The 144,179-nt window shown below is 48.3% G+C and overlaps 2 protein-coding genes and 1 pseudogene across 19 annotated transcripts; 1 reads left to right on the top strand and 2 right to left on the bottom strand.

Annotated features, from left to right (window-relative positions):
- Positions 1 to 25,188: 25,188 nt before the first annotated feature.
- On the bottom strand, positions 25,189 to 66,191 carry LOC144113404 (exonuclease V-like). Of its 4 annotated transcripts, none has more exons than XR_013310779.1 (3): positions 65,114 to 66,191; positions 62,828 to 63,133; positions 25,189 to 25,733 (listed from the first exon to the last, which is right to left on the bottom strand). XR_013310779.1 is itself a non-coding variant. In XM_077646461.1 (2 exons), exons 1-2 carry the CDS (start codon positions 66,003 to 66,005, stop codon positions 62,916 to 62,918), a joined length of 1,110 nt encoding a protein of 369 aa, XP_077502587.1. In that variant the 5' UTR covers positions 66,006 to 66,191; the 3' UTR covers positions 57,599 to 62,915. The 4 variants fall into 4 exon arrangements, 1 of the variants encoding a protein (XP_077502587.1); XR_013310778.1 differs by lacking the exon at positions 25,189 to 25,733 and adding an exon at positions 53,569 to 57,586; XR_013310780.1 differs by lacking the exon at positions 25,189 to 25,733 and adding an exon at positions 55,804 to 57,501.
- Positions 66,192 to 66,468: 277 nt separating this feature from the next.
- On the top strand, positions 66,469 to 122,682 carry LOC144113402 (uncharacterized). 15 transcript variants are annotated; one of them, XM_077646454.1, is made up of 9 exons: positions 66,469 to 66,702; positions 69,393 to 69,519; positions 70,199 to 70,303; positions 71,875 to 72,044; positions 93,669 to 93,765; positions 113,646 to 113,788; positions 120,453 to 120,561; positions 121,086 to 121,163; positions 121,537 to 121,674. In XM_077646454.1, exons 3-8 carry the CDS (start codon positions 70,244 to 70,246, stop codon positions 121,107 to 121,109), a joined length of 603 nt encoding a protein of 200 aa, XP_077502580.1. In that variant the 5' UTR covers positions 66,469 to 66,702; positions 69,393 to 69,519; positions 70,199 to 70,243; the 3' UTR covers positions 121,110 to 121,163; positions 121,537 to 121,674. The 15 variants fall into 15 exon arrangements, with proteins under 15 accessions (XP_077502580.1, XP_077502581.1, XP_077502582.1 ...); XM_077646455.1 differs by lacking the exon at positions 121,537 to 121,674 and adding an exon at positions 120,730 to 120,809 and having other exon boundaries at positions 121,086 to 121,158; XM_077646456.1 differs by lacking the exon at positions 121,537 to 121,674 and adding an exon at positions 120,730 to 120,805 and having other exon boundaries at positions 121,058 to 121,149.
- LOC144116239 (exonuclease V-like) lies at positions 109,294 to 110,994 on the bottom strand (annotated as a pseudogene).
- Positions 122,683 to 144,179: the final 21,497 nt, after the last annotated feature.

The following is a 144,179-nucleotide window of genomic DNA, read 5'->3' as shown; positions in this document are numbered from 1 at the left end:
GCATCAGGGTGGTACGGCAGAATGGTGCCCACTGTGCAGGAAGGCTCACGGCCGTGCAGGAGAAAGTACGGAGAGAACAGGTGGTGGCTTGAGCAGCGGAGCTATAAGCGTATGTGACAAAAGGGAGAACGCGGTCCCAGTTACAATGGTCGGAAGCAACATACATGGCCAGCATGTCGCCGACGGTGCGGTTAAAACGCTAAACCATGCCATTTGTCTGGGGATGGTAGGCGGAGCTGGTGCGGTGAACGATGTTGCATTCCTGAAGGAGAGCTTCAACAACTTCGGAGAGGAAGGCCGGACCTCTATCACTGAGCAGCTCTTTGGGCGCACCATGGCGAAGAATGATGCAATGGAGAATAAAGGATGCAATGTCGTGGGCTGTAGCGGATGGTAAAGGCGATGTTTCAGCGTAGCGCGTAAGGTGGTCGATGGCAGCGATGATCCAGCGGTTCCCGGTTGATGTGCTGGGAAGAGGGCCGTAGAGGTCGATGCCAACACGCTCGAAGGGCTGCGCTGGGCAAGGCAGTGGCTGCATAGGAGCGGCGGGTCGACGAGGTGGATGTTTTCGTCGCTGGCATGCGGTGCAGGACTGAACGAACTGGCGGACATAACGGGCCATCCCACGCCAGTAGTACCGCTGTCGTAGACGGGTGAAGGTCTTCAAGAATCCGGCATGGGCACACTGGGGATCATCGTGGTAGGAAGAACAAATGAAGCAGCGCAGATGTGTCGGAATGACGAGAAGCCACTTGTGACCATCGGGGAGGCCGTTGCGGCGGTAAAGAAGCTCGTCTCGGGTGGCGAAATGGTGGGACTGGCGACGGAGAGCACGGGAAGGAGGTCGAGACGATTGGCCAGGTAGGAGATCAAAAAGGCAAGTGATCCACGGGTCTTTGCGTTGCTCGGAAGCCATATCAGCGAACTCAAACTTCAAAGAAGGCAGGGTGGATATACAAGGCGCTGCCTCAGATGATACAGGGGAACGTGAGAGGGCATCAGCATCGGCATGTTTGCGGCCGGAACGATAGATAACGCGAATGTAGTACTCTTGGAGTCGCAGAGCCCAGCGCGCCAGTTGACCAGAGGGATCTTTCAAAAAGGACAACCAGCATAGAGCGTGGTGATCGGTGACAACGTCAAAAGGGCGCCGTACAGGTGGGGGCGAAATTTGACGATCGCCCAAAGGATGGCTAAACACTCCTTTTCGGAGACAGATTAGTTGGCTTCAGCTTTTGTGAGCGTTCGGATAGCGTAAGCGACAACGTATTCGTCAAAGCCTTGCTTGCGCTGAGCGAGTACTGCACCGAGGCCGACGCCGCTGGCATTGGTGTGGAGTTCCGTCGGAGAACGAGGGTCGAAGTGACGCAGAATTGGTGGAGTAGTCAGGAGGCGACGGAGTGTCGTAAACGCTTCATCACAGGCTGGCGACCAGGCCGAAAGGTCGTGTCGTGAAAGGAGCTTGGTCAGGGGGTCGATGATAGTGGCGAAATTGCGGACAAAGCGGCGGAAGTAGGAGCAGAGGCCGACGAAGCTGCGGAGGTCTTTTACAGAAGTGGGCTTCGGAAATTCGGCCACAGCTCGCTGCTTGGCCGGGTCCGGGAGAACGCCATCCTTCAGCACGACATGTCCGAGAATAGTGAGCTGCCGAGCTTCGAAGCGCCACTTCTTCAAATTGAGTTGGAGGAGAGAGTCGGCCAGGCAGCGAAGAACAATTTCAAGGCGCTGGAGGTGGGACGAAAAGTCCGGGGAAAAGATCACAACGTCGTCTAGGTAACAAAGGCATGTGTGCCATTTGTGCCCTCGGAGTATGTTGTCCATCATGCGCTCGAATGTGGCGGGTGCATTGCAGAGGCCGAAGGGCATGACATTAAATTCATAGAGCCTGTCGCATGTGACGAATGCAGTTTTTGGGCGATCGGCCTCCGCCATCAGCACCTGCCAGTAACCGGAGCACAAACCCAATGAAGAAAAGAACTCAGCGCACTGCAGGCAGTCGAGGGCATCGTCGGTAGGGGGAGAGGGTAAACGTCCTTGCATGTAATCTTGTTCAGACGACGACAGTCCACGGAGAACCGGATGGAACCGTCTTTTTTTTTTGACCAGGACCACTGGCGATGTCCACGGGCTGTTCGACGGCTGTATCACGTGGCGCTTGAGCATGTCGGTCACCTGCTCGTCAATGAGGCGGCGCTCAGCGGCTGACACGCGGTACGGACGTTGGCGCAAAGGGGCATCGGTTCCAGTGTCAATACAGTGGGCAACGGTGGTGGTGCGGCCCAAGGAAGGTTGCTGGTAGTTTGCAAACGAAGCTTCAAAACGGTGAAGAACGGCGACAAGCAGGTCTCGTTGGGTATACGTAAGGGCGGCGTCGACGGAACGGTGAAAAATATCGACAGAAGACTGATTGGTGATAGGAACAGGCGTAATGGCGCTGACGTGAAGGCCGGCTGTGCTATCCACGAGGGGGTATGCTGAGGCGGGATCGAGAAAGGCAACACTACCAAGCGATTGGCCACGGAGTAAAGTGGTAGGGCAGGAGAACGGGTTGGCCACATAAATAGCGCTGGAGCCATGAACAATTGTCAGCATCGTAAAGAGGGGGTATAAGTGGCAGTTTCAGCTGAGAGAGCAGCACAAGAAAGGCACCAGCACTGAAAAGAAAAGTCTATGTCCCCTGAGACGACCACAGTAGCGGCAGCAGCACCGGGTACGTCCAAGGGAGCGTCACTGTACGGCGACAAGTCAAGCTGAGCACGGGCGCAGTCAATAACGGCGTGATGTGAGGAGAGGAAGTCCCAACCAAGGATAACGTCGTGAGAGGAGCGGGCGAGGACGATGAACTCGATTGTGTAGGGAGCGTTCCCGATGAGCAGGCGGGCGGTGCAGGCGGCTAACGGTCGAATGTCCTGAGCGCTGGCCGTCCGGAGAGAAACAGCAGGAAGGGGCGTCGTCTCTTTTTTGAGTCTGCGACAGAGGGGGTGACTGAGAACGGAAACGGCTGCGCCAGTGTCAACAAGTGCTTCGACGGCGACTCCCTCAACGAAAACGGTAATAATATTGGCAGGCACAGAAACAGGTCTTGAGTGAGTGGCTGGTGACGCAGTTCTTGCCCCCGGAACTGGGGCCGTTAGTTTTCCGCGTGGACGGCGGGTTGGCGGCGGAGCATCGGAGAACGGGAACAGCGGCCAGGAGACGGCGAGCGGTGGGAGCGGGGATGGTAACTAGGAGAAGAAGAATCCGGAGGCGGCTCGTTTGACGCACGCGAGGACGACGGGGGAAGGTTGTACGTCGGCTCACGCCTATAATCGTAGGGACGGTGGTCACGACTGCGACACAAACGAGCCACGTGACCAGCGACGCCACAGGCGCAGCAAATAGGGCGGTTGTCTTGTGTGCGCCAGGGGTTGAGTGGCTGCGGCTGTGATCGGGGGCGGGCAAGCGGACGGTAAGGTGGGGTTGCAGGTCGCTGGGGTTCTAACTGCCGGGTAGGTGGCCTGTAGACAGGGGCAGCAGGTGAGAGCCACGACATCACCACGGCATCGACCTACGTCAGAGGAGTCGCGATCAGGGGTGGTTGAGGAGGAGGTGGCAAGACTTCAGCGACCTGCTCCTCGATAACACGCTGTAGGTTGGGAGTGAGTGACGGCGCAGGCGTAGGCGGACAGGTAGACAAAGATAGCTGGCGTGCGACTTCCTCACGTACAAACTGCTGGATGCTCTGGAGGAGCGAATGTTGGTCCAGAGCACCGTCCCCTGGGAGAGCCAAGCTGCAAAGTGTGGCCTCCTGAAATCCTGCACGCCGGGTAGAAAGGCGCTGTTTACGCAGCTCATCGAAGCTTTGGCAGACGAGCATCTGGAAGGCGTCATCCTCAATGCCTTTCATAATGTGTCTGATCTTGTCGGCCTCGCTCATAGAAGGGTTGACACGTTTGCTGAGGTCGACGACATCTTCTATATGACTGGTGAAGTTTTCACCGGTTTGCTGGGCCCGACTTCGTAAGCGTTGCTCGGCGCGAAGCTTTCGCACTGTGGGACGGCCAAATACTTCTGTCAGACTGGTTTTGAGAGCTGCCCAGCTTGAGGTGTCAGCCTCGTGGTTTCGAAACCAGAAGTTGGCTACGTCGCTGAAATAAAAGATAACGTTGGTAAGCTTGACGCTATCGTCCCACTTATTATATGCGCTTACGCGTTCATAGGAAGCCAACCAATCCCCCATATCCGTGTCATCTGTGCCGCTGAAGATGGTCGGGTCACGCTGCCGCGCGGCGCCGGAACAGAAGACAGCCGACGGAAGCGGTGAAGCGGTTTGGGTGACGGTCTCAGGCATTGCAGAGGCGGTGGGCAATGCGCGGGTGCGAAGCTCCAGGGCGAGGGGATCGTTTGGCACCTCCACCACTTGTAATAAGGAACGTCTTGCAAAGCACTGCGCCGCGAACAACCAGCGGTACAGTCCAGGCACGGACCAGCGGCAGCGGTCAGTCCAGAGCACGCACGAGGGACGGAGCGAAGGAAGGAAGGAAGGCCTCAGACGTTGCTGGCACATACCCGCTACAGGGGAGTGGCCAAGACACAGGCGGTTAATTGCTGTATACAGGAAAGTTTTGACGGAAAAAGGGGTGGTAATAGTATGCATGCTGATAGATTGGAAGACGCAAGGTCAGGGGTCCTGTTAACTTGGAAATCGAGGACGGGACAATGGCTTAATTAGTGCATAATAGTAAACAATACCTGTAGTGTTCCAATGTCGTACTGTCTGAGAGCGGGACAAAGGAATTAGAATGGAAGTCACTGCATCGTCGTCTTCTTATTTAAGCGCCAGCCTCTGAAGATTCCAAAGCCGAAGGCCACTGTTTCAACTGTTTCCAATTCAAATTTCCGCTAGCCAGAGCCAGCAAGAAAAAAAAAGAAACTACACGCCTGATGATCACTCTTCCACGCGAGACTATGCAGAGGCGGATAGCGTGCGAAATCACGCTCGCTGCTAAGCGCGATGATTGTGGTTCCCCTGTTCTGGAAGCCTTAAAGATTACTGTGAAGTACGAGTCTATGGAAACGTAGGTCTAAAAAAGCAAAAAAAAAACGATGCCAGCTGAGCTTCTCCCAGAAAATTTAGGGACGGGCGACGCAAAGGCCAGTCTGGACACAACGTGGTTGAACGTGCTACCTTTTCATTTTTCGTAGGAGGACTCCATAAACCATTTTTCTTCAACCTGTTCCTGTTTCTTTGACTCACTTTCCGTGCATCTTGGTTTCCCTTGTGTTAACGTTTTTTTTTTTATGTTGTCACTGAAAATAACGAATGATTATATTGCAGCCGCTCGCCCGAAGCGTACGATGAGTGATCTGTACAAGCTGATTCCTGAAATGATTAACGCAATGATGACGCGGCGCACGACGATACGACGATTGTGTTTGTGTTACGGGAGGGTTGCAATGAGTGCCTTGTGGCCTGAGATATGCGTGGGCACGGACCTGAGGATCCTGTCGCGCAGCGAGTTTGTGGGCTGCGTCCCGAGGTTCCTGCTCTGTTCGCCAGCCGTGATGGCTCGGTGGTTGGTCAGAGCGTTCTGCTGCTGACCCCGAGTACGCGGGATCAAATCCCGGCCACGCTAGCGCACTTCGATGCAGACGAAGCGCAAAAGACGACCGCGGGCTGTGTGATTTCAGTGAACCTCATGCAGCTGTTCTAAATTATTCTGGACCCATCCACTATGGCGCCTCTTTCTTCCTTTTCTCACTCCATCCTTCATCACTTCCCTCGTGGCGCGGTTGGTGTGTCCACTGAGAGTAAGAGAGGCTGCTACGCCTCTTTCCTCGTAAGAAATTATTATTCCCGCATACGTGCAGCGTTCCGAGCACAACGCTCCATCTCTGCTGAATCCCTGACCTTCCCGCAACGCGACTGGCGTTCCACGTCGCCGGTGGTAGTTTTTATCACAGCGGCGGCCTCCACTGCGCAGGCGCACAGCATGCCGCGCCATCCTGTCAATCCAGGATCTTGTCCTGAGTGGTGCGCCGGGTTTTAGTGGCGTATGTCGCGATCGCGTGCACCACCCGATGAAGGCGAAGCTATAGCACGAGGCTGGATGGATGGATGGAAGGTAGGAGCGTCCCCTTTGAAACGGGGTGACGGCGCTTGCCACCATGCTTAGCTTTTTTCTTCCTTTAATTTTGTTTAACTGTGTTATAAATTATTAAAATCCGCCATTTTCTTTAAATGCGTCTTCCTACACTTTTAACCTTATGCCACCTCTCTGCTTTTGAGCCGCCAATCTTCCTATAGCTTTTTGCTAATTTCAACCGCAGATTTATTTACATGACCATTGTTTTGTCTAGACTCTAGGGCCTCAGGAAGTGTGATTGTGCCTGCATCGACATCGGGGTGGATACCATCACATTTTAGTATGAGGTGTTCTATTGTTTCTATAGATATACCCCACACAGCACATGTGTCATCTTCTTCGTTAAATTTATTTTTGTAGCTGCGCGTTCTAAGACATAATAATAATAATAATAATTGTTTTTTTTGAGGAAAGGAAATGGCGCAGTATCTGTCTCATTTATCGTTGGACACCTGAACCGCGCCGTAAGGGAAGGGATATAGGAGGCAGTGAAAGAAGAAAGGAAGAAGAGGTGCCGTAGTGGAGGGCTCCGGAATAATTTCGACCACCTGGGGATCTTTAACGTGCACAGACATCGCACAGCACACGGGCGCCTTAGCGTTTTTCCTGCATAAAAACGCAGCCGCCGCGGTCGGGTTTGAACCCGGGAGCTCTGACCTAGCTTCAAAAAGGAGGGCACTTCCTCTTGAGTTATCATAAAACGTTTCCTTCCTGATCTGCCTTTTCCAGCATCGATATAGTTCTACACTATTCTTCTTTTCCATTGAAGTATATCCAGTTTTTACCGTCGACGTTTTTAACCTGTCGTTTAATGCCCTTTCTTTCTCCTTCCTCGTGTCTGGAGAACTTACTGGTTAGCTTTCTAGTTCGTTTCCGCCACTGTGTGTCAACGCTCTTTCTGTACAGGTATTTAAATACCTTAGCTGCCCACCTGTTATCATCCAATTTCCTCAGGCGTTATTCGTATAGTACTTTACTCTGAGCTTCCCGTGCTTCGAACGTTGCCCAGCCCATATCCCGCTGTACTGCCTCGTTTGTGGTTTTTCCGTGGGCACATAGTGCTAACCTTCCAACAGTTCTCTGATTTACTTCTAATCGCGAATGAACTTCAGCCCTTAAGCATAGAACCGCATTCCCAAAAGTAAGCCCCGGAACCATTATTCCTTTAAATAGTTCTGAGGACTTCATACCTGTTGTACCCCCACAATGACCTATGTTTCATTATCCCGGCATCTCTTCGCCCTTTTGTTATGAGAGACTGTTCGTGCTTTTCCGTGTACATATGCCCCTTGTTTACCCATACCCCGAGATATTTGTATTCGGCCACTCGGGGTATTTTACGGCCTTGTATTGTAAGCACCTGATCATTTGTATCGTTGACAATCATAACACCTGTCTTAGTTGCGCTAAAACTGAAACCTAGAGTGTCTTTTTCGTCTCCACAGCAATTAGCCAGAGTTTGCAAATCTTCCTGGCTATCTGCTAACAGTACAATATCGTCCGCATGCATTAAACCCGGCAGTCGTTGTTCTACAACCTTTCCGCCTAATCTGTACGACATATTATAACCTAGATTGCTTCCTTGTAGCCTTCTTTACATGCGGATGGGGCGCCACCTACGACGAGTACGCGAAACTTAAGAACGAAGCAAAGACATCTAGCGCTCGAACTGGCGGACTTTCTTGCACGACGGCAGAGGTTCGAGTGCTCACGAGTGTACCATAAAAAAGGTTGCTCGTAAAATACCTAGCATTGTACGGCATAGGATTAGCCGAGCACTTGAAGCTTCGTATACCCGGCCAAATCTTTGACTGACTAGAGTGTGGCCTTGCTAAATGCACCATGGTAAAGGTTCCCCTTGGCTAAACCGCTAGCATTTCATGCTGTAGTTTGACGCATGAGGTGGCATTCGGAGATCTTTTTTTTTTCACATAATATTCGAGAGGAGTACTTGCCTGCTTGGATCAAAATTGTTAGAAATATGAATCGTCCGTATCTACGAAGAGTCAAAACAAGCAGCATACGCAGCAATGGTTCTGGTCCTTATCGCCTCCTCCTCTGGGTAAACTACCACTCTCTTCATGGCGGACAAGTCGTTTACCCAGAGTAAGCGCAACTGCGCCACCCGAGCCATTGCTGCGTATTCCGCTTGTTTTGGCTCTTCGCAGTGGTCGACGGCGAATATTTCTCATAATTTTGATTTAGGCACGCAAGTACTGCACTGAAACATTATATGAAAACAGAAAGACACGAAATGCCACCACAGGCGTCAAATTACAGCATGATTATGCCAGCGGTTTAGCCAAAAAGATCCTTTTACAAAGTGCATTTAGCGAAGCAATACCAGAGCCAGTTAAATAAAGATTTGGACAGGTGTATACTGAATGCAGAACCGGGCCTGCCCTGTACCTTCCATCTGTCTAGAGGAAACGAAAGGCCTCAGACACAAGGAAAGGGAAGGATCTATGCGGACGTTGTTTTCAGGCTGCTTTACAGGCCCCGGACATGTACTCTGCAGCGACGCACGAAATAACTTATTCCGAAAGTGGGAGTTTCTTCTAGTTGCACGCTGGCTGGCAGTTGCGTCGGCGGTCGGCGCCCAATTTCCGTTCTGAGTTGATTATCATGCGGCGCCGCCAGCGTTCGTGAGAGAAGCATCGCGTCTACAGGTTTCCGTGCACTTACACAAGGTGATGCCAGCTGTAGCTTATATTAGGCCAAGTGCAAACAATGCACTGAGTGTGTACACGAATGACGGAAAGGCTTGCGCTGTCCGTAAAGAACCGTGAAGCTAGAACGAGGGGAAAACATGGGAAGTAAACAATGAAGACGATGCTGCATGTCGGACAGGCACTGTAGTCAACTGTATACGCCCGGCACGGTGAACTGTTAAACCGATTTCTGCAAAGTGAGAGAGGACTCGAGCGGACTGGATCGATTCAGACTGGATCATATGGTAAATAAATATCGATTCTTTTTATTTATCTTAATTTTCTGCCTCTATAGTCAGGCACTACGTGAGTGATGTGTATTCTGCAACGTGTGCTGCAAATATTCCGCGTTAGCTGCTTATATTGAGGAAATGACAGTCGCTGTGGTGCCAACTGCAGTAGCCAATTTCATAAAACTCTTGTAATAATGCGACTTTCAAAGCTAGATGGTGTACAATTGTGCATTCGTACCATCCTAAGTATACTTCCAAATCAGTGGCACCAAAAAGAAAACGAAAGAAAGATAAACTATGCTGCTCCATCCGGTGTCTGAGGTGAGGTCTAAGACTTAAATGCTTTGCACGAGGCAGATTTGTATTTGGCATGAGGAGATCTTATTCAACACGTTCTAACGGGTTTATATGCAGCGTTATGGGCGGCATATGGCTTGTAAGATCAATTCACATCATCCGACGCTGCGTATACGATTCGACGCTGCATGATCTTTCATACAAATCCCTCTCAGCTCAGAGGTCACGCAGGACAAGCCAGCCAACCGCTCCCCGACAGGTTTACTTCAACTCCTATGAATCAAGATGAAACACATGCGCTAAAAAGAAAAAAAAACGTACGCGGACCAACTGAATTAAAGAGACGTTTTGGCTTCCAGCACGGGGGCCTTGTTCATCACAGTGACCACCAAAGTGGCTAGTTCATATCGTTTTGAATAACCGGCGCAGAGAGAGAGAGCGTATAGTAACTGGTTCTGATTACCGTCGTTGCGATTCAACATACGAGGTGCGATTTGTATGGCAAGTGACCCCGGTCAGGTGTAGCCGTGTTGTTGTCATTATTTCTGTGGCGACGACTTTTGCCTCATTCCAGTCAGTCTCATGGCCAGTCATGACCGCGTTCTCAGAGAGAGCGCTGGCGCTAATGTTTTAACGCGAGGGCGTTAGTACCCCCCATGTCGGAAAAAAAATCGGAAAATTTTTTCCCGACATGTGGCCGCTCCGGCAACCTAGGTGGATCACAGCTCACGTGACCTTGTGGCGTCATCGCAACATGTCCACCGGATTGTGAGAAAGCTGACCACCGTAGCAGGTGGTAGTTAAATTCACGATTGATCGCGAGAGGTCGCTCGGGCAGAGCAACCTGGCTCTCACAAGCCCCACCGGTGGCAGCACCTGCCATCGCAGGGCAGTGGCGCATCGCTTAACTGCTGCACCACCCCACGAGAAGTGGTATGAAGGCTCCCACGGATCTATGAATGCAAAGTCGATAATTACCACTTACCACGCCATAAGTGTGTAAGCGCTATAAGCATTAAGTGTCCGCTCAAATTTTTATTTTCTAATGTATCCCCCCAGTCAGAAGCGATTCCGTCACACCCTCGACTGCAACACGTGCGCTCCCAACTGTACAAAATTCCACCTGCTTTAAGCTTTCTTGAAACGAATTTCGAATTTAAACTAAAGAGGTTGTGTGGCAGAACAAGAATATCACTTACTGCGTTTTATTGCAGCAAAAAAAGGACATATTTTGTACTAGTGTCGATTATTCTAATTCCAGGGCTGGTCTTGTAAACAGGGCCGCCATCAGCTTCACGGTGCCTTCCGTCAAACGTGGCCCCGAGCGCGCATCGTATAGGCGAGCCGGGTAGGTGTATCCCGTCTTATTTCCTTTTGCACAGGACGAGCGGCATCCTTTTGCACAACGGCGAATCGTATGTCGTTAGAAACAGCGCGGTGGCCATACGTGTGGGATCAGATATAAACGCGCTATATGCTACTGCCGCTGCCTTGATCGCAACGTTTTCCCCTTCCTTTGTGCGCAGATAGGCCGCATTTAGGCGACATTTATTTGACAACATCCGCTTCCTCTCGGACGTTCACCTATTCTTCTTCTTTAATATGAGGCTATAAGCTGCGGGTGAATTTCTATAATCACAGCAGTACAGTATCATAAAAAGCCCGCGAAACTGTCCAGGTAATTGAACAAAATAAATAAACGTCGCAAAAAAAACGCATTTACTAGTAAATTATCCGACCTTTCTTTCAGTTTATTTTCGTTACCTTTGTGTCTTTCACTGAAGACGTTAAGTGCCGCATTTCTTTTTTCGCGTCCCAAGCTCCAGTGGTAGGAGTCAGAACTGAAACCACGACGGAATTCTATCTGTTTTTGTATCTCCTGCAATACATGAATGCGCGGCGGCGAAAGCCACTGCGATGGGGCCGACTTCGGCCTTTTCCGAAGTATGTCGCTCGATTTCGGAGCGAAGTTAAGAAATGTGACGTGGGCTCAGCTGTAATCCTCCCGCGAGTGCAGTTTTCCTCTGGAGTAATGTTACGCTGGCTGCACTTCAATAGAAAACATATAGGGTTTTGTTCTGGAATTCTTTCATTTGACGCAATCGCAAAATTGCTGTCCTTATTCATTACTTTCGGCTCGCCGAGGTGAGGGGCAATGGTTCACCGTAATACTTGTCACATGCGGTAAATTTGAGGCCGCTGCCAGAGTGTTGCAGTTTGCAACGAGTATGCGACGATATCCAGTTTACAAACCTAAATATGCGCGCGAATCTATTCAGAATAAATAGCAAGCTGTAAGAACTCCCGTAGTATTATCAAGTACGCGTGATGTGTTATCAAGCACACGCGCTGATGTATAGCGTGAGCAAAGACTGTTTTACACGTGCCGCGTATCATGACCGGTCATGTGACCTTTGCGGTCTTTACAAAGCGAGCAACACCCAGCAATAAACGTTCTTTCCTTCTGTCACTACCCACCGGCTACGTTCCGTTATTTCAACTCCGCTAGCAAAGTTTGTTGTCGCAGCGCTCATATTTTATACGTTTTTCTGCATTAATAGAAAAAAAGTAATCCCGCTTGCTTCAACGTTTACGCAAGAAAGCTGAGCGAGACTGCTTTGTCTATACTCTGTGAACTTTTCTCGGAGATTTCATTCCCCGCTCTGTTTTTGCCTCACTTCTCAAGCGAATGAAATGAACGTAGCCCACTGTCTTGCATCAGCTAGAACGGGCTGGACAGTAAATCAACTCGGCAGCTTATTTATTACGAAACCATTCGGTTTGTCTTCGAGCGTCAGATGAGAGTACATGCAGGCAAGAGCATTCCGCGGTAAACAGCGCATACGATTCGAAGTGGGTGCCATATAAACTGCGACACGTACCAGCGGGCCCTCCACCTGCGGACATTGCGTTTGCACGTAACTGCCTGCACTTCTCTTGTGCCGTGTTTCGTTGTTGTTGGGCAAGAAAGTATCAAATTTTCTAGCGCTGCGGGGCACTAGACAATGAGATTTTCGTCGTTTTAAAAACTGGTACCACATCGTCTTCTCCGCAGTTACAAGCTCTACATTGGCGCCAAACTATCAAACTATTTACAAAAACTTAATACTAAAATAAGTCAATTATGTGGCTAATAAGCATGATTTTTAAAAAAAAATTACTGACATAAGCTATACGTCGCTCCTAACAGTTTGATCTCGAAAAGATATTTTTTTAAGGCCACCTTATCTGTAGGAATTTCCGAGTGTTCTCTGAACACCCGCTATACTCAGTGTCTGTAGAACCATGGTGGTGAAGCAACAACTTCATTCTTCTCCTCCTTTTGCGACTTACAAGCAACCGAAGTATGACGAAGAAGAAACGAACGAGACACACAAAAAAAACGAAGCATTCACTTCTTACATTGTTTATCGCAAATATAGGCTATCTCTTTTTCCAAAAGCTTTATTGATGGCCTACCAATGCATGGTATAGATAGCTGCGACATTGTTACTAGCGCGAAAAAAAAAAAACCGACAGCGAGAAGGAACAGGACTACAGCGCTAGTTGCTTCTAGCTGTCTATATTTTTTCGCTAGTAACCATGTCGCAGCTATTTACCAAGCATGAATTAGCTAGCCCAACTTTATGGTTTAAGTATGCTGTCGATGCCGTTGGCCTAAGTCATGTACACATCTTCAAAATTGTGAGCCACTGCGTGTGCATAGCGACAAGACACCACAGACGCGTGGCTTAACGCGATAGCGTTAAGGGTCCCCTCCAGCGGAGAACCCGACGTTGGCGTATCGAGAAAATCCGAATTGGTCGAGAGGGTTGTGACTTCACACTTGGGGCTGCGCAATTGAAAAATCATTAAAACATTAATTAAATTGTGGTTATACGGTCGCAACATGAATCAAACGCCACTATGACATATAAGAATGTGAAGTAAATTAATTGCGCCGAAAAGAAAATACACGCGACCCCTAGGCCGTCGAGGTTGTTCCTTTTTGCTTTGTTAACCTAGGCCACCGAGGCACCTTCGTTCGACTTGATTAAAGGGAGGCCTTGTGTGTCTTGTCCGGCAGTGTCCGTGTCTGCGAAGTGGTAAGCAAAGAGGACCCGCACCACTGCTGTATCACGGGAGCGCAGATCAACTGCCCGATGAACGTAATTGCACGTTCGACATCCATAATTTCTTTCTTTTTATTGTAAAGAATTTTAAAAAATAAAATCACTGCCACCGCCACTAGCCCCCATCTTCACATCATTGCAGTCCATGGGATTCAGCTCGTTATTCTGTCCAGTCATAATGCAGGTCAGTGACACTGGGCCGTTTTTGAAAAAAAAAACAAATAGCGCAACTAGTACGCGCACAAAAAGACGAGAAGACGAAGGACAGGCTCCTGTCCTTCGTCTCCTCGTCTTTTTGTGCGTGTACTTCTAGCGCCGTGTCTTTTTCAAAAACGCAAAACCTACTAGCCCGGCATACGTTCCAGTGGGCCGTCTCTGACAGTGTGGGATCGCTAGTGACTCGTGAGACGCGGTCCGGGCGAGGGAGAAGTGCGGAACGGCTGTCGCTGCCACATTCGCTGCCACATAGAAAGGGCGGAAGTCTGATTTGTTTTCTACGCTTAGGTCAGCGTATAAAACGTGTTCTTTTGCTTGCGATTTGGTGTACCGAAATGCAAGTGGCTTTCAGTCCGTCTAGTGCATGAAAGAGCAAAAAGAAAAAAAATTGCGCCGTTCCCGTTTCATTCGCGAAGACTTTTGGTTCCCGCGCTTTAGTATGCTTTCCCCCATTGAGCCACGGCCGCGTCACTGCGCGTCGAGCTTTTTGGAGAAGGTGGCGACAGAAGAAACGCTCTGGCCTATGGTCTGACTGAAAGTCGGATTTTTTTTTTCTTCATTACGTTATAATCTTTGTGCCACGCAGTTAAGTGTATTCTTGGCGAATTAGAAGCACTTATACCATTCCGATGAACGTAAGCATAACCATTCTTTGCGCCGTTGGCGCCTGCTGTCGTCCGCGCAGTTTCCACAACCATTCCTCCGGCACAACCTTGCGCGAGGGGTGTCACCCCAACAAACGGGGGCCCCAAGCATATGGGTGCCGAGCGTTCGCAGCGGCGAACACATCATAATGACATCAACATCGTGCATGCAGGCATTGCGCATTGTGCGCCATGCATCATGCGCGAAGGGCACGCTGGCAGCCTGGAACCGCTGCGTAGCGTTGTTTGCCACACGTATACTTTGGCCCCGTTCCCATCTTGGGGGCATCGTCAACGTCGGCGTGTTCTGTAGGTTTGCTTCAAAACTTCGTCTTAACGGTGTCGAGGTAGAATGGAACTTGCAAGGCGCAAAGCATACCGAACACGGCTGCGATTGCGGCACACTGAAGAAGTTTGAGGTATTCTAAAGCAGTTCATGTTGTCAAAACGCGCAGCGCCCATACGAAGGGAGTACTCGGCATTACAATCCAATAGCTCCTTTATAACCATTTCATACAACTTCGTGTCGGCTTTTCGCTTAGGTACCTGCCCATTCGAGTATACACAGTAAAGGATGAGTTCACCACGAGGCGAGTGCTGTACCGGATACAGCCTATACGCGCCAATTGTTCCCACTTACAATGGACCTCAGATCGCTTACTCGCAACCCGATGACATGCAATCGGACATCATCGAAAGAACCGCGTTCTTCGTGCACGAACGAAAGAGTACGCCTCGAAACAGGAGAGCTATTTCCTCCAGTCTCAATGGACGTGGCCGATCGGTGTCTCCAAACTCCACCGGAAGTGGGCCGGAACGCTCAGTTTCTCGACCATCGGGTCAGTGTATAGCGCGCCGCCCTTGCAGTCAGGTCGGAATGAAATGCAAACTGTGAGCAATCTGAACAATGAACAATCTGTCGCCTTTTTACATCCAGCTTCGATGGGCAACTAGCGTGATCCACGCTTATACCTACAGGGCTCTGCGCAGTGCACTTTCAGCAACCTGGCTGTTGCGAATCGATATCGCGCTGCACACTGCAGCAATCGGGATTAGCGGTGTCTGTTTGAATCCTGTCCTGTTGCACATGCTAGCGGTCCTGCACCGGCGCATTTCTCCGATTACCGATCGGATGGCTACTGTACCTAAAGACGCAGCCTACAATTACTACGCAGCACGTCCCTTGGGATGGTCCTCGGAGGCTCATTCCCCCGGGCCCGCGGGAGGCCCCGGGTGTGGATCTTTGCTCCCATGCCGAGATTCCGCTGAACCAGCAGCTTCGAGGATTTAGTCCTTCAGAAGAACAAGCTGTCGTTCCTGATGCGACTCTATGTGCATATAGTTCGTCGCGGAGAGTGGCACAGTGAAGCCCTTGCCGCGGTGCTTTACCGAGGCTTGTAAGAGCGAAACCTTTCTTTCTGGTAGGTTGATGTTCGTCCGGCAACAAACGGCGCGTTTATAGCTGAGAAAATGGGACCTTTTTCCCGCGATCTCCGTGATCACTGTTGAGAAGTGAACGGTGGTGGAGTGAAGCCTCAGGAATCCGCGCTAGAAAACTGTCGACGTCGCCGCAGTGTGCTTGCGAAAAACGGTACGAGCTGACGATAGCTGTATTTCATTTTTTTTGAGCCTCTTCTCGCTTTTGAATGCTCCATTTTCAGTTAAAGTAGGGTTTTTGTGATTAGAACATGGTGATCTGTCGATGCAGTCCAACTCAAATTTGTCCCCTGCAGTATCCCCTTATCCCTTACCGCAGGCCGCGCACCAGGCCCAGTATACGGATGACATGCATGCCTTAAAAGCTCGAAGCCAGAGTGCAACTGCGTTGTTCTCTCGTGTCCGCGGGCGCAGTGGCGTCCAGGCCGCGCACATATCGTTGTTGCCGCGAAAATCGCTGCTTGAGTGGCTTTAAATCCGTCGCTAAAGACTAGTAACATGACGTTATTCAGCACGCTCACGTCTAAAACTGACCTGTACATTAGGGCCCCCCATTTCCGGGTAAAACCTGGTTTCGCCAGATTTTTGCACACTGAGCACATGTTTTCGAAAATGGGGTTAAACCCGATTTTCTACCCGAAAATGCGCCTTCAGGAGTTTTTTTTTTCTTTTTCTTCAAACACATTGTCTTAAAATTAGAAGATGTCTTGTACTTATTCTACAGCGGAATTTTCAGTTAATTATAGACAATTATAAGCCTGTTTTAATGCTTTTTTTTAATGACGTCACTTAAAAGCGCAGGGTCTACACTATACTTGCCAAGAATTTTTAGGTATATTTAAGGCCCATTTTTCAGCAATTTTTTCAGCAAGGTGTCACAACCATACACACTTGATGCTGCACCTGCTTATCCCTCTGAAGCGAATTTTATTACTTACGAAGGTGTGCTTTCAATGCTTCTAAACTTCAAAACTAAAACATCGTCCGGCCCTGACAATATTCCAAACATTTTTCTCCGCAAATATGCCGAATCTGTTGCCAAGTTTCTTGTTATTATGTTTCGCACCTCATTGCTGTCAGCGAAAGTGCCAAGTGAATGGAAGACAGCCCGAATTGTGCCCATTTTTAAACAAGGTGACCGACGCGTATTAAAAAAGTACCGCCCTATATCATTACTTTCGTCCTGCTGCAAGATGATGGCGCATGTTATCGCCACCCGCATTAACGAATTTTTAGAGTGTAATTCGGTACTAACAAATTTCCAACACGGTTTCCGGAAAGGTTACTCTACCGTGACGCAGCTAGTATCCGTAGTTCATTCCTTTGCCTCAGTACTAGATATTAATGGTTAGATTGGTGCAATCTTTCTAGATTTTAGCAAGGCGTTTGACATAGTCCCCGACAGCAGCCTTATATTAAAACTACATTCCATTCGCCTCCCGCATATTCTTATTTCTTGGATAAGTGATTATTTAAATAACCGAAAACAATACGTTGCTCTTGGTGGACAACGACCCGGCTTCCTTCCTGTTGCGTCTGGTGTGCCCCAAGGAAGCGTCCTGGGGCCTTTACTGTTTTTACTGTACATTAACGATATTGTCAATGAAGTTGTGCCCGGTGTTCAGATCAGACTATATGCCGATGACTGTGTGTTATTTCGCGAATTCTCGAGTGCTCGTCATCAAATAGACCTGAATAATAGCCTCACTAATATAGTGAAATGGTGCAGTCGTTGGGGGATGGATTTAAATCCGGACAAGACTGCTTCTCTCTGCATTACTCGTAAAAGGAATCCGATAAAACATGCATATATTCTTGGGTCATCCCCGCTTAAGGAAGTTACTTCGGTCAAGTACTTGGGTGTGACAATCACTCATTATCTGTCATGGAACGCCCACATTGACAACATCTGTTCATCTGCGTTCAGAAAACTATGTTTCCTGAGACATAAACTTCGGAATTCCTCTCCCAACGTAAAGCTTCGTAGTTATCTATCTTTGATCAGGCCAAAACTCGAATACGCGTGTGTAATCTGGGATTCGCATACGGCATCCAACATAAAGAAGATTGAAAAAATACAAAGGAAGGCAGTTAGGTTTGTGTTCTCCAAATTTTCCAAATCTGATTCACCCTCCGAAATAATGCATTCTCATGGTATCCCCTGCCTTGAGTGTCGTCGAAAAGGTACCCGTTTAGATTTTCTTTCCCTCTCGCTCAAACGTAAGTTGGGACTTGAACCGTCATTATATCTTTTCCATCAGCCCGCAAGAAGCACCCGCCACTATCGCACCAGCCTATTAGCACCATACTTCCCACGCACAAATGTGTTCAATTTTCTTTTTTTCCGCGCACAATAGCGGACTGGAACTCTCTGCCCCCCACGGACCAACATTGAAATATTTGACATGAGCCATGCTTTGTAACTGTATGCATATGTTTTTTTTTCTTTTTTGTAAACTGCAAGTTGCCATGTGATTTTTCTGATTCACTCATTCTGTACAGTACCCGTCCTGCTTGGACCTAACCATGGTCTGCAGTATGTACATAAATAAAATAAACTAGCTCATCCGGGTTTGTTTCATTTTAGTCCCCATTTTTTTTTCTTTTAACCCAACTAGAAGTTTCGGTTTACGGCGGATATTTAAGGTTTTGCGTTTTTTTTCCCGGAGCTATAATGTTTTGCGTAGATGGCTGCCATTCTGGTTCAGTAGATCTGCATATCTGTCCTGACGGAAAGCCGGTGAAAAGATCAGCTTTCTATTTTTTTCTCGTTTTTCTAATCATGGGTCGAACGTAACCAAAAATTACGTCTTGAGATATTCTAGGTAAGAGACGAAAAACATATTTATCTAAATTCTTTGGCAGATACAATATGCACTGAAACTTGTGTTTTGTAGCCAGCAGCTCTGTAGTCGGCACGAGTGGCAATCTGGCGCTTCTTCGCTAGTCGGTTCTCTTTTGTAACGTCCTTTATTATCTCTTCTGCACCTCTCTCGGTAAAGTATGCTTCCGACGATAAGTCGCTTCACGCAACCATATTACGATGAAGCACTGCAGTGATATCCGAAATGCTTTGGGAATATCACAGGACGTTAACTCGAGTCATGCTGCCGTTAGTGAATGCGAGCGCTGCGTCTGAGGTGATAATTCGGAGATGTGCAATCGAAAGAAGATATTGCATGTTGTGTTTGACCGCAGATACTCTTCTTGAGAAGCCCTGGGTGTGCAGTTGCTGGAAAGCAGACTTTATGACCCGAAGGACTGATCTGGGCCAGAACTTATGCACGCCGTCTGGCTGCTGTCCGCTCACCAAGTGTCTCGGTCTTTCGAACAAGGCACGTGGCAGGCGTCACTGCCGGTAGCAAACATGCGAAAAATAAGTGGCCCAAACAGCCTTACGCATGTTTTCCAAACTCTCGAACCTAAAGTGAAAGACAACTTTCAGAATAACCACACAGGAGTGAAAGGGTTAATACGGCCATAGTTACGCTGAATGCATGTTGCAGCGGTGTAGAAACTAGGGCAGGTAGGTGTGACTCAGGCGCGGAAGCGCTGCACGATGCTGTGGTAACGTACCCGACTAAATAATTGTAATAATTGAGAAAAAAATCTGAATCAGTAAACGATTTTTTTCTTTAGTGCAACTTGCCATATGTGAACGGTCGGGAGGCAGGGAACAAAGTGTGTTTAATATCAGACAAGGGGCTGCTTATATAAGGGCAGGTACAAACATGAGCAAGCGCACTTCGTACGGTAAGGGCACGTGTTAGCATGACAGTGCGCATCCCTACATCATAGTGTTTACTGGAATAAGCAGGAAATAGAGCATTTTATATCCTGCACAATCCAGGGCCAAGAGGACAGCTAGTTGCTGAAAAAATAACCAGAAAAAGAAAACACGAATTATACAGGCTTATTTTTGAATAATACGATTTAGTACCCAAACAGAAGCTTAAAAAAATAGCGCCCGCCATTTTTACCCCCCCCCCCCCCCCCAGAATTCTAAAAAGGTGGGGGGGGGGGGGACTAAAACGGAGGGCCCAATGTACATTGCCTGATCGCATTCGTTTCTTTGTTTGACGGCTTATTGTTGCCTTAAGTTTGGCTAACCTGAACTCATATTTCTTGGAACTTTTGTCTTCCAGCTGTTGCGCCAGTTTCCATTAGGAGCATTCCAATTTTCTTTCTTTGATTTTGAAGGAATATTTTCATGACGTATAAAGAAGTATGCTCGCGCTGTGAGGATGCATAAATGAATTTAAACAGTGTGTAGTGGTATCTGTTGTAGCAAATGGCTGGACCTTGCTCAACACCAACGACGGGGTGTTAAAACTGGAGCGCTTCTTTTGCCTTCACTCCTGGCTTCATTTGTTCATGCAAGGCGTCTCCTAGTTTAATTCCTCTGAACTCAGTGCAGGTCGTCCGTCCTCTCTTCGCTCCCTCGATGCCTGTCGTCATTGTTCTTTTGCTACTCTGTTTGTGCACCTGCTTTCGTATTGCTTGTCGGCCACGTTCAGCTCTGTTAAGGCAGATGTGCGGTCAGCAGCTTCATTGACGCATTTTCCCACATATTTTTGGCAACAGCGGGGGCACTCAGGGGGCGGAAGGGTGTGTATACGCCGCAACAGCCAGCGCCCTGGTGAATGGCTGTCCGCGGTCATGTGGTTAAGGCGGCTCGTGGGACTGAGTGCACAGAAATTCTGCGTCCCGTTATGCACTGAGCCGGTGCATATCTGTTTGCAATCAGTAAGCTATGAGTCCCTTTGTTCAGGCTGCTCATATCGCTTTCCAGCTGCATTTCACCAATCCACTTCTCCCGACTTTGAGTCGACACAAATATAGCGACCTTGATGAAACCTTCGTCACGTATACTGCGTTTTCCAATCTCTGTCTTCATATTCTGCGTGCAAAACGCACCACGTCTACACGCCACCACGTCAATATGTCCTGGTCAAATGTTTTAGGGGAAACCCCCAAGGCGGAGTAGATTTGTACCAAGGGAGTAATTATTCATTGCCTCGTACCCAAGCGCAGCCTTACGGCTACAAAGGAAAGATATACAGCTTTCTCGGAAACTTCGTAGTTAATGAAAAATTCTTCCTAGTTCGGGGATCGACCTCAAACCACCGCTTCACCGGAGCAGTCGCTCTACCAACTGAGCTAACCGAGACGGCAAGCTATATGGCAGAGCGAGAGCGAATTGGTCAATAACTCGAAGTGGGAACAGTGTAGGTCAAATGTTTTAAGGGAAACCCCCAAGGTGGAGTAGATTTCTAATAAGGGAGTAATTACTCATTGGCATGCACCCAAGCGCAGCCTTACGGCTACAGAGGAAAGCTATCCTTTGTATCCGTAAGGCTGCGCTTGGGTGGATGCCATTGAGTAATTACTCCCTCATCAACATGTCCTGGAATGCTGTCCTGCAAATGTTCACGATTCTCTGCCTGTACAACATATTTAGATAGCCTGCGAAGGTTGCATTCCAGTGTGAATAACTGACGCCTTCCAAGCTCGAGATAAGCTTCTCAACACTATCGCGAGCCGCTATTTAGGTACTACACGATGAGTGGCAGGTTCTTTCTAGCCTAGGTCCACCCGTAAATACCGCCGAGCACACTACGCACACGCGGATCATGAACAAGCACGATGGGGCCGTTACATATGCAGCACTCCACACCCAGCTTCCGCTAACTGAGCTGTTCTCGATGACGCAGCGCAGCGATGCAGTGGTGGCGCCATCTATCGACGCGTAGCAGAAACCGTGCTTCTGAAAGGAGGAGGAGGCAGCGAAAGGGAAAGCGAGCGCGTACTGGTAGAGCTGCTGAGGAGCCTAGCCTGGCCACATAGTCGACATAGTTGAGGTGCCAGCATTTGTGACGAGTGCTCGCGACGGACAGTAGAAAAGCCACAAAGTACGCTGAACGCGTGCAAGCTACCAGGACACAAGGAGGCGGTGATAGTTTATTTTAACCTCTCGAGCGGACAAGAATTAATAGTATACAACATTACAGTTTAGGAGATATACAGGCAAATGCGCACTTATAATGGTAATTTCAATCACTTGCCTCTAAATTAATTTCCTCTCTATGCGCAGCCTACGCTGTTCAAAATGTGAAATCTATACACGTTACATGGTTCTCCAATTGGAACTTTGAGCATAAACTGCTATCGTTTACCTGTTCGAAAGAGAGCACATTTGTTCTCTTGAACGATACGCTGCGCGGCATCTGCTAGAAACGCTGATTTGTTAGAAATAGGTTATCAAATACAACTATAAATCACCATGATCAGCAGCCTGACTACGCCCACTGTAGGGCAAAGCCCTCTCCCAAGTCTTTCCAATTAACCCTGACCTTTGCCAGGCGCGCCCACCGTATCCCCGCAAACTTCTTAATCCCATCCGCCCACCTACCTTTCTGCCGCCCCCTGCTACGCTTGCCTTCTCATGCAATTTACTCCGTTACCCTTGAGGACCAGAGGTTATCTTGCTTTCGCATTACATGCCCTGCCCAAGCCCATTTCTTCCTCTTGATTTCGACGAATATGTCATTTACCCGCGTTTGTTCCCTCACCCACTCTGTCCGCTTCCAGTCTCTTGACGTTACAACTATCATTTTTCCATAGGTCGTTGCGTTGTCCTTAACTTAAGCTGAACCCTTTTCGTTAGCCTCCACGTTTCTGCCCCGTGAGTGAGTACCGGTAGGATACAGCTGTTGCATACTTTTTTCTTGAGGGATATTGGTAAACTACTGTTCATGATCTGAGAGAACCTGCGAATCAGCGAATCGCAAATTACTTAGGTATCCTTCATTAATTCTTATCCTCAGCTGTTCGCAATCCAGGCCTCCGAACACCTCTTGTAAACAGGCGGTGAATAGCATTGGCGATATCGTGTCTCCCTGCCTGACACCCTTCCTTATTGAAATTTTATTGCTGACTTTATTAAGGACTATGGTAGCTGTGCAGTCATTATGGATATCCTCCAGTATTTTCACGTAAGGCTCTTCTACACCCTGATTTCGCAATGCCTGCATGGCTGCTGAGGTTTCCACTGAGTCAATGTTAGCGTTTTTCGTATAGATATCATCCACAAGGAATGCAAACACCAAGCTTGGCTCTTTTCCTGATTATTTTTTTAGCAGATTTTGTTTGCTTGTTTGAGCGTAACGCTCTCAAAACGAAAAAAAAACTTTTATCTGTTTACTAATACTGTAAACGACTTATTTTATTGTAAGGAAAAGCTTGCCGGACTGAGAAAAACGAAGGCAGACAGAAAGGAATGACAAATCAGACTATCAGTCTTCGTCCCCTGGTCATCGTTCGATGAGAGCGCACCCGGAAATGGGCTGTTTAAATTAATCTTTGTCTCTGTCGCAAACAAAAAAAATTCACCCGACATTTACTCTTGCGGTAGTGTGTGCGTGTGTGTGTGTGTGGGGGGGGGGGGGTTGTAGGGCACTGCCACGCACATCCATATAAGGATATAAGGTGGGCGTTCTTCATGACAGGCTCAACAGTGGCGTCGGGTTTTTACAGAGCGATCGTGACTCTGCTGTCACTCGTGACATCACTGCGTTCGGCCAGTCAGCGTGGGTCGCGCTGCCGTGAAGTTATGTGTCAAGATATGTTTTGTTCTATCGTCATTGCACATGCGTTCTCTCCATCTCTAGCCACTTCCTCGTCGCATTCCTTCGAGTTGAGACACCATTGACGACGCCGCAGAAATGGGAAATGTGACTTTAACAGCTGTTGCTGCAAATAAGCTGCCAGGTCGAACAGGCCACGTGCGGAGAACGGGCACAAGTGACTCAGCGAAACGGCTGTGGTTTTTCGCACGAGCTAGCGAAGTTGGCGGAGTATTTTAATGCGACATGGCTTCGTACCCCAATGACCCAAACAAAGTCCTTTGAATTTATCTAAATTAATAGCCGCATCTGATATCTAGCAAAATTTTTCAGTCAAAAACACTGTTCTGTCAGAACAAATGAACCCGCCGCGGTGGCTCAGTGGTTAGGGCGCTCGAATACTGAGCCGAAGCTCCCTGGTTTTGAACCCGGCTGCGGCGGCCGCGTTTTCGATGGAGGCGAAACGCAAAGGCGCCCGTGTGCTGTGCGATGTCAGTGCAAGCTAAATATCCCCAGGTGGTCGAAATTATTCCGGAGCTCTCCACTATGGCACCTCTTTTTCTCTTCGTTCACTCCCACCTTCCTTCCTTCCCTTACGGCGCGGTTCCGCTGTCCACCGAAATATGAGACAATTACTGCGCCATTTCGTTTCCTCAAAAACCAATTTTCATTTCACTATTAGAACAAAAGAAGGCGACGTCATTAGAATAGGCTAAAATCTTATTTTCCCATCGCCGCAGCCTTTCACCCCGCATGTTAAACTGCCAGCCTCTCGCGCAGTGCTTTGGATATAATCGTCGTCATGAACTTTCATCCGTGCGCGAGACAGTCCAAACGCAAGAGCACGTGGATAGTTGCACGCGCGAGCCCAAGCTCAAACGCGTGGACGGTTTTGTGCAACCTCTTACATACGCAAGAGCACGCGGGAATTTGGGAACTCAAGCCAAAGTTCGCGCGCATGGGCGGTTTGAAGCCTGCCCTTGGCTGGGCATCTCATTTGAACAAATTGATTCCAAATGATTGCTAAGAATTTGAAAACATATAAAAATAACAATTTGTCAAGCCGAAACTTAAGTAGCCATCGGTGTGAATGAATTCAATTTCTCAGCACAAATTGCTCACGAAATCGGAGCTCTCATGCTAGCGCATTCCCCTCCGCATCGATCGCAATGATCGCCCATGAACTTTTTAATAACTAAACGCTACGAGGCGTCGTTGAGAGCAGGAGTGCCTTGTCCCACGTGTCTCCCTTGTGCTTGTCTTGTGTTGCTCTGATTACCCAGAGTAATACCTCAGCTAGACCAGCAACAAAAAGTTTTACCTTATCAACAAAAATTTCCGGTGATCACTGTGTCACACTAACCCAAGATGGAATTCTTTTCCATGAAAGTATTTGACTTTGCTTCGTGTCTTTTCCTTTTATTTGTTGCTGCAAGATTAAATGACATCATGATGCCATTTAATGGGATTAGTAACTTCTTGTGCAGCTATACTGATTCTTCGTTTTATTTGTATCTTTGCCTTTTTGCGCAAATATTGCAATTCTTTCTGAATAAACTTTCAGCTGACAATGAGCGCTTGCGTGCTGTCGTCTTTTTGCGCTAGTTAACCGTGATTACTGTGTTACAATTCGGCCTGGTTGCCAGGACGATTACGGTCCCGATGACAAATTATTGCGACCGATAGTACACTGCTGTCTGACGATACAATAAAATACAATATTTATTTTCCATAAATACCATATGCTCTGTATTATGAGCAGGCTTGAGGAAGAAAGCAGCAGACGGCAGACAGACAAGTCCTAAAACCCGTTTCATTGCAGCAGTAGGGCAGGATAACAGGAAATAGGGAAAAGTAGTGATAAAGCAGTAAATAAAAGCAATAATAAAAAAGTAACAATAAAGCAGAAGACAAACCGTACAAAAAGAGGAAAAATTTTCCGACGATTACGCTTCTCGGTATGCCATTTTTGAGCGCAGCTGCTGTGGTACTTGAACCGCAGGCGACCGCATACAGAAAACGCAGTGCGGAACAGAGGCAGCTCTCCGTTTTGGCTTGGGCTAGAGTCACTGTTCCAGTTACTTAATCTTGGAAGCGCGCACAGCGATCCGCCGCCGCTGAGCCTCGCTTCGGGGGAACGGACGGTGACGCGCGCCACTTCTAGCGCCATCTCGTGTCCACGGCCGCGGAGCCCGTCTTCACGCTAGCGACGTCTTTCATCCTCCGCCGCACTCTCCTCTCGCTCTCTTTCATCTTCCGCTGTGCTCCTCGTCAGCTTGGTTACGCCAAGGGACGACGGCGATGGCGACACCACTCAACGCAGGAACGGGCAACTGCATACGTTTTAGAAATCGACGAGCTTAAAGGGGTCAAATGTGTGAAACTTGATAAAGCATATAAAGTCATTTGTGGCTAGCATTTGAAATGGTGACGTAATCGCCGATTGAAAACGAAACGGCCATCAAGCTTCTTCGCGGTGCACAGCTCCAAGTAGGGGGCACATGATGAGATCATCGAATGACCAGCACATTTCGAACGCATAAACACTTGCTTTTAAGGAAGGAAACAACGCCAACGAAGGAAAAGGCCTCCGAGCGTTGTTTGGTAGCATACAACTAGGCAGGGCAGGGTGTGGTTGGCGGCAGCGGAAATTTGAAATCTTACCTTCCGCGACATCACACCGAGCTTCTCCGCACTCCTCTGTTGCTGTGAGGAGAAGCCTAAAATTTAACCTTCGATTACGCCACTATTTTAAACGCTAGTGCAAGCACACTTGGCATGCTTTACCTGCAGCCTATATAGGTTTGAATCTTTGAAAAATGCGGAATTTTCAAAAAGTGGTGCAGTTGCCCTTTAAGAGCAGCGCTCTAAAGGCGTCTTCAAGGGACATATCAAAGGGCGCGAAGATGAGTGCAGCGATCCAGGCTAATGGTGCATTAAAAGGTACATCTGCTGATCAGCTTTCAGAATGGCCGAATTCTAGATGTAGTGGTTGTTTTTATGAAAAAGAAAAAATGGCCGTGGTCACTGTAACTGCCTTAATGAACGGTGGGCGCCTGAACTATCTTGTGGTCGAAAAAGTTGAAGACATGACAAAGTGGGTCGACGCGGTAGATGAAGCCTGTAGAGGACAGGTAATGTAAAGAATTGGTAAGGAGGATTGCCTTATAAGAAGGAACCTAGAGGTGGCGGCGGCGACACAGAGCTCCTGGGCGCCCTTCAAGGGACATCCCTTGCCCCAACGGTGTGGAACGAGCACCATGGTGCATCTCTGGTGTATAGTGCAGTGTCCAGGGCCTCTCTTTGTGCTCTCACCTAATTTCCAACCACAACTTCGACATCTTTCTTTTTTCTTTTGGTCATAATAGATTTTTTCATCGTCATCACTGTGCTCTGAACTTGCAATGTATGCCGGTTTAAACGAACACTGCCTTTTGCATTGTACGCACGACTTTCGTCGTATTCACTTTGTATTCTCTTTTGTAGCGCTTGAAAACGCACAGTCAGTGAATCATTAAAGAAAAGGAAATGTAGAATTCGCGAGTATCGAGAATAATTCGAAGCAGGAATAGATGTAGAGCGTTCATTTTCTCGGGCAAGAAGTATAACGAGACAGAAACGGGCGTTGAGCGAGACGCCGGAATAGAACGAAAATAGGCGAGACAGAACCCCAAAAAGAAAGAGTAACGTGAAATATTCGCCGCCCAAACAACTGCTAACGAGTCCAGTACTGTCAGAGATGACGTCGAAATTAAAGCCGTGCCAGCGTGGGAAGACAAGCTCGTTCCATGGCTGTTAGGCGAGGCTGGCGCGAGAGGAAGATAGGGAAACTAGTGGTGGGAGGAGGGTGAAAGGAGAGCCCATCGCTGCATCAGTAACACCGTGCACACGCCGCGAAGAAAAAAAAAACACGAAAAAAGAGAAACGAATCCCAATAAACATTATTGTTGAGCTCTTCATTCAGATGAAAAGAAAAAGACAAAAACGATCACGTTCTGTTGGAGAGTTTGGACAAAACTGGTTGACAGCTGTGTATATCGAGAACCCTTATGTCCAGGTCCAAAACAGTTCGTTATCAGAAAAACAGCGCAGAGAAGGGAGGTAACAGGAGAACGACAGAAAAAAAACGGTGTGTCGTTCTTTGTGATGTCTTTCTGAACACGACCTCACACCAACCGGTCCAACTATGCCGTCGTTAAAAAGGGTGCTTAGCGTCGTAACTTCTTGGAAACTTGCTGCTGGTAATGGTTTTGCGGGCTTAAATGCAAAGATGTTTTCGCAAAGAAGGCCAAGGTACGACCAGACTACAAATTGTTTGTGCGCATATTAAGCTAAAACGACGGGGGAGCAAATAGCGACTCGTGTTAGTGCACTCTCAAAAGCTCTCATAAGTTAGCAAAGTGGTGACCAGAAGGGCGTGCAGAAAATAAATCGGTTGTACTTACAGACTGCTGCGAAACACAAAAAACAGCGTCTCAGTCGCAGCTAATGGTGAGGTTTGTTAATGTAGAGTGTTTTTTCACTATCTCCATTGCGTGTTATACCGGCCAGGCTTTGGCGCCACGACACGCCACTTATACCACTCATCGAAAATTCTAGCACGCACAAAAAAATGACTATCTTGTTTTTGCATACAGGTCCAACTCGATTTCGTGAATTCCCTGGCTTTACGAACAAATTTTGAACATCCGACAGTCGGGCATCAGCTTTCATGAATTGGAGATTTCATTCTTGCGAACTAAGATCGACCATCACATCGATTTCACAAAGCTTTACCAAGTAAAAGAAACTAAAAAAAAGTGAAAAAACGCCGCGGATGATAGGTTCATATGTACATCGGCGATGACAAAAAAAAAAACCCAGGCTTTAGTTTTTCTTCTAATGCAAAGAAGAAAGGCTTGTACCTTGTGGGATGTATGCGTAAGCGTAGATGCCGCCGCAGACGTGGGTCTTCTTTTTTTTACTTTTGAGGACAGTCTTTTTGAGGAAAGACCTTTGAGGACAGGAACCTTGTGAAGCTTTTCCCAGTGGAGGCCACGTGTCAGAAGGTGAACCTAAGCGCGCTACCCGGCAGCCAGCAGGCCCTTCAAGTCATTCACTTTGTTTAGTGGGCTATGGGCGACTGGGCAACGCGTTTGCTTGTAAACTGCACGCCAGGCTAAATAACCGACGTATTCGCTAGTAAATAAATTAATTGTCTGCTGCGAATGTTCTCGTTTTCCTCGGCTTCACGAAATTTCCAATTATGCGGAGCTTTGGCTGTTCCCATCGTCATCACATACTACGTCGGATTTCAACTGCTTTGCTCCCTTCGAAGACGGACAATGAAAGTAAAAGTCGTTTCAGTCGCAATAATATTGAAATAGTACAATAGGCTCTAAAGGGGGAAGAAACTTTCCCTATTTTCACCGCGACATTTGATGATCGGGGCATAGTGTGAACGACAATGAAAACGCTTCTTGCGAGCTTCCATTCAAATTTAACGAAATAATAAAACGGAGACCTGCATTCGAATTGAACGAACTTAAGTGACACCAGAGGGGGATACTAAGTCAGGCAAGGCTGATAGGTTACCCTCACCTGATATAAAATATGTCGTTTTCACCAGAAACAAAGGCTTTATAAGCCAGAAAATTGCGGTAAAGTGACGCCCACGTGGCGGCGCCTGGTGCGGATTCGTGCAACTGCGGCTGGTGCCGTACGTAAGCGCTCTCTCGAGGAACGCTATTTCTTCTTAAATGAACAATTATCGAAATACGCGGGTGATCTACAGCGCAGCGCGCCGTTTTATGAGCAATGCGCGTGCGATTTTTCTCTCAGATGTGGTGTTCAATGAGATACGTCACAGAGCGACTGCTTCTCGTGTTTCTGAGGATCCCTCGATGCTTACGTGTACGCTTCACGATAACACACAACGCACCGAAGGCCACCCGCTCGAGTTATCGTCGCCCATATGTACACATGCGTGAACGCGATCAGCAGTGTGTACTGCAGTCTACGGCTGCCCTCGATAACTTCACGTATAGTTGCGCACCCACTGAGCCTATTTCTACCGTACGCATCAGTTGCAACAGGATGCAGACGGACGCGATGCAGCGGAGGGCATTTGAGGTGCCCTTGTCGCCGATGCACATGTACCCTTGCACCTTCCAGCCGTTACAGGTGACTCGAACGGCGTGCTAGTTTCGGCTGCTGGCTGCGTTTCTGGTCTGGGAATGGCGCCTCTGATTGGTCGGAGAGCTCCATTGCGAATAAATTATAAAAATGATGCCCATTTTTCGTGGGCGGTTTGAATGTGGTCGGATTTCGGCGCATTCATTTGCGATTTTCTCAGCAACGCAGTCACCTTTCCGCGCAGAAAAAAAACGTTGGTAGTACTCGCGAGGAATAATCGTTTCGTCTTGCTTAGTTTGATATTTCCCTTTAGTGTCCTTTTAACCTGCTCATTTATATAGATTTTTAATTTTTTTTTTGCTCTGAACAAGCTAGGTAAATGTGGAGAACGAGATATTCAAGTGAAAAATCTTATGCGATTTGTTTTATGGTGACATTTAAAAGAATGCGGATTCGTACTAGTGTTGTTCTCACCACGATGGCAATCAATATTTTCCTTGTGTTGGCTTTCCTTCTTAATCCGTCATCTTGACCGCTTGTCCTGTCAGTGGGCATCCTGTCAATATGACAAATCCGCGTAATAACAGCATGACAAAGTTAAGAAAAGGAACACGGTGCGCTGCCAGAAAGTCTGCCCCCTCCTCTGCACCTTCATGCACTTCAGAGCACTGCGCAGACCTATACGGTTGTAAGCGACAGCCTCTTGAAACTTGTTATGCTGAATTTATGACCCTGTGAAGAACTGTGCGTAGATAAATGTATCTAGCCCGAAATGCAACGGTGAATACAGACCACGTGAAAGGTATATGACGAGGAGAGCAAAAATTGGCCGGAGTGCATTTGACGAGCGCTCTATGGTTGTGAACAGCAGGTCACCGTTACCCCACACAAAAAAATACACAATCGGTATATCCTTCAGAAAAAAACTGCGCATGACGACACGCACAAGGGAGAGGACAAGACTGGCGCCTACATCGTAATATAGTGAACATTCGCATCCTACAAGTACACATCTATGGGGCGAAACTTGGACGCCATGACAAAACAACTGCAGCGAGGCAAAGGACAGCGCCCCGAGCTACCGAGAAGAAAACAATGGGAGTAAATTTAAGCGCAGCATAGATTCGAGAACAAATACGATTTAATGGTATCCTAATCGACAGGAAAAATGAACTTGGTCGGTACGTGTAATGCAGATAAAAGGTAAAAAGCTCCGGTCTATCGGTGTTACACAGCCGATATATCAAGGGAACGAAAAGTGACAAACGCTCATATGGTCTCACGAGATGAACTGTACAAGGCTGTTGTGTTTTTGGAATGATGCTTTTCCCTATCGCCGCATCCCATTGCCTGAAAGTTGCCGGTTTTTATCGCTCGCTAATAGTTACATGCTTTTACATCTGTTGCATTTCTTGCATAAGGGGGGGGGGGGGGTCTTTACTGGGGGGTAGCGAAATGGGCAACCCCCAAGCTGGGAGGGTGCGGTAGGGGAGGGGGTGCGTCTTAAGGGCAGCTGGCTTTTCCGCTGCGTCTTTGAATTCGACTGAACCGTTGCTTGTTCGTTCCGCTGCTGCGTGAGATTCTAGTTAGTGGAGGTAGGTGAGTTGGTGGTGGCCGGCGCTACTGGAAGGTAAAGCTGGGTAGGTGGGAGGTGGATGGCGGGTGAAACCTGGAGGGGGGGGGGGTTGTAGATCCAGGGTGAAAGTGGGAGGGTGGCTTCGGCAATCCACACCGGCGCTTTTGCAGAGTGGCAGTAGCAGTGCGTATGGAGTAAGGGTGGCCAGGGTGTCAAGGAGCCAGACGGGCAGACGAGATTTTGAAATCGGCGGGGGAAGTGTGGCCGCGGCTGGAATGGGGCAGGATACGTATTAGGGGACAGGGGAGTAGAGGACATAGGTATATGCAGATGCCGGCGGCGAACATCTGTCACTGTGTAGAGAGTGCAGTGCAAAAGATCGAAGCGACCCAAGAGCACTGGACGTGAAGCTCTTTTAATGTAAAAAGATGGCACAGAATTAGTGAGCCTCAAAAGTGGGCGCACTGCGGCCTGAACGCAACTCCTGATGGTCTGGTCTTGATGCGCAGTCATGGTATTGTTCTTCCACGAGTGCTTTTTTGAGAACGAAACTGGACACTGACGTGATTCACTTCTGTCATTTGCGCGTTTTACGGGTTACGTGCTTCAAATGATTTGTTTTCTTTTTTGGTTACATGTTACCCCTTTTTTTCTTATTTAGGACAACTTCTCCGAATGAATGGCTAAAATTGTTCTCCATACACTGCAAACGATTATTTTGCCTGGTGATGCTGCATTAAAAAGAACTTATCCCCTTTAATTTTGCCCACTTTTTCGTGTCAAATACGTACTTGGTGAGCAAAAGTAAAGGAACCCGCCTCCCCCTCCAGCGAGTGTCGGTCACGACACCGGCAGTGTTTGTCAGGAGATGCCCGCATGCAGTACGGCGTGGTTGGATTCTTGCTGGGGGGTGGGGGGGGGGGGGGGGGGTATCTTACTTCTGTTCACGATTGTGCATTAATCACGCTAATCGAGCGCTAGTTTACACTTCTCCATATATTTGTTTGGCCAAAGGTGAAGCTGCTGTGTCCTGGTAGCACGAGGTCGAACCTAGGACCTACCCAGCGACCTAACCAATAGCTACACAGCAGGGCGTAATCCTCCTTTCATCCGAACGGGCGGGAAAACGAAGGGGTCGTCTCTCAGCATCTTCCCATCGGCACCGAGGGCGGCGGTCAGCGTGTTCTGTCTGTCACCCATTGTGGCGCAATTGGAACTGCCCCGTGTGAAGCTGCCGTTGTGCAAGGAGCTGGTGGAAGGGAAAGAAAGGGCTATCTCCCAGATCAGTCCAAATCAGCGGCAACGCAGCATCTGACGTCGCGCACCGAGGCCGAAGATTCCGAAGCGGTACAGACTAGGAAAAGGGGCGGGGGGGGGGGGGGGGGGGCAAGTAATGGTTGAGCGGCTCTGCTGTCGAGACGGCCAGAGCGAGGAAGTAAGAGCAACGGCAGAAGCGCCGGCCCGAGACCGAGCGGCGGTGGTCGCAACGATGGTGTCGCCACCGCGCGGCGGTGGCAAATAGCCGGGCGTCGAGCGAGGCGATGGCAGCAGCAGTGGCCCGAAGGAGGAAAGAGGAGCGGTGGCGTGTCTGCGGCTCGGGAGAGAGACAGAGGGGAGGGAGCCTGGGCCCGAAGGCAGGAATCGTGTTGCGCCTGCTCCGAACGAGCGAGCGGGATCCGGTTCGATCGTACCGCGATCATTCAATCAGCGTTAAAATAAGAACTCCTTATTGCGTCGCTTATTTTTCTTCATTTCGTCGCCTGTTTCGGCGGAGTGCGGCTTTGCTTAATACCCACATTTGGGGCGGTGCGCCTGCTGCTGAGGCCGCGGCTGAGAGGGCGCGGCTGCGAAGCCGCAGCGCTCGTGCAAAATTGAGATGGATCCCCCGCTGTACAAGAGGGCTAACGGAGAATCCCGGCGCAAAAATCCGTGTACATCAGATATATTCCGGAGAGGTTCCCGCGCCCGCAAAGCTTGGCGTTGCATGTTTCTACCGCGGCAGTTATAAGTGAGCGACATTGCAGCAAATGAAAGCAATGAAAAAGACCTTAGTTTTAACCTGCAGGTACAGATTATTAATTAATTCATTCAGAGGAACATGTAAACAGGAACGCAGGCTAAGAAGGCGCGTGAAGTATTTTGCAAAGCGGCCAAGAAATTCTGGACGTCCTCACACTGCCACCGCCTGATATCACATATAGCTGTTTCTAGTGACTATTGGCGACCGTATTCGATGATGAGTTGCGCCAAAACGTCTCTGATTTACTTCCGTTCAAGGTTGTCCCAGCATGCTCTTTGCTACACATGAAGGGCATTCGCTGGTGTGCATAATTTCGAGAAACTTTTTTTTTTACAACTACACTTAGGTCAAGCGCAGAGAATTTCTCACAGTTTCAATTTATAGTTCAATTAGCTTCGTGTAAAAAAAAGAGAATTGATTTAACAACTAAATTTCCGAGAAAAGTGAATTTCTAAGATTAACATTACCCGCTGGAATGTACATGAAATGATTGGCTGTCATAATTGTACACCAAACTAAACGGTTTATCGAATACGCATACTGAGGGCATACCTTAGGCACTAGCATGGTCGTTCAAGAGGCAAACACGGCTGGTAAGTCTTGGCCCAAATTTTTAGCATGTACAGTTAAGGTAGTCGATACTTTGTTTTGTAAAAATGATCGATTTTTTAATTTCGTAAGTTTCCATAGACCAATCCTTTAGCTTTCAGAAAATATATTAAACTCGGGCATTCGTGGCTTTAAAATGCTTTTTGATTAATTTGCCTGGTGTCCTCGAGCGGAAATGTGGGAATTTCAAATGAGTTATATGCATTTTTCTGAGCCCACAAAAAAAAATTAATTTTTACATTTCTCTACCTTCTGATAGAATATTTCTTTAGCGATAGCACTTAGACATCCGTCCCCGGCTTTCTCGTCGCCGTCGGCGTAACCGGCGGGTGCGTTAACAGAGCCTACGGGTGGCTCTGTTTGGAACAGCCACCTGCCAGAGCAGAGGTGCATCACTTGACCGCTACACCAGTGCGCCAGGAATATATCCCCAAAACTAAGCGCCTAAACTGCTATCGCTGAACATCGCGTTACGCAGTCGTAACCGGCCTGTGAGTTGTTTTTTTTTCTTTTACGAGCTGTCGGGTTCAAAGCGCACGCGCTGTCGCATGCGAATAACCAGCACCGACAATTGGCAGCAGATGAGTTCTGTTCCATGGCGCATAAACAGCTAAGGCCATCTTGCGCAAAATCGACTCGTGAGGTGTCTTTGGGACATAAGGCACAACGGAAGGACACTGAAGGTAGGCACAGACTTTTGCCTCGGTGTAAGTGCTCGTTGAGCTGGTCCATATGGGTTACATATAGAGGCAAAATTTGCGAATATTTTGAATGCTGAAAAAGGAACAAGGAAAGTGTGACGACCCCCCATAATGCGCAGGTCCACACGGGACGGAGAGGCAAAGAGACACCGTATGGCTCAGTTTAAACAAACAGATATATTCAATAATTATACATGATTATGATTATACATCAGAGGCTGGGGTGTCCGAGCTTACGTGCCGACGACTTCATGGGGACGATGGAGGGGCTCCGGAGTTGAGCTCGAACGGTTGCTGGCAGAAGCTGCACGCCGTCGGGCTTCGGCGCTGAAGGCCCCCTTGGCGAACGATGTCGTCCTGAGCGTTTTTTCTTCCGTACTCCTTGTCGATTTTTATATCCTTCTTATCCCCACATTCCCTAGGGTGAGGACGCCCACGCCGGAGTGGGAGGGGCCTAGGGCTTTCACTTGGGCGCACAAACACACCACCGCACTTATGGTCTCGCCCCCGTCACGTGTTGAGTCCGAGGGAAAGAAGGTTGTCGTCGAGGTAGCGTCGGCTGTGGTAGACGGTCGCTGGCCCGCTGACGGTTCCCGCGGGTCACCGACCTCCGTTCTCCATCAAATGACACTCGCCACTCAAGGCCGGAACGCGAGGTCACTAAAAGGCCGGGAAAGTAGTCCCTTGTCCTAGGATGTGCTCGGGAGTGTTGGTGATGATGCCCGCCGTCTTGTCACGGGGCCAGGCCCGCCGAAACGAGGCCCTTTGTCCCCGGGACGGTCACGGCAATTGGGGTAGATAACGCCCGTCTCCCCGCGGCGGCGGCGTTCGACACGTGCCGACACTATGGAAAAGGGGCCCGGTTGTGCTTAAACCCCTTCGTTTTGGTCGTTCACTCTCAACGAGTATGGCTCGGTAATTGGACGCAGCTGTCACCTGGGTCTTCTCCGTGCGGTCCATGGCGGCAGGACCGAAAGCAATCCCACTCAAGTTGCTTGCAGCCATATACAGTAGAAACATGTGTGCTGGCTGCTTCCAAAACGAGACCGGCTGTCGCCGATCTCCTCTCTTCCAGTTGAATTGCTTTCCCTCGAGTGCTTTTGCCGCCACTGGGGCTCCGTCTACGCCGCGCCGTCGAACGCGGACCCTCGTAACACACAAGGAACGTCACACTCGCTCACCCTCCAGAAGAATGTTCTCCGAACATTTGAGTCCATGCAGCTCCCCTTCTCTTTCTGAATCGCCTCGCACAGTGCGTCCGACAAAACACTTTTCGCTGCACTCAACACCACTGCACAACACCATATGCCTCAGCTGTCATAACTGGCGTCTCCAGGGGCAACACTGATCTTCTTTTACAGATAAACATGAAACTCAGCACCCAAGCCTCTCCTTTCTAGTCCAAACTGGACGAAATAAATTTACCACAGTTACAAAGGAGCTCCCACTTCTAGCACGATCACGGCACAGACAAAAAATATAGATAACGAAAGGAAGTAGGGCAGGTTCTGCATGCGCTCCGCATGCTCTCCTGTGAAGGTGTTACTTAATGACAGAAAGGTTTAACTACCAACTCCGATATCTTAACACATAAGCACATAGCAATGTTATGAGCTGCGGCATTACACAGTTCTAACCAGTTCACAACTCCGCTCTGTTTACGCCATTAGTCCGACTTAGCTTTCAGATTTCGTAGCGGATATCGGCCTTCATGAGTCATACCAAGCAAGTCTGTGACCCTTTGTCTGCTTTGAGACTCGCGAGGGCTCGTGGCAGGAGCCTCTCCTGGCGTTATCTGCGCGGCAACCTCGCGCGCTTCTTCTTCTTCTAGCAATGCATGAAGTAAATCCGGTGGCATTCCGGCCGTCACCTCTGGCGCCTGCCGAACAAATGCAGGAGAGGGCGTTTCTTGCGAACTATCTGCGCGCTCCGCTTCACTTCTGTCCCCATCAAAATCCGCGCTTTCCCTTTCCTCATTTCGTGAATACTGAACCGGTGCCGACTTGAGGCGATTTGCGTGTATCCTTATCAAGCGCCGGTTCACGTCTCGGACTCTGAAGTTTACCGGAGAAAGCTTCTCGACAACCTCGCACGGTCCTCTCCACTTCGTCTGGAACTTACGAGCTAGCCCAATCTGCCTTTGGCAGTTTTCAATGTACACGCTGTCCCCCACATCAAACGGCGCGTCTCTAGCACTGCGATCGTGCACTTCCTTCCTGCGCTTCGCCGCTTTATTTAAGGCCCCCTTTGCGATGTCCCTCGCCACTTGCAAGCGCGATTCTAGCTCAACCTTATAGTCGTCCAGTGAAGCGTATGGGACACGACGGGGCCCCTCTGGCACTTCACTAGGCTGGTCCGGGTCTCGGCCGTAGAGAAGAAAGAATGGCGATTCGCCCGTGCTCTCGTGTGCTGCGGAATTGTAGGCAAACATTGCATATGGGAGCCACAAGTCCCAGTCCCGCTGGTCGCGCGAAACAAAATGCGACAGGAACCCGGCCACGGTTTGGTTCAGTCGCTCCACCGCGCCGTTGCAAGCCGGATGGTATGGTGTTGTCTGCTTCTTAGCGATCTTAAGCAGCTCGCAAACTCTCCTCATTAGCTGCGACACGAAGTTCGTTCCCCGATCTGTCAAGAGTTGCCTCAGGGGTCCATGTCGGAGCACGATCTGTTCGACAAATGCTCTTGCAACCGTGTCTGCCTTCTGATCTGGGAGTGCTACCGCTTCCGCGTACTTTGAAAGGTGATCGACAAATACTAAAACGTACCTGTTTCCGGAAGTGGTCGTGGGCAATGGGCCCATTATGTCCATACCTGTCCGCTCGAAGGGAGCCGAAACCTCAGGGAACGGCTGAATTGGAGCTGGTCTTCGTTCCTTGGGTGTTTTTCTTTCGAGACAGGAATGACACTTCGCACAGTAGTCTCTAACACCCTGTCGCATGCCACTCCAAAAGTACAAACGCTCCACACGCCTGCGTGTCTTCGCTACGCCAAAATGACCGGCGCATGGCGCATCGTGAAACGCGCGAAGAACCCTTTCTGTCCACGACCGAGGTATGACGACTCTCTCCCAAGCGGTTTTCTCTGGTCTCCCTTTCCTGGTTGGCCTCGTGCGCCGACACAGGGTGCCGTCTTTGCCAATGAAATAACCTAGCTGTTCGGGGTGAGACGGTGCGCCCTCTAAGCTTTCGATTATTCGCTTCAGGTCAGGATCTTTGCACTGCTCTGTGCGTAATTCGGCGGGGTCGACTACGGGGACAAACTCATCTATAGCTGCCACGGCAGCTGTGCGGCTGAGTGCATCAGCATTCAGATGTGTCTTTCCTGACTTGTGCTCAACTTCAAAGCAGTATTCCTGCAGGTGTAGATTCCATCTAGCGAGTCGCGAGCTAGGGTCCCTGACACTCATCACCCATTTCAGAGGATGGCAGTCTGTGACTAGCTTGAATTTGCGGCCGTAAAGGTAGCATCTGAAGTGCTTTACTGTCCAGACAACGGCGAGGCACTCCCTTTCCGTAGCTTCGTACTTTTGCTCTGTGGGGCTCAGCTGTCGGCTAGCAAAAGCAACGGGATGTTCTTTGCCCTCGATAACCTGAGATAGCACGGCACCAACTGCGAACTTTGACGCATCTGTGGCCATAACGAAGGGCAAATTAAAATCCGGGTGGCGCAACAGCGGTGCACTCATTAGCTTCCTTTTCAGGGCCCCAAAAGCATCCTCCGCGTTTTCGTCCCAGCGAAAGGCGACATTTTTGGCTGTTAAGGCGGTGAGCGGCTTAGCGAGCTTGGCGAACTCCTCTATGTGCCTTCGGTAGTAACCGATCAGGCCGAGAAACTGCCGGACCTGGCGGACGCTAGTCGGGGATGGAAAATCCGAGACACACCTTAGTTTCTCAGGGTCCGGTCGCACGCCGTCAGCTGAAACAACGTGCCCGAGGTATTTCACCTCGTTTTTGAGGAATTGGCACTTAGAGGGCTTCAGCTTGAGACCCGCTCCTCTTAGTCGCACCAAAACCTGCTCAATATCGCGCAAATGGTTCTCAAAACTGTCACTGTATATGATTATGTCATCCATATACACGAAGCACAGCCTCCCCAGAAGACCTGCCAGGATAACATCAGCGGTTCTCTGCCAGACAGCAGGGCTGTTGGCCAGACCCATCGGCATTCTTTTCCATTCATAGTGCCCTGAGATCGTGTTGAATGCCGTTTTCTCGGCATCTGCCGGATCCATTGCTATCTGCCAGAATCCCGCCGCCATGTCCACTACCGTGAAGTACCTGGCAGAGCCCAGCTGAGAAAGCGTCTCCTGTATATTGGGGATGGGGTATGGATCGATGCGAGTTACGGCATTTAGTTTGCGGTAGTCCACTACCAATCGATACGAGCCATCTGGCTTTTCCACCAATAGTGCTGGTGCTCCCCAGGGTGACTTTGAGTGTTCGACAATGCCGCGATCAATCAGGTCCTGCACCTGCCGCTCCATCTCCTCACGTTGGGAGTAAGGAATCCTGTACGCACGCTGGTAAACGGGCGATGAAGTGCCGGTTTCTATCCTGTGCTTTATAACGCCACAGCAGCCCAAATCCATGTTGGACGCGGCGAATACCTCCGAGTAGTCGTTCAGCAAACCAGCCAGAGCCTCCCTCTCCCTGGATTTTACGTGAGAAAGATCGAACGACGCCTTTGGAGCAGCCGAAGGACTAGCATGCTCTACAGTTGCGAGTACCGTATCGGTGGGCTCACGTTTCTCTATCGCAGAGGTGAATAAAGCCAGTGTTTTGTTCTTGGGAAGGCTCAGTGGCTGCTGGCTACAGTTAACCACCCGTAGGGGCACTCTGTGGGCGTCATTAACTGTCACGAGGCACGCGGCTGCCTTCAGGCCATTGCTGAGAGAGTCGACCGGCTCAAGCACTCCCACGGCGCCGCTCTCTACATCTGAAGGCACACACGCGTACAAAATGTGCTCCGACCAAGGAAGGACGACCGCCTCATCGACCAGCCTGACGGCAACCCGCGAATATACCTTCTCCAATGATCCCACTGTTTGACGGGTGTCAATATCGGTAATGCGAATCTCAGCCCCTCTCCTGTTCGAAAACGGAACTTTTGAGCCACCCGCATTAACCTCTTCCTCAGAGAATGAGACTACTACCTTCGCTTTTCTCAAAAAATCCTGCCCTAATATACCTGACACTCCGTTTGGCAGAGACACCGTGTCCGGGCATACGTAGCAGGGGTGCTCCAATGCAATTCCGCCGAGAGAGAAGTGTAACCGGTAGAGTCCACTTATGCCAAGAGGATCCCCCGTTATGCCTACAAATTTGGTTGCCATACCACCAGACGCTTCCAACACCTCGCGGTCCCCCTTTCTTCGAAGCGTGTTAAAACTGCTTTCCTTAAGCAATGTCACCTTTGACCCCGTATCTATCAACAATTCCATGCAACAACCATTTAACTTGCAACGCACAACAGGGCATGCCTCGTCGGCCACACAAACCACCACCACCTCATCATCCACTGCTCCCTCCCCACGCTCCTCAGGATGGGGAGGACTATGTAGTTTTTTGTCTCGGTATCTGGAGCCCCGCTGTAGGCTTGCTTAGGGCGTGTCTCGCCTGCTTCTCTTTGTGGCTCCCCACGGCGCACGTTTTGGCAGAACCTGGAGATGTGTCCGCGACCCTGGCAAGCGAAGCATACGATTTCTTCAAAATCTCGCATACCGCGCCTGTAGCTTTGTGGCGGTCTCCGGTTTCCAGCGAATGGACGCTGTTGAGCGCGCGCGTCAACCTGGCGTTCCACCTGCTGAGATAGCAGCTGTTCTAAGCGATCTAACCGCTCTGTCAAGAGAGCAACCTCAGGGTTGAGCACCGCTCTCTCTATGACGCGTACTCTCGCTGCGGCTGTCGTTCCTCATCCAATGCGGCCGCCACGGCTTGATCGAAATTGCTCGGCTTGCGCGAGAGCACGAACCGGCGCACGGGGTCTTGCAGACCAGCCACGAACAAAGCGGTCATTTCCTCTTTAAGTAGATCCTCCGCGTATTTCTTCTTTAGCTGGACTCCTTCCTCCTCCCTGCTTAACGTATCGCGTGCTAGGCGCTGAAGCCGCGACGCAAACGTTCGCACGTCCTCCCCTACCATCTGTCCGGCGTCACGGAACCTCTGTACCCGCACGTGACGTGGATCAGTGTCGAAATGCTCAAACGCGAGCTTCTTAAATTCCGCAAATGATTTTGTGGATTTTACTTTTTCGTCTCGCCATGCAAAATCATGAGCAGCTCCTGCCATCTTACACCTCGCCATTCCCAGCATTTGAGCATCGGACCATCTCCCCATTTTCCCAATCTCTTCTAGCATGGAAAAGAAATCGCAGATTGGAACCCCTGTCTTATCTCCCGTAAACGTCGGAATGACGCTTCCTAATGCCAGCATGCTTGCTCCGAGCGACGGCAGTGGAATGGGAGCTCCCTCAGATACAGACATTTTTTTTTTCGCTCAAGCCCTCCGGTGCCTCAAGCCTCTCAAATGGGGGTAAAAGTCCCACAATCAGTCCCGTGATTCCCTTTTGATTACAATTTTGAAGTCATGAATGTCGCAGCATTCAGAGGACATTTGCTTTTGAGACCCCACTTCTGACACCAGTGTCATGACCCCCCATAATGCGCAGGTCCACACGGGACGGAGAGGCAAAGAGACACCGTATGGCTCAGTTTAAACAAACAGATATATTCAATAATTATATATGATTATGATTATACATCAGAGGCTGGGGTGTCCGAGCTTACGTGCCGACGACTTCATGGGGACGATGGAGGGGCTCCGGAGTTGAGCTCGAACGGTTGCTGGCAGAAGCTGCACGCCGTCGGGCTTCGGCGCTGAAGGCCCCCTTGGCGAACGATGTCGTCCTGAGCGTTTTTTCTTCCGTACTCCTTGTCGATTTTTATATCCTTCTTATCCCCACATTCCCTAGGGTGAGGACGCCCACACCGGAGTGGGAGGGGCCTAGGGCTTTCACTTGGGCACACAAACACACCACCGAACTTATGGTCTCGCCCCCGTCACGTGTTGAGTCCGAGGGAAAGAAGGTTGTCGTCGAGGTAGCGTCGGCTGTGGTAGACGGTCGCTGGCCCGCTGACGGTTCCCGCGGGTCACCGACTTCCGTTCTCCATCAAATGACACTCGCCACTCAAGGCCGGAACGCGAGGTCACTAAAAGGCCGGGAAAGTAGTCCCTTGTCCTAGGATGTGCTCGGGAGTGTTGGTGATGATGCCCGCCGTCTTGTCACGGGGCCAGGCCCGCCGAAACGAGGCCCTTTGTCCCCGGCACGGTCACGGCAATTGGGGAAGATAACGCCCGTCTCCCCGCGGCGGCGGCGTTCGACACGTGCCGACACTATGGAAAGGGGGTCCGGTTGTGCTTAAACCCCTTCGTTTTGGTCGTTAACTCTCAACGAGCCATATACAGTAGAAACATGTGTGCTGGCTGCTTCCAAAACGAGACCGGCTGTCGCCGATCTCCTCTCTTCCAGCTGAATTGCTTTCCCTCGAGTGCTTTGGCCGCCACTGGGGCTCCGTCTACGCCGCGCCGTCGAACGCGGACCCTCGTAGCACACACAAGGAACGTCACAAAAGACACGAGCTTTTTCTCCCGGAAATATTGGAAACGATGGAAAGATAATGAAAACAATAGGCAGATAATTTATATCCAGGTACGCCCGAAGTTTGATACCAAAACACTTCTTCGTATGGATTGTTGTTAACATAATATGCAATGCTGCCTGGTCGCTTGGAGTCCCAAAGACTGTCACTTTCTGGTATGTGGTATCGATGGTGGACACTTTGGTCTGCACTCACAGCCATGGTGAAGTCGCATGCGGAGCAATGAGGAAACCATTTCTACCGCCATCAGATGAACTGCACTTCCGGCGTTTCATCCAATTGTTAATTAACCTAAATTGGTCACAATGCGAGTAAATTTCAATATGTGATACAAACATTTTGCATTACTTTGGGAGGATGACGGCGCAGAGCAGGAATAGAGAGACTGAAATCTTAAAAAAAATTTTTTCAGTGACTATAGAAATAGGAGGTGGCAGGGGTTCAGCGGCAGCGGCAAAAGCATCCTGGCATTGCTGACGCTTTCCGCCATCGTCCCACTATGTGTTTTACGAGTTAGAGTAGTTGCAATATAATTTTCTGCTATTACAGGGGTGGGGCTCGCTAAAGTCAAGGACTGCAATCTGCTTCGACAAAGTGAATTCATTACAAAGTTTAACTAGGGCCAGAGATACGATGCAAGCACGGTGGTTCTGCAGACTCTCAGGCGTTGGAAATTGGCTGACGGTTTATCATCGCTAAGCACAAAATATTGTGCGAAAACGCGGTTTTTTACAGGTGGACGTCACCGCCACGTACCTCAAAGTGCGATTGAGGTGTCCACTGACCCAGGGCGGCACTTTTGTGTCTTTCCTTTTCTCATAATGAGCGGAGTCTAAACTTTCCGCTGGTTCTGAGAAAAGGAAAAGCGAAATAGTGCCTCAGTCTGTAGATGGACGCCACCGCCTACTCACAGCGCGATTGAGGAATACAGTGAGCCACTTACACTTGCTACTCAGAGGCTTCACATAGACACATACCGGTAAAACCTGGGGAGTGCGGTGCATTCGCGCTAAAACGTATAAACGCCTCGACAAAGCGTGTCCTACGCACCATAGCTAACGGCCGAAGTGGTGCCCTATGCCTCCAATATATTCCACAGTTAACGTCAGAAAGGTGGCCAGCAGGCGCGGAATCCTTGTTTTGTAGCGCTTCCCTCAAGCTAGCTCGCCTGAATCCACGCATTTTTTCGTTGTCAAAAAGCATGGGGGGGGGGGGGGAGAAAAAATATTCCAGACAATTTGTGTATGCGGTGCTGTTCTATGGGAATACTTGTCATTGCGTCATACTATAGATGGCGTGGCAGTGGAGAATACCCTCGCTTTAGGAGTGTTCTATGAGATCGAAGGTTTTCAAAAAAACTAAGATACTGGGTATAATAGCATAGACACTATGGCCCGCGAACAGCCTTTGTAACTCCATAAGTGGCTTGTCTTTTGAACTTTTAATTTAATTGCAGTATTGATTTACTTTGAATCCGTCCTAAAATGATTACTTCATAAGTACGGTGCTCCAACCAGGAAATAAATCAGTTAGTTGCAGCGTACTCCCCATGTTTTAATTTCTTGTTTGTGCATCTAAACTACTGAAACTGATGTGCCTGCTTCAGATATAAAACAACTTGCTCAATATAATAACTCTTCATGTAAGCTATGCATATTAGCAAAAGTAGTTCTCAAGGCACGTTTCACTTTGCCATGAAGTGTCGTAAAGAGACTCAAAATCTGCAAGTTCATATTGGTTGGCAGCAAAGAAAAGGTTTTGTTCTTTGTGTAGCGTAGCAGCCACGCTCAGTCAGGGAGGGTGAAAGAAGACAACGAACCAGAGGTGCGAAGCTCGTTCGCATCATCATCATCATCGTTCCCAGCTCGAACGCTTGGCTGGACCTTTGTTTCGTGTTGCAGAGTGACCTAGATTCAGCTCAGACACAACCCCCTCTTACAAGTCCAATAAATTTCGCCACTGTGTCAGTTTTTGTATATGTTACTCGCTACTGGAATGAGGCCCTTGACGCCTGCACGTCCGATTTCATGGCGTCTTGTAGACTGCCAGATGTGATCTGCTGGTAACAAGATTTGTTGAAATGCAGTTCAAAAAGCTGGGGTCACGTCTTGTTGGGACCAGCTTAGCTGGAACCGCTGGAGTTTGCAAAAGCACAATGGATCCTTCAACTGTAGCCATTTGATTTTGCAGTTTAATGATAGTATTTTGTATTGGATAGTTGTAATGCAGCCCTAGCTGTCTTATAAATATGGGTGATAGACACCTTTGATCATGCCCCCAAATCTTAAAATTACAATCCAGAGGTATGAACGCATTCTACAATGGAAGATAAAAGCCGCCAGGGTAAGGTATTTTTGTAAGTGTTTCAAAATTGTGCTACTTGGTATTGCAAGTTTTGACAAATTTTGCCAGCTTTAGCATATTGGCAGATCATCAAAGGTGAGTATTAAATTTGTATCAAAATAATTATTTTACCTCGTGTTCTAAAGTTATCCACAATTCTTACTGAAATTTGGGAGTGACATTAGAATGCCAAGATGTTCCTAACATTTCAAATCCCCCTTTTCTCACGCCAAATTTGTCACGACTCAATATTAATATTTCTTTTGCCTTGCTATAAATTTTTGCCATTCAGTTTCAACACTACAGACAGTCTTGTTTTCTGTTTTACAATTTTTAATTCTTTACGCTGGTGCACTGATGTTCAGCTTTTCATGAGCACTACAATAAGCACTACATTTCGTCACATAATGATCACATGTTTAAAGTCGGTGTTCGCTCATGTCGTAATATGTATTCTGATTCATGTCTGCCATACACAATTAATTTTTGGAAACAGCTTCCTGCCTCCATCACTGCGATCCCAAATAACGTCTTCAAGAAAGCTGACTCATTTGTTCTGTTAATAATTTGTTCTGTGCACCCACTCCTCTAAATAATATCCTCGAGTCTTAAGAATAAATAAATAAAATAAATAAATAAAGTGGTGAAATGAAATATTTTAATACATCATTTTTTCAAATTAAAATTGAGTTTCCTTTTCATACAAAGAGGGAGCAGCCACAAAAAGCTACTGCTTTCAGTGGCTTGAGGTGGCCCAAGAAGTGTTGATGAATGCTATGTATACACCGAAACTCTAATTGATAAGCATGAGCAAGCCGCCGCGGTGGCTCAGTGGTTATGGTGCTCGGCTGCTGACCTGAAAGACGCGGGTTTTATCCCGGCCCCGGTGCCCTCATTTCAATGCAGGCGAAATGAGGCCTGTGCACTGTGCGATTTCAGTGCACGTTAAAGAACCCCAGGTGGTGGAAATTGTCCCGGGCTCTTCACTACGAAGTTTCTCATAGCCTGAGTCAGGCACGTAGCCAGAAACTTTTTTCGGGAGGTGCCCAAGGTAATTTTTTTTTGTAATTGGGGAGGCGGGGAGGGGTGCCTCGTGGTGCATGCTCAACTAGAAAGATTGGGGGGAAGGGGTGCATTTCGATGGAGGCGAAAGGCAAAGGAAAAAAATTAGAAATTGGTTTTTGGGGAAAAGAAATGGCGCAGTATCTGTCTCACATCTCGGCGGACAACTGAACCGCGCAGTAAGAGAAGGGATAAAGGAGGGACTGAGAGAAGAAAGGACGAAAGGGGTGCCGTAGTGGAGGGCTCCGGAATAATTTCGACCACATGGGGATCTTTAACCCGCACGGACAGCGCACAGCACCAGGCCGCGGCGGCTGCATTTCGATGGAGGCGAAACGCAAAGGAAAGAAAATGAAAATTGGTTTTTGGCGAAAGGAAATGGCGCAGTCTGTCTCACATCTCGACGGACACCTGAATCGAGCAGTAAGGGAAGGCATAAAGGAGGGAGTGAGGGAAGAAAGGGGTGCGGTAGTGGAGGGCTCGGGAACAATTTCGACCACCTTGGGATATTCAAGATACACTGATAACGCACAGCACCCGGCCGCGGCGGCTGCATTTCGATGGAGGCGAAACGCAAAGGAAAAAAAAAAATTGGCGGTGGTTTAGCTCTGGTTAAACCTGTAGTAGCGCGATAGCTGCAGATGACCGGGTGGAACTTGCTCAGTTTAATTTCAAGGCCAGTCTTTCGCCGTTCCGTTTCGCTGGTCGTTCCTTATTCATCTTCGTCCCACTTGACACGCCGCATGCGCACAGCTGTTGCAGCACGGTTTGCCGGCGCGCCGCATCGACAGCAGCAGCTGCTCCGCACCACGTGACCAACCACGTGACAGCGTGGTGGCGCAGCCACGGGGTGGCGGCGCCGCCACGCCTACCGTAATGCTACCGTAATGTAGCTATCGCTGCAAAAATTGAAAATTGGTTTTTGAGGAAAGGAAATGGCGCAGTATCTGTCTCGCATCTCGGCGGACACCTGAACCGCGTGCTGTGCGATGTCAGTGCACGTTAAAGATCCCCAGCTGGTCGAAGTTATTCCGGAGCCCTTCACTACGGCACCTCTTTCATCCTTTCTTCTTTCACTCCCTCCTTTATCCCTTCCCTTACGGCGCGGTTCAGGTGTCCGCCGATATATGAGACAGATACTGCGTCATTTCATTTCCCCCTAAAAAAACAATTATTATTATTATTGTTTAGAGCCGCTGAGAATCATGCGTATGCGGGGATCTGCGATGGCCAGCGCGATCGCGAACTCTTCGGCAGCGGTGGGGGAGGTGTGCGCACTGTGGCAGCGTTGATGAGGGTGGTAGTTGGCGTGGCTGCGCAGGCCACGCATGTGTTGGAGTCGCATTTCGCCGCGTCCACGTACGTGGCGTGTTCGTTGGTGGTGTACGTGTCGTCCAGAGCCTGGGCCTTGAGTTGGCGGCGCGTATCGTGGTGGCTGGGCAACATGTTCTTGGCCATGGGCTTGACGATCAGCCGACTATAGACTCCAGTTTGAAGGGGGGGGATTGGGATGGATGTCACCTGTAGGGCTGATGTTAAGATGGTCGAGAATGTAACGACCGTGTTTGGTGCGAGAAAGGCGGTGTATCTGGGCAGTCTTGTGTGCTTCGATAAGCTCTGCAAGGGTGTTGTATACTCCGAGCTGGAGCAGACGCTGCGTGCTGGCGAACTGGGGTAGACCCATTGCCGCCTTGTACACCGAGCGGATGACGCTGTTTACCGCCTCTTCCATCTTTGCGGCGCAGGTGGTAATAGAGGTAGGCGTATACATGCCTACTAAGAAGGAAGGCTTGTGTGAGGCGGCAGAGGTCGGTCTCCCGCATGCCTCTGCGGCGAGTGGCGATGCGGCGGATGAGGCCGTTGATCTGGTGGGTGGTGGTTCGGAGGTGTTGGATGGATTCCGAGTTTCTGCGCGTTGTTCAGCATCAGCATACCTAACACGCGGATGGTCTGCACGGGAGGTATGAGGTGGGTGTCGATGTGGAGCGTCATCGGCTCTTGGAGGTAGGGGACTGGTCGGCGAACCCGCCTATCCCGGATGACTAACAGCTCGGATTTGGTGGGAGAGCAACCGAGACCGTTTGCCTGCACGAAGGCGTGGACGGTGTTGATTACCTGTTGGAGTGAATCTTGTATCTCTCCATCCGAGCCGTAGTTGGTACAGAGGGCGATATCGTCGGCCCATAGTGAGTGTTTGATATGTGGTATGGTGTGTCCAGGAGTGAGGCGAGGCCTCGCATAGTGATGTTAAAGAGGAACGGAGACAAGACTGCTCCTTGTGGTGTCCCCCGGGTGCCCATGGTGATTTTGTCGCTGCAGAGGCCTCCAATGTGGAGTTCTGCAGTGCGGTTGTTGAGGAAGTTGGCAATATAGTTGCAGGTTCGGGTGCCTACATTCATCAGGGAGAGGTTGGTCAGTATAGATGCGTTGTCGAACGCCTTACTGACGTCGAGGCCGAGAACGGTGCGTGTGGCCCGGATGGGATCCGGGTCGAGTATGTCGTGTTGTACCTGCCACATGATGTCCTGGGTGGACAGTCCAGCCCGGAAACCAATCATGGCGTGGTGGAGGAGGTCCTCCTTGTCTACGTGTGCTGGTGGTTTAGCTCTCGTTAACCCTGCTCGAAAGCGAAAAGCTGCATCTCCCTGGCTACGTTTAGTGTCGAGCGACTGGCGATCTCCGCGGCTGGCGTCGCATCAATCACACCTAGCGTTCCGCTGAACGCATCAAAGAGCACCGGTTTTTTATTGGTTTTGGGGAAAGGAAATGGCGCAGTATCTGTCTCATATATCGTTGGACACCTGAACCGCGCCGTAAGGGAAGGGATAAAGGAGGGATTGAAAGAAAGGAAGAATGAGGTGCCGTAGTGGAGGGCTCCGGAATAATTTCGACCACCTGGGGATCTTTAACGTGCACTGACATCGCACAACACACGGGAGCCTTAGCGTTTTGCCTCCATAAAAACGCAGCCGCCGCGGTCGGGTTCGAACCCGGGAACTCCCGATCAGTAGCCGAGCGCTCTAACCACCGAGCCACCGCGGCGGGTCGGTGTTTTATGCAGAACCCACTTTCATGACCTGCGCATGCGATGCCGGCAGACGCTTTCCCGCTTGACTGGAGATCAAGGTCAAAGGTTGAGGTCAAAGGTCAAAGACAAAGTCGCGATGGTGTAACAGCCGCTGGTGTCGCTGAAGTCATGTGTCGAACCTGACTACCACCAGTTATGCTCATGGTTTGACCTCTACCTACAATCAAGGTGAAACTTGCGGCCATTGAGCCGCCGCGGTGGCTGAGTGGTTACGGCGCTCGGCTGCTGGCCCGAAAGACGCGGGTTCGATTCCGGCCGCGGCAGTCGAATTTCGATGGAGGAGAAATTCTAGAGGCCCGTGTACTGTGCGATGTCAGTGCACGTTAAAGAACTCCGGGTGGTCGAAATTTCCAAAGCCCTTCACTACGGCGTCTCTCATAGCCTGGGTGGCTTTGGGACGTTAAACCCTCATAAACCAAACCAAACTTGCGGCCATTGTGACCTCTAGCTACATACAAGGTCAAACTTGCGGCCCCGCTGACGGCTCGCAAAGCTGGCGTAGTGGAGCTTTTCGCTTCAAAGCTAAATTCCGCAGGGAGCCCATCTGGCCCATGCGCTGACCCACGCTTCATCGACTCTAAAACTGTCCTGACCTCCTATAATGTGGGAACAGCACAAAGCGCATCGTGTACCTCCTGGCTGGCCACCGGCAACCCAGGCAACAATGGATGCGTCTCTATAGCCCTTACTTCGACTGCGATATCTGAACACGCGAAGGCTCTGAAGTGCGCCAAGACACGCATGCAATCACGAGTCTGATGTGACGCAGAGGAGGGCGTTCCGGTCAACGCGGAGTTATGAATGCTAGAACGCCGTGCAAAGCGCATCAACTCGGGGTGCGCAGACGAGCCACGAATCCCACGCCAGGCTGCCGCGGAAAGGGACGAGGCTCCAATGAGGCACTGGTACCGACTGTGTACAGCTCGTTACACCATGCATGCATCAGAGGGGAACGCCGATCCGCAGTTGCATCTAGCATTACGAAACAAAATGATAAAGCCATGTGCCGGCGGTTTTGAATGCGAACGATCAAACGGTGCAAAGATTCGCGGCAATATAAAACGAACTGAAATGGGCAGCTTTATAGATGTGCGCACGAGGAGCGATCAATTGGTTAAAAAGTTTGTGCATAGTTTGCTTAAATTCTGCTAATCATGATCATGTACACGGGTCAGACAGTCGACTCCTGTTGGGACATGACTGGTTTAGGTTACTCATATACGAAGTGCTACGAAGCCAAGTAGCTCAGCCCCACTGTGCTTTGCATAAAGAGTCCGAGAACTGAAGTGTTTCAATTGTCACAAATCTGATCCAAGTGCAAGCAATTGGAGACTGGGTGGGGGGGGGGGGGGGCGCTGCCCCCTCTAGAATCTGTACCAGAATCGAAACGCGGCAGCGCACTTGACGTAGGGCCCTCCACAGGGTCCACTTCTGCCTCCTCTAGGCTCGCCATCTTCCCAGCTAGCTGGCCAGAGGGGGCCGGCACTAGTGTGAGCGGGGGAGGAGGAAAAACATTTATTGTGCTCTCAAAGAGTTGTGATTCTGATGGTGTCTTCCGTCTTCTTTCCACAGGGTTGGTCCCCCTAGTCCAGGGCACTGCTGAGGATGGCTGCCCAGTAGGCTCGCCGGTCCAATCCACGTTGTACCTGCGGCCGCGTCCGAATAGGCGCGGCGCACAAGACACGCCACCATCGGGTGGTCATCGCTGCAGCGTAGGCAGGACGGGGCACAGCCTTCGCTCTGTGGCCGTGTACACCGCAGCGTCCGCAGAAAGGTGCTGAGCACTGCGCCCAAAAGTGGCCTGAGAAGCCACAGTGCCGGCAAACGCGCTGCATTCCTCGGCAGCCAAACGTCACCCGATGACCAGCGACGCGCAGGTAGTTGAGGATTGTTGACGCGACAGGCATCTTCATGCGCATATCCCGCGTCCGAAACAGCACTTCCCTGCGACAGCCCAACTGGCCCGCAGCGACGGCGTCAACGATTGGAGACATGGAAGCCATGCCCTTCACAGTAACCTGGAATCTCTGGGCTCCCATACAGTGGACTTCGGATAAACCCACCATTGAGGGCACCGCGTAAACGATGGTCCCAGGACTGGTAGCCGAAGGGACGACGACATCGAATATCAGCGCCTTCGAAGGACTTCAAGGAGCCGACGGCGCCATGGCGACAAAGGACGGGACGCCCCTAGCGTGAAACACGCAGGGATGTCATGAAGACAAACACCAAACGAAACACCACTTTGATCCTAGCCTCCGTGGGCGCTGAAGAGAATAATGATGAAAATACCGCTGATCTAGTTGTTCTGCCCCGCGTACGCTACTACATGCTTACGCAGTCATCGCTACAAGTTTTGAAGGATCAGCTGGCCGCTTCAATTTTCTACTGTACAATGCCTACAAGAAACAATTTATGATGCCATCAGCAGCAGTTCCCTTCATTCATTGCATCAATCTGTTAATAATAGTTAACAAGTCTTCGTACCTTTAAAGCATAAAAGGAGATAAATTCTGCCCTCTCTGCTGATAAATACGGTAGCAGCAACCTTGACCAGTGTTGCTAGAACAAACCCAGTTTCACAGCTCCGCCCGGAGAGGTGTCCCCAGTGGCGGCCACGCGAACTTGCGGCGCTGAAGTCGAGTCTTACATCAGCGCCGTTAGTTCTGGGGACGCCGCTCGGGACACTCTCCTTCGCTGGTCGGTATCTATAGACGTTGGGGCGGTTTGGGGAGCCAGGGGGAGTCGTGAAACTGAGTTTTTTTTTCTAGTAACTGTACAGTAACGTTGACCTCGACCACATGGCAACGACTGAACTGTTCAAAGAGAGCGCCGAAGGAGGCGGCAGGGACAAGGGGAGGATAACGGGACTTTAGGAGAGGACAGTAACATGGGTGGCCAGACAGGCATATGCAAAGCTCCACAACTGATAATAGATTTACTGAAGAGCGGCAATAAAAAAAGCGGGGGGGGGGCGTGTAAAATTTTTTTCCTCCAAGTCATTTTGGCATTCTCCGCAGGATGGCGCTAACTGGAACAGCCCCCCACCTCCTGACTTTAGCCCTTGCGTGTTTTTGTGCTTTCTAGAGCTATTTTTTTCTTCTCTCCTTGTGCGCTTTCATATTCTCGTTTTTTTTTTGCCTGCCTGCCTGTCTAATCTATTATAACTCTACAGCTGCCTAGTGTTCCTGCGTGCGCTTCTCTTCTCATAGTTTAATATTTAGAAACTCTATGGCTCTTCTAAAACATATGAGAAGCTGTCTTTATTCGGCAGAAAAAAGGGGGGGGGGTTACAGATGAAAGTCGCTAGGCGCACTTGGACACGCCAGGAGCCACATGCAGCTCGCGAGCCACTGTTTGACCATCCCTGCGAAATAAATTTAATAATTGGTTTTTGGGGAAAGGAAATGGCGCAGTATCTGTCTCATATATATCGGCGGACACCTTAACCGCGCCGTAAGGGAAGGAATAAAGGAGGGAGTGAAAGAGGTGTCGTAGTGGAGGGCTCCGGAATAATTACGACCACCTGGGGATCTTTAACGTGCACTAACATAGCCCAGCACACGGACGCTTTAGCGTTCTGCCTCCATAAAAACGCAGCCGCCGCGGTCGGGTTCGAACCCGGGAACTCCGGATCAGTAGCCGAGCCCTACACTGAGCCACCGCGGCGGGTCGAAATAAATTTGAGTGCCGATATTTACCCGCCGCGGTGGCTACTGAGCAGGAGTACCCGGGTGCGAACCCGACCGCGGCGGCCGCGTTTCGATGGAGGCGAAACGCAAAAGGCGCTGGTGTCCAGTGCGATGTCAGTGCACGTTCCCCAGGTGAACGAAAAAGTTCCGGAGACTTCCACTACGGCACCTCTTTCCTATTTAAGTCCCATCTTCCTCCTCCATTCCCTTACAGCGCGGTTCGAGTGTCCATCGACATATGTGAGACAATTACTGCGCCATTTCGTTCCCTCAGAAACCAATTTTCAGTGTCGCCATTTCTGGAGCGCTGTGGCGCCATTTCTTGAACGCAAGCTTTCGGGCAGCCAAGCGAGGCGGTATACGACACGGCGCATACGGGAGCAGCGGCTATATGGCAAGATGCAAACGCTGCACGACGCCGTAATTGAAGACATAATTTGCAGTAATCGAGTTTATTGTACTGCGACTTACAACGATGCCGTTGCGTCCACTGGCCCCTTGTCCACCACTGGGGCAAACGCCTCCAGTGAGCGCAAGAACTTCGTACGCGATTTTCTCAAACCTATGTTGTTAGAAGGCCGCGAAACGATGAGGCAGCCGTCAATCATGAAGTGAGCATTAATTGCTACAAACTGTTCATCTGCATGCCTGCCCTTTGCACAGTAATGCGGGAATACGTGCACAAATAGGTCTGATACGGTCTTGTCAGCCATACTCTCAAACCCTCAGAGGCTGGCTTGTTGCGAGCCACGAATTATGAACGTGCGTAGTAGGGCGATACTACGAAATCTGGGGTATACGATAATTCGGCTAACCTAGCTGGACGAAGGGTTATCCAGTTATTTAATACTTGGCCGGGCACTCGAACTACAAATGCAAATGCGAGCCGGTTCCAGAGACCAAAATGGGCACATGGCGGATTGCCTCACTCCACCAAATTCATTGGCTTCTACTGGTCATACTGCAAGCCAACGCGCTATTTCAGAATGAGTACATATATCGATGCCGCTAACGAGTAAACACAGAAACTCAACACTGTAGCTTTGGGCTGCACTTTTCTTTGCGTGGCCAGGCAGCAGCACTGGCACAGGGTTTTACTCGGTCAGTGTTGACGTTACAAAGATAGGTACAGGTCATCAACCATCATGAGATCGAGCTTCGCGCGTGCCGGAGGCCCAACTAGCCGTCACCACACGTATGCAGTGGAGCACCGCTGCGGCGCATGCCAACTCCATAGGGAGGAGAGCAGCAGAGTGGGTCGCAGCAAGCAAACAGGCTTCCAAGTTCACAAAGGAGACATTTATTCACCCTGTCCCAAATGCTCCAAGCATATATTTGCATGTTCCCATAACACGGTGACACGGCCATTGAATGCTAAACGTATGACGATGGACATGCAGTTAGGTCAACCGTTTAAAAAACAGTACTTACCCGTGCTTTCGTACTTGCCTCGTATTTCATTCTGTTCACCGTAGCACTCTATATTTGACGCAAGTCGGCATTTTTAAACTATGCCGGCTGAACACGTACTCTGCAGCAGCAGAGCTGCAATCTATATTTGACGTAAGTCGGCCTTTTTAAACAATGCAGGCTGAACATGTACTCCGCAGCAGCAGAGCTCTCGACACACGTTGGGCACATCGCATACAGTGCTCCACAACCCCTGCTTCTTTTCCTCCGGCGTAGACATTGCAGTGGTGCCCAGATGACATCTTGCCCATTCAGGGGGCTGACACGGACATGATTAAGCACTCTTAAGGGATACAAAGCTCGCTTATTGTGCATGGCTGAAAGGCACTTCGAAGCATTTTGGCAGCCTGCTGGAAGATGGCGTGCAATGTCTGTGTTTGATAGAGTCACTAGATAAGTTTTAGGGTTTGATAGAAACCAGCAGGTTAGAGTTTACTGTGTTGTGGAGGCAAAGACGCCCACTGAAGACAAGTTGTATACCGGGATTGATATATGCCGATGACATCGTTCTTCTAGTAGAAAGTGCAAGAGGCCTGCAAGAGTTGGCAGGCCCGGTACGATCACACTACGTATTTATAGTCAAGGCGTACAAGTATCTTGGTATCTGGATAAATTATGCCACAGACCGCATGTGAGACCGAAGGGAGGAAATTTTAAAGAAAGCAAAAAGAAACGCAACTGCCATGAATCGCGTGCTTTGGAGATATAACAAATATGAAATTATTCGGGAAATATAGAAAGGTGCAATGTCACCGGGCTTGACGTTTGCAAACGCTATGGTTTGCTTGGGGTCTGCAAATTCGGCACATGAAATAAAACATAGGACATTCGGTAGCTTTGCCATGGGGGCACATGGAAACACTACTAATGAAGTAGTTGAAGGTGGTATAGGGTGGTCAACAATCGAAGTGTGTGTGACAAAAAGTAAGGTGCAGTGTGAAGAAAGGTTTTTTATTTATTTGAAAATACTGCAGCCCCATTCCAGGGGCTATAGCAGGAGTGGCTACATATATCATGCGGTACAGTTGCGCGCATAAAGGGGTACATGGCAAAATGTGAAACAAACGCTGCATACAACATCATATAATGCTACGTCTCAATTTCGGACGCAAAATCAGACACAGAAAAGGCACGTATATTTCCATTTAAAGAGTTCCAACTCTCCACGGTACGCGGAAAAAAACTGTATTTGAAAGCGTTAGTACGGGCAAAAAAGGGTTGGATATTAAGATCGTGATGGCTCCTGGTTAGAGATGGTTTTGAAAACGTGATATGCTTACTCTCTGAGAGGCAATTAGCAGAATGCACTATTGAGTGAAGAAGATTTAAGGACTCAGTTTTCCGGCGGGATGCGAGCGGACTTAAGTTTAAGGAAGATATCGCAGATGAGGGTGAAAAATGAAAGTCGTAGCGGCGAAAAATAAATCTTACAGCTTTTCGTTGTACAGATTCTATTTGATCAATTTCACATTGCTTATATGGATTCCAAACATTGGAAGCGTATTCAAGAATAGGGCGAATTAGAGTTTTATACATGACCAGTTTCGTCTCTTTAGGAGCATCCCGTACTGTGCGCCTCAAGTAACCTACCTTTTTAAGAGCTTTAGCTGTGATATGATCGATGTGTTTTGACCATGACATATTGTGTGAAAAAACAGCGCCAAGATATTTATATTCATGTACCCTTTGCAGGGATGAATAATCGTAATTAGAAGGGCATGAATAATTGTAATTAGAAGGGCATAGGCGGTTGGTGAAAGACATGACAACTGTTTTGCTGAAGTTGATTTTCATCTGCCACGTATTGCACCAATCACAGAATATACCAAAAGACTCATTCAGAAGGAAGTGATCACTGACAGAGTTAATAGTGTGGTACAATACACAATCATCGGCGTATAGACGGATCTTTGAGGTTATACTGTCAGGCAAATCATTAATATAAAGTAAAAACAACAAAGGGCCAAGGACAGATCCTTGGGGAACACCTGAGGTTACGTCAGCTTTCGAAGAATCGACAGAATTGAAGCGAACAGACTGGGAGCGGTGCGAGAGAAAATCGGCAATCCAGTCAACGAGTTGAGAGTTATTGAGAATGACTTTTAGTTTGCATAACAGTTTAGAGTGAAGAACCGTATCAAAAGCTTTTGAGAAATCGATGAATATGGCATCGATTTGGTTACCGGCATCTATGCTGAGAAAAATGTCATGCGCAAATTCTGTTAACTGAGTCACTGTACTAAATCCCTTGCGAAACCCGTGTTGAGCCCTTGACAGAAGTTTAGTTGCTTCAAGAAATTCCATGATGTGTTTATAAATAATGTGCTCTAGGATCTTACATGAATGTGCAGTTAAAGAGATCGGCCTATAGTTAGAAAGAAGTTGTTTGTTGCCGGATTTATAGAGCGGGAGTACATTGGCAAGTTTCCATGAGGAAGGGACAATGCCAGTAGAAAGAGATTGTTGAAATATAATTGAGAGATATCGACACGACCAAAGAGAATAACGTGCAAGGAAGGTATTTGGGATACTGTCCGGTCCAGCGCATTTTTTTGAGTCAAGGTGCAAGATAAGATTTAAAACGCCCTGAGTGCTAACCGTGATATCAGAGATAGAACGGTCATGATTAGGAAGACAGAAAGATGGAATGATGTTATTATCACGTGCAAAGACAGAATGAAAGTAAACATTAAATGCATCAGATATTTCAGCGGGGTCAGAGACAATTTCTCCATTAATAACGAATGAGGTAGATGAAGTGCCTGAGGGTAGGACAGATCGCCAAAATTTACGAGGGTTATTGCTAAGCAGCCCTTGAAGCTGAACGCAGAAATAGAAATCTTTAGCAGAGTGCATTTTATTACGAAGCTCATTTTTCGCAGCTTGAAATCGAGCAATGGAATCAGGGTTATTGTTACGTGTCATGCGCCTCAGCCGAGACACACGACGTGACATCTGCAAAACATCTCGATTAATCCAAGGGAGAGTAGGATTTCTTTTCTTCGTTTTGACGGGAACAAACAACTTAATGCACAGACTAACAATCTTTTCAAAATATTCAACAAGGTCATTAACATCGCCGTCACGGCTGAAGCATATGAATGAGAAACGATGGGTGGCAAAAATCTTCCAAGTACTTATACCGATGCAGTATCGATACTACATGGAGGCGAATAACTATAGATGACTTGCTAATAAATACAAATGTGAAAATGAAGAAACCGATAGCAAGGCAACCTTGAAACATAAATTACGATCCTCAGGAAGTACTCTCTGGGAAAAGAAAATGTTGGATAAGCCGAGATAAGGATAAATCTAAGATTAAGAGATAACCTTTCTGACAATTCCAAATGGCGTATTTAATTTTCGCGGCTATAGGGCTGCAGGTGCTTGAGGACGAAGTGTTAACGGCAAAAATTTGATACCTCGGTGCACGATGGCGCCGCAGGAATCTTCGAAGCATTAGAGTTTCGGAATAGCCATGCAGGACATGTTCAATTTTTAAAAAGTAGATGCAAGGTCAAGAGCGTAGTTTAGTAATGGGAAGGGAATTGGCTGTTAAATTGGCACTAAAACCAGTAAAAGCCCCCAGGGGAGTGCACAAAAATTTGTCTGCTAAACAGAAAGTTTGTTGAAAACAACCACACATGGGCAATGCAGGTGCGATGAGCTTCCACGAGGTGCCAACTGTGCCTGCGAAATGGAAGGTCTCAGGAGTCTGTGGTTGCAGAAGCCATCATCTGTTGCTTGTGCCCATTGCCAACCCAAACTGTGCATGTGCGAAAAAAGAAAAAAAAAGTCTTGAGGAAAAGAAGCAGGAAGCTGCTTCACATCCCTGGAGGTGGGCGCCTCAACTGCGCCATGAGGGAAGGAACGAAGGGAAAAAGAAAGAGGCGCTTTGGTAGAGAACTCTGGATGTTCGACACACTGCATACGGGCGTCTTTTACATTTCCCCTCCAGCGACACGCGACTGCCGCGGTCGGGCTTGATAGCGTGCCTCGGGCTCAGCAGCCCTAACCACTGAGCTAACGCAGCGGGTCGTGGTAGGAGCTGGAAGTTTTTTTTCAACCAGCAGAGCTTGCGAAAGGATAGAGGAGGGGCTCGCATTTGAAAAGCATGCAGATAATGAGTTGACGGCATTGCACAGAATGTAGCTGATGTCCTGTGCTTATAAAGAAATTTTTCAGCCCTTCGTTGATAATTTTCAATCTTTTTTAACGGGCTTTACGCATGTGATGGGCCAGCCCTAGGAGAAGTTCAAAAATTAAGTCTTAGAAGCTAGACACCTGAATGCAAATGCTTATCGGACTCATAGTGGCATCATTTTGTCAAGCAGTACTCATGCTTATACCATGTGGTTCAAATTATTCAATACAGATTTTTCCTGGAATAGGCATGAGAGATACGACAATGAGGTGTGTGCAGGTGGATTCTGCAGCATGGCAGACATTATGTACCTGATACAGCTCAATAATTAAGAGATGAATTAACTAAATTTAACTAAACAGTTCATTTTTTGCTTTAGGGGCTGAGATTATACCGTGAAATTGAAGGCTGGCAAGCTTGATGTTGAGCTTAGTTTTGAAATTTCAATGTGGTTCGAAATATAAAACTTCAAAAATATGTATTTTAAAGCTCGTGGAGTTTGCTTTCACGCATTACATATATATAAAATGGTGTCGCCGTGCGTAGTCTTGTCGCGGAAATCACTTCACTGTTTTATTTCATAATATACACAAACGGTTTCTTTATTTGCTGCATAAGAAATGCGAGCGACATTTTATAAATATGTAATGTGCGAAAGCCAACCCAATGAGCTTTAAAGTGCTTATTTTTCTACAGAATACCTCCACATACAAAGATATGTTACAGACATTTGCAAGTGTATTCATTTATAACTACACCGCCTCTTTTCTCAGCTTTCAAACTAGTACAGGCACCAAATTTGGTTGCGTTCATTTTAATGACGTACAAGACATCAGTAAACATAAATTGCCACGTGCTATTTAGCTGTGCTTTATAACTTAATTTTTTCTCAAATTGTTTCGATTACAGCTTAAACAGCCAAAGTTCAGATCAGATCATGGGAGGCATACAAAGACAGCAATATTAGTCCTGTCTTCGTTTGTTGCATCATATGGTATCTTGTGTTCTGTAAGGTTTGACATCCCAAAGCTGCACGTTGGCCATGAGATGCTGTAGTGGAGGGTTCTGGATAAGTTAACCTGCACTGATATTGTGCACCACATGGATATTTTTGCATTTTGCCTCCAATGAAATGCAGCTGCCGCAGCCCGTGTTCGCTACTGTATCCTTCATTCCAGCTTTTTAACAGGCTGGTGTAAGCATTTTAGTGAATTAATATGATGAAGCAGCGATTATATCAGTTTTTTGTACCTCACATGACATGTACTGAACTCTGACATTTTTTTTTTTATTTATACCATACTGCTAGCCTCATTGTGGAGGCTTTCGCAGGACAGGGATAAATTACATACACACATAAAAAAACGTTTACGGTCTGGTTAGTGCAGGAATGAAAATAGTAATAATTGCTTGCAAAATAACTTGAAAAAAGGAACAAGGCAATGCAATCCGATAAATCATGCGCACAGAAAACAAAATAAAAACAAACATTTCCAAAACAGTGCACTTATTCTGACCTTCCAAAAAAGCATCAAACAAACTACAGGTGACCTCATCATTCGGCAACGCATTCCAATCTTGGATGGCTTGTGGAAAGAACGAAGATCTGAATGTGTCACTATGAAATCTGTACTCGGTAATGTGCTTAGTATTCTTTGTTCTCGAGTTTAATGATTTAGAAAATTACAAGTACTTATTTTTATCTATTTTGAAAGCATCATTTAAAAGTAGAAAAAGAAACTTTAGCCGCAAGAATTTGGCCCTATTTTGTATTGTTGGAAGACCAGCTTTGCGCAACAGTGCTGTAGGGGAATCGCTTTGGCGGTACTTGTTATAGATGAATCTAATGGCCTTTCGCTGAACGCTTTCTAATTGATCAATGCAGTGGTTAATCGACGGAAACCAAGAAATTATGCTATATTCTAGTACTGAACGAACAAGTGAGGTATACGCTAATAATTTGTTGTCAGGTTCAGCAGATGTTAAGGAACGCCTCAACGAATAGAGCGCAGTACGTGCCTTAGATGTTATATACGAAACATGCCTATTCCATTTCAAATCCGATGAGATCAAAATTCCAAAGTGCTTATGTTCTTCAACTTTATTTAGTTTCTGGTTCTTAATGCCATAAGTAAATATTAGAGGATTTTTTTTCCTGGTTACTGTCATAGAGACAGTTTTATCTAAGTTAAGCGTCATCTGCCAGTGTTTGCACCATTCGGAAACTTGCACTAGTGAGTTGTTAAGAATTAATTGATCTTCATAGTTACTAATTTCTTTGTAAATGATACAGTCGTCTGCAAACATACAGACCGTACAGTCGATGTTGTCTGCCATGTCGTTTATGAAGATAGGAAAAAGTAATACTGTGCCTTGAGGCACACTGGACACTACTTCAGCACATCCTGAACATTGCCCTTCATATTCAACAAACTGGAATCGATTTGTCAGATAAGCCTGAAGCCATTGTGTTATATTCCCAGAACCAAACAATATGTGTAGTGTGTGAAACATTTTTGGGTGCGATACTCTGTCAAATGCTTTGGATAGATATAGAAATAGAATGTCTGTTTGCCCACGATTGTCTATAGTAAAGGCGAGGTCATGAATGGTTTCAATTAATTGCGTTGTAGTTGACAAGCCTTTATGGAAACCGTGTTGGCTGCTGCAAATGAAATTATTTACTTCCAACTAAGTCACGATATGTTACAGAATAATGTGTTCAAGAATTTTACAAGTTGTAGAAGTGATAGAAATGGGGCGATAGTTAGAAGGGTTGTCATAACTTCCACTCTTATGAACAGGAATTATTTTAGCTATTTTCCAGTCGTGTGGTAATTCACAAGTTTTAAGTGATTTCTCACAGACAAGCCTAAGGTATTTGCATATCCATATTGCATATCTTCTAAGGAAAAGATTAGGGATATTGTCTGGACCACTGGACTTTTTGACATCAATGGCAAGCAACAAGGACAGGATGCCAGGTTCAGTTCCTGTTATTTCCTCAAGTTTTGATGTTCCATCAGATATCAGTAGGTCTCTGTCAGGTAATATGGCATTGTCAGCAGTAAACAGATTTAAAATAATGGTTAAACTCTTCTGCTCTCATTAGAGCTTCCCTTGGCAGCAGACTAGATTGCTTATGGAACCTTGAATCGCCATTTTGAGGGGAAGATTTCAAGAAATTACTAAGGGTAACATTTTGGTATTTTGCTTTCGATAACTTTATGGCTTATGGCTACATTGAGCGCACGGGAATTTTCACAAATTTTTTCAGTGTACCCAGGCAATGAAAATTTGTTCCTGAGTTTCCTCAGCCTGGAAATTTTGCGTTTCACCTGTATGATTTTTTGTGTTATCCAGGCGTTAACTTTCCGTATACTCTTGACTTTAGTTGGCACATGCTTTGTCAAGCAGTGCTGAATGTTATTTTTGAAAATTAACCACAGCTTTTCGGTCGACACATCAGAATTGCTAAAATGACAGTGGAACTCGTCATAAGACTGTTCCAAATATTCAAGAATTCTGAAGTCGTCAGAGCGATCCCAATCGTAGACTAACCTTCTTATTCTTTCAACGGACTTTACCTCGCATGAAAAAGTTGACTTGGTCGCCTTGTCATCAACCAAGCCATCAACTGTTTCCGAAGAAAGCCCTTCACAGGCAAGCTTATCACTAACTAAAGTAAGGTCTAGAATGTTTTGGCAGTTCTCGGTGACACGTGTGGGTTGAAGGATAATCTGCTTAAGACAAAGTTAAAAGTCATGTCCAAAAGGGCCTCTGCGCAAGCGCTATCCACTTTACCACTTTTGAAGAATACCCATGATATTCCGGCAAGATTAAAGTCACCGGTTAGTATAATTCTATTTGAGCACTTAAGGTGACATTGCATGTATTCAATTAATTCATGTAATACATCGGAGCTAGAGCCTGGAGGTCGATACATTGTCCCTACATAGAAAGCCAGTTTGCCTATGAGAACTTTGCACCAAAGTGCTTCAATATTGATAATGTCAGGCATCGGTGTAACATGAAAGCTATTTTTTATCAGAATCGCTACACCCCCCACCACACCCGAGAGCATCTGTCTTTTCGGAGGACAGTGTAACCGGGTGAGATGTCATCACTAGATATGTGAGGAGAAAGTCAAGTTTCAGCAATAGTAGTAATATCAGGTGTGTGTTCAAGCAGGAAGGCTTCAAGCTCAGCCACCTTGTTGGCTACGGTTCTCGCATTTACGTTCACTACTGTTACGCTTTGGGCTGTCTCACCAAAATGTAGTTTACTGTTTAGTTGGGCTCGTTTTATTCAATGGGTACCCTTTCTTGCTGTACTTCATCCCAGGCAAACAGCTCTACGTTTAATCTAATCTTATCGAAAACTAAGAAAACCTTCTCTTTATTATCTCTGTTCGGCTTGGCACTGTCCCAAAGCTGCTTCCTGATATTTCAAACCCTTAAAGAAAAGCCTTCGCTTACAGACCAACTTGATCCCTTCAGCTCGGAACAATTCCTGAGAATCTTAACTTTGTCCCTGAAATCAAGCAGCCTTACTATCACAGGCCGAGTTTTATCTTCCTTCTTATACCCAAGGCGGTGCAGTCTTTCGATTCCTGCAATTGACATCTTTAACCTATACTTGATAACCCTGTCAGCCACTTCTTTTGCGCAAAGTGAGAAAAAGTTCGCTCTATTTGGCTAATTGTACTTTCAACTTTTTTAAGTTTGCTGTCGATTTCAGCTAATGAATCTAGCTTAGCGTGTATTGCTGCGAGTGATTCAGTAGCAGCTTTATTTTCATTTCTAATGACAGCTATGTCGGCAGCCATTTTACAGATTTCAGAAGCACGCTCTTGCGTGTTCGGGCCAGGATTGCTCTCCACGCTGGCACGGCAGCACCAGAAGGAACACATTGTTGCTAGGATAGCATTTACCAAATTTTTTCTCACCTGAACCAAAAAGATGAAATGGTTCGTCAACGTCATGTCGCTCACGGTGCCACCATGCCCAGTGCTGATGAACAGAGCGTGACTCGATTTAAAGCAGTGTGACGTTGATGTCGCAGCGGCTGTCGATGTTAAGCCGAGGGCCGTGAACAGCGGTGGATCGTTCCCGCAGGGACAGATGCCGTGTCGCTCGATGATCCTTAAAGCATCGTAACCCTCGGTATTCCAGCAGTTCAGCGTTGTCAGGTCGCCGTCGGTAATCCAGGCCTTCTCGTGAGCAGAACAGCCAGGTAGAACAAAGCCAAGAACCTGAACCAAAAAGACGAAATGTTTCGTCAATGTCACGTCGCTCACGGTGCCATCATGCCCATAGCCATCATAGCCACCGTGCAGTTGTCGAAAATAAAATAACATGCGAGAATAAATTTTGTTATAAATTATTTACTGGGCACAAGTGAACTCCACACAGGGACCCACATATACTTATGTCTTGTGCACTGCCCCAAAGAAAAGCTGCAGCCAAAAGTTTTGTGTCCATACTCCTTTAAACAAAAACCAAGGCACCCTTTTTTTGTGATAGAAAACACTGAAAGTAGGGAGGTTACAGGTTTTCAGACTGCATTCCAAATGCCTCATGCTGCAAATGAGCCAATACCTTTTTGAGCAGGAGAAAAATGCCCACAAGAGCAAGAGCGGTAGAACAGCCTCTGTGCATTGGCTGGGATGAACAAGCCAGTGCATAGGCTAAAGTGGTAACTGTATGAAGCAGTGCTGCTCGCAGCACATTATGGTGACAGCCATGGCCTACCGCAGCAATAACGATTAACAATATATATGCCACAACATCCTTTCTCATTGAGTTATTCCTACGAAGCTTTCACTGGACTATTTGAATTCCTGGCTCAGATGAAGCATTGGTAGCATTTTCGCTGAAACCATGCTAGAAAAAACTTGGATGCCTTCTTAAAGAAAACAGGATAACATTTAGGTTTCCTGCTATGAGCACCTAATGTTCTTGTTACAATTTTCCCACCATAACTCCTGCACGAACCAGTTCCATTGTCCTTATATAGCATGCTGCATGAGACACCACCTTCTAGGATGTACAGTATCTTCCATTAAATCATATGAGACAATACTAATCTGACCCATTAATCAACCTTAATTTATTTTAAAATTTCAACTTCCAAATTTTAGGGGTTCTCAGGATTTCAGATTTGGCGGAACCCTACAATTGGTCCACTGGTGGTCACGTGATACTGATGACATCACAACCCTCTCAGTTGGATTCATTGATCGCGGGGAATCCTCATACCACTACTGGTGCAATGGTGCAGCGGTTAAGCGATGAGTCACTGTCTCGGCAAGTGGCTGTTTCAAACACAGCCACCGGTGGAGCTTGCGAGACCCAGGTTGTTCTTCCCAAACTCCCGTAAGGTTCATGTGCAGCATCACAGTGGGCAGGTGGTAACTGCATTGAATTTGGCAATGGTGGGCAGTCTACTTACAATCCGATATGCAGGTTGTGTGATGTCACAAGGTCACCTGACCTCTCTGGACCAACCAGAGAAGCCGGGTATTTTTTGAGGTGACAAGCTAAATGCTATCACAATAAGAAACTTCACTGGCAAAATAGCTAGATCGGAAGTTACATACCCGCAAAGCCTTCAATTGATTAGAAACACATTATTTTTAAGTAACTTGCATTTTGAAAATGTTTAATGGTTTTTAATTGTGCTGATATGCTACAAAGCTATCAAAGCATCTTGGCAGCCTCCTGATACACAAGTGAATTCTGCAAGCTTGTGGCCTTGTGAACCTTATTTATACCAATGACCTTCCAAGAGCCAAAAAGGGTCTAACATTAATCCATTTTATTACCAGTACACACTCTCACTGCTGCATGTGTGCTACTGACAAGCTGTAAGTAAGCAATAAAAAAATTCTTTGTAACGTACAATTGCAACAACCACTGTCACTGACTTGCTCAGATCACATATTGGTAAAGCACGCCTGATAAAACAAGTTTGCAATGCTTTCACACACACAATGACAAATGGAAATAAAAAAAATATGAAACAACAATGTGGTCAAAACATTGACATTCATGTATAAAAAAATCCATCACATGATTTCACATGATTCACTAATTTTGTTTGAAACACCTTGAGTTACTCTTAATACACTCAGTTTCTTTGGCAAGGCGCCATTCACACATATTCTGGAATGGGCAACAATTGCATTTCCATGCATCTTCTATGTCCTCAACTCCTTTGGCAGGTCTCTCACCGGTCCAAAATGGAAACAACTGCTGAAGAGTGTCCACCAACCAACTTTCATCATACTCAACACCCTGAAAGCACAGTGTCGCATTTGTCTTTTGGCTGAAGTACTCCACAGTCAGCTGACTGGGAACAGGCAATGCTTGAATTGCAGTTAGGACAAACGGCACCAGTAGACCAAGGCTGTTCATATGTCGTTCTTTTGACGGCAATAATTCAAGTACAGGAGAGCTCAACTGAACATCTAGATTTACATGGAAGCCCTTTTCGATGTCCTTTACGTCAACTTTGCCCAGAATCAGACTGGCGAGCAGATGACGATACAGCATGACCTGCAACCGGTGTGGGCGGCGCACTGATGCGTTTGGCAGTCTCGTGCCCGCAATCGTTTTGAGTTCCACAATATCAATTTGAAGCGTCTCCCCGTCGCAGCGTATTTCATCAACGACTCCATTCACAAAAATGTCGCCGTCCAAGACTCTTCCAAACACAGGAACTTCCCTCACAATGGGTGCACCGCTGAGCAGGGAACGAACGGCGTGCAGTAGGTTCACAAACAATACCGCTATGTTGTCTTCGCGCGTCTTCGTGTCGACAGCAACCACATCTTGGACTTCGAGTTGCCTCGCCAAGTGTATATGCGAGCCACGGGCGACCTGTGGCCTTTCTGCTTCTTCAACGTCGAACCCCATTTCCTTGAGACGGGGCACTCCGATGAGCGTGTAGAGAAGTTTCTGTTCACAGTACACCTGACTTGACAAGTCCGACACATAAATACGGCCATTACGATACTTCTGGAGGGGCGGCCTTGAATCGGTAAGGCCATCAAAGTGAAGTTTGGCTATCAGATCGTCACCCTCCTCGTCATCCCAAGCATTGGCTGCACCACTGTCATCCATAGTGAAGTTTTGAGCAATTGGAAGAAAGCGCTGTCAAGTACTGTTCGACAAGCGGTAATTAAATATCCTTTGGTGTGATAGAAAAGAGGTAAACAACGCACCCAAGAAGCGTTTGAACACGCATCAAATGCGTCACTACGCGCGCCACACAAGAACTAGGGATATTTGGGACCACGTGCTAGGGACAAGAACCGACTTGCTGCACCCAGTGTTTCCAGCAAGACCTACTTTCCGGCCACGCTTTCGACTCGAAAAATTTCTTCAAAATAGTCGCAGCTCCTTAAAAATAAGACAAAATAAAATACATAAGTAAGTTAAATTAAAAAAGTTTACAATGAGGAGGAACTGTTTGTTGATTATTAGTTTTCACCACTGATCAATAGACTTAAAAAAAAAATTGAGTATTTGGTTCCTTCTGGAATCTTAACTCAAGATTATGCCTTCTGTTTCGTTCTTACAAAATGATACAAAAGGCAGGGCCAAAGTTGGTTACCAGGCAGCATTATCATCAACAGCCGCTACAGGCTACAGCTACTGTATGTAGCAAGGCGGATTTACCTTGTATGTAGTACAAAGTTCAAACTGGGCACACGCGCGCACAGGTAAACAAGCGCACGCTTACCCCCGTGACTCGTTCGCTGACGTTGGGCGGCGTTTGGGGTTTGGTTTTGGCATCAACTCTAGACATTAAGGAACTGTAAGTACCATCAGAGGAAGTGCTGCCTTTGTCAAAAGAGTAAATCCCAGGGGGTTTTCGTCTGGGGCTCCTGTAGCATTCGTGGAAGACCTAGCCGTTGGAGGGGACAGGAAAAAAGTTCTTACCTTCAGGAGATGTTGATTACTAAGAATGCATTACACGCCACACGGTGTGCGATCGGAAGCAAACCCCTTGGGCTCTAAACTTTTGACAAAGGGTGTACCTAGAGTACCATAAGGTCCAGTCGTCAATGGGTGAAACGTGGTTGTGCGAGCGCTTGGCTTGCGTACCTCCTGCGCCATGCTGAAGCAGAGCGTGCATGTAGCTCAAGCATCCTTAGCCATTTCATACGAAACCATTGTTGAGTGCAAAGTATTCTTGCGTTCCATTAAACGGCGCCAAAATGCATCCTAGACCATGTGTTTGGAGCACCGCATTTCATCTGTTGACGACTGTACTCATCAATGCCTTTGATAGTTATGTGCAGCCGACAAGACAAGAATATGAAAGACGAGGAGGCCCGTCTTGGCCACTCTTCCACCGTTGGTATGTGCCATTTATCCGTTGAGGGGTTCTGACAACTGAACATGGGTGCACTGTGTGGCAGTAAGAGCTAGAAGTTAGGGAACAATTTGCATTTTGCTGCATTTCGCAGTGATTCAGAAAAGTTTGTGTTACTTATTTTGCCACTTCATTTGGAGTTCGTTTTATGCTTAATCATTGTCAGCGAAGCAAAAAACTTGACCTGGGCTCATCTCGATTTACACAGTGTGGTGGCAAAACCAGTATGAATGGATTGTCAAAGAGAAATAACTTCAGTTATTAGTGTGTATATTTATTGATTTGGCATCCGGACACTGACCCTGTTCATATAATGCGGGTTCATACGACATGAAGCTAGAAATAAACCAAGGTATGCTGTCAGTAATTGTGAATTCTTCGTTACTGTTTTTTGTATGTAAACGCACATTCTTCATGGCGGCATAATTTGAGATGGCTTATTGAAACGGGCTAAATTAAATGTAAGTGCAGATAGACAGTTAATTGTAATGAAATGATGTGACCTTCATAAATGTTTCTTTTGTGCATAGATAAAGCAAGGGCATTACGTGGGCATTTGGATTATGTTACTTCATCTGCATCAGGTTGTGCCTAGCCGCCGTGGTGGCTCAGTGGTTATGGCGCTCGGCTGCTGACCCGAAAGACGTGGGTTCGATCCCGACTGTAGCGGTGGCATTTCGATGAAGGTGAAATGCTATATAGGCCCGGTGTACTGTGCAATGTCAGTGCACGTTAAAGAACTCCAGGTGGTCAAAATTTCGAGAGCCCTTCACTACCGCGTCTCTCATAGCCTGGGGCGCTTTGGTAAGTTAAACCCCATAAAACCAAAACCAAATTCAGTTGTGCCATCCAGGGAAGGATTTATAGGTGTCTCTTGAAGTAAAAAAAGTGAGGTTCTGCATGGTTTATTCATTTAAAATTTCTCACAAGGGGGATGCAGCCACCTCCCTGCCCCCCCCTCCCCCCCAGTTTTAAATCTGCCGCTGGTGCCATCACAACCCCTCCTTTGCGCTTATACATAGCTTGCACTGATATCATAGTGGCTGCCATGCTTGAGATGCGTGTTTTTCTAAACTGCCTGTTTTTCTCATCTTATCACCACTTACTCAGCCAGCACTGTGGTAACTATGCACCACGCTCCATGATAGTGCCTGCAACATTGCATGCAACCCATTTACATGTAGCTCCTTATCATATTTGCCAGTCCCTGACACATACCATAGTTGAGAATAACTGCCTTGCTCTGTGAATGAATAGAGTATTGAAGAGATGCTGGCATTCATGCTTGTATGGAGTTGGCCGGGGGTTATGTGAATCTGAGATGTCGTTGCATGAACTGGGGAAGCAGAAGTTGTTTGTTTGGAAGTGTAGCCTAGCTGGCTTTAAAGTATTGTGCATAAATTGTTCTCAGTGTAAGTTGTCATTTTGTGTAGAATGAGCCATCACTCGTTGGCTATGAAGCACAGAATTTCATTGTGTTAAAGCTTACAGTGGTCAGATACTTGATCACTAAAAAACAAGACATGCCCTTGGTCTAGTGGGAAGACTATATAATTGAGAAGGAAGTGTGGGAAGTAAAAATTTGTTTGCTACAACACTAAAAGCACTTGTAAGATGTAGCCAGGTGCTGATTATTCTGCAGTCACACTTTCCCAACGCTAACAATGCGAGCATTGTTTTCTCCTGTTTTGCATTGTGACAATGTAAAAATGTGAAATTTATAGGGGTAAACAGGATGTGAGACAGCACACCACAGCACAGTTTTTTTATGAAACTAGGCATGAAGCCTCTTTAGGTCTTAAAACTTTTGACAATGAGAATAAGCTTAGAAGTTTGTAGGTCCGTTCCTGCAGTACGTGAACTGGTTCTCGCGGTGCTGCAATTCGCCATTCGTTTCAGCGGTGCAAGATGGCGCCGGTTGCACGACGGCATTCATTTCAAAAAAGTGCAGACGTTGTGCAGGTCTAGTTCAGGAAAGTGCTGGAAAACTGTGCACCTCCTCAATGGTCGGTGCCGAAATGGTGCAGCTGCAGCCGCCATGAAAGCAGACGACTGCTTGCGCGACTATGGTCGCGCTTTGCGATAAACGGTGGATATACTCAAATTATTCCGCTCGTCGATGATAACAGTGCCTCACACGGGCCCGCTGACTCTCATGGAACGTGAGTGGCCACCCGAGAAGGCGGCGACGGAGGTTGGGACGGCGGCCCTCGCCGGCACCTTGCATCTCTCGACCATCATGCTCTCGACGGACCCGTAAGCGGCGTCTTTCCTTTCTACTAATAAAGTTATATTAGTACTTGAAGCCGGTTATGTTAACTAAAAAGTAAACACTTGCATGCAGCGCATGATGCACGCTGTTGCAATAACCGCTTAGCATGCTAGTCAGCGCGCGCACACACCTCAGTCGTGTTCAATAAAAGAACACATGCGCGTTTCGCTTAGGTGCCGCGAGGTTGCATCGAGGCTGATTCATGGCAACACTTCGCTGCGATGTGCTGTTTGAAAATTCTTCACGTGGTTCGGGATGTTGGCAGCCGTTGATTTGGGCACCGCGCTGCTGGCTGCAATTTAGTGGCGACGCCAAGGCTAGCAGACGCCAGGCCTGCACTCGACCATTCGTTCTGGAAGTAGGCAGCACTTGAACTGCTGGAACTGGCGCTGCATGCTCGCGGCACCACCACAGCACCGCTGCGGAACTTTACAGAATTGGTGCAGGGAGTGCAGGCGAATCGAATGGACCTTGTATTTCCCAGTTTGTCTGGTTCACCTGGCTGTGGTGCCCCATGTTATTGTTTTTTTTTCTTCTATTTCCTGCTGCACTGTAATTTTCTGGTGGCTGATAAAGTCAGCCTGTGTGCTAATGGTATGATGTCGTCTAATTTATTCCTAAATGCTTTAATTGTCAGACACCTAAATTCAATGTAAATTGCAGCAACAGGAAGATGTTCGCAAAGGTCCCAGGACAAAGAGGTCTCTTATGGCCGGGCGCTGGCACCTTGAGAAGGACCTCTTCGTGGTGCGGCTATTTCATTGGCTGGTAAATGAATACCAGCTATCTTTGCAGGAAATTTGCTACTGTTTGTAACTCAGCTGTTTGTAACTCAAGGTATAGCTGTGCCAAACCTTGATTTGGCAATGCTTTCTTTTTGTAGCTTGAGGCTTAGAGGTGTATGTGTTGTGAGGAATGATGTAAGATAGAAAAAGTGACATGCATTTAAATGTTAATTTTATTTTTATTATAACATGATAGCTCCTTTTCACTTGGTGGAAGCCTGTGGGCCACATTGATAAGAAGTGAAAATGAACGCACACAGGAAAGTGTGTGCCCATAGTACCTTCTCAGCTCTGCTAGTTTACTCTGACAGATCATTAACTGCCTCATGATCCTCCTGATACTGCTGTGTGATGAATACCTGTTTTATTGTCACTGTGATATGCTTGTCACTGTATGATATAAAAGAACTTAAAATTTTTTTTTATTGCCACATCTCAAATTATTGCTTGGGTTTTGAGGTTAGCAATGTGCAGCTCTGGATTTTAACCTCCAGATGTTTATTAACATGTGTTTAGATGTCTGTCACATTGTTGGCTTTGCATTTTTGCCCCTATAAAGATTTGTTACTGGCATGACAGAATCAGGCTTACAGTGTCACAAACTCTACTGGTGTTCTGATTAATTTAAAATTTTGTGTTACGTTTGCAGACCTGAAAATAATGTAACATGCTATGACAATTTAACAGCTCTTCATGGAGTGCCCCTTCCTTTACTATTTTATTTCTCTGTGCTTGCAACTCTGAGACATGGGACCCCTGCGTTATGTCGCCTATTCTTGTGTTATATGTCAATGTGCTGTTTTCTCATCATGCTCTCAAATCTGGGTGATCCTTTTTGTATTCAAATGCATTATGTCGTGGCCTAAAAGTTAGTTAACTGGGGTGTAGGAGCCATGATGCATGTATTAATGTTACGGCTACTAAAAGGAAAAGGTGAGCAAGGGTAATGCTCTGTAACTGTGAGTTGTTTCTTCTTTTTTTTATTGGCAACCATTCCTCAGATACTTTTTCTTGAAAGAAAAACCAGCGCAATACCTCATGACTTAAAAATAATTTAATATGTATTTTATAAACAGGTCGTATTTGTTCAGTTCGATCCTGGCCGCGGCGGTCGAATTTTCGTACTTGTTCAGTGCTAAAAGACCAACACTGCTTATTGCATTGAACAAATGCAACCTTCGTATATATATATATATATATATATATATATATATATATATATATATATATATATATATATATATATATATATTATATTATATTATTTTTAAGTAATGAGGTATTGTGGGGCTGTTGTTTTTACTCAAGTACTCGGACATGCTTTTGTGTTCTAAATGGAGTAATGTTGCATGGACTTTCACTGAAAGAAAACTGCTGTTCGAGGTATACTTTCTTTTCACCTTATCCTTTGGTACGGGGGTGAGGGGGCGGCATGTATCATATGGCACCTTTACCATGTGTTCAGGTACAAGAGTCCTTTCCTGCTGCATGAGATGCACTAAGATTCCTCCTCCATCCTTCTGCGATGACCCATCCAGCATTGCTTCCTTTCAGTCTCTCTCCTGTCTGCAGCAACTGAGTAGCCAGGCTGCTGATTGGTGTGTGGCCAGAGCACCACTGCCATCTGGTAGAAGGCCTCCAAGCTCAAGGGTGGGCGAGCGGTGTGGAACATGGCAAAACGCAAAAGAATGCACTGCAGGAGAGGATGGAGTACCTCCTAGCAGGTGAACACCCCACTCTTTCATTTGCACTGTGTGCCTGTCACCTGCTTGCTGCTTGCATACCTACCTGCCTGTGCTGCCTCAAGAAGGTCACTGGTTTACGAGGTCCCTTTTAAACTGTTCCCAGTTGCCAGTTGGCTATTCCTAGGTCTTGTATGCATTGTTCTTCACTGCCACAGTTTTCGTTGAAGCTAGCATGTCAGCCTCAACTTTGAGTGCAAGGACGCAGTTGAATAAGAACCCTTACAACATCTGTGCTGTTTTCTTCGCTGTCATTTGACAAGATCTTGCTACCCTTTAGCAAGTATACATGACACTCTATGCCTATCAGAAACTTGTGCTGGTTTCAACTGTTCATGCTCCAGCCTAGATGTATTCTGCCAAAACAATCAGTTTTGTTGCTACATAATAGGTTTGACAAAAACTAAACATGACACTAAATGTGAAAACTAAACATTGTAAACATGGAAGTGATAAGCGGGATTCGTATGCCATCATCATTTGACATTGTCTTCATGGAAGTTGTTTGTAATGTGGCCCTGTGCTCTTGTCATCACCTTCATATATTGCTCCTCCACAAGAAGTTGCCACTGTGAAGAAATTTAGAGTGGGCAGGGAATTGTAGCAAAAAATTTAGGAGCTCTGCTTGTATGCCTCGTCAATCGCATTAACAGTGCATTCATTGCTTGCAGTCTAAATGCAACCAGGAAAGGTGCATTGCATAGGTCTAAATGCTCTGTTGTTTTGTGTGAAGCTGGATTGTTTACACCCTTGTGCACTGTCTACAGGGGCGCCACTGAAAGCCGCCTAGTGGTTGCTTCCAAAAGTACACTCAAGACGGCTGTTGCTGCTGCCATTTCATTGCTACTGGGATAGCCGACATTTGTCACAGCGGTTTTTTGTTTTTTTTTACGGTTCTCTAACGTTTCTGGCATTGTGGCGTTCTGCAGAAATGCTGCGCCCTTGTGAAAAATGACCATGTTCACGACTGTGATCCATATACAGTTGAACCTCTATGTAACGAACCTCTATGTAACGAATTCCTGGATTTTACGAAATTTTTCAATTCCCCAGCACATCCCCCATTGAAGCCCATGTATAGGCGACCTCCATGTAACGAACTCGTTGCGGCAGTTGACCTTGATGTAACGAATCCGTGGCTCTGATCATCGAGCTGTATCTTGTAATGTTTTGCCCGAAATTTGACCGGGCAGTGCGCAACTTTAATGAATATTGTTTAAGTAAGTTTTTATATTAAAAGGTAAAGTAGACCGCGAGCAGAACGCTTGCAATCGCAGCAAACAAGCAGACCTCAGTGATGATGATGATGTTGAGCGCCGCTATCGCCGTTCCGTGGCAAGCGTAGCAACTTTTAAGCTTTCATTTTGTAGCTTGACACTAGGTGGCACTACTATGACAAATTTTTCATGGTGTTGCGGCGCAGTTATGGTAAGCCTTCTTCGTCAGCGTGTTGACGTGTGTGTGTTGGTGTGTGTTTATGGTGTCGGTTCGTTACGATGAGTTCTGCTGTGAGGAAACGCAAAGTTTTGTTGCTTGAAGATAAGCTCTCGATTTTGAATGCGGTTACCGCCGGCGAAAAAAAGAAGGATGTCGCTGCCCGCTTCAATATACCAGCCAGCTCCCTGTCAACCATTCTTGCTGCAGAACAAAGCATCCGCAGTGCGATGGAGTCGGGCACAAGCGCCCAGAAGAAAAGACTGAAGACGTCGACGTATGCTGATGTGGACAACGCCGTGTTTGCATGGTTTTTGGACAGACGAGCACAAAACGTGCCCATAAGTGGCGCGATTTTGCAGCAGAAAGCCATAGATTTTGCTTGTATCCTGGGCCATGACGACTTCAAAGCGAGTAACAGCTGGCTACAAGGATTTAAAAGCCGGCACGGTGTCGTCGGAAAAGTGGTATCTGGCGAGTCTGCCTCCGCAGACAGCGATGCTGCTGCCTCGTGGGTGGCCAAGAAGCTTCCCCGCATTTTCAGCCACTATGAAGCTGCCGACATTTATAATGCTGATGAGACGGCCCTGTTTTTTTAAATGTTACCGAGCCGCACGTTCTCACTGAAAGGAGAAGACTGCCGCGGTGGAAAGCAAATTAAACTCCGCGTGACGGTTTTGCTTTGCGCCAACACTGATGCCAGCGACAAGCGAATCCTGTTTGTTATTTTCCGCAATGCCCGATCCGGATGTTTTAAAGGAACAGGGCGGATGCCAGTAAAATATGTGGCAAACTCCAAAGCTTGGATGTCGCGGGCAATTTTTTACGACTGGCTGAAGGAGCTCAACCAAGATGTCAAGCGACAAGTTCGCAGCATTTGTTTGCTGCTTGACAACTGCTCCGCGCACCATGTGGAAGGCCTACAGCTTTCTAAGGTCGAGCTGCAGCATTTGCCACCTAACTGCACTTCTCTGGTACAGCCCTTAGACAAATGGGTTATTAACAGCTTTAAATGCTGTTACCGGCGTCGATTGATACAGAAGATGCTCCTGGACATCCGCCTTGAATGGCCAACAAAAGTGGATATCTACCAAGCAATCGAAATGCTTGCTGCGTCGTGGCAAGAGGTCGGATCACAAGTGATCACCAATTGCTTCGCCAAGGCTCAGGTAAATAAGGCCATTCAAGCTACAGTCACTGAAGACGAACCTTCAAGCCCACCCGAGGTCGCAGAAGCGTGGGATGAACTACGCATGAACGGTGGGGTGCCCGACGGTGTCGAGCTGTGCAACTTTTTGTTCGTGGACAACGGCGCCGTGGCTACGGAAGAGATGACTGATGCGGCACTTGTCGAAACCGTTAAAGATAGCCTTGAAGGTGACGGTTCGTCAGAGCCTGATACGTTTTGTGCTGTTCCCACCGCGAGGGAACTGATGGACGCGGTGGACGTTCTGCGCCATTTCGTCGGCTCGCAGGACGATGAAGCAGCCATGGATGCCTTAGTTTCCTTGGAGCGCCGAGTAGTGGCTTCGATCGGGCAAAAACAGCAAGCGAAAATTACGCAGTTTTTCTCTATTAAATAAATTCTTTGAATGGCGAGTTCACTTGAATTGATATCTGTCGAATTTTTATTTCGTTTTGGCATAATCCTTACCAGTCTTAACCCAAAACTGCATGTAACGAAAACCTGGATATAACGAAAAATTGCGAACTTTTTTCAATTTCGTTATATCCAGGTTTGACTGTATGCGGCAGGCACCCCCATTCATAACCACAAAATAGTAAGCTTTGAGGCCCAGCTCCATTGGGTTTCCTTCAGCGACTGATTAGTCACTTAAGCAGTCGAGCTCGCCATTGTTTACTTTTATTTTTTTTCCCGCACAACTTCATCTCTGCATCGTAAGCACCTTTCATGTGCGCATAATGTTACGCTTTGAGCTGATGCAAACTATTGTGCCGCCAGCCACAGCAGTGCGCAGTGACCGGTCGATAATATATTGCTTAATAAGTAGAATTTGCCAAAGTTCACTTTTGGAATGTGGAGTTTTTCTGAGAAATCATGACAGAATCAACCACTTCTGCATACGACAGAATGCATTTGTGCTAGTGATGCGCTGCATACTGTGTACAGTTGTAAACTGATGAAATGTGATAATGCAGCTGCTTGGTCTTTAGTATATTACTCTATTTTTTAAAGCGTAATTGCTGTGGTAGATGGCCAAAAATATTGAGTGAAAATACTCTCGGCAAATGTCAAATAGTGCTAAATACATATCATGCACTTGGACCACTGCGTTCCGTTCATTGACACCTTGTGGGAAGCCTGCTGGATTCCCGCCGTGGCGTCTGCGCGGCATCCCGCGTAGCTCTCTTTCCCTTTCTCCCGCCTCGGGCGACGGAGAGACGGCTGGTGGCTAATCGCTGTCATTCGGCCGCAGCTCCGCCCCCGGCTTCCCAAGGGCCTTTGCCATTGGTGACTTTTGGCGGGAATTCGGGACCCGTTTGGGGTGGTCGCGCGACCTTCCGAGCGGGGCCCAGAGAGAGAGGAGAGCCCTCCGAGACAGCGTAAGGTGCGTACGTTACTGTTCGTCCGGGCCGGCCTCTGCCGTTCGGACCAGGTCATACTCGAGCTCGCCAGCGTGGGTCCTTGATCCGCCGCGGCTCGAGCCTGTCCAGGGGTCCAACGACCTCTGACAGGCGCACCTTGCGTTGACTGCCCACTCTCTCTCGCAAACGGCCCATCGGCCGACACGAGAGAGATCACAGCACTGCCGCGGGGACAATCTCCTGCAGCGGCGTGCTAGCGGCGCGCATTTCTCTTGTTGCCCCGAGCGCGCACCGGAGCCTTGCTCTGAGCGCGCCCCGGGACGGGGTGACTGTTGAGTGTGTGTATGTACCGCTGGAGGACGGCGTCAATAAACGTCTCCTTCGTGAACTTGGAGGCCTGTTTCTTGCGGCGAGCCGCTCTCCTCTCTGCAGAGGTTGAACGCCGCCGCAGCGGTGCCCCAGGGTGCGTGTGGTGACGGCTGATCGGGGCCCTTGGCTCGCGCGAAGCTCGAACCCGCGGTGGGTAGTGGCCTGTGCCTACTGAGAAACCCACAACTGGCGCCCAACGTGCTAAGTCACTGGCTCTTAGCCTTTGATAGCACATTTGCCGAGCAGGTCGCCTTGACGATCACGCTTGCGCACCATGTCGGCCACCCCCATCGGGGCACTCGGCAGCTACGTGTCGGCTCCCTTAGGAGTCGAAGCGTCCTTTGATCCGTTGGCGGCTGTTTCTTCAAATAGCCAAACACCGTGGTTGGCCGCGGCCCCCATTGGGGCATACGGCGCCACAACCCCCAACGTCGATCACGCAGCTCCCATTGGAGCTGTATCGGGAGCACCCTGCGGTGCACCCGTCAATCACATGCCTCCGCTGTGCGTGCTTTGCACCCAGTGCGAAAGCGGTGCGTGCGACGCTATCGCAACCGGCCGTCCTGCACAGCAACAGCCGTGCCCCGCGAGCAGTCAATTCTGCTCTGGGAACGGTGAGGCGCTGGCCCGGCTCCCTGTGGAAACCGCGCCGCTCATCGAACTGGGCGCCTTGCCTCCTGCGTTCGTGCAGCCCGCCCAAGCCTCCTCTGAGGCCGGGGCGCAGTCGCTGCTAAGAAGTGCTGCCCAGATGATTCAGTCGCTGTCAGGGGCGGTTGAGACGCTTTTGGCCGCGCCGAAGGTGTCTCACCCCGCGGTCAAGTTGCCCATGCCAACATACCGCGGGTATGATGACCTCCTCAGTGCCCGGGATTTCCTTGAGTCCCTCACCCATTACCAGAGAGCTTTGGGTCTCACTGATCAGGTTGTGCTTGCACACATCATCCCCGCAGCACTGACTGACACCGCAGCTAGGTGGCATCGGCTTTCCGGCCACCGGGCAGCGACTCTCGAGGAGTTCCGTGCAGCATTCTTGCGTGAATTCCTGCCCGCTGACTATGAGCGTAGGATGCGGCGAGAGTTGGAGCTCCGTACACAGGCATCGGATGAGTCACTCCTGGAGTACGTACGTGCGATGGAGGACCTTTTCTCAATCGCCGAGCCCAGAGCCTCGAACGAGGAACGTGTGGAAAGGACGATCAGGCAGGCACATCCGACTTTTTCGGCATACCTGCGCGGAGGCCGGTTCCGAGATTTTGAGGAGCTGGCCGCCGAGGCAAAGCGCATTCAAGGCGACATTCTCGCCGCGCGCGCCTATCGTCCGCCACCGCCGGCAAGCGAGGCCCTCGAGCCACGCTGTGCATGGAGAGGGGCCATGCCCCTACCCAACCGGCGACCACCCGCACACGCTGCCTCGGCAGCCGTTAGCGGGCAATACGAAGTATGGGAGTTGAGCGATAGAGCTCTCGATCCCTACTCCTACAGGAGACGGACAGCCTGCGCTGCACCGTTTTCTGGACCGCCTGCCCAGGGACGCCAAGCGCCCCAACGCACAGCGGAGGGGGAAACCCGAATCAGCCGGCCCTTTGGCCGTGCAACGGGCAGAACCAGGCAGGGAGAGGCGCCATTGTTCCGCGACCAAGCTCGCGGCGGTGTGCGCTGTTTCCGCTGTCAAGAGACGGGGCACTTAGTGAGAGAATGCCCCGTAACCAGGTCTCCTTTGAGGCAGGGAAACGGCGGCGCGGGTCGGTCGTAAAGGGACGACCGGCCCAATCCTTGCTAATCCCCTCAGCGTACAGAGCAAGCTGCCTTGCTAATGCGCACGCGCCGTTTATTCCGGTCACCATTGCTGGCCGCGAATTTTTGGCGTTACTGGATACGGGAGCCACTGCCTCTTTGTTCGGTGAAGAGGTGTTGTCCCACTTGCAAAAGCACTCGTTGCGCTTGCGGGACTGCCGTACGACATTCAACCTTGCGAAAGGCGTAGCCCATTCGGCTGGCGCCGCGAGGCTGACTGTCAGGTGGGGAGAGCGGACGAGACGCACTCGTTTCATCCACCTCCCAGGGCTCAGTGTGCCCGTGATTCTCGGAAGGGACTTTCTCCTGAAAACCGGGATCGCGGTGGACATTGCGAATGGCGGCTATCGCGACGGACCATTTTCCCAGCTGAAGCCGTTCATCTGCCCACCGGCGTCGATAACTGCCTGTGCAGTGAAGGCGTTCGGAGAGTGCCACGCTCAGCGATCAGGGCCAAGCCCTTGTGTCAAGCGTTCCGTCGTTCACGCTCCCCTTTGGGACCGAGCGGCGCGGCACGACCAGGCACCACATCCGCTGGCCGCCTTTGCGGTAACGTTGGATGACACACAGAAGGCTCGTTTGACAGCACTGTTGTGTCAGTACGATGAGCTCTTCACGGATCAACCTGGCTGTACTAATTTAGTGAGCCACAAGATCCACACCGGAGATGCGCTTCCTTTGAAGTGCAACCCCAGACCCGTCAGCCTTGCGAAAAGGCAGGTGATCGATGGGTTGCTGGATGAGATGCTGTCGGCGGACATTATCCGTCGCTCGTCCAGCGCTTGGGCGTCTCCGGTTGTGTTGGTGCCTAAGAAAGATGGCAGCCACCGGTTGTGTGTGGATTATCGCCGTCTGAATGCGCTGACTCGAAAGGATGCCTATCCGCTCCCGACGATCAGCTCAATCGTAGGAAACCTGGGCAGTGCGCGGTACTTTTCCACGCTAGATGCCTCCAAAGGTTACCTACAGGTCCAGATGGCGGACGCTGACCGGTCTAAGACCGCGTTCACGTGCCACAGAGGGCTGTTTGAGTTCACTCGCATGCCCTTTGGTCTCTGCAATGGTCCTGCGACTTTTCAGAGGCTCATGGACCGCGTCCTAGGGGAAGCGAAATGGTCTCATGCCATGTGCTACCTGGACGATATCGTGATTTATTCACGAACCTTCGATGAGCACTTAGGCCACATTGCCGACGTGCTCGCGAGGGTACGGGCTGCTGGGATGACTTTGAATCCTGCGAAAGCCCAAATAGCGCGGACCCGAGTTCAGTTGCTAGGGTTCACGCTGGGCGAGGGCTCCATTGAGCCCGATGCGGACAAACTCCGAGCCATACTCGAGTTTCCCGTGCCCAAGGACGTACGCGGCCTCCGCCGTTTTCTGGGAATGGCCAATTTCTATCGGTCGTTCATCCCGTCCTGTGCCCGCGTGCAGGCACCCTTGACCAAGCTCTTGGGAAAGACTGCCGCGTGGCGATGGGGGCCCGAGCAAGAGCGATCCTTTCGCCTCCTGTCTAGTGCCATTGCCGAGACAGCGCAGCTCAGGCTACCCGACCTGACCAGACAGTTCGTAGTCCAGACTGACGCGAGCGATCTGGGTTTAGGAGCAGTTCTCCTACAGGATTTCGATGGCGTGCTGCAGCCGTTGGCCTTTGCCAGCCGCTCCTTGCTACCCTCGGAGAGGAATTATTCCGTGACCGAGAAGGAGTGCCTCGCCATCGTGTTTGCACTGCGTAAATTCGACGTCTACCTTGACGGAACGCAATTCGTGGTGCAGACAGACCACAGTGCGCTCAGTTGGCTGATGCGGCTCCGCGAGCCTGCGGGTCGGCTGGCGCGCTGGGCTCTCCTGATACAGCATTACGACTTTTCGGTGCAGTATCGAAAGGGGAGCACGAACGTGGTAGCTGACGCACTATCCCGTGCCCCACTCGCCAGCGGCGCCTTGACGCCAGCAGGCGGAGCGGGCGAAAAAGCGGACGAGCCGCCGGGCGGCAAGGAGGGGGAGCCCGCAAACGGGCTAACCCATTCCGCTAACCAGGCAAGCAGCGCTTCGCAAAGCGGGCGAGAGGCAAAGCTCCGCGTGAGCGCCTCGGAGACGCCGTCGCGAGCGGAAATTTTGGCTGCAAACCTGAAGGGGGACGAGACCAGGCCCCCCTCTGGGGTAACAGGAATCGTTTTCAGCCGGAAAGAGCTGCTGAAAGCCCAGCAAAATGACCCTATGTGTCGCGAGATGAGCGACGGTCTCAGGGAGACGGAGCGCCGGGACGCTACTTGTATTGTAGCGGGCGCAGGGGGTGAAAGCCAGCGTGTGCCGCGGCGAGCCCCGGGGGATTCATATTTGCTGGGCCATGACGGGCTCGTGCTGAAATACATAGCCACCGATGATGAGTCCATTGACCCGTTCAAGGTGGTTATCCCCAAAAGTCTGAGAGGCGCACTGTTGCGATTTTCTCATGACGAACCACTGGCCGGTCACTTGAGTGGCTCCAAAGTTTTTGCAAAACTGAGTCAATCGGTGACGTGGCCCGGCATGAAGCGTGACATTTTCCGCTATTGCCGTTCCTGCCATGTCTGTCAAGCGGTGAAGTCAAGGGGCGGCAAGCCGCCCGGAATGATGAAACCAATTGACAGTGTGCGTCCGTGGCAGATGGCCACCTGCGATCTGATGGGGCCTTTCCCCAGGAGTAAGCAGGGGTTCATTCACCTGATGGTAGTAGCTGACCATTTTTCCAAATGGGTCGAGTTGTACCCGCTTCGGAAAGTGTCAGCACGAGCGGTGCTGGATAAACTCCAGGAAGTGTTCTGTCGGTTCGGCTTTCCGGAAAGACTGATCACGCACAATGCGTCCTATTTCACCGCTCGGGTGTTCGGTAACACGTGCCGTTCCCTCGGAATCGAGCACTACACCACTTCACCCTACCATCCCCAGTCCAACTTGACCGAGCGAATCAACCGAACGCTCAAGCCAATGCTGGCGGCCTTTGCCGAGTGTCAAAAGGACTGGGCAGACCATTTGAGCGAATTTGCGTTCGCCATTCGAACCGCTGAGAATCGCTCAACTGGTTTCTCTCCCGCCTTCCTCAATTTCGGGAGGGAGCTGGCGAATCCGATGTCAAACGTCGTGCAGAGCCAGCTCGGGGATGAGCAGACGCGGGCAGACTGCTCTGCTTATGCGTCGACGCTTCGGGACCGGCTTGGTCGGGCTCTCAATAGAGCAAGGCAGAGTTTGGCGGCAGCCAGAGCCCAACAGAAGGCTCAGTATGACCGCAAGCACCGCAGCCTGACTTTTCAGGCGGGCGATCTTGTCCTGAAGCGTAACCACGTTCTTAGTGATGCGAGCAAGGGGTTCTCAGCCGCGCTCGCTCCTAAGTGGCTTGGTCCGTACCGAGTGGTCAGAGTCTGGTCGCCGCTCGCGTACATGCTGGAGGATCCCCTTTCGGGGAAAACCAGCCGTGCCCACATCGCAGACCTGAAGGCCTATGCGTCACGGTCTGACGAGTTTGCGTCGGTACCCATTGGTATCACAAGCAAGCGCAAAGGCACAACTGGTGCTGCGGAACGCAACCGTACCGAGCACCGGTACAATCTGAGGCGACGGTCACCGATGTGATTGATGCCGGATGGCGGACTCTTCCGCAACCGAAGGCACGCAGCCTCAGCTAGCTGGCGAGCTTTCTCGTCGGGCCCTACCCCAGGTGAAGCACGGCGGTTTCTTTCTTTTTTTGTTTGCCGCATGCTCAGTTCCAGCCTTGTGCACTTATTTAGTCGTTTGTTTGTTTTAGTCAGTCTGTAGCATGTTTTTGTTTCCAGTTTATTCGTTGTTTCTTCTTACGTTCCGAGATCTGTACATATGTAATATACGTTTGCGTTGGCGTTCAGTTTTTTTAAACCAGACTTGTACATATGTAAAGTTCAGCCTACTCGCGATTGCACTTTTCTTGTAGCGCAGAGATGGCCTTTTTTTTTTGTACAGCCTTCTTTTCATTTACGTTCTGACCCCACTGGTGCGGCCTTCCTCGCGAACACGGGACCGGCTGGTTCGCGGAGGGGTCGGAGAAAGTCTCCCCTTCCGGCTGGGGAGTGGTTTGCTCGTTAAGGAGCGAGTGTCTCGCGGCATGGTCTTTGTGTGGCTATGGGGAGCGTGAAGAGTGCGTCTGAAGAGTGTGTCCTTTGACCCCTGCCACGGCGCCTCGGAACGATTCCGACAAGCGGTCCGTTGTGACTGATCAATGTCCGCTTCTCTGCCGGTGCGTGCCTGGGATGATGTGCGTGTTCCCAAGATCAAAGGCAACGCCGAGAAGGGGACAGGAAGGACAGCACCCTTTCCCGTGCGGGTCCTCTTCGGCATCGTCGAGCGTCGTCAGCCCCTTCATGCTCAACTTTGATGACCTTGTGGAGGACATGGGACCGCCGTCAGTAAATCGTCCACCGGGACCCTGAAGGCAGCAAAGGCGTGAGTTGGCCGCCGACAGGCCCAGTGGGCCGCGCCACCGAACATTATGAGGCTGCAGGCCACCTGTCAGCCGGCCTTGTGTACAGTGTACAGTGCAATTAGTTTTGTCTCCTTGGAACGTATGAAAGTGTTGTTTGTTTTCTGTTCTTGTTTGTTTGTCTTTTGAGTTTATGGCTGGAACTGAAGTGTGGTAGTTTTATATGGATTAATTTTTTTATTTTTTTTATTATTTTGCCGCACGCTTCTGCCGATGGGTAGGAGGGCATTTAAGGAGAGGAGGATGTGGGAAGCCTGCTGGATTCCCGCCGTGGCGTCTGCGCGGCATCCCGCGTAGCTCTCTTTCCCTTTCTCCCGCCTCGGGCGGCGGAGAGACGGCTGGTGGCTAATCGCTGTCATTCGGCCGCAGCTCCGCCCCCGGCTTCCCAAGGGCCTTTGCCATTGGTGACTTTTGGCGGGAATTCGGGACCCGTTTGGGGTGGTCGCGCGACCTTCCTAGCGGGGCCCAGAGAGAGAGAGCCCTCCGAGACAGCGTAAGGTGCGTACGTTACTGTTCGTCCGGGCCGGCCTCTGCCGTTCGGACCAGGTCATACTTGAGCTCGCCAGCGTGGGTCCTTGATCCGCCGCGGCTCGAGCCTGTCCAGGGGTCCAACGACCTCTGACAGGCGCACCTTGCGTTGACTGCCCACTCTCTCTCGCAAACGGCCCATCGGCCGACACGAGAGAGATCACAGCACTGCCGCGGGGACAATCTCCTGCAGCGGCGTGCTAGCGGCGCGCATTTCTCTTGTTGCCCCGAGCGCGCACCGGAGCCTTGCTCTGAGCGCGCCCCGGGACGGGGTGACTGTTGAGTGTGTGTATGTACCGCTGGAGGACGGCGTCAATAAACGTCTCCTTCGTGAACTTGGAGGCCTGTTTCTTGCGGCGAGCCGCTCTCCTCTCTGCAGAGGTTGAACGCCGCCGCAGCGGTGCCCCAGGGTGCGTGTGGTGACGGCTGATCGGGGCCCTTGGCTCGCGCGAAGCTCGAACCCGCGGTGGGTAGTGGCCTGTGCCTACTGAGAAACCCACAACCTTCACCCCATGCTGATATGACACATTTTACAGCGACAGCTGTTAAGCACCCGTTCCTGAGTTTTGCGTCGGTGGTGTGGTGGTAGTAGTAGTAGTAGTAGTAGTAGTAGTAGTAGTAGTAGTAGTTGGTGCAACCGGTGGGTGGTTACCATGGAAGGAGGAGGGCATGACGAGAGTGGAGGAATGTGTAACCGGAGGATGGTTGCCACCGGAACCTTCCGGAGGTTGGTTACTGTGGAAGGAAGGAGAAGGGTATGGCGAGAGGGGCGGAATGGCTTGGTTTGGGTTATGGGGTTTAACTTACGCAATGAGAGAGGCCATAGTGAAAGGATCAGAATAATTTTGACCACCTGGTGTTCTTTAACATGCAGTGACATTGCACAGTATGTGGGCCTTTAGCATTTTGTCTGCATCAAAATGTGACTGCCGCAGCTGGGATCGAACCGGTGTCTTTCGGGTCGGCAGCCGAGCACCTTAACCACTGAGCCAGCATGTTGGCTTGAGAGGGGAGGAGTGTGCAACTGGAGGGTGGTTACCACTGGAACCATCTGGAGGGTGGTTATCATGTAAGGAGGAGGGCATGACTAGTTAGGAATGCGCAGCTGGAGAGGGGTTGCTGGAGGAAGTGGGTTACTGTGGAAGGAGAGTTTGGCGACAACAGAGTGCGTAACCGGAAGGTGGTTACTACAGGAACACAAGCCAGAGGGTGGCTACTGTGGAAGGAGGAGGGTTACCATGAAGGGAGAGTATGGCGAGAGCGGTCCTTCTATGCTTCGATTAGCAGATTTTGTTTTGTTTGGTTAAGCTCTTGTGCTGTTTTGAATTATTACCTCAGTGTTTCAGCCTGTGCTCTGTGCCTGTGCAGGCTTCAGACCCCAATGGCTCACTTTACTGCTCCAGCTGAAGTTGCTACTGGCTAACACCACGAAAACTATGTACATACAAATTTGCAGAATTCAATGCATGGAAAGCAGTAGCATTTGAACAATAAATAGGCTTCTTTGCATTTTATTCTGCCAAAAGAAAGTTTTCTAGTTCAGTACTAAATCTGCATGTGTTTTGATGTGTTTTTGGTAGAAATGGCTGAAAAATAGTTGTTCATTTTGATTCAGTTAGAGTGTGCATTAAGCAGAATTATATTGTTTGTTGTAAATTGTGTTCTGTTAGAATAACGGCCTGAGGGGCGAGTTGGTGCATGATGAAATGAACGGCGGCGTAAACAAGGACACTAACAAGAAAGAGACACCACATGCGCACACTACCAACTGTTTATTGCGCGGAAAGGTGGCACATTTAAACATTCAGCTGAAGCATGTGGCATCGCATTATCGCTCCGAACCTAGCACGTTGAAAAAAAGCATCAACATCAGGAAAACGAACAAGAAAATTTATCCCCTACAGAAAAAAGTAACAGATGCAGAGTCAAACAAATGAAGCACAAGCAGTCAGAAACTGAAAAACAAAAAACACTAAAAAGATAAACCCAATAACAAAAATTCTAAGAAAAAAAAACACCACAAACGGCCGCTAGAAAAGGAGGGCTGAAAAGTTGCACTGAACATGATGTCAAAAAAAAAAAAACTATCAAGAAATGAAACTAAAAAACTAAAAGGAGGGGGCCATCTCTTAGCAAAAACAGTGTCACACAATCGTAGCAATAGCAGAGTCATACATGAGAAGCAAAAGCAGTCAGTCAGTAAAAAACCAATAACAAATAACATTCTTGGCAAAAGCAGAGTCAAACAAATGAAGCACAAGCAGTCGGAAACCGAAAAAGAACAAACACTAAAAAGATAAACCCAATAACAAAAATTCTCCCTAAGAAAAAAAAAACACACCACAGACGGCCGCTAGAAAAGGAGTGCTGAAAAGTCGCACTGAACAGGATGTCACAAAAAACTATCAAGAAATGAAACTTCATTTCTACGGAGGGATAGCGAAGAGTCATGAAACTTCATTTCTACGGAGGGATATCAAAGAGTCGCTAACGCAAGTGCTTCCCTTCTTTTTAATCATAAAAGCCTCAAGAATTTCACGTGCCACCTGATCGCGACTCCTGCCCAGAATCCTTATTCCATTAAGCCTTGGCTCACACTTGCATTCTGTACAATGAGGAGGCAGATTCGACCCGCCTCTGTTTTCTAGCGATTTCTCATGCTCCCGTGCCCTGTCGTTAATGCAGCGACCCGTCTGGCCTATATAGACCCTTCCACACGTCAGTGGAATTTCATACACCACTCCGACGGCACAGGATACGAAATTCTTGCCGTGCCTCTTTTCGCACAGGGCTTTCATCTTCTGGCTGATCCGCGAGCATAACCCGCTCAGCTTTTTGGGTGCGGAGGAAACGACAGGTACGTCGAACCAGCCAGCATCCTTCTTCAAGCTGTGCGCCACTCGGTGTATATAGGGGACCACTTGTGGTCGCCTCGGTCACGGCTTAGCATGTGATTTTTTCTTCTTGCCTTTAATTTTTTGAAGGAGGGTTCGGAGCGATAATGCGATGTCACATGCTTGAGCTGAATGTTTAAATATGCCAGCTTTCCGCGCAATAAACAGTTTGTAGTGTGCATATGTGGTGTCTCTTTCTTGTTAGTGTCCTTGTTTGCTCCGCCGTTCATTTCGTGTTCTGTTAGTGTTCATTCATTCATTCATTGATTCATTAATTTATTCATTTATACTTTATTTTCCAGCGAAACTGGACGGCCTTTTTGGGCTAAAAGCTAAATAAGCAGCTTGTGGCCCATATTGTGGCTTGCGGCTTTCTTTGCCCACATTCGACGAGAATTTTGAGGCACAGGCTATCCCTTCCCACACGGTGCACCCCTGGAGAGCCGAGCGCTAGACCAGGGGAATGTAGTTAGTGTGTGCATCCCAACTTAAGTTTGAGGAAAAATATACACCAATTATTTTATGGTCATTAATGACGTCTATATTGTGGAATTCAAAAATAATAGGGTTGCTTATTGTAATAGGTTTATTGTGAGCACGGTATATAATGGCTTTTGTCTTATTAGGATTTATCTTAATGGCATTTTGTTGGGACCATGTGGAAAGCTTTTCCGAGTTTTCATTGCACTTGATTATAAGTCTGTCACTATTTGTCCCAGGGATAAGTATAGGGAAAAGCTTGAAAAATTAATGATACTATAACGCATGCTGGTGGTTCAAGGGGGAGATGCAGTGCTAAAAGGCGAAAATTTGAACCACTTGTTCAGTTTGAGTAAAATTTTCAGGACCGATGTATTCAGGTCGTTCCAGCTAAAATGGATCAAGGTTTAAAAGGAACCAAAGTGTTCTTCCAAACTGAAATCAAGTGAATATTATATCCCTGTCACACGGGCGCGCTTGGTGTCACTTTCAACGAGTGACATTCGCCTGAAGTGTCATTCGTGCAGTGTCAAACGATGGGCTTTAGTGTCAATAGCTGTAGAACACAATTGCCCCGTAGTGAGTTTGGTGAACTCGCTCCACTTTATGGCCGCTACAGTGGCTCAGTGGCTGCTGATCCAAAAGATGCGGGTTCGATCCTGGCCGTGGCGCTTGAATTTCGGTGGAGGAGAAACTCTAGAGGCCCATGTACTGTGCAGTGTCAGTGCATGTTAAAGAACCTCAGGTGGTTGAAATTTCTGGAGCACTTCACTACGGCGTCCCTCATAGCCAGAGTTGCTTTGGGATGTTAAAAACACCATAAACCATAAATTGCTGCACTTCATCCGGAAAGGCAAGTGCGTAGTCTCAACAGTAGCGCTCCAACGTAAAAAAAATTTTGAGAATTAAAAGATGTTAAAACCTCCGCCTTATTTTTTTGAATCTGCTGTTTAATGAGAACTTGTTTTAAGTCAGCAACAAAAAATAATGCGCACACTTGAACGGTCACACTCACTCTGCCAAGTGTAGCACTTGTGTAGTAAATGCTCAGTGGTGTACTGTCGTCATCAAGCCCTCATTTAGCGAGTACACGAAATATTTGTAAAAGAAACAGCAGAAAAAAAGCAAGCAACACGTATGAAAATCAACATCCACCGAAATGAAGCAGTCGCTCGACGTTGCTACGGGCGGGGCAAAGCGGTGACGATGGCTGTTTGTCGGTGTTGGCTGTGTTCGCGTTTCGAAGGCTTTCCAAAATCTCTAATGTCTTCGCAGAGCTCCGTTGACTTGAATGTATCTCAGCCGAATGCTGTTCAAAAATTTGTGCTGCGGCACAAGGCGGCAGTCGAGTTGAATGGCATTCGAAACGCCTGTGTAGCAGGGGTATTACTTTTTTTTGGATCGTGATGTTTTTTGTAGTTAACCTGTATTCAGATGTGGAAATAAAATTCTCAAAATTAACTTGTAGTAGTTAGATTTGTGATGACATTGTATTCTGGAAGTATTTACGCTAAAACAAATGAATTTCCTCAAGCTGCTGCAACATCCATTGCCACTGCCATCATTTCCAAATGACACTTTTTTTTTTCCATGTAACAGCACGCACTGAAATTGTCATTCGTTCAGGGGAAATGCGCTTTGTGAAAGTGCCACTAAATTTGCCCGTGTGACAGGAGTATTAGGAGTTATGCAAAGTACCGGCTAGTATTTTTTTCGTTCTGCTTACTTTAATAATTAGTTTAATTAATTTACTTTCTAAATATGCCTTTAAACATATAAGTGTAAATAAGGAAGTTATCAAGTGCCATAAAGATGGGCTGACCCAGGCGCTTCCGACGAGGTAGCCGTAGCGTAGCCCTTTTTATCCAGCAAAAATATAAGGCAGTGAAATTTTTAAAATACCACATGACAGTGTGCTCTGTGTGCCCAAATGCACCGCGATTACAGCGTTCACATCTGCGACTTGGTAAAGCGGTGCCAGCTTTGTGCCTTTTGTGCTGCTCATGACAGAGCTTTGCTTTGCCGCTGGTTTCAAGATGAGTGCCAACGGTTGCTGGCAGTATGCTTTTTCAGTGCGCCATCAGCAGCCGCTGGCGCTTATATGTATATTACTGGTGTGTGCACTAATCCAAAGTTTTGTCTCGCATGATTTTAAAGTAAGTTAGAAATGCTTGTAAAACCGCAGCAGTGCCCAAGTGGTCGAGCATCCGCCTCGCATGCTGGAGGTATGGGGTTCGATCCCTAGTGCCGCCGGGTAACCACCAGTGATACAATGGGTACAAGCTTTCCCCTGGTCTGGTGCTTGGCTTATTTAGGGTGAAATGCTTGGGAAATGGGTCTTTGACCCCGCCTTGAGAAGTGGAATTACCTTGTGCTTGTGCCATGGTGCTCTTTGCCCATAGATGACCTTGGGCCATAAAAATCTATAATCATAATCATCAGAAATGCTTGTAGAAGGAAAGTGAGTGCATCTAACTGTGAAAAGCATCATTTTGAGCATACGCTAGACATTTCGTTTTAACGTAATAGGGGAGTACAAAAAGGGCTGCTTGCAATCAGCCGAAAACAGAACCAGTTTATAGAAATTAGACAAAAAATTGTCTCCTTGGAGTTCCTGTTTTATTTTTGCGGCATAACCACACTTTGAAAATGGTATTTTTTAAGCAGGAAAATGGCCAAAATTTCAATCCTAGAGTTGACTTCTCATGTAGTTTTGGCCCAGGAAGCACACTCAAATGGTACGTTCGGTGACCTGTCTCAGAACGATAGTCATTCCAGATGGGCAGTTTAATGAAAAACATGAACTCAGAAAATGAGAAAAACATGATGTCTCAAGAGGGGCCAGTTTCATTTTAAGAACGTTTGGGTTCAAAAATGCATCAAATTTGCTTTAGACGCTTGAGAAACGAGTGCACCTGCAGTCTATCTGGCCAAACCAGGCTTGGCACGATGTATTTTCTATAGATGAGCTTGGCACGGTGTGCGTGACCTGCGTGAAATAAAAACTACGCTTTGTGTTGGCGTGGGCGTGATTTGATGCCATCTAACTCTGCCGAATGGAGGTCAGGTGCTGGTGAGCTGCAGAAGGTCGCTTTTGGTGGCGTAATGTCACCGTGCCATGCACTAAATCCGAGTGCCGCCACTTTCTACATGAAGTATTGAGGAATCCAGTTAATCCTTGTACTGAGCAGGCTCATGTGCTTATTATAAACAGTACGATGCTACTGTACCGTGCTCCTGATTTTTCAGTGAACTCGGCCATTCTCACATTGCATCCCAGGTCCCCGAAAAAAATGAGGCATTGTAAGCTGACCTCTTGAATTATCGGGTAAAATTTACATTACCTATTATGCGTCCTCAGAAATTTTATTATCTGGGATTTCTAATTGACTGAAATCAAATTATTGAGGTTTTACTGCATTTTTGTGGTGGTGAAGTCAAGGAAGAGTAAGCCAGACAAAATGCTAAGAACAGTTGTCTTGCTAACTTTCTTCTCAAACAGGAGTCACTACCTGGTTTGCGGACAGTTCATGCAGTGCGGGAAAATTGGTCTAGCCAAGGCTGCACAGTAAAATCCATAGAGGCGTCCATCTGTTGCTGATCAGGGTGTACCAACCGGGAAAACCGTGAAAACAGGAATTCTCAGGGAATTTGGATAATCTGGAAAAACTCAGGGACAACTCAGGAGATTAGCGCTTATATTAGGGAAAATTAGCTGTAGTTTTACATAAAAGGAACTAAAGTCGCGATAATGCTGCCTCGTGTAAACAGTGCGGACTGGCATTGCACGGATTGTCCAGTGTGGTGTTACGCGTCCTTTCCTCAGCGACCGTTGGCCTCCAACGTTGTGCTGTCGAGTGGAGCATCCCAGCAAGGCAGCAAAAAGCTTTGCGGCACCAGCGGCGCTTCCAATTTTGAAGCGTACTACGTCGAAAGCGAACACTTTTCTGCACTTCCCTGGCGCCATGGCCGACGGCAGAGCGCGCGCTTCCTACGGTTCGCACGTGCGCTGTTCGATGGCCAGCGGCCTCCCCTTGTTTTCCCGTGTTTCCGAGTGGACAGCTCCAACAAGGCGGCAGAAAACGTTGTGAGAACTGTTCCTCCCTGTGCATCTCCTTGATAGAAGCGTCCATTTCTGCCGCAAGGGGTGCACGCACGCGATGCAGGCGGTGCAGCTTTGGGAGAAAGGGAAATGGTTTCGCGCCTTTTCGCTATCTGCCGGCACTAGCAAAACAACGAATTCTGTTTGTACTTAGCTGCGCCGTTTTGAACCGACTTAGCTTTAATGACTGCTGGGGTGCCGCAGGCAAGGTGTGTGCTACGTATCAAGCATCACGGCCTTCAAATGTGCTTTCGTCTAGGACTGGAAACATTGTGAGTTTGCAGCCTGGATTAGGCCCGTCGAAAGTAACACGAACGGAGCGTACTGTGTGCTATGCAGAAAGCAGTTTTCGCTCAGCAACATGGAAAGAAGAGTGGTGACAAGTCACGCTGAAAGTAAGAAGCACCAACTGGCCATTACTGGAGCCGGGGCACCCTCTGTAGCCTCATTTCTGACACTGTTGGCCACCGTTGTGACCAATGCCTGGCCAGTGCTGTCAGTTTCTGTGCATCCTTCAAGTTCTTCAACTACTGCGACGGACGTCCAACCCGATCGTACAGCAAAGGATATCTCTCAGCGTGACTTAGAGGTCATAAATGCTGAAGTGATGTGGTGCCTCACCGCTGTTATGATGCACACATCACTCCGTGCTGCCGCGGCATCGGCTTCTCTGTTCCCTTTGATGTTCCCATCATCAGCTACAGCCAAGAAAATGCAGCTTGGCAAAAACAAAGTAGGATATACTATTGTGTATGGCCTCGCACCTTTCTTCAAGGAGAACCTCTTGTCGGAAGAAAGCCAAGCCTCCCACCTCGTCCTGGCGTTTGACGAATCATTAAACAAAGTTGCACAAAAAGAGCAATTAGATGTGTTGGTTTGCTTTTAGTTGGATGAAGAGCAGAGCATGAAACACGCTACTTGACATCATGCTTTCTGAGGCGCGCGCAGGCGGAAGATTTGGTGTCCGATTTTAAAACTTCCACATTTGGACTCTCCCGATCAAAATTCTTCAGATCTCAATGGATGAGCCAAATGTAAATATAAAATTTCTCCGTGAGATCAAACAAGAACTTTGTGAATCCAGCGATGGCTGTTGTATTCTCGAAGTTGGTAGCTGTGGCCTTCATGCTGTGAACGGTGCTTTCAAAACCGGACATGCGGCAACAGGTTGGCAACTCGTGGAATTTCTTCGTGCTTTGTACAACTTATTCAAATGTGTACCTGCCTGACGCATTGAATACGCACGCATAACCGGGAGCTGCATTTACCCTATGAAATTTTGCGCTATGCGGTGGCTTGAAAATGTTTGTGCAATTTCAAGAGCTATTGAAATTCTGCCGTACCTAAAAGTGTACGTGGAGTCGTTTCGAAATGAGAACAACCGACCGACCAGCTCCACTTACTGCGTGGTCGAAACAGCCATTCGCGATCCTCTGCTGTCTGCAAAGCTAACCTTTATGCTTGGCATCGCGGAGGAACTGCAGCCACTCCTGGCTCAGTTCCAGACCGATTTGCCTATGCTTTCATTTCTTGGCGCAGCATTGGAGAACCTTCTACAATCACTAATGAGTAGAATAGTAAAGAAAGAAGTAATAATGGTGGCGGAGAGTCAGTGGAAGTTGATCAAGTTGGACAAGGACCTTGCTGCGAACGTATTTGCGACGCCCAAGGTTGACCTTGGGTTTGCTACGAAGAATGCGCTCCGAAAGGCCCCGAAACTTTCAGATTCGGGTATCCTATGGTTCAGAAGGGACTGTGCCACTTTCGTGAAGAACTGCGCCGAAAAGATCGCCGAGAGGTTGCCGTTGAGCTGGCGAGGGAATCGTCATCTCTGGATCCCGCGTGCGCGCTGATTTCCGATCTCGGGGAATGGCGTCTAAATGATGCACTTGAAGTTCTAACGGAGCACCAATGGATGATAGAAACAGAAGCTGACCGGGCGATGTGGTCCTACAAGCATGTATGCTCCCTAGCCTCGACGCAAGCGGCATTGAAAAATTTCATTAGGAGCACTCATCGGCTGGATGCCCTTTGGGCAGGCATCTGTGGTTCGAACAAAGAACTTCTCACATTTGTGAATGTGATCCTGTCTCTTTCGCATGGAAATGCATCTGTTGAGCGGGGATTTTCTATTAACAAGGAACGCCTTGTTGAAAATCAGAAGGAGCAATCTTTGGTCGCCCAGCGAATCGTGTATGACGCCGTAATGTTGGCAGGAGGAGTTGCCAATGTTCAGCTTACTAAGAAGATGCTCCAAATGGTCCGTGGGTCGAACTCACGGTGGAAAGAGGAGTTGGAGAGGATGAGCAGAAAGGGCAGATGCGCTGAGAAAGGAACGGGAAAGGAAGCGTGCCGCCGCTTCTGTGAAAGAGCTTGAGCTGAAAAAACGAAGTGTTGGCTGACGCCGAGATGCAAGTGACCCTCATCCAAACGAAAATTAACTCTTTAAAGCAGTGAAACAACACTGAAGCATTGTGCATGAACTTGAGGTTGACTTTCCACTGTTACTTTGAGGTTTGTCGCTCTTTCACTTCTACAAACTAAGGTTACGTTTCTATAATTTGCAGTTCATCTGAATAGACTTGCTGAGAGAGAATCACACTTGGGACTCTAAATTTAAGGTCCCACACCATTGCGGTTACTATCAGTGGATAGAATTATCTCACATTTGAAAATATTTGTTTCCGCATGCATCTTCCTTTTAGTTCGTATTTGAAAATGTTCAATTCGATTCGCAGTTTGTTTTAGCATTTTTTCGAAGACATTCGATTTGTTATACATTTTGCTAATTTCTCCGTTTTTTTAAATGAAATAAACACTACTCCTTACTATTCAAATAGGATTAAATCGTTGTTTTTATTTTTTAACATGCTTACTGGAGAGTGATACCATCAGGCGGCTTTGTGTCAGCTTGTTCTTGCATAAAAAAAAGTACTGTGTCACTCAGGGGATTTCACAATTGCACTCAGGGAAAACCTGGGAAACTTGGGGGAATTTGGAAACGTCAACTTGGTAGACACCCTGCTGATGCTGGTGAGGAGGCAAGGGAGGAGGACCGTTGAAATGGTAAGTCACTATGCCAGAAACTTCTTTGTTGGGTAGACACATGGTTGTGTGTGAAAGGTTGCTCTTAAGGTTCATGTGGCATTCTTGTACATAGGCTTATGACACATCATGATCTAGTGTTTTACCACTGGCAGAATGTGCCCATGTTACTACAGCAGAGATTAGCATGTACTTCATGAGTGTGGTCCTTAACGTTCACTGATCTGTATGCAGTCGAGCCCTCTTATAACGAAACTGACGGTCACGAGGATAGTGTTCGTTATATCCAAGGTTCTTATTAAGTGGACTTCCCTTACTACTGCGAAAAATGCAAAGTCAGGCAAAAGTGGCATTTATTTCTTGAAAAGGACCATTATGCACATCTGCTTCTTCAACAGCACTTCCCAAGCTCTCCAGAGTGGTCATGTCCTTCTCACCAAAATAATTCCTGCCGAGGAGCTTCTTTAGGGACATGATTACTAATTACGTTATGAGCATTCGTGGAAACTGGTGGCAGGTCTGCCTCCGCGTCTCCAATGCTCCACAAAGTTGTTCGAATGCAGTGATAAAGCTAATGCAACGCACATATGTGCAAACGTATACAGTAAAACCTCGTTGATACGTTTTTTTTTAAATGCGAGAAAAAAACGTATTATCCGGGAAAACGTATGGTCCAAACTCACCTTGATTTCCGAAAATCAAGACTCGAGAACGATGTGCAAGGGCATTTATTTCCATTTTCACTGCTTAAAGTAGTCGACCAGCGTTCGCTGATGAAGGGTGCGACCATTAGAAAGGTAGAGCTGCTTTTCTAGCTCACGAATGTTCTTATCTGCAGCGCTGTTCTCTTTGTCGCGGAAAAAACTCCGCAGCGCATCTAGTCCGGCAGCGGCCTGGGCGAAAGTAGTCGGGATGTCCTCTTCGTCGTCTTCGTCGCTATCAGACGCTTCGCCGCCTCGTACCTCGGCCACTATTTCGGCTACGCTTTGCGGCTCACAGGTCAGCACGTTGTCGTCGACGGCAACAAACTCTGAAAACAAGCCATCGGCACCGGTTGACCGAAACTCTTCGTCAATCTCTGCATAGTCATCGCTGGGCTCCTGGGTCTCCTCGGCCCCTGGCACGCGCCGAAAACCGCACTTGTGAAAACAGTTATGCACAGTATCGCTCGTAACGCTTTCCCACGAACTGACCAAGTAGTGCATTGCGTCTAGCAACGACAACTTCCCCGGGTCCTGCTGTCGTGAGACACGAGCCAGGAATCGTCGCACAATGCACTTTCTGTACAAGTGCTTCACGTTTTTTATAATCCCAGCATCTAAGGGCTGTAGATGACTCGTTGTGTTGCTCGGAAGAAAAATGACGCGGGCGTTTCGAAGAAAAGAAGTGTCCTTCGGGTGGGCCGCGCAATTGTCTAGAAACAGCAGCCCGTTCCGTCCTCTCGATCCGAGTCGTCTGTCGAGGTACCGAAGGAACATTTCAAAAATGCTGCAGGTCATCCACGCCTTTGTGTTATTTTTATAAACACAAGGCAAGTGTGCAATATTGCGCAAGCAGCGCGGGTTCTTTGCTTTCCCAATTACCCAAGGCTTGAGCATATCCCTCCCATCTTCATTGCAGCATAAAAGGACCGTCACGCGGTCTTTGCTTACTTTGCCGCCGTGACAATCGTCGCCTTTCAGGCACAGCGTTTTGTTCGGTTGTACCTTGAAGAACAGTCCCAGTTCATCGGCGTTGAACACGTCTCGTGGATCGTGTGCATTCAAAATTCCGGGCAGCAACGAAATCCAGTTTTCGATGTCAGCTGGATTGACGCTTTCACTTGCCGATACGCGATGGCATGCCGAGCTCGAAATCGGCTAATCCAGCCATTCGAGGCGGTGAAGTCATCAATTCTAAGCACATCTGCAATTTCCATTGCTTTCTCGCGAAGAATACTTCCGTCAAAGTTGACACCGGACGCTCTCGCTTGTTTGAACCACTTCAGAAGTGCTTCTTCCAGCTCCCCATGCCTGGCTCCACGGGCCTGCTTTGTCCCTGCGCCGAACACCAACGCGTTGCCTTCGATCTCCTTCCGCTTCGACACGATCGTGTTGACAGTTGATGCTGGCAGTCCGAGGTCATTTGCAATGTCGATTCGCTTCTTTTTGAGATTTGCGTCGACGACTGCCAAGATGTTCAACTTCTCCTTCAAGGACAACGGCTTACGCTTACGAGACGCCATGGCAGCCAGCAAACGACGCAGGAAGAAGGTGGAAATGAGAATCGGTAGCTATTCGTCCGACCGCAGGGTGGTGGGAACTGATGATGATGGTGTCTGGGAGCTTTAAAAGTAGGCAATCATCAAAATAAACCCGCGTCGACCAAAACAAAGTTGCATAGTCAAATCTGCAGTAGATTAGGAGATAAAAATTTTGACGGGCTTGTGCGTCCCGATTACGCAACCAGAGAGCAGAACCACCCTGTTTACCGGCTATAAAGCAACCAGAGTGGCGCTCGCTTGACTGGCGGAAACCAAGCGATATCGCGAGCGCTTCCTGTTTGCTGCATATAGTGAACGTACTAACCCTGCTAGGAATCGGAGAGACTGGAGGAGTAGGTGGGGCAGCGCCGTTGACATGCCACCGCGCCGAGCGGAGAAACCGCCGCGGCGGCGATTTACGCCATGCTCACGCAAGCATGGAGGAAGAAGTCGCGTGTGCCTGCTCTCAGCCAACTCTTCTTTTCGTCGCAAAACGTATTGTTTCACTAAGGTCTGAACGTATTTACCGGGAAATCGTGTGATCCGGGAACGTATAAACCGGGAAACAAATACACGTAACTCTATGGGGCATTTTTTCTTGCCCTCGATTTTGATCGTATGAACCGGGAAATCGTACGAACCGGGAACGTATCAACGAGGTTCTACTGTAATTTGAACTACCTGTTGTATGCATGATGATTCCGCCCGGCAGCAGCGCAGAAGTTGGTGAACCAATTGGAGAAAGCATGCGACGTGATTGGCTGGATCAACGAGGCTTGCCATATGACTGGCAGTCAAAGTTTTCAGATAGCTGCTATTGGTTGATTACGGACCTCATGCAGTTGTTTTGCTTTCAACGCTGTCCCTCTTTTGCGTGCACCATGCTTCTGCTTCTACTTTAGAGCACCCGGCACATGTGCAAGCATGGATTGACACTGCAGCCAGTCGATGTGCACCCGGCTGGTGGTTTCAATGCTGATTTTCATTGTTTTTTTGGGGTCGCTGGTTTATAATGGTTTATAATGATGAGCCCGGTACGGTCAAGCTACGTAACTTAGAGTTACTTATAGTCAAGGCATACAAGTATCTTGGTATCTGAATAAATTATGGCAGTACAGACCGCATGTGAGACCAAAGGGGGGAAATTTTAAAGAAAGCAAAAAGAAATGCAACTGTCATGAATCGCATGCTCTGGAGATATAAAAAATATGAAATTATTCGGGAAATATAGAAAGGTGCAATGTCACCGGGCTTGACGTTTGCAAACGCTATGGTTTGCTTGGGGTCTGCAAATTCGACACATGAAATAAAACATAGGACATTCGGTAGCTGTGCTATGGGGGCACATGGAAACACTACTAATGAAGCAGTTAAAGGTGGTATAGGGTGGTCAACATTCGAAGTGCGTGAGACAAAAAGTATGGTGCAGTGTGAAGAAAGGTTGAAGCATATGAATGAGAAACGATGGGTGGCAAAAATCTTCCAAGTACTTATACGATGCAGTATCGATACTACATGGAGGCGAATAACTATAGATGGCTTGCTAATAAATACAAATGTAAAAATGAAGAAACCGATAGCAAGACAACCTTGAAACATAAATTACGATCCTCAGGAAGTACTCTCAGGGAAAAGAAAATGTTGGATAAGCCGACGTTGGAGATAAATCTAAGATTAAAAGGGATAACCTTTTTGACAATTCCAAATGCTGTGTTTACTTTTCGCGGCTATAGGGCTGCAGGTGCTTGAGGACGAAGTGTTACTGGCAAAAATTTGATACCTCGGTGCACGATGGCGCCGCAGGAATCTTTGAAGCACTAGAGTTTCGGAATAGCCATGCAGGACATGCTGAATTTTTAAAAAGTACATGCAAGGTCAAGAGAGGAGTTTAGTAATGGGAAGGGAATTGGCTGTTAAATTGGCACTAAAACCAGTAAAAGCCCTCAGGGGAGTGCGCAAAAATCTGTCTGCTAACTGAGACTGGGGAGTGCAACAATCAAGACAAGGGGACAACACCACATTAGAACACCACGAGACACGAGCCCAAACTTTTAACTGAGTTTATTTTCGACATGGCGCATATTTATACGCATCTAATCATGGTACACACTGTGGGGACCTGCCCTGCAGCCCCCTGAGTTTGCTTTCCCGCGAGGCACCATGCTGCGGCGGTCTCACCTCGAGGCTGAGCGCATTCTCTTGTGAATTACATTAACTGGCAAGAGAGGGCGCCAGCATCGCTGCGCGGAGACTGCCAAAGCCCGCGCACGGGAGAAGGGGGCTTCGGCTGGGATCGTCGGCCTGAGCGGACGTGTCGCTTGCGTCTCCGCTCTTCGCCGGCGGGGCGAGGAAGCGACGGGGAGACAGGCTCCCGTACTCGTCCCGTCCGGCCTTCGGAGTATATATCCCTTGCCCTAGCGCGGGCGAACATTCGCTCGGAGCCTTGTTGGTGAGTCGGACGACCTCGATTCATTAGCGTACCTTGTTGCTAGCTGGCGTTATTGTTTCTGTAGCAATAAATGCCTGTTTGTGTCAGCCAATGCGTCGTTCCTTTGTTCCCCCAGAGCAAGGCCCGCTGTGGTCGGCGAGCGCTCGGTAGCGTACGCGACAACGGGGTGGGGCCCGGGCGGCTTTGAACCGTGTCAGCCGCGATTGAGTGGGGAGAACGAACTTATCTCCCCCATTCAACCCCACAACACAAACAAAAGCTTTAGAGCGAGCCAAGATAGCCAAGCAATCACCTAAACCATGCGAGATATAAACTATCCTCGCAACTCATGAATTTCACAAATGACCAGCTAAAAACAATTTTTCTCTTTTTTTTGTTAAAACCACAGATGGGTCGCTAACGAACCCGGCACAGTCCTTTTCTGAAGACATGCAAAATGCTTCCCACAATTCCCTTGTGGTCTTGTCCTTTGATTTAAGAAGAACCGTCGTTCTATCCAGTAGAGGTTCGCACTTGTGCTGGAGGGAGGGTATCCTCCCGCAGTCCTGGCGCCACGCGAAGGTAATATTCATACCCAAACCCAACAAAACACTTACACTTCAAAACCTTCGCCCGATTTCGCTAACCTCATGCCTCGGAAAGCTCTTCGAGCATGTTGTGTTAGCAAGACTCACAACGCACATGGCGGACAACAATCTATACCCGCAATCTATACCCCATAAGCCACATTAATGCTCATAAATATTCTTTATTCCCATCGGCTATTTTTTGCTGGAATAAACTACCACCGGCTGCTGTAAACTGCAACTCAATCGAATCATTCATAGAGCATGTTAACAGAGTTGAATCACTGTCAGTACCACCGTGATGAACCTATGTCGCCCAATTTCCATTTGTATTTTCTTTGCAATTACATGTGTTTCCTTTTCAACCCGCTAGTTTCTTCTCCTGGCTTTGACGTCATTAGTACCCTGTGCCACTATAGCGATGAAATGTTATTTTTGTACCCTTGTACTTTACGTATTCCCTTTGTTTTATATTCCCTCCTTGTAACCACTCCTGCATGGGCCCGAGAAGGGCCTGCAGTATCTGTAAATAAATAAATAAATAGCATGGTGGGATTCTGCCCCCATCTATCCGCACAGGACGCCATGCTGCAACTCACACATGACATTTTCGACCCGCTTGTGCCTGGTCACACAAAGGCAGTCTTATATTTGGATCTCTCCAAAGCTTTTGATCGCATCGAACATCAGGCGATCATGACTGCCCTATCTCCATTGAATGTGGGTGCGCGCACGTACGCCTACATTCAAGCATTCCTCAGTGAGCGCACGGCTGAGATACATTTTGGACCTCTCTCTTCCCCCTCCTACACACTTCAGAGTATCGGAACCCCTCAAGGGTCCATCCTCTCCCCCTTCCTCTTTAACCTCACCCTCATCCCCCTCACCCGAAAATTGGCAACTATCCCCCACCTTAAGCACACTCTTTATGGCGACGACATCACACTGTGGACCACCCACGGCAGTGACGGCGACATAGAGAACACCTTACAGGAAGCAGCCACCCTCACCCAAACTTATGCACAGAACATTGGACTGTCTTGTTCCCCAGAGAAGTCCGAACTGCTCTTCATCCGGCCAAAGAACCCCGCTCTCCCATTGCCATCGAACTGAATGGGGACATGGTATCGGAGGTTGACACCCTCCGCGTATTGGGCCTGTATATCCAGAACGATGGCAAAAACACCACCACCCTCAAGAAACTCAAGCAGGTTGCAGGCGCGATATCGCATCTCATCCGCAGAGTTTCGGGCCATCATAGAGGCATGAAGGAGCGCGACCTCTGTCGCCTCATTCATGCCTTTGTCCTCAGCCGTGTGCTCTACACTACCCCATACCTAGAACTATCCAAACACGACATAAATACTTTGGATGCCTTGATCCGCAAGGCATTCAAAGTCGCACTTCATCTTCCCCTCAACACCCCCACAGACAGATTACTAGGCCTGGGCTTCCGCAACACGATCGGGGAACTCGTGGAGATCCATCGACAGGCCCAATACATAAGGCTTACACAAACCTCCACAGGCTGGTATATCCTGGACTCCCTCGGAGTCAGAATACCGGCCAACGACCCAACCCTCCTCCCCATTCCTCGATCCCTTCACCGAGAGCTGGTCATCAAGCCACTGCCAAAAAATATGCACCCCTCCCACCATGAGCAGCGCCGCAGAGCCCATGCGAAGGCACTCCACCGAGTGTACGGCTCCGAGCCGGACGCCGTATGGGTGGACGCCGCCTGCACGGGTGACGAAGCAATCGTAGCCGTGGTGGACTGCTCTTCATCCACCCTCCTCACACTACCTCTCTTCCCTGACACCACCCCAGAGGCTGCAGAGGAAGCCGCCATTGCAATTGCCATCACCTGCACGGAAGCCCAGTACATTTTAACAGACTCTAAAACTGCAATTCTAAATTTTGCGCGAGGCCGAGTCCACGTCCCTGCTTTTGGCATACTGGGCTTGCCCGATGTACCCCCACCCCGCCATGTAGAGCTTATATGGGTGCCTGCGCACTCCGGGAATCCCGAAAACGAGGCCGCCAGCCTTTTAGCCCGAGGTTCTTTAAACCGGGTTCAGGTGGCCTCGGATCGGGGATTCGCGAGGGAGCGAATGCACTCGTTCAGCGAGATGACGCAGGCCTACAGAGCCTCGCGCCAGCTCTACCCCCCGCCCCACCCCTCCCTAGATAACAAACACGCAACACTCTGGCGCAAACTACAGACACACACACACTCCCCTCACCCCTGACCCTAGCCCACTATCACCCCTCCTTCCCCACTCCTGCCTGTACCTTGTGCCCAGAACCATTCGCCTCTTCCCTCCACATCCTCTCCCTCTGCCCGGCGGACCCTCCCCCGCGCGGCCTAGAGGACCTCAAGACCTGGGAGGACTGGGAGACCCTGCTGCGCTCGGAGGACCCGGCCGTGCAGACAATCGCCACCGGCCGGGCTGCCAGTGTTATGGACCTTAGGGACATAAGCACTTGAGTGCAGTGGGGTCGTGCGGAGACCCAGGGGCGTGCCCCGACTTCCTCTCCAACAATAAAGTTTTTTTCTCTCTCTCTCTCTTTCACGCATTACATATGTATAAAATGGTGTCGCTGTGCGTAGTCTTGTTGCGGAAATCACTTAACTGTTTTACTTCATAAAATACACAAACGGCTTCTTTATTTGCTGCATAAGAAATGCGAGCGACATTTTATAAATGTGTAATGTGCGAAAGCCAACTCAATGAGCTTTAAAGTGCTTATTTTTCTACAGAATACCTCCACATACAAAGATATGTTACAGACATTTGCAAGTGTATTCATTTATAACTACACCGCCTCTTTTCTCAGCTTTCAAACTAGTACAGGCACCAAATTTGGTTGCGTTCATTTTAATGACGTACAAGACATCAGTAAACATAAATTGCCACGTGCTATTTAGCTGTGCTTTATAATTTAATTTTCTCTCAAATTGTTTCGATTACAGCTTAAACAGCCGAAGTTCAGTTCAGGTCATGGGAGGCATACAAAGACAGCAATATTAGACCTGTCTTCGTTTGTTGCATCATATGGTATCTTATGTTCTGCAAGGTTTGACATCCCAAAGCTGCACGTTGGCCATGAGATGCTGTAGTGGAGGGTTCCGGATAAGTTAACCTGCACTGATATTGTACACCACATGGATATTTTTGCATTTTGCCTTCACTGAAATGCAGCTGCTGCAGCCTGGATTCACTACTGTATCCTTGATTCCAGCTTTTGAACAGGCTGCTGTAAGGATTTTAGTGAATTAGTATGATGAAGCAGCGATTATATCAGTTTTTTGTACCTCACATGAGTTGTACTGAACTTTGACATCATAGCCATCGTGCAGTTGTCGAAACTGAAATAACATGCGAGAATAAATTTGGTTATAAATTATTTACTGGGCACAAGTGAACTCCACACAGGGACCCACATATACTTATGTCTTGTGCACTGCCCCAAAGAAAAGCTGAAGCCAAAAGTTTTGTGTCCATACTCCTTTAAACAAAAACCAAGGCATCCTTTTTTTGTGATAGAAAACACTGAAAGTAGGGAGGTTACAGGTTTTCAGACTGCATTCCAAATGCCTCATGCTGCAAATGAGCCAATACCTTTTTGAGCAGGAGAAAAATGCCCACAAGAGCAAGAGCGGTAGAACAGCCTCTGTGCATTGGCTGGGACGAACAAGCCAGTGCGTAGGCTAAAGTGGTAACTGTATGTAGCAGTGCTGCTCGCAGCACATTATGGCGACAGCCGTGGCCTACCGCAGCAATAACGATTAACAATATATATGCCACAGCATCCTTTCTTATTGAGTTATTCCTACGAAGCTTTCACTGGACTATTTCAATTCCTGGCTCAGATGAACCATTGGTAGCATCTTCGCTGAAACCGTTGTTACGTCTCGCCTACCTACGACGCGCGGTATAGCCGGCGCGGATGCAGCGGACGCCGCGGCTTCGTTCATCGCTGCCGCAACGCCTCCCGCCAAGCGCGTCCAGGCAGGTTTCAGTGCCACGTGTCGTCGTGCGTGCGTGTGTGTGTGTGTGCATGTTTTGCCCACGCTTGTCAAAGCGCGGCAGCCGGGGAGAGGAGCTCCCCAACCGGGAGGCGAGGAGGTCTGACCGGCGCCGGCCTGGCGGACGCGCCCGTCACGCCTGAACATGTTCAAGCGTCGCCGTATCGGATGACTCTTCCCAAGCCGTTCCCTCTTGCCCTCGACTCCGTGGGTATAAAGGGGGCTGCCCCGGACGCCAACGAGAGACTTCGATTCCTTCCTTCGAGTAACGTGGTCGCCCTGACCGGCTGCTCTTTTGCGATGCCAGAATAAACAAGTTGTTCTGTTGCCAGTCGACTCATCCTTTGCCGGGACCTTCGGATGTTTCCAGCTTTGCCCCAGGCCGCCAGGCCAACGCTACCCTTGGGGCTTGCAACCCATTTGCAACAACTGGTTGCCAGCGGTGGGATCCCGACAACGGAGGCCAGCAGCGAAGATATGCGTTCAACTGTATGCTGAGCAGCACAACGACCATCCGGGAGCAGTGCAACGAGCCCTGTGTGATGACTGGTTGCCTGCAGCGGAACGACTGCGCTGAATTCGTGGCTGCGAGGTTTGGTGAGTGCGGGACTTTCTTCTTCTGAGTTTTGCCAGGCTTTTGTTAGTGTCAGAAACAGAGCTGGTAATTGTGGTTGTCGTTGCTGCCGGGTTAGTTTGCGGCAAGACAATAGTAGGCAGTAGAGAAAGCAGCATTCGGAGCAGCCATGGATTTGAAGTCGTTGCGCAAACCGAAATTGCTGGAGCTTGCAAGAGAGTTGGGTCTTGATGTCTCAGACAAACTCAGAAAACCAGAACTGCTAAGGGCGATTCTTGAGTTGGAGGCTGAGGATGACGAGCTGTCGGAATGCCTTGAGACCATTGAGGAGAGGGAACAAAAAGAGAAAGAGGAGCGCGAACGTAAAGAACAAAAAGAGAAAGACGAGCGCGAACGTAAAGAACAAAAAGAGAAAGACGAGCGCGAACGTAAAGAACAAAAAGAGAAAGAGGAGCGAGAACGTAAAGAACAAAAAGAGAAAGAGAAAGAAGAGCGCGACCGTCAACACGCTTTGGAAATGAAGCGTCTCGAGGTAGAGATGGAACGCGCTCGTAATGGAAGTCAGGCACACGGTGCAGGAGAACGGGTATCGTTCAAAATGACTGACCTGATGCGGCCGTTTAAGCTTGGAGAGGACATTGGTTTGTTCCTGGTTAACTTTGAGCGAACGTGCGAGAAGCAGGGGTTCTCTCGGGAAACGTGGCCACAGCGCTTGCTCACTTTGTTACCCGCCGAGGCGGCCGACGTAGTCGCTCGCTTGAAGAGAGAGGAGGCAGAGGATTTCGACCAAGTGAAATCAAGTCTGCTAAAAAAGTACAGGCTGTCAGCGGAGGCGTTCCGTCGGAAGTTTCGGGAAAATGAAAAAGGCAGAAATGAGTCATATACAGAGTTTGCCTACAGGCTTATGTCAAACATGCAGGAGTGGCTCAAAGAAGAGAAAGCGTTTGGTGACCACGAGAAAATTCTGCAGTGTTTCGGGCTGGAACAGTTTTATAGTCGGTTACCTGAGAACGTGCGGTACTGGGTCTTGGATAGGCCAGACGTTAGTACAGTGGCTAAAGCCGCCGAGCTAGCCGAGGAGTTTGTGACGCGTCGGGCTCGCGGAGCTAAGGACGGTCAAAAGGGTGAATTTGGCTCCAAGTCTGAGAGGCCGAAGTTCACACCCATGAGAGCAAGGGGGGACACACGTAGTGCGGATGCGAGTGAAAGCAGTCCGACCGAACGTAAGGAGACGGCGGCAGCCGAAGCCGAACGCAGAAAGCGGTTCGAGGCGAGGCAAGCGCGCGTGTGTTATACGTGCCAGAAGCCGGGTCACATTTCGGCGCAGTGTCCAGAAACAAAAAGAGAAGTCGTGTGTTTGTCATTATGTAGCACTGACGAGAACATGAAGCTTCTCGAGCCTTACATGCGAGACTTCCTCGTGAACGGGAAAGAGTGCCGAGTGCTTCGTGATTCCGCAGCTACAATGGATGTAGTTCACCCCTCTTACGTAGAACCCGATATGTTCACGGGCGAGCGCGCATGGATCAAGCAAGCCGTGGAAGCTCATAGCGTGTGTCTGCCCGTAGCAAAAGTGCTTATTGAAGGACCTTTCGGAGCACTTGAGACGGAGGCCGTAGTGTCATCTAGGCTGCCCCCCCAGTACCCGTACCTATTTTCGAACAGGTCCGATCACCTCCTGCGCGAGAAGGGGCTTTTGTTTGGTGAGGCTAGCGTTCAGGCCTTAACCAGATCAGGAGTTCGGGAGCTCGCTGCAAAGGCGGTAGTTGAGGGGCCGACGTTGTCAAACAATGAAAAAGGGTCGGAGGCGCAGCAAGCTGATATCCAGAGCACGTCCGAACTGGATAAAATTGAAAACAATGAAAAAGGGTCGGAGGCGCAGCAAGCTGATATTCAGAGCACGTCCGAACTGAATAAAATTGAGCCTGTAGCTTTGAAGGCACCAGGTACTGGAGAGGAAATGCACGACACGGGAAAGTTAGAAGAGCTTCCGGTCGAGCTTCCGGGACTAGGCTCAGTGACGAACAGGGAAGACACTGATCAGGTCATTAGTGACTTAATCATTAAAGCACCGCTGTCGGCTGAGCAGAAAACCGAACTACACCAACTCTTACAAGAGTTTCAAGGTCAGTTCTCTGAGAGGCCTGGTAGGACTTCTGTCCTTACTCATGATATAGAACTTACCTCCCCAGAGCCAGTACGATCCAAGGCGTACCGGGTGTCACCCCGCCAGCGCGATATTATGGAGGCTGAGGTAAAGAAAATGCTACAGCTCGGTGTTATTGAGGCGGGTGAGAGTGATTATACCTCCCCTTTGATTTTAGTTGAGGTACCGGGCAAGGAACCTCGTCCTTGCGTCGACTACCGCAGGCTTAATTCCATTACTAAGGATCAAATTTATCCGATCCCTAACATCGAGGAGCGCCTTGAGAAAGTTAGTAGCGCTCAGTTTATTTCCACCCTAGATCTTGTCAGGGGTTATTGGCAGGTTCCACTTACAGAAGAGGCTAGTAGGTATGCGGCGTTCATTTCACCAATGGGAACATTTCGTCCTAAAGTTTTGAGTTTTGGTTTGAAGAACGCGCCATACTGCTTTTCAAGCCTCATGGACAAAGTGTTGCGGGGACAGGAAGAATTCGCTTTACCGTATTTAGACGACGTAGCGATATTCTCCGCATCCTGGTCTGAGCATATGGCACACTTGCGGGCAGTGCTAACCCGCCTGCGCGAAGCGGGCTTGACAGTCAAGGCTCCCAAGTGCCAATTAGCACAGGCCGAGGTTGTCTACCTCGGTCACGTGATTGGACAGGGTCGTCGCCGCCCCTCTGAAATAAAGGTGGCCGCTGTGCGAGACTTCCCGCAACCGCGCACGAAGACCGATATTCGGTCGTTCTTGGGTGTCGCCGGCTACTATCAGAGGTACATCCCCAGGTACTCCGATATCGCGGCTCCCCTGACGGATGCTCTAAGAAAAACAGAGCCCCAAACAGTCGTCTGGAGCGAGACAAAGGAGAGAGCTTTTAGCGCCCTAAAGAGCGCCCTAACAAGCCAGCCTGTGCTACGATCGCCAGACTATACCAAAGGGTTCGTTGTTCAGTGCGATGCTAGTGAGCGAGGCATGGGCGTTGTACTGTGCCAAAGGGACAATGGAGAAGTGGAACACCCCGTCCTGTATGCTAGTCGTAAGCTGACCTGTCGTGAGCAAGCGTACAGCGCCACCGAGAAAGAGTGTGCGTGTCTCGTGTGGGCCGTTCAGAAATTGTCATGCTACCTAGCCGGCTCGAGGTTTATCATTGAGACGGATCACTGCCCTCTCCAATGGCTGCAGAACATCTCTCCCAAAAATGGCCGCCTCCTGCGCTGGAGCCTCGCTTTGCAACAATATTCCTTTGAGGTGCGTTACAAAAAGGGGAGTCTCAACGGTAACGCCGATGGCTTAAGTCGAAGCCCCTAACGTAGGAATCCGCCTCAAAGTTGTTGGTTACTGATGTTTTCTTCCTGAGGCAGGATTTTTAACATATTGCTTTTGTTTAGTGTTTCAAAGTGATTATGTGCTTTCTAGTGCAATTTTCCAATTTGTGGACGCGTTCTGAGTGCTGCTTGACTACTGTAAGGAACTAGGCAGTAGTATAAAAGGGGAAAGAGCCTGGCAGAGCTTAGTGAGGGTTGTCTCGTGCTTGCTGACTGAGCGGTTGCGTTTCGGCGTAGTTCTAACGCTTGCTGGGAACGAGCACAAAAATGGCAACTCTCCCGAAGTGACTTTACAGTGTCCTATGTGATCCTGAACCCGAGAACGAGGCCTTCTCTGTGCGCTGCGCTCAAGCAACGTCGAGGGACGATCGGTTTCGATTACGAGCATCATCGAGCGACATCCCTCTGGACAGCGGATGCAGTCCCCTGACCATCGGGATCTCCTTCTCCCGGCGGGGCGGTCTGTTACGTCTCGCCTACCTACGACGCGCGGTATAGCCGGCGCGGATGCAGCGGACGCCGCGGCTTCGTTCATCGCTGCCGCAACGCCTCCCGCCAAGCGCGTCCAGGCAGGTTTCAGTGCCACGTGTCGTCGTGCGTGCGTGCGTGTGTGTGTGCATGTTTTGCCCACGCTTGTCAAAGCGCGGCAGCCGGGGAGAGGAGCTCCCCAACCGGGAGGCGAGGAGGTCTGACCGGCGCCGGCCTGGCGGACGCGCCCGTCACGCCTGAACATGTTCAAGCGTCGCCGTATCGGATGACTCTTCCCAAGCCGTTCCCTCTTGCCCTCGACTCCGTGGGTATAAAGGGGGCTGCCCCGGACGCCAACGAGAGACTTCGATTCCTTCCTTCGAGTAACGTGGTCGCCCTGACCGGCTGCTCTTTTGCGATGCCAGAATAAACAAGTTGTTCTGTTGCCAGTCGACTCATCCTTTGCCGGGACCTTCGGATGTTTCCAGCTTTGCCCCAGGCCGCCAGGCCAACGCTACCCTTGGGGCTTGAAACCCAGATGCAACACCGTGCTAAAAAAAACTTGGATGCCTTCTTAAAGAAAATAGGATAACATTTAGGTTTCCTTCTATGAACGCCTAATGTTCTTGTTACAATTTTCCCACCATAACTCCTGTACGAACCAGTTCCATTGTCCATATAGCATGCTTCATGAGTCACCACCTTCTAGGATGTACAGTATCTTCCATTAAATCATATGAGACAATACTAATCTGACCGATTAATCAACCTTAATTTATTTTAAAATTTCAACTTCCAAATTTTGGGGGTTCTCAAGATTTCAGATTTGGCGGAGCCCTACGATTGGTCCACTGGCGGTCACGTGGTATTGATGACGTCGCAACCCTCTCAGTTGGATTCATAGATCGCGAGGAGTCCTCATACCACTACTGGTGCAATGGTGCAGCGGTTAAGCGATGAGTCACTGTCTCGGCAAGTGGCTGTTTCAAACACAGCCACCGGTGGAGCTTGTGAAACCCAGGTTGTTCTTCCCAAACTCCCGTAAGGTTCATGTGCAGCGTCACAGTGGGCAGGTGGTAACTGCATTGAATTTGGCAATGGTAGGCAGTCTACCTACAATCCGATATGCAGGTTGTGTGATGTCACAAGGTCACCTGACCTCTCTTGACCAACCAGAGAAGCCGGATATTTTTTGAGGTGACAAGCTAAATGCTATCACAATAAGAAACTTCACTGGCAAAATAGCTAGATCGGAAGTTACATACCCGCAAAGCCTTCAATTGATTAGAAACACATTATTTTTAAGTAACTTGCATTTTGAAAATGTTTAATGGTTTTTAATTGTGCTGATATGCTACAAAGCTATCAAAGCATCTTGGCAGCCTCCTGATACACAAGTGAATTCTGCAAGCTTGTGGCCTTGTGAACCTTATTTATACCAATGACCTTCCAAGAGCCAAAAAGGGTCTTAACATTAATCCATTTATTACCAGTAGACACTCTCACTGGTGCATGTGTGCTACTGACAAGCTGTAAGTAAGCAATAAAAAAATTCTTTGTAATGTACAATTACAACAGCCACTGTCACTGCCTTGCTCAGATCACATATTGGTAAAGCATGCCTGATAAAAGTCACAAGTTCGCAATGTTTTCACACACACAATGACAAATGGAATTAAAAAAGATATGAAACACTAATGTGGTCAAAACCTTGACATTCATGTATAAAACAATCTGTCACATGATTCACTAATCTTGTTTGAAACACCTTGAGTTACGCTTAATACACTCAGTTTCTTTGGCAAGGCGCCATTCACACATATTCTGGAAAGGGCAACAATTGCATTTCCATACATATTCTATGTCCTCAATTCCTTTGGCAGGTCTCTTACCTGTCCAGAATGGAAACAACTGCTGAAGAATGTCCACCAACCAACTTTCATCATACTCAACACCTTGAAAGCACAGCGTCGTATTTGTCTTTTGGCTGAAGTACTCCACAATCAGCTGACTGGGAAGAGGCAATGCTTGAATGGCAGCCAGGACAAACGGCACCAGTCGACCAAGGCTGTTCATATGTCGTTCTTTTGGCGGCAATAATTCAAGTACCACAGAGCTCAACTGAACATCTAGATTTACACGGAAGCCCTTTTCAATGTCCTTTACGTCAACTTTGCCCAGAATCAGACTGGTGAGCAGATGACGATACAGCATGACCTGCAACCGGTGTGAGCGGCGCACTGATGTGTTTGGCAGTCTCGTGCCCCTAATCGTTTTCAGTTCCACAACATCAATTTGAAGCGTTTCCCCGTCGCAGCGCATTTCATCAACGACTCCATTCACAAAAATGTCGCCGTCCAAGACTCTTCCAAACACTGGAACTTCCCTCACAATAGGTGCACCGCTGAGCAGGGAACGAACGGCCTGCAGTAGGTTCAGAAACATTACCGCTATGTTGTCTTCGCGCGTCTCTGTCAACAGCAACCACATCTTGGACTTCGAGTTGCCTCGTTATGTGGATATTCGAGCCACGGGTGATCTGTGGGCTCTCTGCTTCTTCAACATCGAACCCCATTTCCTTGAGGCGGGGTACTCCGATGAGCGTGTAGAGAAGCTTCTGTTCGCAGTACACCTGACTTGACAAGTCCGACACATAAACACAGCCATTGCGATACTTCTAGAGGAGAGGCCTTGAATCGGTAGGGCCGTCAAAGGGAAGTTTGGCTATCGGATCATCACCCTCCTGGTCATCCCAAGCATTGGCTGCACCATTGTCATCTATAGTGAACTTTCGAGCAATTGGAAGAAAGCGCTGTCAAGTTCAGTTCGACAAGCGGTAATTAAATATCCGCTGGTGTGATAGAAAAGAGGTAAACAACGCACCCAAGAAGCATTTGAACACCCATCAAATGCGTCACTATGCGCGCCACAGAAGAACTAGGGATATTTGGGACCACGTGCTAGGGACAAGAACGGACTTGCTGCACCCAGTGTTTCCAGCAAGGCCTAGTTTCCGGCCACGTTTTCGACTCTAAGAACTTCTTCAAAATAGTCGTAGCTCCTTAAGAATAAGACAAAATAAAATACATAATTAAGTTCAAATAAAAAAAGTCCAACTTGAGGAGGAACAGTTGTTTGTTGATTATTAGTTTCCACCTCTGATCAATAAACCTAAAAAAAAATGAAGTATTTGGTTCCTTCTGGAATCTTAATTCAGCGTTATGCCTTCTGTTTCGTTGTTACAAAATGATAAGAAAGGTAGGGCCAAAATTGGTTACCAGGCAGCATTATCATCAAGAGGTGCTGCCGCTACAAAGTATGTACTCTACTGTACAAAGTTCAAACTGTTCAAATGTAAACAAAGGTAAACAAGTGCACACTTACCCCCGCGACTCGTTCGCTGACATTGGGCAGCGTTTGGGGTTTGGTTTTGTCATCAACTCTAGACATTAAGGAACTGTAAATACCATCAGAGGAAGTACTGCCTTTGTCAAAAATTTAAATCCCAGGGGGTTTGTGTCTGGGGCTCCTGTAGCATTCGTGGAAGACCTAGCCGTTGAAGGGGGCAGGAAAAAAGTTCTTACCTTCAGGAGATTTTGATTACTAAGAATGCATTACACGCCACACGGTGTGGCGATCGGAAGCAGACCCCTTGGGCTTTAAACTTTTCACAAAGGGTGTACCTAGAGTACCATAAGGTCCAGTCGCCAATGGGTGAAACATGGTAGTAGTCAATGGGTGAAGCGTTTTCAATACTAATCTGCAGATTCGCATCCTTCCGGTCAACCTTCGCAAGAAGGCAGCGCACCAACAAACCTTTGAAATGGTGCTTTATGTTTCTGATAATGATAGCATCCAGTGGCTGCAAATGACTTGCAGCGTTCGGGGGCAGGAATACCACTTTGACACTCTGTAGTGTCATCTGTTTTGGGTGAACAGTACACTGGTCCAGCAGCAAAACAATCTTTCTGTTCTGGCACGACATCCTATGGTCCAGATGAACTCCATGAATAGAGCCGACGTCATCCACACCTTTTTATTAGTCGTATAGATGCAGGGCAACGTTCCGGCTACCTTAAAGCATCGGGCTTTTGGTACTTGCAAATGACAGTCAGTTTCATCTTTTCTGACCCGTCAGCGTTGCAGCAAAACAAAACCTTAACACACTGCTTGCTTTTTTGTCTGCCCTGGCAGGCTTTACCCTTGAAGCACAGACTCTTTTCGGGCTGAAGGCTGTAATGTTGTAGAATAGCCCTGCCTCATCTACGTTAAAAGCATTGCGAGCATCATATTCCGGAATGAAAGACAGCAGCGTGGTTGCCATCCAATCTTCAACGGCGTAGGCGTCAACCTTTTTTCTTTCGTTGCAAACGGTTTTGTAGGAGAGGTCATGCCGTGCCTTGAATCTGTGAATCCAGCCACCAGAGGCCTGAAAATCTTCGATTCCCAGTGTGAGTGCGATGTCCGCAGCCTTCTCACTTAGAACTTTTCCATCAACGTTGACGCCGACCGCGGTGACTTGCTGACCATGTTAGAACTTCTAACTTCACATGGGGGGCAGTCTTCGCTTCTTTGGAGTTTATGCCATAGCGTTGCACATTTTGCATATTTTGGTCGCGCTGACCAACGATCGTAGACAGCGTAGAAAGCGGCAGGCCTAATTCCTTGGCCATGTCAATGCGCCTTTTCTTGGGCTCTTCGTCCTCCTTCTTTAAAATATCCAATTTGTCCTTAAAAGTCAGAACCTTCTGCTTTTGCGACATTGTACTGATTGCAGTACCTTTCAGGCTGATGCAATCGATGCTCGTAAAACGACACACACAAACAGTACGCTGCAGTTCCGTAGTCTCTCTTCGCGCACGAGGGAACAGAGGAGCAAGAACTGCTGCTGCGGCGACGATCTGTGTGCTGGCTGTAGCAAAGAGTGGGGGAGCGAAGCGTGGGGGGCCGCAAGAAATGTTAAGAGGACAAACCGCTCCCGAAAACGTGGGGTGTGTTGGCTGGTTCACAGGGCGAACGGAACAATAAGCGGCGGCGCTAGCTTCGGGCAACAACAAAGTAAAAAAAAAGTGAAGAGGCCGCTGCCAAAAACAAGAGATAGAGAGAGAAAGCTTGCGCTTACCCGTCACTTGCCTTGTCAGTCTCCCTACTGCTGCGGAATCCCAAACCGGCACTGGCGCACACTGCGCCGGCGGTCGCTCGACGGTTGCGGTGCCCAAATTTGTATCACCCGGCGCGATGCAGAAAAGTGTTCGGAACATCTGAATTTTGGCCCATTGTGCACAATGCAATTTGGCCGGGGAATTTTACAAATTCATATCACACCTAAATTGGTATCAGCTCGATTCGTATCATCGAGATTCTGCTGTATAATATAACGATTCCCAAACCAATTCCATGCCATTTTTGAATTTCCCGCCCTTGGTCATTGGCTGGACTGCCGCTATGTTCCCCCTTGGTTATTGTCTGGAGCCTAGGGAGTGGCGTCGCTCCAGCCAGTGGTGAAGGGAGGGAAATTCAACCATAGAATTGATTCAGAAAGGAATCCTTATATATTATGCCGGCTCAGCATGCAACTAGTGACATCCATGAACTGGAACGCCATGATTGACTGTTATGCCGTGTATTAATAAACTAAATGTGCTTCCTGCGTAAAATGTAAAAATTTTACCAGATTTGTTTTGTTATCAAAATTTGGTACATGCAGTGTTCTGCACTTTTCAAAATGTTTCATGTCCTGTGTACATAGCAATAAAAGTCAGAATTTAGCGAAGTTTGTAAGAATGTGCTTGGCAGGAATTTGTAAATCTATTCAGCTTATCAGATGTTCAGTTTGTCAGAAGTGCATGAAGTATCAGGGCGTGTAAAGATTGTATAAACTTGAGTAAACCAGTATTAGCAAACCAGTGCTACATAATGATTCCCTGTATATAGTACTTTACTGGGATACCTTGTACATTCAAGGTTTTGTATAGGGAGAAGGATGAACAGTAGGGAAAGTTGGTATCTGTGCATATTGGAACATATTTTGTATAGGGGCAGAGACTTATAGATCTTCTTTTCTCTTCCATGATCCCCACCCTTTTGCACCATTCTTTTAGTGCATCAACCTTACCTTTTGCATCAAGTTAGGGCAGGGACAGGCATGTAGAGCCTGGCCCACTACAAGATCTGTCTTCGCTTACTGCTGTACTATATCGAAGCGGCACCATTCAACTCCATATGATTTTTCTGGTTGTATAAGGTAAGGAGGGCATGATTTCTTATTGTGGAGTCTGTATATTTTAATGAATAATTTTTGTAGAGACTTTATGGGACCTGCGTCGATTTTTCCTGACATGCTAGGCATTGTGTGAGCTGGTAGTGTATGACGAGGGTTTTGTTGTGTTGTCGCTGTATAACAAATGTTAATTTGTATTGAGACAAAGAATAATGACAGTTGTTCCTGGTGTTGGTAAAAAAAAAAGGTTTTTGTTTTGGCATTATGAATTTGATGCGAGTTCACAGACTTTCATGTCACTCTAGCATACTGTGGAATGTCCAATGCAAACCAGGCTAACAGCACTCGTCATTCAGATTAAGTATGCCCTGGAAAATGTTTTATGCTGAATAGTACCATGGATACCTGCCGTTACAATGACTAAAAGGGTGGCTGCCTGGAATTCTGAACCTAATAATATGCTAGTAGTACTGTATTTATAGCAATCCTGAAGTCAAAATGGAAAGCCTGACAAATTGGTTAGATTTTCTTATGCTATAATGTATGGAACTGGACAAGGATGCAAGGGAAGGCTAGATATACATAGTGTGATGGTGTCGCATGCTCCTCCAGCAAACAGAGAACAACTGAGCGCAAAAGTGACTATAAAATACCCGAATTAAAGAGTAAAACCAAGAAACCACGCAAGAAAAATTGCACTACTGAGGCAGGCTAAATCAGCCGCTCTCCAGGAGCATAGTATCTGTGAAAGCCATTGATGGCCACTGATGCATGCAATGCCTAAATTTATATGTGGTGGAGGGCTTAAATGATCTCATGGTCTCTTTTTTTTTTTTTGAAAAAATGCCGGCTTTCTGAATGGGCTTGGAACCACAACCTCAGCACTGTGGCGCTAGGTAATGATATGTTGAGCATGATGAGTGCCTATACCCCTGTCACATGGGCCCTTTTGATCTTAATTGAGCTCAATCAGCATAGAGGTTTTCCAGCACGATGGAAGAATTTGGTGCTATGTGGGTGTTTTCGGTGCTCATTGAAAAGTTGCCGTCATGTGCATAGGGTGGTGCCAAATGTTCTGTCGACATCTGTGGCATGCCAACACTGCGCAGCCAATTGCCAACACTGTGCACCAGAATTATGCAGCCAAAGACAGTGATCTTGATGTGAAGGTGTGGGGTGACGGTTGATATTCATCAAACTTCCTTTGCTTTGCCGACATACTTTTGTTGGTTGTGCGAGTAGATGCAGCGGAAGTGTTGCAGTGTCATCTGGTGAACAGGGGACGCTATCATTGTTTGCACCCACTGTAGAGCGTGGTGTTGAAATTAATTACAGATGTGCCTTTGGATAGCAGGCATGGCGCACTAAAAATAGCCTGTCATGCATTTTAATCAATTAATGCATTAACATCTGTGCTTTCACTTTATTAACTTGCATTTATTATTGTATACAGCGAAGAGCGAGAGTCTCAATGCCCGCTTTCGATAGTGTTTGAAACCTGAAGTGCGCTTGGGGAATCGTGAGCCAAGCAGGATCAGGCTCGATTGCACTTGAAAGTGGCTGTGTGAGAACCCTTGATCTACATTGAATTCAATGAGCATTGACTCAGTGAGGATTGAAAGTGCCCGTGTGACAGGGGTATTACTGTTCTAAAGTTTCTTGTTTATACACCTTCCTCTTCGGCACATGCTGGATTTTACAGAAGTCTGGCAGCTGGTAGACAACAGCCACCCTTCAGTGAATGTAACATTCTTTGTGTTTCACTTAGTGTGCACTTTTTGACGTCCTATCCTTGCTTCTCATCATCAGGGCACGCAGTTTTAAAAATTTATCCAGATCTATGATGCATTTCTTTTCTTTACCTTAGAATGCTGCAACATGCTTGAGCCCATGTAAAAGCTTATGTGCATGCAGAATGAATGCCACCTTCTTCCCATCATATGGAGCTATGTGCCTACAAGAGTAGTATATCAAGAGTTTATTCATGGCAGAAAGGCGGAGGAAGGGGCTGCTGGCTGTTTCAACTGTCTCATTCAGAGAGAAGCAAGGCTGTTTACACAGCATATGCAAAGAAAAAATGCATTCTCACAAACACACACAAGAACATAGATGTGTACAAACTACATGTTTGTAGATGTCCTATCACTGTCAAACATGCACCGCAGTACCGAGTCAAACATGCACCGAGTGGTTGAGCATCCACCTCGCATGTGGGAGGTGGGGGTGTGGTCCCCAGTGCCGCCGGGTACCCACCGGTGATACAATGGGTACAAGCTTTTCCCTGGTCTGGTGCTCGGCTTATTTAGGGTGAAATGCTTGGAAAATGGGTCTTTGACCCCACCTTGAGCAATCGAAAATACCTTGTGCCATGGCGCTCTTTGGCCATAGATAATAATTGGTTTTTAGGGGGGAAAGGAAATGGCGCAGTATCTGTCTCATATATTGTTGGACACCTGAACCGCGCCGTAAGGGAAGGGATGAGGAGGGAGTGAAAGAAGAAAGAGAAATAGGTGCCGTAGTGGAGGGCTCCGGCATAATTTCGACCACCTGGGGATCTTTAACGTGCACTGACATCGCACTGCACACGGGCGCCTTAGCGTTTTGCCTCCATAAAAACGCAGCCGCCGCGGTCGGGTTCGAACCCAGGAACTCCGGATCAGTAGTCGAGCGCCCTAACCACTGAGCCACCGCGGCGGGTGGCCATAGATGCCCTTGCGCCATAAAAATCCATAATCAACGTCATCATCATCATCACTGTCAAACATGCGAGAGTTTTGTGTGGAAACGTGCAAGAACTAACAGCATTCCTTTTTCTTTCCTAAGTATCTACTACAGGCTACAATGTTAATAAAGAGGTGGATAATAAAAGGGCCTTAAAGTGGTGGATAAATAAAATTTTTCTTGGTGTAGTTTTGCTTTCAAATGATATGTAAGACATCAGTTAACATGGATCAGCGTGTGAAATTTGCCTACACTCAGTAAATAATTTATAACTGAATTTCTTCTCCCATACAGTTTCCATCTCGGTTTGAGTTGCTGAATGATGGTTGAGATGTCACAAGTAGGTGTATTATCCCGTGAAGCGCACAAAGACTGCAATATAATAGCTGTTCGTTCACTTGCTGTCGTTGCGTCATCTGGAGAAGTTTAGCGTAAGAGTTGAAGTGAATTAAAACTTCAAAGCAGCGATTATATTGCTGCTTTTGTATGCCCAATGTGATCTCATACCTACTTCATCATTCGGCTTCTGAAGCTGAAACTAGGGAAAAGGAATGCAGTTGCAAATTATTTATTGAGCACTGGCAAATTCCATTCGGTGATCCATGTTTACTGATGTCATAGCATCATTTCAAAGCAGAAACTCATTACAAGAAATTTGAATGTCTCCACCCCTTTAATAACATTGCTGTTGTTGTCTTCTTTGTCATCAGAGACCAGACAATCATCCATGTATATACTAGTATTTGAGGTGGTGTCATCTATTCTTTCTATTCAGTTCGGTATCTTTCTCTTAGCCTACCTGCTGCAGTGACTGTTGCATACTGCTACTGAGAATAAGTTTGTTGGTATGACGTTTATTTACATACAATGCCTACAGAAAAGGCGTAGGCTGAAGGGTGCGGTGCCTGACGAGGCCTCTGTTTCTCTGCAGTACAGCGTAGTGTGTATGCAGCAATAAAATTAACAAGGCATACATTTGAAACTACAGCAGAGGGATCGCCTGAATTCAACAAAAACCAAAACTTAATATCACTTTAAAAGTAAATATAATTTTGTCTCACAGGTGTCTGTATACAGGATTATGTGAGATATGTAAGGAAATTGTAGCATGAACAGTTCGGGACAGCTCTGATGTGAACAGAAGGGTCTGAACAAGAGGATCTGAACAAAAGGGCGTCATACATGCGCAAAAGAGGAAAATTATATATATATATATATATATATATATATATATATATATATATATATATATATATATATATATATATATATATATATATATATATATATATATATATATATATATATATATATATATATATATATATATATATATATATATATATATATATATATATATAAATGCCCTTAAAGATCACATTAGAACTATTCTACTCACAACAGGTATTCAAAATGAAATCTGAACAGTTGCCTTATGTCTCTAAGTCCATATGCTGCTTCGCTATTTCTTTGCAAAGTTACATTTGCAAAGGGTGTTAGGCAAGTAACTTTGCAAAGAAATAGCGAAGCAGCATATGGACTTAGAGACATAAGGCAACTGTTCAGATTTCATTTTGAATACCTGTTGTGAGTAGAATAGTTCTAATGTGATCTTTAAGGGCATTTGGGGAGGTCTTCTATTTTGATGTATTCTATTTGGTTCAATATCTGGTTTATTTGATATAAACTGGTTTGCTTTCCATAATTTGTTCTTGTTTTTGGCATGCACTTTTTCCTGTCTAATTGGATAATAAAGGTCATGGCCTGGACTATGGGTGTAAAGTTTCTTTAGATACATCATATCAAGTGTCTTAATCAGTTATGCAACTATTCAGGTTTTAACATTTCATGTTTTACAAACAAAGGAGTGGGTGGCAGTTGAAAATTGCCATGGTAGTTTTCAAAGCATCGAAGGGCTTTTTGTTGTAAGGTTAAAAGCTTCTTATAGTTCCCAAGAGTAGCCAATATACCGTAGCAATACTTAGAATAGAAAAGTGATTGGTACATTATAGTTGTTTTAGCCAGAGTGGAATTAAGCAAAAAGACCACAGTTCGAAGGCCACAGTTCAAAGGCCACAGTTCAAAGGCCCCCTAGCTGCAGTAGCCACCTAGTTGCAGTGGCCACATTTCCATTGAGGCAAACTGCTAAAAGTGTTCATGTAGTGACATTTGAGTGGATGTTTAAGACCTTTATGTAGGACAAGTTTGCCTGGAGCCTTCCACTATAGTGGGCCTTATAGCCCCCAATACAATTTTGGAACATAAAAATCTATTATAATTTCTGTTAGCTGGTGCCAGAGAAATAGTTGTGAGGTGCCTGCTTTTTCTACATATGTTTGCTTTCTTATATCGAGACATGTGGACCACAGATAGAACAAAAGTAATTTCAAGATCAAGGCAGCTCCGAGGATGAGGGTAGAGTGCCTTGAGTGTTAAAGAATGCTTTTCATTTGATCTTCAGTGTATTTTGTTTCTGTGCTTTACTGTTGAATTTGTCTTGGAATTGCTTTTATTCTACCTGGCCTGTGCATTTCAGTTTGGGAGTGCAGGGGCCGAACTACAGATCGCTCTCAAAAACGCTCTCAAGTTTAAGAGCGTGACGGCAAAATGACGACACCGCGAGATGCCGACCACGGAATCAGCCAATTAGCAGCAAGGTTGCAGTGGCTAGTAGCAGGGCTTCGCCCCGGAAGCATCTATTTGCACGACAAGGGACCGTAGGCTAACGTTTAGCTGTAAAGACGCAGTGAATAAAATGAGTAATGTTTTATTTTGCTAAGAAACTGTATTAAAATCAACAACACCAAGCAAAAGAAGAAGTATTCTCAGTTTTGCAATTAAGTTTGCTGTTCAGTCACTTTTGCTGCCGCGAAGGTGCGTTGTCAGCGGTAAAACGTGAACATGTCTGCCTAAAAAAAAACAAACGCAATGAATGAACAAATAAATGTTTTATTTTGGTAATAAACTCTGTTGAAAACTCAACAACACTAAGGAAAATTAGGAGCGTTCTCAGTTTTGCAATTGAATTTGCTATTGGGTAACTTCTTTCGCCATGAGGGCGCGCTGGCAGTGGTATAGCATCAACGTGGCAGCTTGCAACAAAACAGCTGATTCCACGGCTAGTTCCTGTTTTTTTGCATGTCGTCTAAAATCAAGGTACTTTGTGGATGTCTTAAGTGCGCAGAAAAATCTGATTGAAGGCAGTGGAGCTTATGAGTATGCAGAGGTGAACTAAGAAGGAGTGCTGGGCTTGAAAATCTACAAAGACAACATATTGTGGTAAGTGTGTTCTTGGTCGGTGCTTACTGTTGATAACAAAAATGGTCCAGAGGTGCTCTTAGGGTGATGTGTGGGATGTGTGGTTCTGTTTTTAATTTGCAAAATACAAAATGACCGTGAAGTGTGAAACGTGGGCACAATAAAGTTGTATGGCCGCATGATCGTCTGTTCATTGTATGTAGGTGCGTAAGTTAGGAATGAACGAGGACGAGAAAAACGATTAAGTGCACGCTACCAACTGTCTTGCTCGTCCTTGCTGCTTCGTAACCTTGCTATCAGTTGTTGCAATACAGCGCACATCTATGCTCTGCTGTGTGAACCCAAGTTATAGATAGTGCACATCCGTGTGAAGCCAAGTTGTAGATTCCTTATTATTCCCCATTTCATTCCCTGACTGGTACCAAAAAATCGCTGAGGGAATTGGCATGATAGAATGTTATCATTCAAAATTGCGTCTCCTAAGGCATGTATGCGTACTTCGCGGGCGCAGTACATTCTGATGCTCGTATTCATGGAGCAGCACCCGACGCTGGCTCACGCTGCTGTGTCCCTCTGGCGCCACACGTGGCACGTGTGGTGTAGACGGTGCAAGAGGGAGGAGGCGCAGTTTTTGGCAGCGGGAACATGAGTGTGTCAACTACGGTCTGTTGAATGGCCCTTGAATACGCCTCTCTGCATCCTGTCGCAGGGGCACTGGAGGTGGCACGCTGCCGGGGCTGACAGGCCGGGTGTGTAAACTGCAGTCGCCAAGCATACTAAAAGGCGTGGCTGTTGCAATGTTCTCAACCTCCAGCCAGGTATGTGACAATTCGCGGTGACGTTACTGATAATGAAGGGTGAAGGATAATGGAGGGTAATGAAGGATAATGAATGTGAACCTCGGGGCCATGTACTGTGAGCAATGCACACAGAGAATGAACTTTGAGACACTCGTGCATGAACGTGCGGCACTGTGCCTCTTGCAGAACCAGCCCCACGTGTAAGTTGAGGACTTAGCAGGAACAAGCAGCCTGCAGCAGTCAGAGGCTTGCTCACCAGCTGGTAGGTGAGTTTTTAGCCATTTGATATCTACAGCTTACAGCTTGTGTGCATTGTTGACCTCATTGTGATTTTTGTTTTAGTTCGGAAGGGATGTAAATGCTGGAGGTAGCAAATGCAACCTCAAGTTATGTACCTTGTATTATCTTGCCGTCTTGCTAGTACCGAGTAACCGTGCATTTTGCATTGCGCCAATACATGGTCTGGTGAAACTGTCCGCTAAGCAGTGGTGTCTTGTGGAATGACTTCACATAGATGGCACCCCCCCCCCCCCCGGACGCAGAGGAGACGGTGGACCAGGAGCTAGAGGAGGAGATGGCTGTCGAGGAGGAGAAGGAGGAGCTGCCTTGTGACACAGCCTGTGAGTTGGTGTACCAATACCAGGCTCTACATTACCCATTTCACAAGCTGCCTGACATTAATACCATTTGCAGGAGCGGACTATCACTATTGTTTTGCAATAGCCACAGAAGTCTCCTTCATATTTACTGTTGATATCTTGTGCAAGCTTTTTTCTCTTAGGGCGGAAACTGTGGTGTCTGTGATGGTTAAGCAATGCACACATTGAAACAATGCTGCTTTTGTCATATCGCTGATTATGACTGCTTTTATGTACTACTGCTCCCCAGTATGCATGCCAACAGTACTCTTAGATATTGCACCAAACAGTCAGCTTATTGCACATCACGCTGCATTATATGACGTGTACATTCAGTCACTTTTCCCTCTGACAGCTACACAGCAGCAGCCAGCGGTGGTGCCGAGCTGTTCAGCACAGCAGCACGCGGGCGGTGGTGGTGCACCAGCTGCTGCTGGAGACACGACGCAGACCTCCTCGAAGCCCGCAATGTGCAGGATGAGGTGTTTCATACATGCCTACTGGAGGTATGTGCAGACAGCACCCACCACATTTTGTAAAGGAGAAGCAGCTGCATGCAACATATTGTATCTCATTCACAGTTCCAAACATCAGCCTGACCTCTGCGGCATCACCGGCAACGAGGAGGCCGACGAACTCGCGACCGCCGCACACCAGCTACCGCCACGAGATCTCCCCCTTGCGCTGGAGGACGTGCGGGCAGTCATCCACGAACATCTCCAACGGCAGCACCCCGACCCACGCATCGCCGGAGGTGAGCGCATCGCCAGCATCAACGGCTGCCGCGCTCTATCGCGGTCGCAACGCGCAATGATCCTCTGCGCGCGCATCGGCTGCGTGTGGCCCGGGGATCGACGGGTGCGTCACGGACTCGCGACGAGTGAAGCGTGTGATGGATGCGGTGCAGTGGAGACACTGGAGCACCTGCTCCTTCGCTGTACCGCGTTCGCTGATGCTTGCCGCGATATGCTCGTGGCCTACAGAGAGCTGGGCCTACTCCCGGACTCGCTCAAGACACTACTGTGGCCGCAGGGCAGTGCGCGCACCCGTGAGCGAACGATGGTGAGCCTCTGTGCATTTCTCGAACAGACGGGCTTGACGTCCTGTCTGTTCTGCGCCAGGTAGTGATGCGCTGTGACGGAACGCTTCCCGTGCACTACCTCGGACGCTTGACAGCTGGGCGCCCCACCCCAGCTGTTGTGTGCAAAGTGTTGTGCGTGTGTTTTTTTAAATTATTTTTTCCTCTTTGACTATACGCGCGCACGACCTGGACAATTTTATTTGGACTCTGTAAATAGTGTAAATATGACTACTCCCTATGTCCTTTCTTGCTATCCCCTCACCTCTTTCGTTTCTCTTCTTCATACTGCCTTCTATCCTTTATTTCCGCTGCCCCAGCTCAGGTGCCTCCGATAAAGTGATGGCACATGCCGGGGTGAGCAAAAATTTGTTGACTTCCTTTTTATATTTTTTACTTTTGATTAAACACTTACTACTACTACTGCTGTAAGGTGCAGAAGTTGTGCAGTATTCATTAATCAGTTTGCTTTCGCGTTTTAATGTGGAAGCATCACTAGTCCCATTACGAGAAAAGTTGACGGCATGTATGTGTACTCGCAGACGGTACACAAAATCCCAGCCATGGCAAGATAAATATGCCATTGTCGTCAAGCAGTCATATGACGCACACAGCCGGCTGACGACTGCCTTTCAAGATAGTCATATATATGACATTCGTCTTATACACCTCCCACTGGCTGAGCTCGATGTGGCGCCAGTTTTCCCCCGCTACGTTCGTACCAAAATTGTGAACAATCGTTTCTTGTACAGCTTTCCAGGTAGTGTCGTACACACATGCTTTCGCATTCCCACACATAAGCAATCTGAAGTGTGTGTGCCAATTTTTTCTGATGTTACATTGTCACCTTCTGCAAGACGTACAAGGTGTGGGATATGTACTATTCACTTTGTCGTTGTTTTTCAAATGTTGCTTTTTTTATTTTCCGCAACACACAGAAGGTATGCAATAGTATCTAGTCAGTGTTTGGTTTTTTCATATGTTCATTAATTTTCTTTCCTTCGCATGTACAGTTAAATCCGTGCTTTAACGGCCCGAAGTGACACACGTGCTTATAGAAGCACTATAGTAGAGTGCTCCGGATTAATTTACACCACGGGATTCTTTGACGTGTCTACACATTGCACAGCACACGCACACTGTTTGTCCATCGCAATGCGACCGCCATGGTTGGCAGTTAACCTGCTCGAGATCAGTAGCAGAGAACATCAACTACTGAGGTGCCATGACGGGGCTTACCATGTAGTGTCCATTGCATGCGATGTGACGTGGTACACATATTACAGTGTTCTCCATGCTGATGGCACATTTTGTTCATGAGTAGTAACCTCTACTCACAGGCTATCTCCTTGGTGTATCTGTGGTATTTACACTTCTTAGTACATGTACAAAGAAGACGACGTCACTATTGAGACAACGAACGACAATCTCACAGCTGTCAGTGTGGAGTGCGCAGTAGAAGTAGGCGGCACGATGGTTCGACCGGAAACCGGCAAGCTATCTCAGGAGACGAAAAATCTGATTAAGAAATGGAAAAGCATGAAAGCATCTACATCTACATACGGAATAGAACTGGCACAGCTATCAAAGTTAATAAATAAGCGCAAGGTAGCCGGCACAAGGAAGTTTAATATGGATATAGTTGAGCACGCTCTAAAAAACGCAGGCTGCCTAAAAGCGGTGAAAAAAAACAAACTAGGCATAGGTAAAAACCAGATGCTTGCATTAAGAGACAAGAATGGCAATGTCATTAGCAATATAGATAAAATAACAGTAATTGAAATGTTAATGAGAGAGGCAGTAGAGCACAACTATGCTTCATCCTGTCAGTAATGAAAGAGGAAGTAAAGAAAGCCATAGGAGCAATGCAAAAATGGAAAAGCAGCTGGTGAGGATCAGGTAAGAGCAATTCTCTTCAAGGACGGAGGGGAGATTGTGCTAGAAAAACTAGCCACCGTGTATACGCAATGCCTTGTGACCTCGACCGTACCAGCAGCTTGGAGGAACGCAAACATTATCTTAGATCATAAGAACGGAGGCGCCAAGGAGTTGAAAAGTTAGACCGATCAGCTTAGTGTCCGTTGGCTACAAGGTACTAACGTAATCGCTAACAGAGTCAGTGCAACCTTAGACTTTGATAAGGATATTCCACAATACTACATCATATACACAGTATCAATCAGGTGATAAAGAAATGCGCAGAATATAACCAACCCCTATATATAGCCTTCATTGATTACGAGTAAGCAATCTACTCAGTGGAAACCTCAGCATTCATGCAGACATTGCGGAATCAGGGCGTAGAAGAGCCTGATGTCAAAATACTGGAAGATATATATATATATAGCAACTACTATACAGCTACCGTAGTCCTCCATAAAGTCAGCAATAAAATTCCAATAAGGAAGGGCGTCAAGCAAGGAGACACGATCTCGCCAATGCTATTCACTGCCTGTTTACAGAAGGTATTCCAAGGCTTGAATTGGGAGCAGTTGGGGATAAGGGCTGACAGAGAATACCTAAATAATCTGCGATTCGCTGATGACATTGGCTTGCTGAGTCACTCTGGAGGTGAACTGCAAATCATGATCAATGAGTTATATCTGTGCTACACAGGCACGTTTGAATGACATCTGAGCCAAATGGCGTTCGTGACTTGGAATGACATTCGGACTCCTCGGAGTCCCGCGGTGCTTACACAACACTTTCTGAACGCATTTGAAATTTGCTCAGCTCGTCTTCAGTGTACAACGACGATGACGATGGCAGTGGTCACTCCGATCACACTGGTGCGACAACGACACTGTCACAATCAACAGCAGCATATGATTGTAGTGGGACAAGTTTTCTAGGCCAACGACAATGACGAATCTGATCGGCGGACGGTCAGCCTTCATGTCGCCGGCAGGTCAGCGACTGAGCGAAAACACGCTGATGAGCAGACAGTGTGAATATATTCGCGCTTCTACCTTATCCGTATTGAAAATAAGCGAAACGAGCGGGTATATTTCACATGTGCACACTTGAACACTCACCAGCGATAAGCGCTTTCCAAATTAATTTTAATCGACAGCGACTCCCTTCCCTTCCGCGACGACTAGGCCTAGCGAGTCCGCAGGGTTACGTTTGTGAATTCGGCGGGTGTGAACAGCGAATTCACAAGTTTAAGCAAATGCAAATGATCAACGAGTGTAGTTTTGACAACAGTGATCTGAAACAGTCGTCGCCGTTGCTATTTTGTGGGTAACAAGTTATGCGTTTCAAATAGCACGAATGGTCCCCGTACTTCTGGATAAAGTAGGTTAAAATAAAGTACTGGTCACGCCGGAAGAAGTCGGGACAATTAGCGACAAGTGCCGGTCGTACACGATGTCAGCAGCCCGGCTGTCAAGTGTTTCTCAGGCAAGCGATCGTATCGGCGCTTCCCACAGATTGTCGCACGGTTAACAAGCACGGGCACAACCGGTACAAATGAAAAGAGATTATTTAATAGAACTAAAGCGCAGAATTCGTTTTATGTCATGCAAATGAGCGCTATAGCTGTTCGTACCCAGCGATGTAAACAACAATATGAGTGCAACCAACCTTCCTCGTCGGCGCGCTCTTGGGGAAATTTCATGCTCACGCGGTAAATGTTCATTGGTGTACTATTATCTGCAAGCACTTACTTAGACACAAGAGGGGCAATTTGCTAAACAAACAGCAAGAAAAAGCGAGCAGTTGGTATCGAGACGAGCAGCCACAGAGCCGAAACCAGTCGCGCTGCTGTGGGCGGGGCGAAGCGATGACGGCGGCGATGCCTATTGGTCGGTTCGGGCTGTGTTCGCGTTTCGAAGGCATTCCAAATTCTGGAATGTTTCCGTGGAGCTCCGTTGACTCGAACGTCATCTGAACCGAATGCCGTTGAAAAACTTTGTGCAGCAGCGGAAGTTCGGCAGTTGAGCCAAATGACATTCGGTTCGAAGGCATTCGAAACGCCCGTGTAGCAGGGGTATTAGACAGGTAGAGCAGATTGGTGGGTCTGAAAATTAGGTGCAGAAAACCAAAGTAACGTTCAACAGTCTAGCAAGCAGCAGCAGTTCACAATTGGCAGCGAGGTGCTGGAAGTGGTAAAGGAATACGTCTACTCAGGGCAGGTAGTGACAGCTGATCCAAATCATGAGAGGGAAATAACTAGAAGGATAAGAATGGGGTGGAGCACGTATGGCAGGCTCTCTCGGCGCTCCTACACCGGCCCCACCGTCTACCGGCGCGGGTATTCCCCGGTGGGTGGAGCTTCCTGACACGCCGGAGCGACGCGGCTTGCTGACCGTGGCCATGGTTGCTGCCCGACGTCTGAAAGAATCTAACCAATAAGAATGGGGTGGAGTGCATATGGCAGGTTCTCTCAGATCATGAATGGCAGCTTACCAGTATCCCTCAAGAGAAAAGTATACAACAATGGTATCTTACGAGTACTCACCTACGGGGCAGAAACCTGGAGGCTAACAAAAAGGGTTCAGCTTAAGTTGAGGACAACGCAGCGAGCCATGGAGAAAAAATGATAGGTGTAACATCAAGCAAGCATGATTGAGCAGAGTGGGTGAGGGAAGAAATGCGGGTTAATGAGACCCTAATCGAAATCAAGAGGAAGAAATGGGCTTGGGCAGGGCATGTAATGCAAAGGCAAGATAACCGCTGGTCCTTAAAGGTAACAGAGTGGATTCAAAGAGAAGGCAAGCGTAGCAAGGGGTGGCACAAGGTTAGGTGGGCGGATGAGATTAAAAAGTTTGCGGGCACACGGTGGGCACAGCTGGCAAAGGACAGGGTTAAAATTAGACTTGGAAGAGGCCTTTGTTCTGTAGTAGGTGTAATCAGGCTGATGATGCATATGCATGAGAATTTTGTCATATTAGAATCGTTCTGAGCACTGCAACTTGCAATATTCATGATGCATTCAGTTGTGCGTCATTCTTGTCGGAACTGCTAGAGTTTGCCATTGAGCAGAACTTCACCACGTCGTCTTATTGATATTCATGCATTTTGCAGCTGCTAAACGTTTTCTAGTCATGCAAAATCTATTACACACTTATTGAGCATTGCTTTAGATGTGTGCCATGGTTTAAGACGTGTGCTAAAGTGGGTTTTCTATTTGCACAACCCATGCAGAAGCTGTGGTAACATGTAGGCTGCTAGTCTTGTCATGTTTGTTTATCATATTTGTGTGCCGCAGTTTGTGCAGCACTTTTCAAGACGTTGTTTACTGTTCATGTTATTGCAAGCAGTGCGTTTTGCACCTGCCTGTTTGAATAAGAACACTTTAAATGTTAAAATGTGTTAAATGTTGCACAAAAAAGATAAAAGTGCATGCTGAAAGGGACTCTGAAATGAGTTGTATGGGCATATTCTAGTGCAACAGATCTATAGAGGTGCTTTTTGTTGGTATTCAAGTTAAATTTGAAAGGTGTGCGTGCAGGCTTCAATTTAGGAATAATTTTTAAAAATCACTCCTTGCAGTAGCTCACAACTAAATAGGGGGCGGTACACCTCACCACGCGTCCCTTACCCCGATGACATCTGTGGGCAGAAGGGCCATCCTTCAAACTCGCCTAGTCTGCCCACTGACATCATCGAGTTAGGGGACGCGCGGTGAGGTGTGTAGCCCTATTTGGTTGTGAGCTACTGCAAGAAGTGATTTTTAAAAATTATTCCTAAATTACAGGGTGCAAGCACACCTTTCAAATTTAACTCAAATACCAGCAAAGGCCACCTCTACAGATCTGTTGCACTGGAATATGCCCATTGAAATCACTTCAGCCCTTGAATGCATGTCGTGCAAAAAAATTGCTTCAGTGGAACTTTCTCATTTCTACAAGCATCACAAATATTCGGTGCCTTGTTTTAACACTGCACTTTTTATTCATCCACTTAAAGGGACTATGCAATAAATTAATTGAGATTACATAAAGCAGACGAGAGATAGGCATTCGATCACTCATCACCCCAGTGCAAGAATTTTTGAGCTAGCATCAATAACAGCGAAGATATAGACGATTAAAAATTACGTTCCTCCTCTCCCCACTCAACTCGTACACGAGGGGCACCAGAAAAAAATAAAGAAAACAGCTCTGGGACGGGGCCCCGCCCATGAATACGTCATCCGCTGACGTTTATTTTCCAGCTTCTGGTTGTCGCTCCTAGCCCCCCAGCAGCAGCGTCGGCGGCATCTCTCCGGTCTCTTCTTCCAGGATTGCGGCGCGCGTCGGGTTTCTTTGCTTGTCATCTGTGGTAATTAGCAGTAATAAACCCGGACCTCGAGGTGCGACTGCTCGCTTTTACGGCCGTGATGGGCATCGAGCGCTACGCATGCGCACGAAGAGCCATGCGAGTGGCTCCGGAACTCCCGACAGAAGGAGGCGGCAGAGGAAAATTGAAACCATATGCGCGAAGGCAATGCCCTGACTCGCGCGGCGGCACGAGCAGACGATTTTCACGGCTACCGGAAGTGTGCCCGTGACGTCGTGGCTGCCGTGGCTCCAGCGAATGAGAGTGTGCGGTGGCCTGGCGACGTCATGGTACAGTGACGTCTTTGTTCCACGATTTTAGTTCCAAAATCGGTCACTACGAGCACACCAATCTGCCCGCGAATTTTGAATAACACAGTTTTTAAAAGTTCATAATAAATTGCCGCCTCAGTTCTGAAGACTCATACTTGGTGTGAATGCTTCTTAGCATCATTTCTAAGCACTGAAAACGTTTACAAGTGACTTTTTATTCGTTGCATAGTCCCTTTAAGCGTGCGCACGTGCACGCACGCACGCACGTGCGCACACACGCACACACACACCATGGGAGAAAGGGAGGCAGGTGGTTTGACGAGAGCAACAGTGTAGGAGGGTGCACAAAGACGCTTTTGACTTGCTGGACTAGCTGTTTCGACGCCATTTTCAAATCAAGAAGGAGACTGCACAGTGAATGTATGACGAGCTCACCGATGTGCTGGAAGGTGTACTGGTGAGCACAGTGTCAGTGGGTGGCAGCTGGTTTGCGCCCTTGCTTTTTTGCCACCGGGGGCTTGCAGGCACACACAGGAAACAAAGCCGGCACTTGGCGGGCTGCGGCTAAGGGCACAGCCACATCACAGAGTTACTCACACACAAGTGTACAGTGACACGAGAGTATGACGCTGCCAACAGTAACCATGGCTGCTGTGTCGCACAAATGAACACCTTGGTCAGCTACCCTGCGAGGTGGTGTCGAGCTCAGTGCTGGCAACGCTGGAGTTGCCATTGCAACTGACGACGCACCGTGCGGAGGTATGTGAGCCTCTGGAGACGGGTTCTCCTAAAAAAGTCAACAATACCGTTGCGTACGGCTCTCCCCCGCAAGTAAGTGATGTGGCTTTCTGGGCCTTCTGTGTACCCTGCAGCCGGAAATGGCCCATTGTCGTCGGGGTCAGTGGCATCCACATCGTCTTCTTCTGGCAAGGGGTCGTCTAAACAGAGGTTGTGCAGCACAACACATGCTCTGATGATGAAGGCTGCTCGCTCCAGCTCGTATTGGAGCGTCCGGTACCTTTGCAGGCACCGGAAGCGGCTCTTCAACACGCCGATGGCGCGTTCCACGATGGATCGCATGGAGCTGTGCACTTCGTTAAACAACCCCTCTGGAGAGGCTGGACTGGGATACCCTGGCACAGGTGTCAAAAACCAGGGCTCCAAAGGGTAGCCACTGTTCCCTGCATAGCCAGAAATGTCATTCCCACCAACATGTACTTGGATAGGATGTACATGATGAATGTGGGTCAGTACAAGTTGGTGCGAGAGGTCATTCATTGTTTGACTACGCCCTACTTGGAGCCTTTGCAAATCTTTACTGGCGCTGCAGGGTGTGGTAAGATGATCATGTTGCTCACCATTATAAACAGGTACAACCGGTGCTTTCGGAGCGGTAATCGGGGCACGAGCATAAACTCGTAATTAGCATGTGTGACAACTGGAAAAGCTGCCGTGGCCATTGGCGGAGTGACTGTGCATGCCACATTCAAGCTTATGATATCTGGGAAACATCCTGATTGAGGGCTGAGCCCGAGCGATGCCAACTCATTTCGCTGCATCTTTCGCGATGTCAAGTAGCATCTTCGTTGACGAAATGTGTATGATGTCGGCAGACACGCTCGTCCTCATCGATCGGAGACTCGGGACCATTTTCTAGAAGCTTGCACATTCTTTCGGATGCTTTGATGTAATCATGTGCGATGACCGGCAACTCCCACCAGTCAAGGTGGCTGAAATGTACAAGTTGTTCAAACTACACAAGAGTGCCTTCGACACGGGAAGCATGCCTTGGCATAACTTAAGTTACTACCAGCTTATAGACGTCATGCGTCAAAGCAACGGACAATTTGCAGGCATACTAAGATTGGGGACGAGAAGAGGCTGCTCGGACGTGCCGCTGCTCGGAAGTGCCTGTTTGCAGTGCGCCTCTTCTGTACCAACAAGGATGCTGATGTGTACAACATAGCCGCTGCTGAAGCCTGCAAATGCGACGCGATTCAATTGGCCTGCTGTTGACACCATCTGTGGCTACTGATCGGACAAAGAGTACACACATGCTCGCACTCGGATAGCCATGATGTCTAAGGTTGAAACTGTTAATTTGCCCCACAAGATTCTGCTGTGTCTGGGAAAGCCTTGCATGATAATTCGCAACATCGATGTTTCCGACAGTCTGGTCAGCGGTAGTGTAGGCATCTTAAGAACGTGCAGCGAGACCCCACTAACAGTCCCGTTCATTTGTGGTTGGAATTCCCGAGTGGTTTAGGTCCGGCAGCCATGTTGAAGGGGAGGTATTATTGAGCCACTGATCCAGATGGCTTCAGTAACTGGGTGCCCATCGACGTCATCAACATAGGTGTTCGTGTTAAGGGGAAAGGCCTGGCGCATGTGATTGTTAGGCGCAAGCAGTTCCCCGTTGTCCAGGCCAGCTCCATAACTATCCACAAGTCATAGTATGGCATCTACAAATGAAGTGGTCGCTGACTACTCCAAGAAGCAATATCAAAAGCTTGTGTACGTCGCCCTCAGTCAGGTTACATCCATCGACGAGCTGTGTCTAATTAATCAGGATGGAGACCACACCTGTCCTCATAAGTATATCCCAAATCGTGCTCTCGTCGATGAGTTCAGGCACTTGCGAAGCCACTGTCTACGTATAGTCACTATCGAGTGCAACAACATGATCATACAATACTACATACCATTGACAGTGTGAATGTGATATCTTTGGATGCTCACTGTGCCGATGCGGCAGAGGATTTCCTTCTAGCACAGACCACTGTGCTATGCCTCACCCAGACCTGGATGGATCTCGGCTGTTTGTTTGAAGTAGATAGCTACAGATGCTTAAGTGCATTTAAGTGCCCTGAAAACCAGGCTGCTGGTGTGGCCATCTATGTTAAGCAGGATGTGGATGCCTAGAGTGTCTGCTTGGGCCAGCAGGTGTACGAATATGGTGAGGTATGTACTGTGCAATTGGGTACTGTTGTGGCAGTATGTGTGTGTATCGCACCTGGAACTCACGAGTCGGCCGCAGCGGATCTGATTGTGAGAGTTGCAACCATGGATTAGGAAAGAGCCACTAATTGTCGTGGGGGACATTAATCATAATGTTTGTGTATTGGAAAAGTTTACTGAGATGCTAAGCACACGTTCAGGGTTACATATGGCAACGTCCACCAAAGACATTACCACTAGCTACGTTACATGCATTGATTTGGCTTTCCACAGTCAAGATATCGTAGAAGACATCAAATATCCCAATTGCTGCTTCAGCGATCATAAAGCTATGGTTTTGGCCATCGGGGAGAAACGGTCAGAAGAGATGGTCAAGATATAAAGACGATGAAGTGGATATGCAAGAAGCTGGGCATTTTCAGACCTGAGGGTGACACGTGTGACAATGAGTACATACCCTCCTATTGGTAGCCGACTAAAATGTGTGCAGCGCTGGAAATCAATGAGAGTGCCTTGGAAGACTGAGCAACTCTTTGCGATATAAACGAAGAGCCGTGTGGTGGATATGAAAATGATATTGACTAGTGTGCCCGATGAAGCTGTATAGAGTGTGCTCGAGGGATGAACAATTGTATGTGCGTGACTACCCAAGCAAACATGTAAGCAGAGACTTGCAAGATGTGTGTGCGTGTTTGTTTGTGAGAGAGAGAGAGCAACCAAGCAACGACAGACTTGTGTGTGGAGGCATTGTGTATGCATATAGCGTAGTGTGTGTGATATGAAATGTATAGCATCATATGTGAGCCTTGCATGTCGAGGTTGTGATGCTGCAACAATCAACAAGGGTGCAAGTCAAGAAGAACAGTGCGTAAAATAATAAGGAATGATTGTGTGAGACACGTCAATGCAAGCATGTGTCTGAGTGTGAAAAATGAGAGTGAAAACAAAGTGGTGTTGTCATCAGAAGCAGATATCGTTGTGAAGATAAGGAAAAAGAAAAAAATGCACAAACTGAAGCAAGTCGTCTCAGTCAATCGCATGACAAGTAGGTGGTAGCGAATGACAGCCACGGGAAAGCTGTGACGAAGTCTATTAATGCTATCGCGTTTCACTCTTAAGGCGGAGCTCAAGTGTCTCCCAAGTTTTTTATCATAATAAGGAATGATTGTGTGAGACACGTCAATGCAAGTCAATGCAAGCATGTGTCTGAATGTGAAAAATGAGAGTGAAAACAAAGCGGTGTTGTCATCAGAAGCAGATATCGTGAAGATAAGGAAAAAGAAAAAAAAAGCACGAACTGAAGAAAGTCGTCTCAGTCAACTGCATGACAAGCAGGTGGTAGCGAATGACAGCCACAGGAAAGGTGTGACGAAGTCTATTATTGCTATCGCGTTTCACTCTTAAGGCGGAGCTTAAGTGTCTCCCAAGTTTTTTTATCACCTTGTATCTCCATTTGCCGCTGACTGCTGGCTTTGCAATTGTATCGTTCCATGTTTATTGCTTTGAGCTAAGCACACGCCATCATGCCATCGTGTGGGGAACTACACAGCGTGGGTCTGGGGTGCGTGATTGTGAAATCTCCGCGTAATTTGCACACCCCCTTTTTGAAACCTTAATTTTAGGAACAAAAGCATGCAAATTACACGAGTAAGTACGATATATATTGATATGCTACATTTGTGGCTGAGGAAGGGAGTTTTTTTTCATTACTGAGGTCTTTTTACATTGATACAGTTCAGTCTGATGACTTTCTTTTGGAGGTGTGATTGCCATGGGACAACTATTTCAGCTGAGTGTGTAAGAAAAAGCTGCAGTTTTTACTTGCATTAAAGATCACAATATACACCTTAAAAAAGACATTTCTTCTTGCACTTTTCTGGGTGTATGAGATGCTTCTTATGTATAACAGAAAGCACAGAAAACCTCATATCTCTGAGTCATGTTTTATGACTACACTGACAGCATTGCTTAACTCGTGAAGAGAGGCTTTGTCATATTCCTTAGGAAATGATAGGAATGGAATAATTTTGCTATCTGGGGGTTGGAACGGTAAGTGTAATGAAAACAGTTGATATGAGGTGAAATGACATTAATAAAAAAAAACTCATAACCAATGTTTGGATAGTCTGAATCAAGCTGAATATCTTAGAGAAATTGCTTCTTTTCGTGGCTGCAACATTACATAACAGCTTAGTAGGAGATTAGAAGTATTTTGTTGATGTGTGTGAAGTGTACTGGAATGGAAAGTTAGACTTGAAAAGGCCATTTCACAAGGCAGTGAAGGCATTCATGGCATCGGCTGTAGTGGCACAAAAACATTTTGTATATTGAGCTAGTGATTCTTTCATGGTTTAGAGTTTTTCCTGGCCAGGCACTCTGATGGAATTTAAGGGTGTGGCGCGGGGGGAGCTGAATAACATAACAGGTTTGTCGTTACTTGCCTGCTAAATGCTGCTGGAGTGATAACCGCATCTTAGTACTGCTGCCCTTCCTGCTATCTTTGAGAAATGTTTTGAATTTTTGAATTATGTCAGTTCAGTGTGGAACGATTTGCTGATATGTGGTGATATAAAGGCATCTCTAAAGTTAAACTTGCAATGTTAAACTTGGTTGTGGTTTCTTTACAGACTGTGCAAGACAAAATTGAAAAAAAAATTGGCTCTGACGAAGTGAATAGAAGGTCGTGAATGGCAGCTATAGTTAATTTGAATGCCTTGAAAAGTCGTGTGAAAACAATGGACAGGGTTGTAAAGGTCAGTAAACTGTTGCTTGCGCCCATTTTTAAAATCGATTACTTAAAAAATCGGAGTTGCAGAAAGGATTTTAGTATATACGAGCTAGCTGAGACTAATAAGACAGGCGGAGAACTTGCAAAGCTAAGTAATGACACCATCTCCGCGTGAGCGAAGATGGTGCTTGCTGCTAACTGAAGAGTTTCCTCAATTTCCCCATCATAGCCATGAGTGGTCCATGTGGTAATATCAGTGGACAGGGTATGCTTTAGGTGTGGGATTAGAGCCAGCTTGTGAGCCAGGGGGATGAGAGCAATGTTAAAGAAAAGGGGAGAAAGGACCGCGCCTTGAGGAGTATATAAGGGGGTAAAAACTCGCAGAACGGTTACCACTGTATAACGCGAGATTCAGCGCCAGATGTTGAGGTATTTTCATTTTGCGATTTATTGAGGTAAATAATTTGAGAGGCATCCTATGCTCCTGCAGGCGTACGGTGCCACCACCGCTGAGCCTCTTGTCTGGCGGCGCATTTCGCAGGAACCGCCGCATACGGAGTGCGCCACATTGGTCCCACTCGGTCATACTCTCACTACTTTCACGGGGTTCTGCCATTCTTCCCATGGCAACTAGCCTACGGCTGTGTATTCCTCCGCTCTCGCCATACCCTCCTCTTTCCGTGGTAGCTCCTGGCAGTTTTATTGCTGGTTACATGCTCTTCCGCTGCCGCCATACCCTCCTCTTTCCGTGGTAGCTCCTGGCAGTTTTATTGCTGGTTACATGCTCTTCCGCTGCCGCCATACCCTCCTCTCTCCACGGTAACTCCAGGTGTTTTGCCGGTTACACACTCTACCGCTCACACCATACTCTCATTCCGTGGTGGTGCGCTTCCAGTTGAGGCTTCCGGGACATTGAGGCCGCGGCACAGGCTCCGCTGTGGACGGAACGCTGCAAAGCCTCCTCTTATAGCGGGAAGAACAATTTGGATTGTAAAGCATTTATTTCCAACAGTTTGAGGGGATTCAGGCCCCTCGCCTAGACGACGGCCAGAAGGTCTTGGCTCCTGGCGGCGTCTTCGGGCAGTTGGGCGACCTTTGTCTGAGTCTCCGGATCGGAGTTGAGTAGGAGAGCCTCCCATTGGTCAAGAAACTTTTATTTACATATCTACAAGAAGTTCAAAGAGAGTGCATATAGACTCGTTTTTGTAAAGAGAAAGAGAGGGCGGTAACATTTAATCAACTGCCTATACAAAATATCAGCTTGAATGCCATCTTGCGTTCAAGGAATGAGCTTTTTGCCCTCGCCCGTCTCATTTGTGGTCACAATACTTTTCAAGCTGTCAAAGCATGTGGCGACGCAGTTCGTCAACCCATCACTGCTGCCTCCATCACTGCGCCTCGTCATGACGCTGTATACAGCAACGAACTTCGAGAAAAACAACTGTTTGGCATCTCTTTTCACTTCCAAGACCGATGCGTTCCTGGCCATCTGCCCTCTTTCGTGTCGACGTACTCCTGTCCATACTTGAAGCTCCTTTTCTTTGGTCTAATGCTACAAATCTGCCTTGGTGACTCTTCACGCCGTCTGACAACTAGGGATATATACACTTTCGAGGTATCGTGGGCCGCCGCGGTGGCTCAGTGGTTATGGCTCTCGGCTGCTGACCCAAAAGACGCGGGTTCGATCCCGGCCGTGGTGGTCGAATTTCTGTGGAGGTGAAATTCTAGAGGCCCGTGCACTGTGCGATATCAGTGCACGTTAAAGAACCCCGAGTGGTCGAAATTTCTGGAGCCCTTCACTACGGCGTCCCTCATAGCATGAGTCGCTTTGGTATGTTAAAGGAGCGTGAGCTTAGGCATAGACTTTCGAGGCATCGCTTGGTTCAGTGTTTATATAGGCAAAGCTCTATACCGTTACACCTGTTGTCTGAGCTCTCTTTTTACAGCGAAATATGTATTCATTCGTATAAGCCATTTAGGAGGCACAACGGCAGCCTTGACGCGCTACGCGTAATGCTTTTGAGGTTGAGATGTCCACAGTGAAGCGAGATATTTACTGCGCCGTTCCTTTCTTCAAAACTAACCGGCGGCTCTCACTCCCGCGGTTCACTCTCTCTCGTCGACTGGAAGGAGTGAAAGCACACGGGCGCCTTTCGCCTCCATCGAAACATGGCCGTCGCGATCAGATTCGAACCCGTTTACTGCAGCTCAGTTGCCGAGCGCCCTAACCACTCAGCCACTGCGGCGGGCGGAGCCCATTGGTACTATGTTGTCGTACTAACAAACACCATCATTTGCAGGCACCTTCCGTATAGCGGCGGACTTCCAAAGCCTCGGGGTTTTTTTCTGTAGGACCCGCTACATGTGCGAGATGTTGCTTAAAAATGTTTCAAATAATGTTTGCCCTGTATTCAGAGTGTATGTTCATGTTATCGCTGAAATTATCTTTGCGAAGTACGCATAAGTTCGTCACTTATAATAACGACATTGCGAACGCGGATACGCAGAGAAAAAAACTTGTGCGTTTGCAGTGCCGAGAACGTCAGTCGAAGTCATCCATGACGCTTTCAAAAGACTCAGAACAGTGCGGCGAGGAAAAGGATGACGAAGCAAGCCGCGGCACCTGTTTCCCTCGTCTTTCACTCCCACCTTTCTGACTATCCCCCCCCCCCCCCCCCCCCCCGCGCGCGCCCTGGACGCTGCTCTGGGTCTTTCCTTTTCTCCCTGTCCTTCTGGCCACATCAGCTGTGGCTGCGGTTAAGGTGTCCACGGAGATATGAGGCAGCTATTGCATTGGCGAGGGGTGAAGAAGAGTCCACGACGGGTGTTCGCGAAAAGCGTTCGCCGTGGGATGCTCGTAGATTCGCCATACCGGCAGAAAAATATCCACTTTCGAAGTGGATAATCTCCGTCCTGACGGGAAAGTCGAAAGCGTGTTGACATCCGAGCAGAACTTTCAAGACCACATCGCTAGCGGTGTTGCTGGCTTATTATGCGGCGAAGCCCTGCTGAGGCCAAACGAGTTCGAAACAGAGGGGCTGAAATGCCTAAATGTGCTTGAAACAAGCAGGCCAAAGCCAAGCAGCTAAACATGCTCGAAAAGAGAAGCGCAGCCAAGTAGTTAAGCGTGCACAAAGCAGAAAAGCAAATCCAAGTAGCTCTTTGTGTGTCGGGTTGGCTCGTCGCGTGCATTAAGTGGTAGTGAATAAGCTTGTGCCAGCGCTACTGACCTCGTTGCATGCATGCGCCAGATTGACCTTACCTGTCGGAAACGCCGCTAATTCCACCTAGCTTTCGCTGAATAATACGCTAAGCCGGTAAGCTAAGCTCTAGTAATTTGTGAACCTCTTGTAGATATGTAAATAAAAGTTCCTTGTTCTTCACCCTAAGAAGAGGCCTTAATAGGAACGTTCCGTCTACGCCTGGGCCTCAGCCTCAACGTCTCGGGAACCTCTTGAACTGGAAGCACATCAACGGTAACTTTTTTTTCCACGGTAACCACTCTGGGTTCTTCCCGGGGCGACCACTCTACGGTTGTGCGTTCCACCACTCTCGCCATACCCTTCTTCCACAGTAACCACCTTCTGGTTTGGATTCCTCTGCTCTCGCCATGCTCTCCTTCCACATTAATCGTCGCCTTCTTCCACGTTAACCACTCCTGGGGGTTCCCGTGGCAGCCACCCTGTGGTTGCGCACTCCTCCGCTCTCCCCATACCCTCCTCCTTCCAAAATAACCCTTTTCTTCTTTATACCACGGCAACCACCATCCGGGTGGTCCCCGTGGTAACCACCCTCCGTTTGTGCAGTCCTGCGCCCTCATCCTGTACCCTTGTCTTTTGGTATCCTATATCCTATGCCCTTGTCTTCCCCGTGTTTACCACCCTCCGAATTCACCGACTACTACTACTGCTACTACGACGCCAAACTGGGGCAACGGGCTTTTAACAGCTGTCGCTGTAAAAGAAAACCATTCCTTCTCCAGAAGAAAAGATTGGTTTTCTTTATTCCCCGCTTACAGAACAAGATCATTAAAAAACAGTGTTATTGCGAAGAGTATTTGCCACATTTTATATCAACATTTCTTTAAAAGTTATTTCCCCAACCTCAAGCAATTGTCATGAGTTTGAAATCAGCAGTATTTTATTCAGTGATAAGCAAGGGATATTATTTACGACTGCAATAAGTTTCGCAAAACTTGAAGACCCGCTTCCGGCCTTTGATGGTTTTGGTTTTATGGGATTTGACGTCCCAAAGCGACTCAGGCTATGAGGGACGCCAGATTGGAGTGCTCAGGATAATTTAGACCACCTGGGGTTCCTTACCATGCATTGACATCGCACAGTAAACAGTGCTTTAGTATTTCGACTCCATCGAAATGTGACCACCGCGGCCGGGATCGAAACCGCGTCTTTCGGGTCAGCAGCCGAGCCTATAACCACTGAGCCACCGTGGCGGCTCTCAGCCTTGGAGGTTCTTGTAGTTGGAAAGAATGTTATTGTAAATATTGCTACGGTTGTGCTTGTGCTTGGAACGCTCGTGCTTGGTGCGCTCGCGCTTGGAACGCGAAGAGGACGAAGTGCGTTTCTGCTGCTGGGCTTCGCGTGCCCGGTTGTTCGGCTGCGTGGCTGTAAGCTGTTTCCCTGTAAATATATTTTTCCCTTTTGGTGTGCACATCTTCACGTTACATTATTGGTGGAGGTGCTGGGTAATCAACGCAAAAGCGCCAGCTGCCGTCCTTCTTTTTAACCAGCACAACTGGTGAGGCCCAAGGGCTCGACGAGGGCTCTATGATGTCTTTACTGAGCATCTTGTCCACCTCTTGCTGTATGATGGTGCGTTCTGTACTGGACACTCTGTAGGGTCGTCTGTGAATAGGAGCTGCGTCACCGGTGTTGATGCGATGCGTGACCACAGATGTTCGAGCCAAAGGGCGGTCATCGAAGTCAAAGATGTCGCGAAAAGACGACAGAAGATACCGAAGGTCGTGAGCTTGCCCTGGTAAGAGGTCAGCAGCAATCATTTTTGCATATTCATCAGGTGGTGGGACGTCAGAGTCGCGGCAGTTCGACGAGGGTGGGACGCTTCTCACCGCCGATACGACGCATTCGGCAGCAGGGCACAGCGTGGCGAGCGACATACCTTGTGGGAGCGGCTGAACGTAAGAGGCAAAGTTGAGAACCGGAAGGGACGCTTGATTTGCCGACATGGTGACAACTGTATGCGCAAGGGCAACACTGCGTGTAAAGGGCACATCAGGAACCGGAGTAATGATGTAGTCACCATCGGGAACTGGCGGGACCGAGGAGAAACGGACATAAGTGGCGGCATCGGGGTCCAGGCGGACAAAGTCGGCGGTGCACAGTCGGTGAACAATTGGATCCGGTGGCTCTGAAGGAACAGGTAGAGCGAGTTGAACGATGCTTGTGGCGCAATCTATAAGGGCGGAATGGGCGGTGAGAAAGTCAAGGCCGAGAATGATGTCATGAGGGTAGTGTTCGAGGACAGTGAAGAGCACAGAAGTATGGCGGCCGGCTATTGAAACACGAGCAGTACACATTCCGACGACAATAGACATACCGCCATCTGCAACACGGACCACAGTTGAGGGGGCAGGAGTGAGCACTTTCCTTAGGCGACGGCGAAGACGAGCATTCATGACTGAGACGTGCGCTCCAGTGTCGATCAGAGCGGTAACAGGGACCCCGTCCACGTCGACGTTAAGGATGTTCCGATGAGCATGAAGAGTTAAAGGAGGGTTTTCTGGTCGGGTCGTCAGAGCAGCATCACCCCCAGACGCTGCAGCCATCAGTTTTCCGACCGGGAGCGGGCATATGGGGCCGGCGACGAAGGGCGGCGAGGTCGGGGCGATGGAGATCGACGGCGCTGAGGTGACGACGAACGGTTGGTAAGCGGGGTCTGAGCGTTGTGGCCAGAAGAGGTCGTTTCCGAGGGCGAGGGAGAGCGGCGGGAATATGCAGAACCCGGCGGGTAGCGGCTGTAGGTCGAGGACGGACGGCTTCGGCAGTGTCGAGATATGTGGCCAACTCGGGAGCAGTTAAAGCAGATGGGCCTGTCATCAGGTGTTCTCCATTCATCTGGATTGCGGCTGCGTCGAGGGTAGTATGCACGTTCAGAACCGAGCTCCGGGGACATGCGGCGAGCATATGGAGCACTAACTGAGCAAACAGGTTGAATCCCAAGATTGGCAAATTCTTTGCGAACGACAGCCTGTATAAGGGATACTGCTGGAGTACTGTCTGTTGCGGGTGGATGAAACGCAACGGGGAACATTGCCTCTACTTCTTGGCGCACAAGTCGTGTCAGGCTCTCAGATGTCGGCAGACGGCTCGGTGGAGTCGAGTCTACACAGGACGACGTTGCAGTCGTATTCGGCAACCGCGTGAACTGCGGAGAAATTCGGCGGCTCTTCGCTTGTTCGAACCGGCGGCATTCCTTGATGATTGCGTCAACCGTTCCGCAGTCCTTGTATACAAGAAGGTTAAAGGCGTCATCTGCGATGCCTTTGAGCACGTGACCTACTTTGTCGCACTCTGACATAGTGGCGTCGACTTTCATGCAGAGAGCTAATATGTCCTGAATGTATGATACATAGGACTCTTTGGACGTTTGTGCACGGCATGCGAGCTCCTTCTTCGCAGCGAGCTGACGCCCGAATGGCTTACCAAACAGGTCACAAAGCTTGCGCTTGCAGAGATCCCAGCTGGTGAGTTCATCCTCGTGGGTCTCGAACCATACCCTGGCAGTGCCCGTCAGGTAGAAGATGACGTTGGCCAACTTTAGGGTCGGGTCCCACCTGTTGTGTGTGCTCACGCGCTCGTACATTGCGAGCCAGTCCTCCACGTCGACGCCGTCCGTTCCGTTGAAGGTCCCAGGATCTCTCGGATGGGCAATGATGAACGCCGGGTTGGCGGACGCCGACGGAGCGGCCCCTTCGCTGGTCATGGTTGAAGAGCCGGCGAGCTGACGACCGCTGCGAAGTTCCGTGCTTGCTGTGGCTGTACCCAGCACCTCACACCAATAATGTAACGTCCTTTTGATCCGTCGGCTCCGACTCAAGTTCGCACAGACGCCTGCGGTTATGGGATTGGCGCCGTGCTAGCCCAACGTCACCAAGGGCAAGAACGCGTTATTTCATATGCCAGCCGCCTCCTTTCTACAGCTGAGCGAAATTACTCAATTACAGAGCGCGAGTGTCTAGCTCTTGTTTGGGCCGTAGCTAAGTTCCGACCGTACCTGTTTGGCCGTCCATTCTCCGTAGTGACCGATCACCACGCCCTTTGTTGGCTGTCTTCACTGAAAGACCCCACAGGCCGGCTCGGACGTTGGACGTTGCGCCTCCAAGAGTATTCTTACACTGTTCATTACAAGTCAGGGCGTCTCCATCAAGACGCCGACTGCCTGTCTCGGCACCCTGTAGAGCCGCCTGATCCTGGAGACAACGACCTCGGCCCGTGCCTCTTCGCTATCTCCGATCTGGTTAACATCGCGGACGAGCAGCGACAAGACTCTTCCTTGCGTATTCTCATTGATCGCCTCAACTGTGCCAGCCGAGATCCTTCATTGCAACTGTTCGTCATTCAGGATGGCGTCCTATACCGCCGCAACCTTCGTCCTGACGGACCTCCGCTCCTGCTAGTCGTTCCCCAGCGTCTCCGTTCATCTGTCCTAGCGGAACTACACGACCTACCGACCGCAGGCCACCTCGGCGTCTCCCGCAGATACGATCGGGTCCGACGCCGCTTCTTTTGGCCTGGTCTGTACCGCTCTGTTCGGCGTTACGTTGCCTCCTGCGACCTCTGTCAACGCAGGAAGAGACCATCAACGTTGCCTGCTGGCCTTCTACAGCCTATTGACGTACCTCTCGAACCATTCTACCGTGTTGGACTCGACCTTCTCGGACCTTTCCCGACGTCCTGCTCCGGCAACCGTTGGATTGCTGTCGCGACCGACTATGCGACCCGGTACGCTATCACGCGTGCGTTACCAACAAGTTGCGCAACCGATGTCGCCGACTTCCTATTGCAGAACGTAATCCTTCACCACGGCGCTCCACACCAATTGCTGACGGACCGCGGCCGCTACTTTTTGTCCCGAGTAGTTGACGATATCCTCCGGTCCTGTGGCACGCAGCATAAGCTCACTACAGCTTACCATCCCCAGACGAACGGGCTTACCGAGCGCCTCAACAGGACTCTGACCGATATGCTATCCATGTATGTCTCGCTCGACCACCGCGATTGGGACGTTGCCTTGCCTTATGTAACATTTGCTTATAATTCGTCGCGGCATGATACCACCGGCTATTCTCCTTTCTACCTTCTGTTTGGTCGGCATCCTGCGCTGCCATTGGATACATTACTACCGAGTTCTACTGCCTCGACCACAGAGTATGCACGTGACGCCATCTCCCGAGCAACTATGGCCCGTGAAATCGCCCGAGACCGGCTCACCGCATCTCAGACCTACCAGAAGTCAGTTTACGACCGCCGGCATCGCCCAGTACACTATCCGCCGGGCTCACTCGTCCTCCTTTGGTCTCCTTCTCGCCATGTCGGTCTCTCTGAGAAACTTCTACGTCAGTACAGTGGCCCTTATCGAGTTCTCCGTCAGGTGACCGACGTGACCTACGAGATTACACCTCTTCATGCTCCGACGTCGTCCACTAGCCCTTTGACTGACGTCGTTCATGTAGTCCGTCTCAAACCGTACCACACGCCTGCTACACCATCCACTTAGCACCGGGACGGTGCTTTTGCCGCCGGGAGTTATGCTACGGTTGTGCTTGTGCTTGGAACGCTCGTGCTTGGTGCGCTCGCGCTTGGAACGCGAAGAGGACGAAGTGCGTTTCTGCTGCTGGGCTTCGCGTGCCCGGTTGTTCGGCTGCGTGGCTGTAAGCTGTTTCCCTGTAAATATATTTTTTCCTTTTGGTGTGCACATCTTCACGTTACATTATGTTGCTTAACCTTGATGTAAAAAAATCACCTGGACCGCACAAGATAGATAATGCCATTTAGAAAAGATGTGCAATGGACATCGAAGTGTCTGCTTTATTTAAAAGACCCTTGTGTGAGGGCCAAATTCTGAAAGACTTTGGACTGCCAGGGAGAAATCACTTCTGTATGCACGATGCCCTGCGCTGGGAAACTTTTAAGGCGAAAGCCTTTAATGGCTCATACTCCCGGTCGAGATCCTGTCCGTCCGTTACATCGCCAACCGGAAGTCACAATGGAAGTGACGTCGTACCGTCCGTCCATCCGTTGCGCCTTTCAACTCGGTAAGAAAAAAAATCGGTGTGCACGATTGGGTTCAAACCACTGCCCTTCCGTTACGCAGCTGGTCGTGCTAACGACTACGCTACTTCCTACCAGAGCGTATGCAGTTCTTGTCTAGGACGTTGGAGTGTGTTTGTGGAACGGCGTCGAATCAGACGGATGTGAAAGCTGCCAGATCCAATGGGGTCCTGGAATAGGGGCTCCACCCGCTGAAGAGGGTGAAGACATCGCAAGATGAAGATGACCTCTGAACTCTGAAGCGTATAGAAACTAGAGCAATAAAGTCCATCCTATCCTATCCTCCCAAAAGCCTTCCAATGTCTCCAGCATTTAAGATTCACAAACCCCTCCCCTCCCTGACAATGTGTGCCCCTCTGCGTTTAATACGTTTTTTTCATCGATTTT

The sequence above is a fragment of the Amblyomma americanum genome, chromosome 1 (genome assembly GCF_052857255.1).
Source record: "Amblyomma americanum isolate KBUSLIRL-KWMA chromosome 1, ASM5285725v1, whole genome shotgun sequence".
NCBI lineage: Eukaryota > Metazoa > Arthropoda > Arachnida > Ixodida > Ixodidae > Amblyomma > Amblyomma americanum.
The sequence above is the reverse complement of the archived record's forward strand: the minus strand, read 5'-3'. Positions and strand labels throughout refer to the sequence as shown.

Excerpts from the sequence above, each read along its gene's own strand:
- LOC144113404 (XM_077646461.1), bottom strand. The coding sequence starts at position 66,005 with ATGGATGACAGTGGTGCAGCCAATGCTTGGGATGACGAGGAGGGTGAC. Across the intron at positions 63,134-65,113 it reads GTTGTTTCCATTTTGGACCG|GTTCTTGGCTTTGTTCTACC; the intron begins GTGAGAGACCTG and ends TTTTTGGTTCAG.
- LOC144113402 (XM_077646449.1), top strand. The coding sequence starts at position 121,058 with ATGGCACCCCCCCCCCCCCCGGACGCAGAGGAGACGGTGGACCAGGAG. Across the intron at positions 121,164-121,536 it reads GCTGCCTTGTGACACAGCCT|CTACACAGCAGCAGCCAGCG; the intron begins GTGAGTTGGTGT and ends TCCCTCTGACAG. Across the intron at positions 121,688-121,762 it reads TTCATACATGCCTACTGGAG|TTCCAAACATCAGCCTGACC; the intron begins GTATGTGCAGAC and ends TCTCATTCACAG.